Source organism: Artemia franciscana, chromosome 15, assembly GCF_032884065.1.
Source record: "Artemia franciscana chromosome 15, ASM3288406v1, whole genome shotgun sequence".
Classification (NCBI taxonomy): Eukaryota; Metazoa; Arthropoda; class Branchiopoda; order Anostraca; family Artemiidae; genus Artemia; species Artemia franciscana.
This window is the reverse complement of record NC_088877.1, coordinates 43,060,338-43,182,233: the sequence shown is the minus strand read 5'-3', so window position 1 is coordinate 43,182,233 and position 121,896 is coordinate 43,060,338. Positions and strand designations below refer to the sequence as shown.

The window sequence follows — 121,896 nt, the reverse complement described above, 5'->3', positions numbered from 1 at the left end:
TGGCAAAAGATTTACGTAACTTATAAATTAGCTTACGTAAAGAACTTTTGTATTCTCATGTTTTTATTACATATATGAGGGGATTCGCCCCATCGTCAGTACCTCGCTCTTTACACTAAAGCTTAAATTTTATCCCAATTCATTAAGAATGACCCCCTGAATCACAAAAGCCGTAGAATAAGTAGTTGAAATTACTGAAAATACTTTAGCGTAAAGAGCGAGGTATTAGAAGGAGGTGAGCCCCTCATATGGGTAATAATTTCTGTTTGTTTTAAATTTTATTGCTGTTCCTTACTTCCAGCTGAAAAAGCTTTTTCACTTTTATTTTTTAATTTTTTTTTTAAATAATGCTAGTAGCCTATATCCTGCTCTCCCTTCATGGAAAATTTCTTCTCCCATTACACATTCTCTAAGGAAAGTTCCCCCAGCATATCCCCCTCTTCTCAACCCCTCCCCCAAACCAAAAAAATCCTCCTGAAAACGCCTGTATACTTCCCAATAACCATTACTATATGTAAGCACAGGTCAAAGTTTGTAACTTGTTGCCCCTCCCACGGGGACTGTGGGGGAGTAAGTCGTCCCCAAAGACATAGTTATAAGGTTTTTCAACTACGCTGAATAAAATGGCTATCTCAGAATTTTGATTCGTCGACTTTGGGAAAATAATTAGCGTGGGAGGGGGCCTAGGTGCCCTCCAATTTTTTTGGTCACTTAAAAAGGGCACTAGAACTTTTCATTTCCGTTAGAATGAGCCCTCTTGCAACATTCTAGGACAACTGGGTCGATACGATCACCCCTGGGAAAAAGAAAAAAAAAAAAAAAAAAAAAAAAAAAAAAAAAAAAAAAAAAAAAAAAAAAAACACGCATCCATGATCTGCCTTCTGGCAAAAAATGCAAAATTCCACATTTTTGGAGATAGGAGCTCGAAACTTCTACAGTAGGGTTCTCTGATACGCTGAATCTGATGGTGTGATTTTCGTTAACATTCTATGACTTTTAGGGGGCGTTTCCCCCTATTTTCTAAAATAACGCAAATTTTCTCAGGCTCGTAACTTTTGATGGGTAAGACTAAACTTGATGAAACTTATATATTTAAAACCAGCATAAAAATGCGATTCTTTTGATGTAGCTATTGGTATCAAAATTCCATTTTTTAGAGTTTTGGTTACTATTGAGCCGGGTCGCTCCTTACTACAGTTCGTTACCACGAACTGTTTGATTCTTGATTATACATTTTTCTAATGATTGTTTTTATAAATAATCATTTAAATGCTGCATAAAGTATTGAAAACTTTTCTGTTTGAAAGCGTGTATGGTGCAGTGGAAACCATTTGGGGTTCTGCTCTGAATGTCGCAGGTTCAATTCCCACGACAGAGAATTTTTACACATTTTGTCAAGTTAAAGCCTAAATAAAGCTTTTATTAATAATATCTGACTAACACCATTTATGATGAACTATATTCATCCCTTATGTAACCAGGTTGCTAGCTACCACTAAAACTAGGATTTAAAATCGAATTATTTACTATGGACTAGACTTATCTATCATAGTCTAGCTACCATAGCAACCCAGATCCTCACTAGAAAATTTATCATTTACTATGGGCAACAGTTCCTTCTTTGATATAAAACTATAAAAATCCTTTATGTGTATCCAAATTACTAATCTTTCATAATGTAATAGCCTCGTTGGCTAAGTCGGTAGAGGGTAGATTTTACAATTGTAGGGTTAAGAGTTTGAGCCTAAAATAACGCACATATTATTTATTTTACTATTGCCTCTTTATTATTTATTTTGAAATTGCCCTTGAATATGCAATCTACAGAAACTCCCACGTGCAACATTGGTAAAGTATTGCAGCAATGCAAACTTATTGTTTGGGACGAGTGCACAATGGCACACAAAAAATCATTCGAGGCTCTCAACCGATCATTGCAAGATTTGCGAGGAAATTCCAAACCCTTTGGCAGCACCTTAGTATTGCTTGCGGGAGATTCGGGCAAACATTACCTATAATGCCTAGATCAACCCCTGCGGACGAAATGAATGCTTACCTGAAAAATTCTAATTTATGGGTACACTAAAGACATTAAAATTAACTATAAACATGCGTGTCCGATTGCAGAGCGATCACTCTGGTGAAATATTTTCAAATCAATTTATGGCAATTGGGAACGGAAAGCTCTCAGCTGACTGAATTTCAGGACGTACACAACTGCCTCCTGAATTCTGTAATTTTGTGACGTCAAAAAGTGATTTGGTTGAAAAGTTATTTCCAAATATTCTAACCAATTATAAAAATCATAAATGGCTAAGGGAACGAGTGATTCTGGCAGCCAAGAAAAAAGACGTGCACGAAATCAACAATATTATTCTGACTAAGATTCGAGACCAGGCGGTCATTTACAAGTCAGTCGACACAGTTCTGGAATCAAATGAAGCGGTTAACTATCCAACAGAATTTTTGAGTTCCCTGGATCTCTCAGGGTTTCCACCACACATGCTACAGCCAAAAATAGACGTACCAATAATACTGTTGCGAAATATTAACCCATCAAAGCTTTGCAATTGCACGCGAGTTGCCGAAAAAAAACAAAACAATGGAAAACGTAATAGAGGCAACAATCTTGACAGGGCCTTCCAAGGGTGATGCTGTTCTTTTTCCTAGTATTCCCATGATTCCAACGCATCTGCCTTTCCAATTTAAAAGATTGCAATTCCCAATTCGATTAGCGTTTGTAATCACCATCAACAAAGCTCAAGGACAATCCTTAGAAAAATGCGGTATAGATCTTAATACATATGAAAATCCATATATAGAAGCCTGCCGCGTGCCACTAGATGGGGCTAGGTGGCGAGTAAAGATCATCATCTAGTAGTGTCTAAGTTTAATTTAAAGCTGAAATTTCGGGAGGGTAACTACATCCCGGAAAGTTATGATGTTGATAGACTCTAGGATGAAAATTCGAGAAAAAATTCCAGGAACAGTTGAATACTAAACTTGAGAGTTTAAAATTTGACAGTGTGGAAGATGGATGGAAAATTTTTAGAAAAACAATTTGTGAAGTTGCTGATGGTGTCTTAGGGAAGAGTGCTAAGACTGCAACTAGGAATATTAGTGAAAAAGCTTTTGGTTTAAAAGAGAGTAGAAGGGGTTTGTACAAGAATTATCGGAGTGATAGGTCGTATGAAAACAAAAGGAATTTAAAGAAAGTGGAGAAAGCATTAAAATATGAACTAAGGAGATGTGAAGTGGAGGCCATGGATAAAATTGCGGAGGATCTGGAAGATGTGACTTCAACTGTTTTATAAAAAGTAGAGTTAAGAAAAAGAGTCAAACTTTAGCGTAAAGAGCGAGGCGTTGAGGAGAAAAAGCCCCTTTCATATACGGAGTAATTTCTGTTCGTTTTAAGTTTTAATGTCGCTCCTTACTTTCATTTAAAAAAAAAAAACTTGTTTTTTTATTTAATTCACTCTTGACCCATAGTGAGTCTGATCTTCCCTACTAAATGACGTATGTGTTCAACCCCCCCAACCTTTCAGCACCAAAGAAGTGACAATAGCTGTGAAAAGTTGAAAAACAGACGTAAATAATTTGTCGATGGGATCACGGCAGAGGTGCTGAAGACATGCCTTTCAGCCACCAAGCTAGTCTTCTAATGAACGTCTGAAATAGCGAAATAGTCCTAAAAGATTGGATCAAGGGTATATTGTTCAAATTATTCAAGAAGGGCTCTGGGCTAATCTGTGTCAACTGGAGGAGCAAAATAAAATTTACTTGCTTGAAGGGTATTTTTAGGGGAGTATTTAGTTAAATCAAAACACAACAGGTCTATACTTGTTTTCAAAAGGTCTTGCCTCAGGAGTGGCTTAAGGTATTTATTTGTAAATTTCAGGGAATGTTGAGGGGGTTGATCAATCAAATAAAGAGAATATGTGAATGCAAATAGTGCTACTGCAACTACTACTACTACTGTTAATACTACTACCACTACTGCTACTGCAACGACGATTACTGTTGGGACTCATACTAAGGAAAATAAAGTGAGTATTTTAGAGGATGTTGAGGATGAATCTGAAATATTTCAATATGCATCATTTTCGATCAAGTTGTCAAAAGTCTGTATCAGCAATTTCTTGGGAACTACTTAGAGGAAAAACTTCAGATTTTCTGGGCATGATGAGGCGGAATTTTATTGAACAAAATATTACATATGGATACTACTGCTCCTCCTTCCGCTACTTCTACAATTCTTACTATTACTTCTATTTTTACTTCAATTCTAATTTGAATTTTTCATAAATCGTAAGGTGCTTCCTTGTCTTCAAAAATAAAATTCATAATCTTAATCTACTTATCTCTAAATTCACAAACACTATATAAAACAAAAAACTCATTTATCACGCTATCAGCACCTGGGACCGTATTATCGGTTTGTCATTTAAAAAATAACTAAAACACTCTATACAAAAAAAGACAAGAGCGAGTTTGATGATAAAAGATACACTAGCTTGGTTTCTGCTGGAAGTAAATTATATAGTAAGGTGAACATTTTTTGACTTGAAGATGCTGTATGTAAGGTTTTCAGAGAATAATTGTGTAGTTTTAAGAAGGGGAGAGGAAACACTGACCTAATTTTGATGTTTAGATTAATAATTGAGGAGTTTTGAGCCATCAGACCCTTTGAGTTCTCAGTTTTATAGATTATAAGCAAGCATTAGACTCAGCTGATAGAAGAGCTTTAGCGAAAGTTTTTCCTTGTGTGGTATATCAGTAAAATACATTAAAGTTACTAGTTCTAAGTTCGAGAATGACATTGCTGCGGTTAAGACAGGAATTTGGGTCATTAACTGGTTTCGTATTAAATCAGGAGTAAAGCAGGTTAATTTCCTATACCCATTTATAAGGATTATTTTGAAGGACAATTTCTTTAGCCGTTAATTTGTGAATTAATGATTTTTAGAGGTTCTACGAGTTCAGGGTAAAAAAATAGGTTTGAAAATTATGGCGAGAATACTAAGTCGCTAAGAGCAGGAATAAGTGAAGGTGAGAAGATGGTTTTGATTAATAAGAAGATTGATCAGGTGGACATTTTTCGCTTTCTAGGTTGTGTCATTACTAATGACAGAAGATGCGGTGGAGATGCAGTAGTGATGAATTACTGAGGCCGATGGTTTTTTTGCAGTTGAAAAACGTTTGGAAGAACAGGAAGATAAGTCTACACACCAAGATAAAAATATTAGAAGCTGTAGTATTGATAGTGGTCAATTATTGTTCTGAAACAAGAAAAAGGTAAAAAACAGGAAGAAAATCAGGAAAATTTTCTAAGAAAATCCCAGAGAAATCCCCCGCTGATTATTTTGAGCATTCTACTGGATGACCCTTTCTCAAACAGTTGACTCTTCGAAAGATACGGGTCAATTCCAATTTCTTGGTCTATAAGGAGGGAAAGGTTGAGATGGCTCGGAAAAGCTCTGTGGATGAAGGATGATGGATTGACAAAGGTAACTCTCCTCGGGCAACTTCATGGGCTAGGGCCAAAAAAGAGCAGGTCACCCCGGAAGAAGTAGGAGAGCGTCGTAAGGAAAGATTCAAGGAAAATAGAAGCTTCTTGGAACAGAGCAAAGTGAAAGGATTTTAACAGATTGGGATGAAGGAGGAGCGTGCCTAGCTGTGTTTACCTTAGGTGGCATGGTGCTGCAGTAAGTTTTAAAGTTTAGTAGTTGTAGTAAAGGTTGCATATCTGTAGTTTATGCGCTGTAAATTAAGAGTTTGATTGAAATTATTGACTTATAGTGTTAAGTCATTCTATGAGAGTTTTAAGTTTGTCAAGTATCTTACGAATCGTTTATACAGCTGGAAAACAAATTATTAAAAGATTTATGAATATCAGAAAGGTTTATGATTTTAGAGCGAATTATTGATATAAGGAATTTCCAAAGGTTTCGTCTATTGGCAGGATTTAGACACATTACTGCTTCGTCTCAAATGATTCAATTGCCTTTTCGTGTGCTCTATGTGCACGAAGTTTTTTTTTTTTAATTTGCAACAGGAGATATAATTTTTTTTTGAGCAGTTACAACAAACAGAAAAACTCAAAATTATATAAAACTCTAAAAGAAAAGATAAATTCACAAATGCCTTTTATTATAACACCAACATATAATTTCTTCTGTAGATTCTTGTTTCTTATTATCAGATTTCTTATATTAAAGATTTGTTACAAATTATCTGTTGTCTCGTTATTCTCATTTGCCTTCATCAATTGTTACTTCTTCTCTTTGCTTTGCAGACTGGTATATTTATCAGATTTTTTTACTTCGACTGAGTCTGATAGGTCTGTCAAGGCAGCTAGATGAGTTGAGGAGTTTGATTCAGGCATCCGGAGGTAAGCAAGACGTCGCTCTGCATACTTTTCAGAACAGGGTCGCCATTGATTCCGTCCAGACAGACCAACGTAGCACCTATAATAATTATATTAGTATATATATGCTTAATGACAGTTGAGTCAAATCTCAACATATTTCAAATCTTAAAACAATGTTTCTTTCGTGGATTCTTAGTCTGTCAGATTGCTTGAATCCGTCTCATAGTGGCGATACATAAAGTAGGTGAGGAAGAGCAACTGCTAAAGCCAATGAAAATGCTAAAGCATAAAATGCTAAAAACGTAAAGTATAAAATGCTAAAATGCAAATGCAACTGCTAAAGCATATGAAAAATCAAAGCCGCCCTGCAAGCTCAGGTGACTTGTTTGTGATACCTTCTAAACCAAAAATTTATGTAATTCGCCCATTCTGACTCCAGTAGGCTTTTCCAATACGCGAAATTGAGTCATTCTTGAGTCAATCTAAGAATCTTGGTGACCCCACTCCAATTCCGCTGGGCTTTCCCAATAGATAAAACTCAAGTGTTTGTAAATATCTCAATGCTTTGTTTTGCCCATTAGTCCAGTGGACATTGCTCATCACGATTCCACTCAAAAATCTCACTCACACTCAATTGTAATTCAAGTAAACTTTCCTAGTAAGCCAATTCCTTATAATTTGAACAAGTCTTAGTAACCCACTTAACTACAAGTCCTGACGAGTCGGTCACTGAATAATTTTTTACCCCCGACTGCCATCAAATAGCCCTTATTTGAATTGCCCTTACTATGTGCCTATCTACCTTAGTTTTGCCCTAGGATGAACGATAAACAATCATCACCAAGTGAAATTAATCATATTTATACTACTTGGTCCTTTGGCTTTACAGTAATACGATAATTAGTCATGACTTGGCTCTCAAATCTTCCCTCAAGTTGATTAAATTCAAGACTCTCCAGGAGTCTTAGCAAAAACATTAGTAAAAATGCTTTATTTTAACAGAGAGGGGAAGTGCTCATACAAGAACTACCCGAGCGATGGACTGTATGAAAATAAGAGGAATGTAAGGAGAGTGGAGAAGGCATTAAAGTATTAAGTAAGGACGTGTGAAATGGAGAGCCTGGATAAAACAGCTGAAGATATAGAAGATACAAATAGACGGACTAATATAAAATATTGTACTGGCATATTAATAAATCGAGAGAGAGCACTCAATATGAACATTTCCAAGTTAAAGATTGAAATTGGGCCGCAATTAAGAACAAGGGCTAGATAAATATGGATAAACAGAACATTTTAGGAATGTTCTAAACCATGATAGAGCTATAGGAAAAGATACGAAGGAGAATAAAAACTTTGTGACACTTTTGATGTGAAAGAAGATATATATTGTGACACGAAGGTAGAATTAGTGACAATACTAAAAGGATTGAAAAATAAAAGGTATCATGTGCTGATGTTGTGGTAAATAAGTTTTAGAAGAATTGCGGTAAGCACCTAGCTATTTTACAGAAAACCCTAGTTAAACCCCTATATGAGAAAGGTGATGAGAGTGAGTGTCGTTACTATAGATGTATTAGACGCGATTTTGCAGGTAGCCAAACTTAGTGTGATGTTTATTTTCAGATATAGAAATGATGTAGACAAAGTTCTAAGAGAAGAATATTGCGGTTTTATGAAGGGTAGAGGAAGCGTCCACCAGTTTTTTACTCTTGGATTAATAATTGAGAAATGCTTGAGTCATAAAGATCTTTAGTCTTTGTTTCTGTGACTTTTATGCAAGTGTTTGATTCAGCTCAGCTGTGATAATTAAAAGTGTGTCATATGCCATTCTTATAAGAGAGCTACAAAACAGAAAAAAGTTTGTTGGATCTGGTCGTCTGAAGGATGAGGCTGATGAACATTGAAGAAACATTTCTAAGTAAATTTTATATGTTCTTCTAGGTTGTATTAATTAAATTCAAGTATTTCGAGTGGATTCAAAATTATTCGTTTTTATGGCCTATGTCTCATTTTTCCTCTACAAGAAAAGGAGACAAAAGTCAGGTCTGTAATTCTAGAGTTACAACAGAGTTACAAGATAATTCTGCTCTGTAATCTTGAATTCCAAGATGAACTGAAGAAATCTGGCCATTCTTTTTGCACTGTCAGATAGAGCTGCCACCAAGGATTGTTTTTATATATAATTTACCTTCGAACCCTGTTCGGTTGAACAGCAAAAGGGCTTCAGGACAGGTTCTATTTTATGGCGCATGTCTCCATCTTCCTTGGTCAAAAAAGGAGAAAAACGCAATGTCTCCATGTTATAACTCCACAAGATAATCCTAATCCTGTAATTCTGAAGTGTAACTAGATCTGAAAGAATCTGACAATTTTGTTGTTGAAGGAATCAGCACTAGCAGTAGAGCAGCCTCCGAAATTCATTTTGCATTAAGAAGGGGAGATCCTAGGGGCGCAAATTCCCCCTCCCCCTAATTCATATTTCATACGTTATTTACCTTTAACCTACATTCCATTGAAGTGCAAGAGACTTGATCCAGCCCTATTTTCTTGCACTAGCTTTCTTTATTCCCTTGGATCATTTCAAAATCAATTGCAATAACCTGCCAGAATGTGGCTGTTTTTGTTCATTCTATTGAAACCTCCGTATCAGAAGGTCTTTTTGGTTGGTTTTCAAATTCCTAAAAACCATTGCTTCCTCGAAATACTTTGAAACTCAACATCTACTAACTCTGCCTATTCCCAATCTTTTCTTTCTCTTTTTGTAATTTAGGATTCCAGATTATATAATTGTTTTGATTCAAATAATACAAAAGTACAAAATACGAAACTCAATCATTGGCAAAACTTATTGGGAGAACTTCCAATAATACGAAAGTAAAATATAATGAACAAATTAATCACACAATCTCTTTTGAACACTGAAATAAGCAATTTGTACATAAGCAATAATATTCAAATAATGAAAAAACAAGTTTATGCTTCGTCAAAATCCAAAACAAATTAAAGCATTATTGTGATTAGCACAAAATTCTATTTAGGTTCTTTTAATCGAATCTACAGGAAGAAATGAATTATTTTGAATATAATTTTATATGAAATGCTTATTTGGTTGTTCTCTGAATGTCATCACTTTGGCATCCTTAAAAAGACGTGGTTAGATCAGGTGACCCTTCAATCGCTGGCAAGATAAGCCAAGATTGCTTTTGCTGATCACTATCTTTGGCAAATCATTCGTACATTTTGATTTCTGTTTTAGGAAATCAAAACGTTGTAAAATTCTATTCAGCACAACTGAATCTTTTTTGCAATCCTTTTTAAGTTGACTTTTTATTATTATTAAATAAAAAACACGTTTTTTTTGACGGCAAGTAAGGAGTGACATTAAAACTTAAAACGAGAAGAAATTATTCGAAATATGAAAGTGGTTGTCCCCTCCTCAATGCCTCACTCTTTACACTAAAGTTTGACTCTGGCACAGTTCTACTTTTTAAAACAATAAAAAACTTTAGCGTAAAGAGTGAGGCGTTGAGGAAGGGACAACCCCTTTCATATACGGAATAATATCTGTTCGTTTTAAGTTTTAATGTCGCTCCTTACTTGCAGTTAAAAAAAAAAACTTGTCTTTTATTTAATTTCTGAACGTTTTTAATTTAATGCATGTTTTGATTTTGGCTCACCACACATGAATAATTAAAACAAAATTTGGCAGCCGGCCTCCACGTCGATTAAGAAATTTCACATGCAGATAATCATTTGGTTCCTTTATTTTTTAGACTAGAATGAAATAAATTGCGCCTGGATTCGAAGCGAGAAAACATGTGTTAAAAATAAATGAAAGCTTCCTGCTTATTCACCTTTTTTTTGAGAAGTTATTGTAAAAATCCTTTTAGAAATTTTCTTAAAAACTACAGGGACTGTAGTTTTTGTCGTTTTGAGAAAAACAAAAAATATAAGTGTCGCCCTTTTCCCGGGTGGAAAGTAAACAACTATTTCACTAAAATGTTGATCAATATTAAGTCTCAGTATTCTTGTCTTGTCTAGTCTTGATCCCTGGATGACAAAATATCTAAATTAAGGGTCGTATCAGCAAAAATAAATTATAAAAAAGGCCATAATAAATACAATAAGAACTAATCCTCCAAGTTTCGACAAGCACGGTCACAGTAACTCGAAAGGGGTTAGGTAACGTTAATTATCTTAATAACAGTGTCGTCAATTCATGAAAATTAGGAGAGGGATATTTTTCATTTTTTGCAATGGAAATATCAAAAAGGCATTTTTCAATGAAAATATTATATAATATAATATCCCCGTGGTTCTATCCCCGCCACTACAAGGTTGGGCGACAAGAATTTTAGCATCAAGGGTTACCATGCTTGAGCATCCTCCTCTTCCTCTCCCCTCCTGAATTTTATTTTATCAAAGGTTACCATGTTTGAGCATCGTCCTCCTCCTCTCCCCTCCTGAATTTTGTCTGAATCAAGGCTGGCCGACAACAACTAAACTCCCATTTTAGTACTACTAGCAACTCACTGCAGCATCAAACTGCGTGAGACTAGCAGAGCTATGAGCGAACCTCATCCATCCTGGTCTATTCAATGCTTCACTCTTTACAGTTACTTTCCGTTAGATTTTTCTTTATGACCTTTTCCTACCTCTTTTGGGGACGACCTGCTTTTCATTGGCCCAAGATGGATTGCCGGAAGCGGCAGAGCCATGTTCTGGCGAATTACCAGAACATGGCCTAGCCATCTTAGCCTTTATGTCATTATGTCCCTAGAGGGCGAGATCGAACCACATTTGTTATTTTTGCGCGACAAAATTTACCATCTTCAGTCAAAGCATACCTTTAGGGAACTTGATGGGTTGTCTTTGTTATCATTGTTTCAATTATCTTGGCGAAATTTTTTCCTTAATTATTTATTGTCTAAATTCTTTTTAGATAATATCTTTCAAAACCCGTTTTGATTTTCAGTTGTCTTAGTAATTTTCTGCTAAGCTTGTTATCTAATTTTGCCGGAGCTTCATTTATTTGGAAAGTTGGCCCTATAAGCCAACTACATTAATGATCTTGTTGATGGTCTTCATCCCCATGTTCACCCTGTTCTTTTTGCTGATGACAGTAAATTTTTCATTGCCGCAGTGGACCTGCCATCTGCCACTTCTATAGCTCAAGGTCTTCTTGATAAAGTAAAGGATTGGTGCTGGTCAAATGGTATGGCTCTTAACAGCTGAAAGAGTGCCATTGTCAACTTCAGAACCCCTTACCGTATGCGAGACGTACAGGAGCCAATCACCCTGACTTTTGGGAACGACATTATACCACAAGCTACTATGGTGAAATTTCTTGGTGTGTATCTTGACTGTTTTCTTTATTTTAAACCGCATATAACTCACACCCGTTCCTTAATGCTCCGCCAGTCTTCAATTTTGCACCGGATTAACTCATTTCTTCCTCCTGATATTATGGTTTCTCTTTATTATGCTTTTATTTATCCTTACCTTTCTTATTGCTGCTCTGTCTGGGGTAATACTAATAAATCTCTTCTCTACTCAATTCAAAGAGCCCAAAATAGGGCAATGAAGGCTACTTTTCTTCTCCCTCGGCCATACCCTTCCTCTGATCTTTATAATGATACTGGAATAGCTCCGCTGGATCATATTATAGGTAAAAGTACTCTTTATTTTGCGCATTCTGCTTTTCTAGGTACTCTCCTGCCACCCCTACAGCAGTTTTTCTCACGGACAGGCTCAGGTAGGTACTTTTCTTCTTTACGTAATTCTTCTCGACGATTTATTTTACAAAAACGATCTTCTACAGCAGCCCAGAGGTCTCCAGTATATCAGTCAATTCGATTATGGAACTCCATCCCTTCGGATGTCCCTCTTTTTTTTTTTTTTTTTGTATATATTTTATAATAGTGTTTTATTCTTGTTCTCTGTGGTCCATTACAAGCAAAGCTTCTTGGGCCTAGTAACCGCTTTACTTTTGTAATAGTTTTTTCTTTTAGTATCAATAAACTGATTGATTGATTGAAGCCCAAAATAGGTAAACAAAATTGCATTATTTTTGGTAATTTACTGTTATATTCGTTTAAGGAAGTTGTTTCTAGTTAGTCATTTAATACACTTTCTAGGGTATCATTTACAGATTTTTAGGGTATTCATTAAACAAATGTTGTGTTTTTCCCATTATAACAAAATATGATACAATTAAATAACACAGAATAACTATGATAAAATGTATAATATAATAAAATCTGATCGATATCTTTTTGACTTTAATAAAATTTCTCGGGGCGGTCTTGAATTATTTGTCTTTTTTTTACTATGTTTAATTTTTAGTAAATGACGACTTATACTTACTGACGACACGATTGCCTGTCCATGGATTATTCTTTGCGGTTGATTGTGTATGGCTATGCTGTTTGACCTATGTGATTGTATGGATAAGTAGGGTTAAAACCTCATTCAAGTGCTGATCTATATTAATCACTAATGTAGGAAAACAGTCTTCCTTTTCTCCTTCTGTCTTCCTTTTTTTTTCTTTTTTTATGCGTTTGTGCTGTTGCATTGGTGATTTTTCTTTTCATTATATTATTAATTTTTTAACCCTCTTATATACGTAATATTTTCTGTTCGTTTTAAGTTTTTATGCTGCGCCTTACTTCATGCTGTAAATACCTTTTTTGATTTTATTTTCTCATTGTTTTTTAAAATAATGCTAGAAAATTTTGCACCCCTTGATGGAAATTCTCTTCGCTCATGAAAAATTGCTCCTTAGAAAGATACTCCCACGTAACCCCCTCAACCAGCCCACCCCCACCTCAACGCAAAAGAGTCCCCCTGAAAATATATGTACACTTCCCAATAACCATTAGTATATGTAAACAATGGTCAAAGTTTGTAATGCTGAACAAAATGACTGTCTCAAAATTTTTATCCGGTGACTTCGGGAAAAAATGAGCGTGGGAGGGGACCTAAGTACCCTCCAAGTTATTTGGTCACTTTAAAAGGGCACTAGAGCTTTTATTGTCAGCTAGAATGAGCCCTCTCATGAAAAAAACATGAAGGAAAAAAAAACACGCACCCGTGATCTGTCTTCTGACAAAAAGTACGAAATTCCACATTTTTGTAGCTGAATCTGATGGTGTGATTTTCGTTAAGATTCTATGACTCTTAAGGGGTGTTTATCCCTATGTTTGAAATAGGGCAAATTCTCTAAGGCTCGTAGCTTTTGACTAAAATTTTAACCGGAAGTTGTAAGAAACTAAAGGAACTTGTCAAAACGATATGAACATAAGAAAAAACGGAAAAAATAATTAAGGGACAAAAGAATGTCAAAAGGTGCAAAACAGGATTACCACCTAGGGACAAAAAAACACTATATACAATCGATTTTCTGGTTGTTTTTTGTGATTTTTTCTTCAGTAAGATACTACTATGATTTTCTGGTTGTTTTAGTTATTTTTTTCCATCACCACTGATAGTGATGAATCACTAGGAATGGTAACCCTGCTTTAAGATTAGTAAAAATCAAGAAAAGAAAGCCTAAGAGAAGATTCAATAGAAATAAAGAAAGTCTAATCGTAACAAATAAAGCCACAAAAGCCTAAAAAGTAAAAAGGGGGCTGATATAAGTTCAAAGGAATCAAAGAAAATTAGAAGGAACTATGAAAACCATATAGGACTAAAGGTATTTGTGAAGGAACAAGTAAGTCCAAACGAAGTAAAGAAAAATAAAAAAGGGCTAAGCGAACAGGAAGTGGCTAAAAGAGGAATCTTTCGGGTGAAAGATTTTGGTTTCTGGTAATTCTTAGATTTTAGAAGTTGTCCTAGTTTAGAAACACCCCAAAAGAGGGCGTTTGGATAACTACAAAAGTAAAAATCAAATGAGGATTATAGAGTCAAAGATTTATATTTCAAATGCATTGATTAACGAACAAGGATGTACATATGGGAGTTACGAGGAGAGCCTTTGGGACCTATCATAATCCTTCGTACTGAGTTTCCCCGTATTTCGGTTGAAACTTCTTATTCAAATCAACAGCTAAAGTCTATTTTTAAATTCTTATCCCTCCCCCTTCTGGAAAAATCAAATAAATTTGCCTGGGAGAGGAATTTTAGTTTTTTTTTATTTCGCTGCAAGTACTTTTTGAGGCTTGAAAATGTATAGTCTTACTAACTGAATATTTTAGTAGCAAAATCTATGTATTTTTTTTTATAAGATAGAAGAAAGAGTTCTTACCAGGGTATTGGCTGTCCTTCAGAATATCCACATTTACTTGATGGTGAACAGCAATAATCCCAAGCACCACGGTCATCAATGTCACAAAACCAGTATCCCATGTTCTTATTTTCTTGACATCTTGAAATGCAGTCCACCCCACTGGCAGACACATCATTGACGTCACTTCCTAAGAGTCAACAAAAAAGAAAAAGTTAATAATGAAAGTGTCACTTTTAAATATTTTAAAGATTATCATTGGTAGACCAACACCCCCTCCCCCCAAAAAAAATACAAGTCTTACAGACCTTAATTTTCAGAGAAGGGATAAATAAGTCTTTTTGACTTCTTTTCAAGTATTTAACATAGAAATTTAAGGCTTCCCACTAAATTGGCGTCTCCACTGTCCGGGCCAGGGCCCATTGAGATCATATCATGGGATTTTTTCTTTTTTGCTAAGATTTGCCTTTTTGTCTCAGTTCTTTAATAATTACCCTTGAAACACAGGACATTCAGGACATTGAGCAACGAGTGAGGGTTGAGGTAGGGACAGCCCCCCTCGTATACGGAATAATTTCTGTTTGTTTGTAGTTCTAATGTTGATCTTTACTTTCTGTAGAAAAACATTTTTTATTTATCTATATATATAAAAATAAGTTGTCTGTGTGTGGATCTGTGGATGGATCAGGTGACGTCACCTGAAAAAACTGGATCAGGTGACGTCAAAACTGAAAAAACTAAAAAAAGGCAAAAACTACAAAAAAAACTAAAAACTAATAAAAAAAATAAAAAAGCTAAAAAACTAAAAAAACTAATAAAAGGCAAAAACTACAAAAAAAACTAAAAACTAATAAAAAAGCTAAAAAACTAAAAAACTAAAAAAAGGCAAAAACTACAAAAAAAACTAAAAACTAATAAAAAAAATAAAAAAGCTAAAAAACTAAAAAAACTAAAAAAACTAAAAAAAGGTAAAAAACTAAAAAAAACTAAAAACTAAAAAAAACTAAAAAAAGGAAAAAACTGAAAAATAAGCTAAAATAAAGGTAAAAACCAATAAAAAACTAAAAAAAAACTGAAAAAACTAAAAAAAGGCAAAAACTACAAAAAAAACTAAAAACTAATAAAAAAAAGTAAAAAAGCTAAAAAACTAAAAAAAACTAAAAAAACTAAAAAAAGGTAAAAAACTAAAAAAAAATTAAAATAAAAAAAACTAAAAAAAAGGAAAAAACTGAAAAATAAGCTAAAATAAAGGTAAAAACCAATAAAAAACTAAAAAGAAAAAAAGCAAAAAACTAAAAAAAATTTTCATCTAAAAAACTAAAAAAAACTAAAAAAGGTAAAAACTAAAAGAACTAAAAAAGAAAAAAATAAATGACGACACTCAAAGAGAAAGCGACCAGGACAAAAGGAATGTTCGATTAGCAATCAACAAAGCACCGGGACACAGGGAGTATAAATGACGACCAGGACATAAGTACAACTACAAAAAAAACTAAAAACTAATAAAAAAAATAAAAAAGCTAAAAAACTAAAAAAAACTAAAAAAACTAAAAAAAGGTAAAAACCAATAAAAAACTAAAAAGAAAAAAAGCAAAAAACTAAAAAAAATTTTCATCTAAAAAACTAAAAAAAACTAAAAAAGGTAAAAACTAAAAGAACTAAAAAAGAAAAAAATAAATGACGACACTCAAAGAGAAAGCGACCAGGACAAAAGGAATGTTCGATTAGCAATCAACAAAGCACCGGGACACAGGGAGTATAAATGACGACCAGGACATAAGTAAAAAAAAAAACTAACAAAACTAAAAAGAAGGTAAAAACTACAAAAAAACTAAAAAGAAAAAAAAACTAAAAACTAATAAAAAAACTAAAAAATCTAAAAATCTAAATAAACTAAAAAAGAAAAAAAAAGGAAAAAAATAAAGGAGAAAAACAAAACTTAAAAAAAGGCAAAAACTACAAAAAAAACTAAAAACTAATAAAAAAAGTAAAAAAGCTAAAAAACTAAAAAAACTAAAAAAACTAAAAAAAGTAAAAAACTAAAAAAAATAAAAAATAAAAAAAAACTAAAAAAAAGGACAAAACTGAAAAATAAGCTAAAATAAAGGTAAAAACCAATAAAAAACTAAAAAGAAAAAAAGGAAAAAACTAAAAAAAATTTTCATATAAAAAACTAAAAAAAACTAAAAAAGGTAAAAACTAAAAGAACTAAAAAAGAAAAAAATAAATGACGACACTCAAAGAGAAAGCGACCAGGACAAAAGGAATGTTCGATTAGCAATCAACAAAGCACCGGGACACAGGGAGTATAAATGACGACCAGGACATAAGTAAAAAAAAAACTAACAAAACTAAAAAGAAGGTAAAAACTACAAAAAAACTAAAAAGAAAAAAAAACTAAAAACTAATAAAAAATGACGACCGGGACACCGGGACAGGGTATGGTCGATTAGCAATCACCATCAACAAAGCTCAAGGGCAATCATTAGAATCATGAGGTATAGATCTGAATACAGATTGTTTTCCCATGGACCATTATATGTTGCATGTTCAAGAGTCGGTAAACCTGACAATCTATTTATATGCAAAGACAATGGGACAGCAAAGAATGTTGTATATTCGCAAGTCTTACGTAGTTAAAACCATATATATATATATATATATATATATATATATATATATATATATATATATATATATATATATATATATATATATATATATATATATATATATATATATATATATATATATATATATATATATATATATATATATATATATATATATATATATATATATATATATATATCTATCTATATTCACAGGTGGGACATAGGGACACAACTACAATGGCGCGTAACTATTATGGCGCGTAACGACTTACGCGCGCGGGGGGGCTTGGGGGGGGGCGCGAAGCGCCCCCACCAACTAGGTGTTGGGGTGGCGCGAAGCGCCACCCCAACAGCTAGTTATTTAATAAAATAAAAGACACGTGTGACAACGTATAAAAAAAGCACATTAAAAATTTGAAACCATTTTTGCACATTTCAAGCAGGTATCAGTTTTTAAATTTTTGATTTTGAAATTTAGAAGCTGTATCCAGTCTCTATACTAAGGTCGTGCTCTGATTTCTTTTAATTAGTTTTTATATACCTCTCCTAAGACCTAATTAATATAAGCCTAAAAAGGGTATTTCGACGATTATTATATGCTTTGTAAATGAAAGCCTAAAAAGCTGCCATTAGACAGTCAATTTCTTAAATCTGTCTTAAAATACTTTGGAAATCCTTCGTTAGTGAACCAAAGAAAGACTAGCTCACCTGGCAAACTATACCCATAGCCACCAGCTTCTCCACATTCTTTTCCTATTCGAGCATATACATAATATCCATTATCGTAAAGTAGTTCACGGGATCTATCAAGGTCATCTGCTTCCCAAGGACTAAGTTCACAATTTCCACGCTGCTGCTTGGATTGGTAAGAATCTGTATAAGCGACGGAGTTACAATTGAAACTACGCTTTTTCAAGCATTCTTTTTGGCAACTAGCCAGACTCGAAGCGTAAGTCATTTCTTTTACGGCTGGAAGGTAAATGCGGCTTCTTGATTTGTATAACGAAAAACAGCCTGCAAATTCAAAATTCCCTGTCAGAAATTATCGAGATTAAACAGTTCTACCGAATGCCATCCCTCCGTGGCTCTGTAGGATATCAGTTGTACACAGGCACGTACGCAGGATTTTTTTTTTCGTGGGGGACCAAAACCTTCGACACAGCAGATATAAAGTAGCAATTTTTTTATTTAGTAATGCAAAAAGCACGTTTATAGGGAAATACAGATTAACTTTAATCTTTAGTATTATAGCGAATGGGGGGGGGGGAAGATGACTGAAGCCTCAAAAGTACGTTTTAGGCTCAGGTTATGTTCATAGCGATTTAGAACCAGTGATTAATCTATTATATTCCACTGAAAGGGAAATTTTAGGGTTAACAGTGCAATATGGGTGCTGCGGCGGGTAGTTCTTCTATTGCAAAAACGTAGATTTTAATGAAAAATGATAGTTTCCAAAATTGATCCATTAAAAGCTGTACTTTTTCCTAAAAAGGGGGGATAAACGCCCTAATATCAAGGATAATTCTATTTTGCTATGGAAAGCAAACTCTCTTTACAAAAAAAAACAATACAATTGCGAATTACTTCAAAGAGTGTACCTAGATTCTTAATAAATGTCCTACTTTTGCCAGAAATCCCAAGAAACCATGGGGAAATTAAACATTTCACAAAATTTCGGGGGAGGGCCGGACCCGAAGGCCTCCCCTGCGTACGTGCCAGATTGTATATGGTCACTATTTTATGCTTCCCACCGTCAATTATGGCCCGGCTACTTTCCTACACACTAACTTAATTAGTATCCGATACTTTTGTTTTTGACTTTTAGTTCCTATGATTTCGTATCCTCTAGCTTATCTGGTAAATAATTTCCTAAAAATTAACCATTTGTCAACATTTGACCGAAAATTGAAGGTCTTGTTGTCTTTTAGAATTAACATTTTGTTAACTTTTGAATTTTTATAAAGGAGACGTGAGGTCAAATTCAACAAAATAGTTTGGCTAGTTTATTTGTACGCTTGAACATGGGAACACGAAGTGAAATATGGTACTGCCCTATAATTTGGAGAATTTAAAAGAAAATAAAATCAAAAGCGAAATCGTAGAAAATCAAGATTTTCCGGTATGAAAATACCCAAAATTACCTTACAGAATTTTTTTTTTATTTTGACATTCTTGGCACTTTAATTGAGGTATTTAACAAAAGGCTTCTCTTTTACATAGCTGAAAATTACCCCCCGCCCACCTCCAATAGAGAAATTAAGAGTCAAATAAAAAAATTATACTTCAGTATATAAGGAAAAAATTTTTATTTCGAATTTCATTTAAAAAAGTATGTATTTTTGAACTTTACTTTCCAAAAAGACGAAGGACATTCTGGTGAACCTTTCAGAGAATGTTGAGGGGAGTTCCAAGCTAAATCAAAACATATTAAGTGTTCCACTCTTGCTACCACTATCACCACTACTACTACTTCTGCCACACTACAAATACAGAAGAGAGAATGATGAGGACTTATTTCCCAAGACAGTGAACGAACAAAACCTATTTGAATTTTTCGGCCCTATATCTAAAGGGCGTCTTCAGCAAAGAAAATAATAAACGATAACGCACTTACAATAAAAGTTCTCGGTTCAGAATCCATTTTTTAAAATAGCCTAGGCATCATTACCTCTTAACGAAAAGTTCAGCGAAGACTGTGCGACAAAAGCTAACATTTTAAAAGCTAAAAAGATTCATTCATTGAACTAACTGCTTTTATTAAAAATTGGAATTTTTTTTGCGATATTAGTCTTCTCTGCAGCTAATGTTGTGGTTCGTTTGGGATTGGGCTTGTATTTATTGGTTCCTATTTTTGTTTTATTTGAATTAGATTATTTTCTATACTTAATTTTGTGTACATAGGGTTGAGTGTGTTTTGACCCAAGTCTCTATTTAGGGGCGTATTATTATTTAAGTTTCGTTTGATTTTGATTGCCTCGTGGAAAGTTTGTTTGATTCCCAGATTATTGCTAATTAGAATTGTTTCGTCAAATAGAACATAATAGTTTGAATTTTCAAAAATATGATCGCTTAAATCTGAATGAAAATATATAGAGCTACTTTTAGATTTTAATGCTTTTTCAATACTTTCTTTGTGTTCCTCTAATCTTGTTCCTAAATTTTGGTGGGTTCGACCAATGTAATAATTTCTACAACTACATGGTATTTGATACACTCGTCTCAGACGAGTAACAAGGGTTTTATCCTTACCAGAATTAAGAAGATTCCTTATACTTAAATTACTTGTGAATACAACACATAAAATTTTTTTTTCACAGTTTGTTGAAAAAATAGTTACGTGTTGTATTCACAAGTAATTTAAGTATAATGAATCTTCTCAATTCAGGTAAGGAGAAAACCCCAGTTACTCGTCCACGAGGGGGGTATCAAATACCATGTAGTTGTGGAAATTATTGTGGAATGTTGTCTATACTGACGGCTAACACGCCGTCTGTATGCAGGCTACAAAACAGCGATATAGAGCAAAATACAACAAAACAGCAATACAAAAAAACCAATAACTTAGGTGCAGTATAGTCTCAAAATTTGAAACTAATAGGGCTTGTTGTGAGGGATGATGAGCTAACCAAAAGAAAATATTTGTATCCTAATGATACTGCTTCTACTTATACTGCTACTATCATTACTGCTTCTGTTAATACAACTGCCACTAATGCATAGGCTACTACTATTAATTCTACTGCTCCTACTACTGCTAGTCCTACTAAAACTAAGGGTATTAAGGTGGAAAATTTGGAAATTACTGAAACTGTATGAAATTAGATTGAAATACATTATGCCTGCACGGGTTGTCAAGTGGATATATCAGTAATGCTTCAGGATCGGTTGACGAAATTAAGTTAGGACTTTCATCGTGTTTGGTAGCCAAATGTGAAACTAAATGTGCTATGCGCATACTGTTAATGATGCTACTACAGCTATTGTCAAAAAGCCTATTGCCACATTGCCACTAAAAATTTTAAGGTGAAGATTTTAAGGAATATTTAGGTAGATATAGAACTAAATCTACACAGACTATGACCATGGAGATTTTCAAAAAGATGACAAGGCAATATCTCAAGAACAAATTATATCGTTAAGTTAGACCTTTAAGGGTAAGTTATGGTGGATTTATGTGTATACAATTAATGCTACCAGTAGATTTACTTTAGCCAATGACATTAGGGGTACAAGGATGAATCTGTTAGAGTATGTTTAGGGGGAGTTTCAATTAAACCAAAAAAATATATACATGTAGGTTTTCAAAAGGGTATATAAGCAATATCATAGGCAGCGACGCTCTATAATAGCTAGAATTGTTATTGAAACTTTTAAAGAGCTAATTCAATTAAAAATCAAAAGTTCTAGTGCCCTTTTTAAGAAGCAAAAGATATTGGAGGTTATTCAGCCGTCCTCTCAAGCCTATTCATTTTCCAAACAGAACTAGTCAAATTTTGAGACAACCATTTTAGATATAAAATATAATTGTTTTTCTAAATGAAAAGTTTTTGTAAATAAAAAACATACAGAAATAGATTGAGTGTTTTCCAAGGTTGAAAGGCAAAGGAGGGAATCTATACAAGCCTTTAAAAATTTTACTGATTTCCACTGCTAAACCTTTTCCACTGGCGCCTCGTATCTAGCTCATGGGAAAAAATATCAGCGCAATGCTGTTGTAACCTGTGACTTTTCCAACTGCCAGTTTCTTTCAGGTTGTTTAATGGAAGAGTTTAAAAAAAAAAATTAAATGAAAAAACCAGTTTTTTAAACTGCAAGTAAGGAGTGACATTAAAACCTACAACGAACAGAAATTATTCTGTGTATGAGATGGCTTTCCCCTCCTCAACGCCTCGCTCTTTACGCTAAAGTTTGACTCTTTGTCACAACTCCACTTTTTAAAACTGTAAAAAACTTTTGCTTAAAGAGCGAGGCGTTGAGGAGGGGACAACCCTTTCATATGCGGAACAATTTTTGTTCGTTTTGAGTTTTAAATTCGCTCTTTACTTGCAGTTAAAAAGACTTGTTTTTTATTTAATTTCTGAACGTTTTTGAATTAATACATGTTTTAATTTCGGCTCGCCGCAGATGAATAATTAAAACACAATTTGCACGTTCATATTTTTGCTAAATAGCTTTCTCATACTTTTGATCCGACGATTTTGACAAAACAAAAGGGTGGGGGAAGAGACCTAGTTGTCCTTCAAATTTTTGGTACTTAAAAATGTAAATAGAATTTATATTTCTTTTTACGAATATTTTGGGTAGTAATAAGTATAGATAACTAACGACTTAACTTCCGTAATGAGCTTCTATATTTGTGTATTTTTATCACATATATGAGGGGGTTCGCCTCCTCGTCAATATCTTGATTTTTATGCTAGAGCTTGAATTTTGTCCCAGTTCTTTAAGAATGACCCCAAAATCACAAAGGCCGTAGAATAAACAGTTGAAATTACTAAAGATACTTTAGCGTAAAGAGCAAGGTATTGCGGAATAGACGAACCCCCTTATATACGTAATATTTTCTGTTCGTTTTAAGTTTTAATGCTGCTCATTACTTCCTGTTGAAAACAATAAATATTTTCTAATGTTTTTTTTTTTTTAAATAATGTTAGAAAATCCCCTTCATGGAAACTCTCTTCCCTCATGATAAATTCCACCATGGAAAGTTACTCCCACATAATACCCCTGATGCATCCCCACCCCAACGCGAATAAGTTCCCCTGAAAACGTCTGTACACTTAATAATAACCATTACTGTATGTAAACAATGATCAAAGTTTGTAACTTGCAGCCCCTCCCCCGGGGAATGTGAGTGATGAAAGTCGTCCCCAAAGAAATAGTTATTATGTTTCCGACTAAGCCGAACAGATTGACTATCTCAAAGTTTCGATCCGGTGACTTCGAGGGAAAAATGTACATGGGAGGGGGCCTAGGTCCCTCCAATTTTTTGTCACTTAAAAAGGGTACTAGAAGTTTTAACTTCCATCAGGATAAGCCCTCTTGCGTCATTCCAGGATCACTGGGTCGATACGATCACCCCTGGGGAAAAAAAAAACACGCATCCGTGATGTGTCTTCTGGCAAAGATAACAAAATTCCACATTTTTGTAGATAGGAGCTTGAAAATTCTACAGTACGGTTCTCTGATACGCTGAATCTGATGGTGTGCTTTTTGTTAAGATTTTATTACTTTTAGAGGGTTTCCTCCCATTTTTCCTATTTTTTTGTTCCTCCTATTTTTTAAAATTAGGCAAATTTTCTCAAACTCTTAACTTTTAATAGGTAAGACTAAACTTGATGAAACATGTATATTTAAAATCAGCATTAAAATGCAATTCTTTCAATGTAACCATTGGTATAAAAATTCTTTATTTTAGAGTTTCGGTTACTATTGAGCTGGGTCGCTCCTTACCACCGTTCGTTATCACGAACTGTTTGGTATTGCAGGGAAAGCGCTAAGAATTTCAATAATTAAATTGTTCATTGTCTTTGAAACAAAAAACAAAGATGTAATTATTCCAAGGTGATATGAGAAAAGTACTCGCCCGACATTTTCGCCATATAAGAGATAGATTCAAGAAACTTTTCCCCATAAGACAAGTTTTTCAAAGAAAAGTAAGAATCTCCGGTATATTAAAAATTGGCACAAATAAAGTCAGATAATTTTTCAAGCACAAAACTACCACAAATCACCATCACTAAATAAATGAAACCCAAAAAAACATAAACAACAATAAATATTCGAATCAAACTCAAAACAACAAAAAATTAACGTGAGAAGGGCTGAGAACCCCCATACCCTTTTAACAACAGAACATAATCTTCACTCTACTGAAAATAAAATAAATTTTAAGCGTGTTTTTTTACTTTTTTACTTTAATATACACGAAATTATTAAAACTTTAGCAAATAAGTATCAGTATCATACACTTCGTGGTAACGAACTGTAAGTAAGGACCAACCCGGCTCAATAGTAACCAAAACTGTAAGAAACAAAATCTTGAAACGAATAGACACATCAAAAGAAATGGATTTTTTTGATGATTTTAAATGTGTAAGTTTAATTAAATTTAGTCTCACCCATCAAAGGTTTCAATCCTAATAAAATTTGTCTTATTTTGAAAAGAGGAAGAAACACTTCCTAAAAGTCCTAAAATCTTACTGAAAATAACATCATCAGATTCAGTGTATCAGAGAGACTTATTACAAAGGTTACAATCAGCTATATGCAAAAATGTAGAATTTTTTCCTTTTTGCCAGAAGAAAGATCACGAATGCCTGCTTATTTGTTTTTTCCCAGGGGTAATCACACCAACCCAGTGAACCTAGAACATTGGAGGAGGGCTTGTTATACCGTAAATTAAAAGTTCTAATGCCTTTTAAAGTGGCAAAACAAAATTAAAGGGCCACTGAGCCATCTCCTACGCCACTTTTCTTCCCAAAATCAACCGATCAAAATTCTGAGATTGCTATTTTCTTCAGCATAGTTGAAGGGCCTAGTAACCATGTCTTTGGATATATCATTACCCCCACAACCCATGAGGGAAGGTTTTCAAGTCGAATAATTTGCCCACTATTACGCATAGTATGTGGTATTTGGAAGTATGCATATATTTCTTTTGGCGTGGAAAGGGGAAAGGGGGAGGAGTTTTCTGCTTGAGAATTTTGCACGGGAATAATTTCTAACGGAGAGGGAGGTTCCCAGGGAGAGAAATTCTCAGGAAAAATCGTATACTGGGGGAAATTGCCAGAATTCTTATACGAACTTTCTTTATATGCCTTGCTTTCTCCTTTCTGACTCAATTTTACGCGTGGAGGTGTTAAGAGTAATTGTCCGAGATAAATTTTCACTAGGACTGAATTGTCCAGAAGATATTTACATGAGGATGGTGATTTTTCCTTGGAGGTAGATCCAGATTTCCTGGCACTATTTAAAAAAAGATAAGAAATTAAATAAAAAAAAGGGTTTTTCAACTGAAAGTGAAGAGTAACATTAAAACTTAAAACGAAAAAAAATTATTATGTATATAAGGGGATTGCCCCCTTCTCAACTCCTCGCTCTTTACGCTAAAGTATAGTTTTTGTTCCATTTTTTTTAAACGGCCCCTGAAACACAAGGTTGTTTAATTAGAACAATAAGTAAACTTTTTAAAAATGCCGAAAACTTTAGCGTCAAATATTACAATTAATTAATGCCTTATTTATGGAATAATGGTCTTTGCTCTCGCGATGTACCAGCAAATTTAGAAAGCCAGGTACGATTTATATTAGAGAGTCAGGAAATTCAGCATTGGCAAGGGCTGGTTCTTGATTCTACAACCCTACAACATTATAATCAGGCAAAACCTAGTTTTGGGGAGGAAGTTTATTTTAAACTTAATTTACCGTCTATGGTTCTACGTCGTTGGATTCAGCTTAGGGCAAATTGTCTTCCAATCCAGAACAGGCAAAAAACGTTCGACAAAAATAAAATGATAGTTGGTCCTGATAGGCGGTATCTTTGTCCTCTTTGTAAAGATGATGATGAAGACTTGGATCATTTTCTCCGGAAATGCCCGGTGCTCTTGGATTTACGGGAAATTTATTTGCATGGGATTAATTTGATGCTTCCGGGTATTCTACAAAATAGTAACCCATTGTAGTTAGATTAGGTACTTTTTGCGTTGAATTCTGTTTTTTTTTTGTTTTTTTTTGTGCGTGTTCGTACTGTTGTTAATTTCCTTGCTTGTCTGTTATTTATTTATATTTTGTGTGTATATGGCCCACGGGTTTTTGAAATACACTTATCTATCTATCTATCTATTACAATTAATTTGGTTAGTAAACAAAAGTACAATAATAAAGCTATGTAGATTTCTACACTTTTCTCATTGACGACGTCGTTACCTTTCCTTTATGCTGCATATCTCATGTCGTTTCACGTGAATTAAGGTAAAGCTAAACAGCTACTTCTTTCTTCAGAGATCCCTTTCCCTGATGTAAGAAAAAGCTTGATAGCTAATAGGGACAGTGGGAGGATTCTCAATAAGGCACAACTGAAACTTTAGCCTTAATGACTACTAATTAGTTAATTATTGGTAATTAATGTTGATTAATTAAATATATTTTTCATATATATATATATATATATATATATATATATATATATATATATATATATATATATATATATATACTAGCTGTTGGGGTGGCGCTTCGCGCCCCCCCCCCAAGCCCCCCCGCGCGCGTAAGTCGTTACGCGCCATATTAGTTACGCGCGATTGTAGTTGTGTCCCTATGTCCCACCTGTGAATATAGATATATATATATATATATATATATATATATATATATATATATATATATATATATATATATATGTTTTTAACTACGTAAAACTTGCGAATATACAACATTCTTTGCTGTCCCATTGTCTGTGCGTATAAATAGACTGTCAGGTTTACCGACTCTTGAACATGCAACATATAATGGTCAATGGGAAAACAATCCGTATTCAGATCTATACCTCATGATTCTAATGATTGCCCTTGAGCTTTGTTGATGGTGATTGCTAATTGACCATTCCCTGAGTCGCCATCGTCATTTATATATCCCCCTGTGCACCCTGGCGTCCCCTTTGTAGTTATGTCCCTGTGTCCCGGTCGTCATTTATATTCCCTGTGTCCCGGTCGTCATTTGTGTCCCGGTGTCCCAGTCTCTGATTTCTCTTTGAGTGTCCCGGGCGTCATTTATATTCCTTGTGTCCTGGTGTCCCGGTCGTCATTTATATCCCCCTGTGCCCCCTGGCGTCCCCGTTGTAGTTGTGTCATTTATATTCCCTGTGTCCCGGTCGTCATCCCGGTATACATTCGTTTTTGAATTGGTATATGATGAAATAAATTTTTAATTTTTTCCCTTTTTTTCCTTTTAGTTTTTTTTATTGGTTTTGACCTTTTTTTAGGTTTTTTAGTTTTTTTTCTTTTTTCTTTTTAGTTTTTTTTGAAGTTTTTATCTTTTTAGTTTTTTTATTTTTATTTATATTTTTTTAGTTTTCTTTTTCTCCTTTATTTTTCAGTTTTTTTCCTTTTTTTAGTTTTTTTTCTTTTTAGTTCTTATAGTTTTTACCTTTTTTAGTTTTTTTTTAGTTTTTTAGATGAAAATTTTTTTAGTTTTATTCCTTTTTTTCTTTTCAGTTTTTTATTGGTTTTTACCTTTTTTTTAGCTTTTTAGTTTTTTTTCGTTTTTTCTTTTTACTTTTTTTTTTAGTTTTTATCTTTTTTATTTTTTTTTATTTTTATTCTTAATTTTTTTTTTATTAGTTTTTAGTTTTTTTGTAGTTTTTGCCTTTTTTAGTTTTTTTCAGTTTTTTTTTAGTTTTTAGATTTTTACCTTTTTTAGCCTAACCAGGATTTGAACCTGGGACCTTCATTCTCCGTTCTGACACCCTCTCTCACCGAGTGACTACTCCAGCATGTTCATTTTGGTGTTTTAAATGGTATATTTAACCAAATTAATGTGTTTTACAATATACTAAGCATCGTCATAACAAAAATGACGACAACTAATTTCATGACGTCAGTCAACACAGAAATTAAGTTCTGAAATTAAGTCATGAAATTAGTTGCCGTCATTTTTGCTTTGACAGTGACGTCATTCAAGTTATATAAGACATATGTTCAGGTAGAAATCTATTAATGTTTAAGTTTACAATGACTGATGAAGATGCTCAAAGAGTCTATGCCAAAAAACTTGCTGCTGATAGAGAAAGTCAGAAAAGAAAGCGTGCCGAGGAACTATCAGCACCAAGTTTTTTGGCATAGACTCTTTGAGCATCTTCATCAGTCATTGTAAACTTAAACATTAATAGATTTCTACGTGAACATATGTCTTATATAACTTGAATGACGTCACCGTCAAAGCAAAAATGACGGCAACTAATTTCATGACGTCAGCCGACACAGAAACATGACGTCACCTGATCCACAGATCCACAGACAGACAACTTATTTTTATATATATAGATATATATATATATATATATATATATATATATATATATATATATATATATATATATATATATATATATATATATACATATATTTAAATACAGTTTATATATTAAATATATAAAATATAGTTATATATTATATGTTAAATATATTAAATACTAGCGGTTTGGGTGGAGCTTCGCGCCACCTCAACAACTAGTTGGTGGGGGCGCTTCGCGCACCCCAAGCCCCCCCCCCCCCCGCGCGCGTAAGTCGTTACGCGCCATATTAGTTACGCGCCATTGTAGTTGTGTCCCTATGTCCCGCCTGTGAATATATATATATATATATATATATATATATATATATATATATATATATATATATATATATATATATATATATATATATATATATATCATGAAAAGAGAAATCACCAATGCTACAGCACAAACACAAAAAAAAAAAAAAAAAAAAAAAAAAAAAAAAAAAAAAAAGAGACAGAAGGAGAAAAGGAAGACTGTTTTCCTAAATTAGTGATTAATATAGACCAGCACTTGAATGAGGCCTTAACCCTACTCATCCATACAATCAGATAGGTCAAACAGCATAGCCACACACAATCAACCATAAAGAATAATCCATGGACAGGCAGTCATGTCGTCAATAAGTATAAGTCGTCATTTACCGAACAATAGAAAAAATAATATAGACAAATAATTCAGAGGCAATACCCAACATAAGGGCTCATCAGGAGAATACACTGGCCTTTATAGGGTTTCGCCACTCTAAATTCTCTACCCAGCACAGTGTTGTGGCTACCACAGAATATCCATGGCATCCCCGCGTCAGGTATCACCCCCAAAATACATGCCTATGAAAAAAAACACAGCAAATGTAAAACAACCAAGTAAAACCAAAACAAGCTTATCCTGTTAATATATCCCTCCCTTTAGCAACAATAGGTAAACTAAATATTATAAATTTTACCAAATCACTAATATTAACACATTGCAAAAAACCTGAATGAACTAAACAATTATAGAATTCATCTTTACCATGTGGCTAATTTTTAAAAAAAAATCCGCTCAATTAGAAACACAATTCAAAATAAATGGCGCTGTGACAACATTTCTAGAACCTCCGAAATTAGTTAAAAATTTCTTTAAGTATTTCTAGATAATTCTTTTGATATTTATTTAAAAGTTCGTTATAATGAAAACTAAATTTTTTAAATTTCCAAGTTAATTTATTTGCAGAAAAACCTCTTGATATCAATTTTTGGCTTAAGATTTTACATCTATTTTTAAAATCAATATAATTACTACAAATCCTTGCATAACGAAGTAACTGTGAGAAAAACGCTGAATATGTGATATTTGAGTGTATATTACTTTCAGGGAATGGGGAACTAATCACTTCAAAATCAAAATCATCCGTTTTATTATACATTTTAAAACTTAATTTATTATTATCACAAATATTAATATTTAAATCTAAGAAATGATCTTCATGACCAGCGCCATGACTAGGCTCAAGAATAAGCTCTGTTGGATATATATTTTTAGAAATATCAACGAAATCCTTACAATTTAAGACCAAAATATCATCTAAATATCTTTTATTATTTGACAAGCATGTTTTAAATTAATTGGATTATTCTTATCCATCATATATTTATATTCTAGTTGACTTAAAAACAAGTCAGCTATAAATGGGCTGGCATTCCCCCCCTTGGGAATTCCCATAATTTGCTTGTACAAATCACCCCCAAATCTTATATAAGTATTGTATAAAACAAATTCCAATAACTCAAAAATCATATCCAAGCTGTAACATCTCAAGTTAACTGTAGTATTAAAGCAGTTTGTCCATATGGCTTTTTTATTATAACTTTCTATTTTTAAGAACCTTTTACTAGATAAGAGGAAAAATTTCTTTATAACAGTTTTTAAATTATCAAACACTAAATTAAGTGATAAATTAGTATACATTGTCGCAAAATCGAAAGACTCAATTCTTTTAGCTGAAACCATTGTTAAAGAATCTATCACCTGCAGTGAATTATTAACACTCCAATATGGATTAAAATTCGAAAATTTTTTAATACCAGAACAATAGGTTTTAAGTTTATTTACAATTTCCTTTAAAATTAAAGAGAGGTCAGTAGCAGCAATGCGGGTTGGACATTTAGCTGCTCCAGCAATAAACCGTGGTTTAGGGGGATTCTTATGAAATTTTACAGTCCAATATAGGAAAGGGAACTTTTTATCATTGTCATTTATTTTAATATTAAAATTTTTAAAAAGTATTTCTTCAGTCTTTTCAATTAAATTCTCATCCTCTATATTTACCTTTTCATAAACATTAGTTGTGCATAACTCCCTTTTTAAGATATCACAATACAGCTTCTGACAAATTATGGCAAAATTATTATTAGCTTTATCCACTGGGACAATTACAAGTTCATTCTTTAGATTAGCAATTGCTTGTTTAATCTTCGCATTATAAAATAATGATTTAGTGTTACTATTTTTTAAGTTAGAATATATTTTATTTCTTACTCTACTAATAATTAAATTCTTCCAACTTTGAAAACTCTCTTTATTTTTATTCTCTTTCTTACACCACTTATCAATAAATAAATCAAAATCATTTTCCAAGCCATCAAGAACACTCGATGGTTTCAGATGATGAGAAAGACGGAAATTAGCCCCTTTATTCATTATAATTTGAAGATCATCTTGCTTTATTATTGACAAGTCCCCTGTTATAACATGTTTGTAAGTAGGATTTACAAATGGGCCAAGTTGCTTACAATTACAAACCGGTTTCCAATTTATATCGCTATCTAGTTTTTTTAGTATTAAATTATAATTAAAAATAATTTGCCCAATAGTTTTTGAAAATTTATAAGTTAAAACTGGACTATCATTATAATTTAAATTACTAGGAAGGGCCTGTTTCACATGCCGCTGATTTAAAATTTCTGGTAAATTAATATCTTCAATCTGCTTACAAGTAAAATTAATAGGTAAATATAATCTGTTATCCTTATTACTAATCTTATCGAACTTTTCTTTTTTTAAATAAATTTCGTTTTAGTTAGAATGCAAATTGTATCACATATCACTTTAAAATTATAATCAAGAGCTGTATTATTCTTAACAATCCAGAAAAGTTTGATTAAATTCCTCTTGGATAAATTATTTAGACACTTTATTACAGAAATCATACCCCTAGATTCAAGTAGCTGGCATAGATCTATAGAAAGCATATGTACATCTAATTCATTTTTTCTATTATTTTTCCTATGTCCTCTCGATCGTTTTTTACGTTTAGTAGGACAAGTAAAAGAAGGATGGTCCATAAAACCATCAATACATTTAACAACAACATGAGACATGTCACCATATTTTGCTACACGATCATTTAGCCCAAAAGGATAAGCTGTACCAAGAGTATGGATCCAGAAATCCTCCTGTTTACGTAGTCTATTATTCTTCTCTTCTTTATTTAAATTTTCTAATTCTAAATTTTCTAAAATTGTGACAGTTATATCTGATATGGAACATTTACCATTACTACAATGTTGAACTAGATAGTTATTAGTTTTTTCATTATTAACTGTTGTCTTGTGTCCAGAAAATCTTTTATATATATTATTAGTTGTTTCCCCCACATATTGTAGGCAGCATTTATTACATTCTAATAGGTAAATTACATTGGTTGTTCTACAATTAACATTACCACGTAACTTGCATGCAAAATTTTTATTATACAATGTACTTTTAACAGAAGTCCGTGGGACAAAATGATCTTGGCAAAGAAAACAACGACTTTTACCCTTACTAACTTTCAAAAAATCGTTCCGAGTTCCGAGGCTAATATTTGTGTTTTGTTGCATAAAAAGTTATCGAAAATAAATCCAAAACAAACCAACATCCAAATCAAAATCCAACAATCATAGTCCAAAAAACATGCCAAGGTCAATAGGTCAATAGGTCAATAAATACATAAACAAAAAGATGAAATAATATGAAATTTGCATAAGTGCCATCTCACCAATAATTAACAATATCAGGTTAAAAACCTGGACCAGAGTAAAGGTCTGTCGGGGAGAAAACTAAAAAAATTTTCTCCACCAGCACTGGATCCAACCTGGAATAATATCATGAAAAGAGAAATCACCAATGCTACAGCACAAACACAAAAAAAAAAAAAAAAAAGAGACAGAAGGAGAAAAGGAAGACTGTTTTCCTAAATTAGTGATTAATATAGACCAGCACTTGAATGAGGCCTTAACCCTACTCATCCATACAATCACATAGGTCAAACAGCATAGCCACACACAATCAACCATAAAGAATAATCCATGGACAGGCAGTCATGTCGTCAATAAGTATAAGTCGTCATTTACCGAACAATAGAAAAAATAATATAGACAAATAATTCAGAGGCAACACCCAACATAAGGGCTCATCAGGAGAATACACTGGCCTATATAGGGTTTCACCATTCTAAATTCTCTACCCAGCACAGTGTTGTGGCTACCACAGAATATCCATGGCATCCCCGCGTCAGGTATCACCCCCAAAATACATGCCTATGAAAAAAAAAAACAGCAAATGTAAAACAACCAAGTAAAACCAAAACAAGCTTATCTTGTTAATATATCCCTCCCTTTAGCAACAATAGGTAAACTAAATATTATAAATTTTACCAAATCACAAATATTAACACATTGCAAAAAACCTGAATGAACTAAACAATTATAGAATTCATCTTTACCATGTGGCTAATTTTTAAAAAAAAATCCGCTCAATTAGAAACACAATTCAAAATAAATGGCGCTGTGACAACATTTCTCGAACCTCCGAAATTAGTTAACAATCCGTATTCAGATCTATACCTCATTATTCCAATGATTGCCCTTGAGCTTTGTTGATGGTGATTGCTAATCGACCATTCCCTGTGTCGCCGTCGTCATTTATAAATCCCCCTGTGCCCCCCGGCGTCCCCGTTGTAGTTGTGTCACTGTGTCCCGGTCGTCATTTATATTCCCTGTGTTCCGGTCGTCATTTGTATCCCGGTCTGTATATACGTTCGTTTTTGAAATGGAATATGATGAAATAAATTTTTGTATTTTTCCCGTTTTTTTCTTTTTATTTTTTTTTGATTTTTACTTCTTTTTAGTTTTTTTTTATTTTTTTTTTGTTTTTTCTTTTTTTTTATTTTTAATTTTTCTAGTTTTGTTTTTCTCCTTTATTTTTCCTTTTTTTCCTTTTTTTTATTTTTTTTTTTAGTTTTTTAGTTTTTTAGCTTTTTTAGTTTTTTTATTAGTTTTTAGTTTTTTTTTTCTTTTTAGTTTTTTGTAGTTTTTACCTTTTTTTTAGTTTTTTTTTTACTTATGTCCTGGTCGTCAGTTATACTCCCTGTGTCCCAGTCGTCATTTGTGTCCCGGTGATTTGTTGATGGTGATTGCTAATCGAACATTCCTTGTGTCCCGGTCGCTTTCTCTTTGAGTGGGACACTCAAAGACTCTTTGAGGTTGTCATTTATATTCCCTATATGCCGGTGTCCCGGTCGTCATTTGTGTCCCGATGTCCTGGTCTGTAATTTCGTCAGTCGAAAACATGACGTCACTCGACAAACACACACACACACACAGACAACTTATTTATATATATATATATAGATAGTTTAATACAGCTAATTAAAGTTAATTGTAGTTAATTATAGTTAATACTAATACTAGTTAATTATAGTTAATGACTACTAATTAGTAATAAGGGAGTTGACTTGAGCAGTCATTTTAATTTACCTTCAAAGATTTTACTGCCACCCAAAAACTCATAGCATACTCACTGTCAATAGATATAGATTCAACGTCATCAGAGCCAGCATTACAGTTTGTAGAGAAGTCGGTTCTATACCAAGTGTCGTAGTCACGATTTTCTGTGAGATAGAATGTCGACCAGCCAACATCTACGTCACTAAGCTCACAGTTGTCACTGTTCTTGTATTTCGATGTGAAATACCTAAAAAAAATTGGAGAATGTTATAATATAGCTAAATGAAGATGCTTGCTACAAACATAATTGACATGGTGGAGTACTGAACAAATTTTACTAAAATTTTATTTAAAAAAATGCTTAACTTACTTGTCAGAATTCACTTGTGACATGTAGGATTGAACCTGCAAACCTTCAATCACAAAGTCCAGCTGTATCCACTATATTGTCACAAGGTCTTAGCTTACTTGTTGTTTTAATGTTTGTATTACAAAGTTCATATTAGTTCATATTAAACTTATGAGTTGCTAAGACTATTGTGTTTCTATCCACACTTTATTAAACTTAATTTTTTTCTAAACTAGCTGACTGTAAGTTCACTGTTGTCGCCATTCCTGTGCTGTTATCAGAGCACTGTTAAATGAGCTTCAAAAGATGATCATGTAGATATACTATTTCAAAATGTTTAGAGGAGGACCTATAAATTTTATTGATCAACCGGTTTCTTTATTTTTATCGATTTGAGCTGATAGAATGTCGGTGCTTCCTTCTATACCCTTATGAACTTATTTTTTTTTTCTTTGACCCAGCTGATTAAACATCTTTGAGGAAGCACTCCTCTCATGCTGTATTTTTTTTTTTTGTGGAATACTTGAAACTCTTTTTTTTTTACAAATTTAATTTTAACCAGCAGATCCTTACAACAACATGTAAAGAGAGTGGAGGGAGGGGGGTTACTAAATTTTGACGGATGTGGGGTCAATCTTACCATTATCTTCAATTTCAATGTATTATTACAGATTTAAATTGGCTAAGCTGTGGCATTTTAATCCGCACTTTTATTGACTTGATATTTTTTCCTTCTGACCGAGTATGGTGGAACAGCATCCCTCTCCCGAAGTTGACACCTCTGTGGAGTCACTTTGTTACTAAAATCCAAGCTTTTATTATTCCTGTATAAAGACAAATTACTTAACAGATGCTACAACAAAAGCAGATGGAGATACTATCTAGAAATCAATAGGTTTAAATTTAAATTAATTTAAATTAAATTAATTTAATTAATTTTATTTTATCAATTTTCAAATTAATAAATTTAGAGTGAAAGAAATCAATACATTTTAATAATTGTAAGGTCACTTTTACCAGTTTTTCCCAGTAGTATTTCACTTATACAGATTGAAAGAGGTGAAACCCTGGTACTTCAGTTTGCCCTTTTCTTAACCCTACAAGCTGACAGAACATATTTGGGGAGGCATCCCTATCCCAAAAGAGACATAGTTATAAACACGATCAACCTTTTTCTTCAAATATTCGTGGCGTGTACTGAGTTAATTACAACTGGTAAAGAAAGGCATTATTTTTTAGTACATGACAGATCCTTCACCAATTAGTCTGGATACTTCTCGTTACCATTTTGGCGACTAATTTAGAAAAAGTATTCTACAGGAGCCATCTTTACAACTATCTTCTGAAATAACCCTATGGATCCTATATAATAAAGATACAAGAAAATATCGCGAAGAAAAGGTGACTAAGCCTGATAATAAGAGAAAATTGCGGACAATGAACAAAATGAGGAAAGTCCAGTCTGTGAAGACAAAGAAAATATAAAATAATATTCGAGACCTTCGTTCAGCTATCATCATTGCATGATAAGACATGTTTATAATTGATCAAACATGAATTAAAATGGAATAGTTGTGGGCATCAAGTCATGGCTAATTGTAGAAAAAACTAAGACATATAGTCCAATTGAGTGAGAAAAAAACATGACATTAATTCCCCCCTTATTAGGATTGTGTAAAAAGGAGGTTAGTTCATTTGTTAATATATATGTCTAATTATTATTTGTACATGCGTCATTGCTAGGGCAGTAGAACCAAGGTAGATAGTCATAGAGCTAATATAGTGATAGAACTTATAGTTTTTCAAGTGTTTGATTAATTTGAATTGGGTAAACGGTGGAAGTATGCGAGTGCCTCTCTTATTGGACCAATACACGGTATGTTATCTTTTAGCAAGTCACGCCTGCCAAGAGTCTCAGGCAGGTTGACCAAGAATTTTAAACTGATATAGGACCATTAGATTGCCTGAAATGAGAGACGAACAAGGAACGCTTACCTATGGTCTTAGGCTGGTTGAACCAAGAATTTAGAATTGAAACACGAGACCGTTAATTTTGCCTAGAATCAGAGGCAAGCGTCTAAAGTCAAAATGGGGCGATTCTGCAATGATCGTCAGACAAGGCAATTGGTTCTATTTATACAATTAAACAAAAAAATAGTTTTTTTAACTGAAAGTAAGGAGCGACATGAAAGCATAAAACGAACAGAAATTACTCCGTATATGAAATGGGTTATCCCCTCCGCAATCCCTCGCTCTTTACACTAAAGTTTTTAATTTTAAAAAAAGTGGAACTGTGGCAAAGAGTCAAACTTTAGCGTAAAGAGCGAGGGATTATTGAGGGGACAACCCATTTCATATACGGAGTAATTTCTGTTCGTTTTAAGTTTTAATTTCGCTCCTTACTTTCAGTTAAAAAAACTAGTTTTTTTGTTTAATTTCTGAACGTTTTTGAATTAATGCATGTTTGAATTTGGCTCTCTGCACATAAATTATTAAAATGAAATTTGCATATTAATTCTTTTTTTGGCTAAATGACTTTGCCTTGGTTTTGATCAAACAATCTTGAGAAATAGGGGATGGGGAAGGAGGCCTAGTTGCCCTCCAATTTTTCGGTTACTTAAAAAGGCAACTAGAACTTATAATTTTAACGAACGTTTTTAATAGTACAAAATATACGTAACTTAAGAATTAACTTACGTAACAAACTTTTATATTCTTATACTTTATTATGTACATGAGGGGGTTTTTCCCCTCGTTAACACTTCGCTATTTACGCTAAATCTTAAGTTTTGTCCCAATTCTTTAAGAGTGATTTATCTCCTCCTAAACACGTCGCTCTTTATGCTAAAGTATTTTTAGGACCCCTCATATGCGTAATAATCTCTGTTCGTTGTAAGTTTTAATGCTACTCCTTACTTTCAATTGAAAAACTTTGTCATGTTTATTTTTTCATTGCTTTTTTTAAGTAATGCTAGAAAATCCCGCGCCCTTTTCATTGAATTTCTCTTCCCCCATATTCCTCCAAGGAAAGATCCTTCCACATAAATCCTCCCACAGCCAAAAGAATCCCCCTGAAAACGTCTGTACACTTCCCAATAACCATTACTGTATGTAAAGACTGGTCAAAGTTTATAACTTGCAGCACCTCCCCCAGGAACTGTGGGGGAGTAAGTCATCCCCAAAGACATAGTTATTATGGTTTTCGACTATATGGAACAAAATGGCTATCTCAAAATTTCGATCCGTTGACTTTGGGAAAAAACTGAGCGTGGGAGGGGGCTTAGGTGCCCTCCATTATTTCGATCACTTAAAACGGGCACTAGAACTTTTCATTTTCTTTAGAATGAGCCCTCTTGCAACATTCTAGGACCACTTGGTTGATATGATGACCCCTGGGGGACAAAAAAAAAACAACAAAAAACAAATAAACACGCATCCGTGATCTGTCTTCTTGCAAAAATACGAAATTCTACATTTTTGTAGATAGCTTGAAATCTTTGGTATAGGGTTCTTTGGTATGCTGAATACGATGGTGTGATTTTGTTAAGATTCTATGACTTTTAGGGGGTGTTTCCACCTATTTTCCAAAATAAGGCAAATTTTCTCAGGTTCATAGCTTTTGATGACAAAGACTAAATTTGATAAAACTTATATATTTAAAATCAGCATGAAAATCCAATTCTTTTGATGTCTCTTTTAGTATCAAAATTCCGTTTTTTAGAGTTTCGTTTATTATTGAGCCGGATCGCTCCTTACTACAGTTCGTTACCGCGAACTGTTTGATTAGACATTTGCTAGACTAATAAAAAAGTTATTTTAATGATAGTTGAACAACAAGTTGACTGAAATTAAATAAAAAAACTATTTTTTTTAGCTGAAAATAAGGAGCGACATTAAAACTTAAAACGAACAGAAATTACTCCGTATATGAAATGGGTTGTCCCCTCCGCAATCCCTCGCTCTTTACGCTAAAGCTTTTATTTTTTTTTAAAAGTAGAATTGTGGCAAAGAGTCAAACTTTAGCGTAAAGAGCAAGGGATTGTGGAGGGGACAACCCATTTCATATACGGAGTAATTTCTGTTCGTTTTAAGTTTTAGTGTCGCTCCTTACTTTCAGCTAAAAAAATTAGTTTGTTTTATTTAATTTCTGAATGTTTTTGAATTAATGCATGTTTGGTTTTGGCTCTCCGCACATAAATTATTAAAAGGAAATTTGTATATTAATTCTTTTTTTTCGGCTAAATGGCTTTCTCTTAGTTTTGATCAGACGATTCTGAGAAATAAGGGGTGGAGAAGGAGGCCTAGTTGCCCTCCAATTTTTCGGTTACTTAAAGAGGCAACTAGAACTTTTAATTTTTAACGAACGTTTTTATTAGTAAAAAATATGCGTAACTTAAGAATTAACTTACGTAACAAACTTTCATAATCTTATATTTTTATTATGTATACGAGGGGGTTTGTACCCTCGTTAATACCTCGCTCTTTACACTAAATCGTAAGTTTTATCCCAATTCTTTAAGAATGACCCCTGAATCAGAAAGGCCGTAGAATAAATAGTTGAAATTACTAAAAATACTTTAGCCTAAAGAGTAAGTTATTTATCTCCTCCTAAATACCTTTCAAAAGTTTCAAACTCCTATCTACAAAAATGTGGAATTTTGTATTTTTTGCCAGAAGACAAATCACGGGTGCGTGTTTATTTGTTCGTTTTTTTTTTTTTTTTTTTTTTCTTTTCCCCAGGGGTCATCGTATCGACCAAGTGGTCCTAGAATGTCGCAAGAGGGCTCATTCTAACGGAAATGAAAAGTTCTAGTGCCCTTTTTAAGTGACCAAAAAAATTGGAGGGCATCTAGGCCCCCTCCCACGCTCATTTTTTTCCCAAAGTCAACGGATCAAAATTTTGAGATAGCCATTTTGTTCAGCATAGTTGAAAACCATAATAACTATGTCTTTGGGGATGACTTATTCCCAAACAATCCCTGGGGGAGGGGCTGCAAGTTACAAACTTTGACCAGTGTTTACATATAGTAATGGTTATTGGGAAGTGTACAGACGTTTTCAGGGGGATTTTATTTTGTTTGGGGGTGGGGCTGAGGAAAGGGGGCTATGTTGGAGGATCTTTCCTTGGAGGAATCTGTCATGGGGGAAGAAAAATTCAATGAAAAGGGCGCAGGATTCTCTAGCATTACTGTAAGAAAACAATGAAAAATAAACATGAAAACGTTTTTTCAAATGAAAGGAAGAAGCAGCATTGAAACTTAAAACAAACAGAGATTATTACGCATATGAGGGGTTCTAAAAATACTTTAGCATAAAGAGCGAGGTATTTAGGAGGAGATAATTACCTCGCTCTTTATGCTAAAGTATTTTTAGTAATTTCAACTATTTATTCTACGGCCTTTCTGATTCAGGGGTCATTCTTAAAGAATTGGGACAAAACTTACGATTTAGGGTAAAGAACGAGGTATTAACGAGGGTACAAACCCCCTCATATACATAATAATAATTAAAGAATATAAAAGTTTGTTACGTAAGTTAATTCTAAAGTTACGTATATTTTTTGCTAATAAAAAAATTCGTTAAAATTAAAATTAATAGTTGCCTTTTTATGTAACGGAAAAATTGCATGGCAACTAGGCCTCCTTCCCCATCCCATATTTCTCAAAATCGTATGATCAAAACTAAGAGAAAGCCATTTAGCCAAAAAAGGAATTAATATGCAAATTTCATTTGAATAGTTTACGTGTGGAGAGTCAAAATCAAACATGCATTAATTCAAAAACGTTCAGAAATTACATAAAAAAAAACTAGTTTTTTTAACTGAAAGTAAGGAGCGACATTAAAACTTAAAACGAACAGAAATTACTCCATATATGAAATAGATTGTTCCTCTGCAATCCCTCGCTCTTTACGCTAAAGTTTGACTCTTTGCCACAATTCTGCTTTTTAAAACAATTAAAAGCTTTAGCGTAAAGAGCGAGGGATTGCGGAGGGAACAATCTATTTCATATACGGAGTAATTTCTGTTCGTTTTAAGTTTTAATGTCGCTCCTTACTTTCAGTTAAAAAAACTAGTTTTTTTTTTATGTAATTATAAACTAAGACAATGTTTCTTAGTTTTATAAACTGAGACAGTGCGTCATTCGTCAGTATGATTTTACTTAAGATACGCCCTCTTTACATCCTCACTGTTTCATCTGTTTACAAAGTTTTAAAAAAATTCTGTAGGATTGGGCTCTGGCTATGTTCAAGCTTCCAGCTGTTATACAGTCTGCTGCTGTAATTTTATTTTTTGCTGTTTACTATGTAGTTTCATGCGACGTTTTGCATAAATGCAAAGTGAACGAAGGTCTTGGCAAGAATGTAACTTTTTTTTATGTTTACCGGTTGATGACATTTATTTTTGGCTTTGCGGGCATTTTTTTTGCACTGGGGCAGAGTTAGCGAAGGTCTTAGCCAAAACATAACATTTTTCTAGTTTTACTGTCTGTTGAGCGACCTCGGTATATCTTTTTTTTCTAAATTATCTCCTATTTTCAGACTTAGCCACAATATTAATAATGAAAGATCCTTCAGATGGCAAAGATGTTGTATACAGAATAATTCTACTTAATAGTCAGCATAGTAGTAATAGAAAGATTGAAGGCCCAAGATAAAGCTGGAACCATGAAATATTATTTAACGATAGAGTACCTAAGAAATTTGAGTATTTCTTTCAACTAGCTGATGTTCGGCATGCTAATAAACGAAGCAAATAGTCTTAACAGCTATTAACCCAATTAATTTTGGTTTAGCTGGTCAGTAGTAAAACACGATTACCATATCCATTAAGTTCTACCCTAATATTAAGCAGGATTTTCTTATATCTATATATATATATATATATATATATATATATATATATATATATATATATATATATATATATATATATATATATATATATACTAGCTATTGGGGTGGCGCTTCGCGCCCGGTGTCCCGGTCGTCATTTGTGTCCCGATGTCCCGGTCTGTAATTTCGTCAGTCGACAAACATAACGTCAGTCGACACACAAACATGACGTCACTTGACACACACACAGACAACTTATTTTTATATATATAATAAAACTAAAAAAAGGTAAAAACTACAAAAGACTAAAAAAACTAAAAAAAAGGTAAAAAACTAAAAAAACTAAAAAAGAAAAAACTAAAAAAGGAAAAAAACTGAAAAATGAAGGAGAAAAAGAAAAAAAAAAAAAATAAAAGTAAAAAAAAAATAAAAAAGGTAAAAACTACAAAAAAAAACTAAAAGGAAAAAAGAAAAAAACTACAAAAGCTAAAAAAAAGGTAAAAACGAAAAAAAAAACTAAAAAGGAAAAAGGAAAAAAACAAATAAATTATTTCAAAACTAAAAAAGAAAAAAACTAAACAAGGAAAAAAACTGAAAAATAAAGGAGAAAAAGAAAACCCCAAAAAAAATAAAAATAAAAAAAAACTAAAAAAAGGTAAAAACTACAAAAAACTAAAAAGAAAAAAGAAAAAAACTAAAAAAGGTACCCCCCCCAAAAAAACGGTAAAACCAAAAAAAAAAATAAAAAGAAAAAAAGGACACCGGACACAAATGACGACCGGGACACGGGGACACACCTACAACGGTGACGCCGGGGGGCACAGGGGGATATATAAATGACGACGGGGACACAGAGAATGTCCGATTAGCAATCACCATCAATAAAGCTCAAGGACAATCATTAGAATCATGAGGTATAGACCTGAATACGGATTGTTTTTCCCACGGACACTTATATGTTGGATGTTCAAGAGTCGGTAAACCTGACAATCTATTTATATGCACAGACAATGGGACAGCGAAGAATGTTGTATATTCGCAAGTTTTACGTAGTTAAAAACATATATAAATAATTGTCTGTGTGTGTGTGTGTGTGTGTGTGTGTGTCGAGTGACGTCATGTTTTCGACTGACAAAATTAAAGACCGGGACATCGGGACACAAATGACGACCGGGACAAGTTCAAGTTTAAGTTCATTTATTTATTAATCGCACATACATACATATATATATATATATATATATATATATATATATATATATATATATATATATATATATATATATATATATATGACATAGGCCCATGGGGAGACAAGCTCGAAAAACTAGGCATAGACAAAGATAAAATAATAACACACTACAATACAAAGATAAACATGACGGCAAAGATACAATAACACAACAATAATATGAAAGTAGCAGGTAGCCCAGGATCATTCAATACTATTGAAGAAATTAAAAATGTCCATATTATTAAATATAAATTAATACTGGAAGATAGCTGAGAGGCCCATAATCACCCAGAGCAACGAATCATACAAAACTATGCCTTACTAAAAAGATACTTAATTAAAAATAATCCTGAACTAAATGAAATTTAAGTTTCCTTTTTATTAAATGGATAGAGGAAAAATTATCAATAAGAGTCTTGTGAGCATCCCAGCACCGAGCTATTGACACAAACGGAGCGAATTTAGATCTTTCAGTATTACACTTGTCAATGTAGATATCCTTTTTTTGTCGAGTGTTATAATTATGTAAATCTTGTGATTGGGAGAACAAACTTTGATGGAGGTAATATGGCGGTAATTTCTTAATGTCATAATTGATTTTGAAAAGAATTGCTCCAAAAGCAAATTGTTGAAAGACTGGAAGTATATCTAGATAAGTATATAAAGATGCAGTAGAAAACTTATTTGGAAGTTCAATAGGTGATGGAATAAACAGTTTAAAGATTCTTAGGGCTTTATTTTGTAAAATCTGTATTGGTTTAATATGGCTTTTAAATGTAGATAAATATACTAGAGAACAATAATTAATATTAGTCTCAATCAGAGCAAAATAAATACTTCGTAAAGCAGAGTAGGGCAAACAAAGCTTCAACCTTCGCATTAAACCAACATACCTTGAAATCTTTAATCGTAGATTTTGAATGTGTGTTTTAAAAGCTTCGTCAATCACAAGTCCAAGGTACTTTATCATTTTCACACGAGATATTGATAATAGATACTTTGAAGAAGTAACTCGGGTAATACGAGGGCAGATATTTGACTTTCTGCCGTAAATTATGAAATTAGTTTTTGATACATTCAAATCAATAAAATTTGAAGAACACCAATCAAGAACATTAGAAAATGCAGTATTCAGTTTTGCCTCCAGCTCCTCGTCATTCTTTTCAGAAATTGAAACTGCCGTATCATCAGCAAAATGTGTGTTGAGACACGGGGATGTAAAAGCGCGGTGAAAATCATTTATATAAATTAAAAAAAGGAGAGGACCTAGGACAGAACCCTGAGGTACCCCAACCTTCGAAGACTGAGGTACAGGTGAAGAGAGGAAATTGCCTCTATCTAATCGTTGCTTTCTCTTATCAAGATAAGATTTAACTAGATCCAACGCCGGTCCACGCACACCACAATTATCCAATTTACTAAAAAGAATACAATGGGATATTGTATCGAATGCTTTTTTAAAATCTAAATATATTGTTGCTGGAATTTCACCTCTATCTAAGCATTCATGAATATATTGGATGAGAGCAACGATAGCATGTTCAGTGTTGTGTCCAGACCGGAAACCAAACTGGGAATTTGTGAAGAAATTAGACGATTTAAGAAAGTCATAAAACCTCTTATAAATTGCCTTCTCAAGTATTTTGGAAAATGCTGACAGAATAGAAATAGGGCGGTAATTTGATGGATTTTCAGGAGAGTCACCTTTGTGAAGCGGAACTATACGCGCTTCTTTAAAAGCAGATGGGAAAACTCCAGTTTTAAATGAAAGATTAATTATATGCTGTAATGGTAATATTATTGCAGACGGTATTTCTTTAACAATTTTAGAACTAGACCCGTCAATTCCCGCTGAATTACCTGGATTTAGATCACATACTATTTTTGTTATTTCAGAATGAGAAATAGGCCCGAGAAAAATTGAATTACTTTGAGGAGATGGAAGGTATGAAGAAAAATGTTTATTACTACGTGAATCAAACTGGTTCATTACTGATGAAACAATTTTCTCTCCTATTTTAGCAAATTAAGTATTCAAAATATCAGCCCCTTTCTCCGATTTATTAGTAGTCGAACCATTTTCTAAACTAATAACTTCAGGAAAATTCGACTTCCTTTCTTTTTTTTATAAAATAATTAATTAAAGACCACGTTTTGCGTGGTCGCAAAACGCGAGAAGAATTTTGAGCTTCTTCGAAGGACTTTTTATAATACAACTGTTTCGACAAACGTATCATTGTGGTTAATTTATTTTTAAAAACTCTAAAATTTTTAATATTATAATCAGTTGGATTCTTTAACTGCTTTTTAAATAACTGATTTTTTTTCTTAACTGATATCAAAATTCCAGACGTTATCCATGGCCTTATAGGAAATTTTTCTCTGCAAATTTTAATCGTAACAAATGGGCAACTAGAATCAAGGCAGCAATTGAAATTTCTTAGAAAATTATCAGTTGCCATATATGTATCCTCCGTGGATATTACCTCCTGCCAATCCAATAGTCCAAGGCTTTCATTCAAATGCTTTAATGTTATTTTATTTATTAACCGTACTTGACGTTCCTTGCTTACCTGCGGTATTTTATAAGTAAGAGCTAAATCTGAAACCAGCAGGAAATGATCCGATATATCACTTAAAACAGCAAAATTTGCTTGAATAGGTAAAGATGTAAAAATATAGATAAGGTGAAGATCGAATAGGTAAAGATGTAAAAATAGATGTAATAGATGTAAAAAGATGTATCAATGAGAGAAGCAGAACTAGGTGAAATTCTTGTAGGTATCAGGCAAGTAGGAAGCAGACACGCAGAAAAGCAAGAAGACAATAACTCAACAGAGCATTCATTTGAAGCTTCTAGAAGGTCAATATTGAAATCTCCGGAAAGGATTACATCTTTATTTTGAAAATGGGGTTGATGCAAAACATCATGGAGTTTAGAGAGGAAAGATTTGACTGGAGAAGAAGGCGGTCGGTATACTACGCAAAAAAAACATCTTTTTTTCCAAGACTAATTTAAGTCACCATTACTTCAAAAAGCATTTCCTCATGAGAACCTTCCAGATTTGCAATGCATCGAAAAGAGATACCTTCTTTAACTAGTACTGCTAAACCACCCAGGCGCCTAGTCAATCGGTTTTTAAAAATAAATTGATATCCAGGAAAAACAACCTGAGGAGTCAGGTCTGTAAGAAAAGTCTCACAGAATCCAACGACATGACAAGATCTGGTCGAAACTTAAAGTTAGAGCTTTAAAGCACAAGATCCTTCTAAATATCAAATTTCATTAAGATCTGGTCACCCGTTCGTAAGTTACAAATACCTCGTTTTTCCGAATTTTATTTAATTTTTCCGAATTTTTCGGAAATTTTTCCGAAAATTTTTCCGATTTTTTCCAGCTAGGTGTTTTAACAGCTAGTATATATATATATATATATATATATATATATATATATACCACCCCAACAGCTAGTATATATCTATATATATAAAAATAAGTTGTCTGTGTGTGTGTGTGTCGACTGACGTCATGTTTGTCAACTGATGAAATTACATACCGGGACACCGGGACACAAATGACGACCGGGACACAGGGAATATAAATGACGACCGGGAACCTCAAAGAGAAATTACAGACTGGGACACCCGGACACAAATCACGACCGGGACACAAGGAATATAAATGACGACCGGGACATAGGGACACAACTACAACGGGGACGCCCGCGGCAAAGGCGGGATATATAAATGACGACCGGGACACAGGGATTGTTCGAATAGAAATTACAGACCGGGACACAGGGAATATAATTGACGACCGGGACACTCAAAGAGAAATTACAAACTGGGATACCGCGACACAAATGATGACCGGGACACAGGGAATATAAATGACAACCGGGACACAGGGACACATCATTAGAACAATGAGGTATAGATCTGAATACGGATTGTTTTTCCCATGGACAATTATATGTTGCATGTTCAAGAGTCAGTAAACCTGACAATCTATTTATATGAACAGACAATGGGACAGCGAAGAATGTTGTATATTCGCATGTTTTATGTAGTTAAAAACATATATATATATATATATATATATATCTATATATATAAAAATAAGTTGTCTGTCTGTGGATGTGTGGATGGATGTGTCAGGTGACGTCACCTGAAAAAACTGGATTAGGTGACGTCAAAACTGAAAAAACTAAAAAAAGGCAAAAACTACAAAAAAAACTAAAAACTAATAAAAAAAATAAAAAAGCTAAAAAACTAAAAAAACTAAAAAAAGTCAAAAACTACAAAAAAAAACTAAAAACTAATAAAAAAGCTAAAAAACTAAAAAAACTAAAAAAAGGCAAAAACTACAAAAAAAACTAAAAACTAATAAAAAAAAAATAAAAAAGCTAAAAAACTAAAAAAACTAAAAAAAAGATAAAAAACTAAAAAAAACTAAAAACTAAAAAAAAAGGAAAAAACTGAAAAATAAGCTAAAATAAAGGTAAAAACCAATAAAAAACTAAAAAAAAAACTGAAAAAACTAAAAAAAGGCAAAAACTACAAAAAAAAAACTAAAAACTAATAAAAAAAGTAAAAAAGCTAAAAAACTAAAAAAACTAAAAAAACTAAAAAAAGGTAAAAAACTAAAAAAAATACAAAATAAAAAAAAACTAAAAAAAAGGAAAAAACTGAAAAATAAGCTAAAATAAAGGTAAAAACCAATAAAAACTAAAAAGAAAAAAGGAAAAAACTAAAAAAAATTTTCATCTAAAAAACTAAAAAAAACTAAAAAAGGTAAAAACTAAAAGAACTAAAAAAGAAAAAAATAAATGACGAAACTCAAAGAGAAAGCGACCAGGACAAAAGGAATGTTCGATTAGCAATCAACAAAGCACCGGGACACAGGGAGTATAAATGACGACCAGGGCATAAGTAAAAAAAAAAAAAACTATCTATATATATAAAAATAAGTTGTCTGTGGATCTGTGGATCGTGGATCAGGTGACGTCAAAACTGAAAAAACTAAAAAAAGGCAAAAACTACAAAAAAAACTAAAAACTAATAAAAAGAAATACACCGGGATACAAATGACGACCGGGACACAGGGAATATAAATGACGACCGGGACACAGGGACACAACTACAACGGGGACACCGGGGGAAACAGGGGGATATAAATGACGACCGGGACAAAAAAACTAAACAGAAAAAAAAAAATAAAAACTAATAAAAAAACTAAAAAATCTAAAAATCTAAATAAGCTAAAAAAGAAAAAAAAGGAAAAAAATAAAGGAGAAAAACAAAACTAAAAAACGAATGTATATACAGACCGGTACACCGGGATACAAATGACGACCGGGACACAGGGAATATAAATGACGACCTGGACACAGGGACACAACTACAACGGGGACACCGGGGGAAACAGGGGCAATGGCGCGTAACTATTATGGCGCGTAACGACTTACGCGCGCGGGGGGGCTTGGGGGGGGGGGCGCGAAGCGCCCCCACCAACTAGGTGTTGGGGTGGCGCGAAGCGCCACCCCAACAGCTAGTATATATATATATGTATATATATATATATATATATATATATATATATATATATATATATATATATATATATATATATATATATATCTATTCACAGGTGGGACACAGGGACACAGGGACACAACTACAATTGCGCGTAACTAATGTGTTGCATAACGACTTACGCGCGCCGGGGGGCTTGGGGGGGGGCCAAGCGCCCCCACCAACTAGGTGTTGGGGTAGCACCAAGCGCCACCCCAACAGCTAGTATTCTTATAAGCAATACCTTAAATTTCGGAACAAACGGGCGTTCTTTCAGTGAGGCAACCTCACATTCTCACATTTGATTTGCAAACTTTTTTGTTCAAAAGTGAATTTTTGTCTTCGAATATTTCTGGTTCATGCTGAATTATTTGGATTCATTATTATTTGGATTAAAATTGTTCATTAAATTAAATTAAAATTAATCCAAATTAAATTATTTGGATTCATTAAAAGTTAGTTAACGTAATAATAGTGGTAATGTAATGAGACGTAATGAAACGTAATGAAAACGTAATGATAGTGGTAATGAAACGTAATGTGAAACTGCTTCACAACATATCGTTGTGAAGCAGTAGCCCTCTAAAAAACGTAGGGCAGATTTATTTGACGTTTTCCAGAGAAATTGCCTACATATTGTTTTCAAAGAGTAGGCTGTATGAGAAGTTTGGCTGAATCTCGCTTTTTAGGGCTATAATGGGAGAAAGGTTAAGATGGCTAGGGTACGTCCTTCGGATGAAGAATAAAATTACCAAAGATTGCCATTTTCGTCAAACCGCATGGGGCTAAACGGAAAGCAGGTTGTCCACGGTTGGGATGGGTGGATTTTGTAAAGAAAGATTTGATGGAAATGGAAACTTCCCTTCCGCAAAAGGGAATATTTAAGTGGATTGAGATCGAGGTAGACCGTCTGTAGCTATGTTGGCCTCAGGTGGCGTGGGGCTGAGGCAAGTTGTTAGTGGCAGTCGTAGCAAGAGCATTAATTTGTGTAGTACAATCATTTTCGAGAGAAGGATGGTTGGCCAACGATTGGGTGTTCAGTAACTCAAACGGTACTTTTCTTCTCAGAAATCATTGGCGATATGTCCCACAAAAGAAGAATGGAGTTCAGGTTGGATGAGTATAATTAAGGACCAATAGCTCTTCTGTGGCTATGATTATAACTAGGAGTGGTTGGATGTCGTAAGGAAAGATTTAATGGAAGTGGGAGCTTCTTCTAAGGATGTTAACCGCAATTGCTTTGGATATCTATCTATATATATATAAATATAAATAAGTTGTCTGTGGATGTGTCTGTCAGGTGACGTCATGTTTCTGGGTCGACTGACGTCATGAAGTTAGTTGTCGTCATTTTTGTTATGACGGTGACGTCATTAAAGATATTTAAGACATGCGTTCACGTAGAAATCTATTAATGTTTAACTTTAAAATGACTGATGAACTTACAATGGCAACAGCCGAGGAAGATGCTCAAAGAGTCTATGCCAAAAAACTTTCTGCTGATAGAGAAAGTCAGAAAAGAAAGCGTGCCGAGGAATCAAAAGAAGAGCAAGGAATCAGGCTTGAGGCTGATAGAGAAAGAAAGAACAGAAAGCGTGCCAAGGAACTACCAGAGCAACGCGTAAGCAGACTTGCTGCTAAAAGAGAAAGTGAAAAAAGAAGGCGTGTCGAGGAACTACCAGAGCACCATGAAACCAGACTTGCTGCTAAAAGAGAAAGTGAAAAAAGAAGGCGTGCCGAGGAATCACAAGAACAGCAAAAAATCAGGCTTGCTGCTGATAGAGAAAGTAAGAAAAGAAAGCGTGCCGAGGAATCAGAGCAACCTGAAAGTTATCGCCTGGCATTCAGGTACAGCCCAGTCGATGATTATAGCTTGAGTAGATGTGTTCAAATCGGGACTATGTCTAAAATTTGTTCCTATTGCAAGGCCTTGAAATTCAATGGTGAAACAATGGGAATGTGTTGCGCCTCAGGAAAAGTTAAACTTCCTCTATTGGCTGCACCACCAGAGCCATTGAAGACTTTCCTTACTGGAACTACGTCAGAATCTAAGCATTTTTTGTCACAAATCAGAAAATATAACTCATGTTTCCAAATGACGTCGTTTGGAGCCCCCAGATCAATTTATGTCTACTTTCAAAGTAAAAGGGCAAATTTAGCATAGAGCAGGGTCCCTTCTACCATTCTCAGGCGAGAATCATAAATTTTTACAATTGTACTTCATCAGTGATAGAAATTCTGAATTGAATGCTCGTTGCGAAATTTCTCCCAACATTGAAAGGACAATCGTTTCCCAATTGCAACATCTTTCCCACGAAAATAATAATTTAGTGCGTCTGTTCAAAACAGCCATCGATTTGATGCCTACTGATACGCATAAAATTGTTATTTCCGCTGACAAAACGCCTCCTGGCCAACATGTGCGTAGATACAATGCTCCAACTATCGACAAAGCGGCAATCTTTATGGTCGGTGATCAGTTTTTACCTCGAGATATTATTCTTCATAAGCGAAACGCTCAGTTGTTAAGAATTGCTGAAACTCATCGATGCTACGATGCCCTACAATATCCTATCATTTTTTGGGATGGAGTCGACGGCTATCACTTTAATATTAAATTGATGAATCCAGCCACTAACAAAAAAATGAATAAGAAATGCAGTGTAATGCATTATTATTCCTATAGACTAATGATTCGGCAGGATGAAAAAAATTATATTTTAAAATGCCGTGAATTGTTTCACCAATTCGTCGTTGATATGTATGCTAAAATTGAATCAGAAAGTTTGCTATATATCCGCCTGAATCAGACCAAGGTCCGCTCTGAACAATACGTTCATTTGCGAGATGCAGTTATAAATGACGGTAATACCACAAACGTTGGAAGATTAACAATTTTACCTTCGTCATATGCTGGCACACCCCGTCATATGCATGAATATGTTCAAGATGCTATTGCGTATGTTCGTCTCTATGGTCGTCCAGATTTATTTATTACATTTACATGTAATCAATCTTGGGACGAGATACTGCAGCTTTTACTTCAAGGACAATCGGCGGTTCATAGACATGACATTACGGCCCGTGTCTTCCGGCAAAAGTTGAAATCACTGATAAACTACATAGTAAAACTTGAAGTGTTTGGGTCAGTGCGATGCTGGATGTACTCAGTGGAATGGCAAAAACGAGGTTTGCCACACGCACATATACTAATCGGGCTACATAAAAAAATTACTTCGAACGAAATTGATAATGTGATTTCCGCTGAAATACCTGATGAAAATGTCGATAAGGGGTTGCATGATATTATTGTAAAAAATATGATACCATGGACCTTGCGGTGCACTGAACGAAAATTCACCATGCATGGCCAAAGGAAGGTGCACAAAGCAATATCCTCGACTTTTAGTATCCAAAACAATTACTGGCAATGATGGTTACCCACAATATAGAAGAAGATCTACTGAAGATGGCGGTAAAACAGCAATAATAAAGAAGCGTAACGGTACCACCATCGAAGTAGATAACCAGTGGGTTGTTCCATATTCCCCATTATTATCAAAAACATTTAATGCACACATAAACGTTGAATACTGTAACTCCGTAAAGGCAATCAAATACATATGTAAATACGTCAACAAAGGCAGTGACATGGCAGATACATAAGCAGTAATGAAGCTGTTTGGCGAATTCTTTCATTTCCGATACATGAACGTAGTCCAGCTGTTGTTCACTTAGCGGTACATTTACAGAATGGTCAACGTGTTTATTTCTCGGAAACCAACGTGCAACAAAGAGCCCTGAATCCACCGGATACAAATTTAACCGCTTTCTTTTCGCTTTGCAAAAAATATTCTTTTGCAAAAAAACTGCAGTATACTGAAGTGCCTTCGTATTACACGTGGAATACTAAAAATAAAGTATTTGAACGTCGAAAACAGGGTAAGTCAGTCGACGGCCAGCCTACCATCTTCAAAGATACCACGATAGGAAGATTCTACACCTGCTTTTGGTGAATGTACCCGGTCCGACATCCTTTGAGTATTTGAGAACTGTACACGGTACTTTACATGACACTTACCGTAGTGCATGCCAAGTTCTGAATTTATTGGAGAATGACCAACACTGGGATAACTGCATCAATGACGCGTGCGAAACGTCAACCCCAAGTCAAATTCGTGCATTGTTTGGCATCATTTTAACAACTTGCTCTCCATCAGCTCCTACAGAGTTATGAAAAAAATATAAGTCAAAAATGTCCGAAGATATACTCCATCGAAAACAGTTAGAGACGTCAGATATGACTTTTGATTTTACATCAGAAATTTATAACTACACTTTAGTTATTATAGAAGATTTGTGCGTACGTATGGCAAACAAACCTCTTCAGGATTTGGGAATGCCTTCACCTAACCGTATCGCTGCTGTTTCGACATGTGTAGAATTGGATCGTGAACAAAGTTACAGTACGAGTGATCTATTGTCGTATATAAAAAATAACATTTCCAAGTTAACGTTGGAACAAAAAGACATTTATCATACGATAATGCATTGTGTCGATAACAACGTTGGAGAAATTTTCTTTTTGGATGCACCAGGAGGTACTGGTAAAACGTTTGTGATAAAACTGATTCTGGCATCAATTCGATCAAAAAATGATATAGCGTTGGCAATTGCGTCGTCCGGAATATCCGTAACATTGCTGCCTGGTGGAAAAACTGCTCATTCCGCTTTGAAATTGCCTCTGAATTTGCATTCTACAGAAAATCCCACGTGCAATATTTCCAAATCATCTAGGATGGATAAAGTATTGCAGCAATGCAAACTTATTATTTTGGATGAGTGCACAATGGCACACAAAAAATCGCTCGAGGCTCTGGATCAATGCTTGAAAGATTTGCGAGGGAAGTCAAAACCCTATGGCAGCACATTAATATTACTTGCGGGAGATTTCAGGCAAACATTACCTATAATACCTAAATCAACTCCTGCAGACGAAATGAATGCTTGCCTGAAAAATTCTAATTTATGGGCTAACAAAATTCTAATTATGTTAAAACATTAAGATTAACTACAAATATGCGTGTCCGATTGCAAAACGATGACTCTGGTCAAACATTTTCAGATCAATTGCTGGCAATTGGAAACGGAAAGCTCCCAGTAGACTCAATTTCGAACGTATACAACTACCTGCTGATTTCTGTAATTTAGTGACGTCCAAAAATGAATTGATTGAAAAAGTATTTCCGAATATTCTACAAAATTATAAAAATAATAAATGGCTAAGTGAAAGAGCGATTCTCGCACCCAAAATATAGACGTCCACGAAATCAACAATATTGTTTTGACCAAGATTCGAGACCAGGCAGTCCTTTACAAGTCAGTCGACACAGTTTTGGAACCAAATGAAGCGGTTAATTATCCATCTGAATTTTTAAATTCCGTGGATCTTTCAGGGTTTCCACCACCCGTGCTACAACTAAAAATAGGCGTGCCAATAATACTTTTAAGAAATATCAACCCACCAAAGCTTTGCAATGGCACGCGACTTGCCGTAAAAAAAAACAATGGAAAACCTAATAGAGGCCACAATCTTGACATGACCTTTTGAGGGTGATGGCGTTCTTATTCCTCGCATTCCCATGATTCCAACGGATCTGCCTTTTCAATTTAAAAGAATGCAATTCCCAATTCGATTAGCATTTGCGATCAACACCATTAATAAAGCTCAAGGTCAATCATTAGGAAAATGTGGTATAGATCTTAATACTGATTGTTTTTCCCATGGACAATTGTACGTTGCATGTTCGAGGGTCGGTAAACCTGACAATCTATTTATATGCAGCGACAATTGTTTTTCCCATGGACAATTGTACGTTGCATGTTCGAGGGTCGGTAAACCTGACAATCTATTTATATGCTGCGACAATTGGACAGCAAAGAATGTTGTATATTCGCAAGTTTTACGCAGTTAATTTGTATTGTATTGTATCTATCTATCTATCTATATAAAAACGAGTTGTGTGTATGCATGTTTGTTTGTTTGTAAAAAGAGCGTTTGCATATGACGTCATTATTAGTACATACGGCTTTGTATATGCACAAACAATGGGAAAGCCAAGAATGTTGTATATTCGCAATTTTTACGTAGTTTGAAACACATATATAAATCTATCTATATTCACAGGTGGGACACAGGGACACAACTACAATGGCGCGTAACTAATATGGCACGTAACGACTTACGCCCGCGGGGGGCTTGGGGGGGCGCGAAGTGCTCCACCAACTAGGTGCTGGGGTGGCGCGAAGCGCCACCCCAACAGCTAGTATATCTATGAATATAAAAATAAGTTGTCTGTGTGTCGAGTGACGTCACTGTCCGCATATGACGTCTGAACTATTTCATCACATACCAATTCAAAAACGAATGTATTCAAGCCGAAGTAGCTCATTTATATAACTACCTGTGTTGGCGCAGTGGGTTTGACCTTGGCGTGGTAATACGGGACCCAGAGATCGAACCATGCTGCAGGAATGCACTACAGAGCCGACGCAGGGACCTTAGCAGTCAAGAAGCGTCGTTAATCCGATACAAATACAGTAGTTCAGTTGGTAAAGCGTTATGTTCCAGGTTCTAGGTCCGAGACGTTCCAGGTTCGAACCTTGGCTTTAGCACAAAAAAAAACTAAAAAAATTACTACAAAAATAAAAAAGCTAAAAAACTAAAAAAAACTAAAAAAGGGTAAAAAACTAAAAACTAAAAAAACAAAAAAAAACTAAAAAACTAAAAACAGGTAAAAACTACAAAAAAACTAAAAAGAAAAAAAAACTAATAAAAAAAAACTAAAAACTGAAAAAGAAAAAAAACTAAAAAAGGAAAAAAACTGACAAATAAAGGAGAAAAAGAAAACTAAAAAAATAAAAACAAAAATAAGAAAAACTAAAAAAGGTAAATGTATTCAAGCCGAAGTAGCTGAGTTGGTAAAGCGTTATGTTCCAGGTTCTAGGTCCAAGAGGTTCCAGGTTCGAAAATTGGCTTTAGCATTAATACAAAAAAAAAGAAAAAAAACTAAAAAAGAAAAAAAAACTCAAAAACTAAAAACCTGACAATCTATTTATATGCACAGACAATGGGACAGCGAAGAATGTTGTATATTCGCAAGTTTTACGTAGTTAAAAACATTATATATATATATATATATATATATATATATATATATATATATATATATATATATATATATATATATATATATATATATATATATATATATATATATACTAGCTGTTGGGGGGGCGCTTCGCGCCACCCCAACACCTAGCTGGTGGGGGCGCATCATTATTCTAATGATTGCCCTTGAGCTTTGTTGATGTTGATTGCTAATAGAACATTCACTGTGTCCCCGTCGTAATATATATATCCCCCCGTGCCCCCGGCGTCCCCGTTGTTGTTGTTTCCCTGTGTCCCGGTCGTCATTTGTTTCCCGGTGTCCCAGTCTGTACTTTCTCTTTGAGTGTCGCGGTCGTCATTTATATTCCCTGTGTCCCGGTCGTCATTTGTGTTCCGGTGTCCCGGTCTGTAATTTCTCTTTGAGTGTCCTGGTCGTCATTTATATTCCCTGTGTCCCGGTCGTCATTTGTGTCCCGGTGCTTTGTTGATGGTGATTGCTAATCGAACATTCTTTGTGTCCCGGTCGCTTTCTCTTTGAGTGTCCCGGTCGTCATTTATATTCCCTATGTCCCGGTGTCCCGGTCGTCATTTGTGTCCCGATGTCCCGGTCTGTAATTTCGTCAGTCGACAAACATGACGTCACTAGACACACAGACAAATTATTTATATATATATATATATATATATATATATATATATATATATATATATATATATATATATATATATATATATATATATATATATATATATATATATATATATATATATATATATATATATATATATATACTAGCTGTTGGGGTGGCGCTTCGCGCCACCCCAACACCTAGTTGGTGGGGCGCTTCGCGCCCCCCAAGCCCCCCCGCGCGCGTAAGTCGTTACGTGCCATATTAGTTACGCGCCATTGTAGTTGTGTCCCTGTGTCCCACCTGTGAATATAGATAGATTTATATATGTGTTTCATACTACGTAAAAATTGCGAATATACAACATTCTTGGCTTTCCCATTGTCTGTCCATATACAAAGCCGTATGTACTAATAATGACGTCATATGCAAACGCTCTTTTTACAAACAAACAAACATGCATACACACAACTCGTTTTTATATAGATAGATAGATAGATAGATACAATACAAATTTAACTACGTAAAACTTGTGAATATACAACAGTCTTCGCTATCCCATTGTCTGTGCGTATAAATAGATTGTCAGGTTTACCGACCCTCAAAGATGCAACATACAATTGTACATTGGTAAAGCAATCTGTATTAATATCTATACCGCATTTTTGTAGTGATTGCCCTTGAGCTTTGTTGATGGTGGTTGCAAATGCTAATCGAATTGGGAATTGCAATCTTTTAAATTGAAAAAGCAGATCCGTTGGAATCATGGGAATGCGAGGAATAAGAACAGCCTCACCCTCATAAGGCCCTGTCAAGATTGTGGCCTCTATTAGGTTTTCCATTGTTTTTTTTTACGGCAAGTCGCGTGCCATTGCAAAGCTTTGGTGGGTTGATATTTCTTAAAAGTATTATTGGTACGCCTATTTTTAGTTGTAGCACGTGTGGTGGAAACCCTGAAGGATCTATGGAATTTAAAAATTCAGATGGATAATTAACCGCTTCATTTGGTTCCAAAATACAAATTAACCGCGTAAAATTTGCGAAAATACAACATTCTTCGCTGTCCAATTGTCGCTGCATATAAATAGATTGTCAGGTTTACCGACCCTCGAACATGCAACGTACAATTGTCCATGGGAAAAACAATCAGTATTAAGATCTAAACCACATTTTTCTAATGATTGACCTTGAGCTTTTTTAATGGTGATTGCAAATGCTAATCGAATTGGGAATTGCAATCTTTTAAATTGAAAAGGCAGATCCGTTGGAATCATGGGAATGCGAGGAATAAGAACAGCCTCACCCTCAAAAGGCCCTGTCAAGATTGTGGCTTCTATTAGGTTTTCCATTGTTTTTTTTACGGCAAGTCGAGTGCCATTGCAAAGCTTTGGTGGGTTTATATTTCTTAAAAGTATTATTGGTACGCCTATTTTTAGTTGTAGCACGTGTGGTGGAAACCCTGAAAGATCTATGGAATTTAAAAATTCAGATGGATAATTAACCGCTTCATTTGGTTCCAAAACTGTGTCGACTGACTTGTAAAGGACTGCCTGGTCTCGAATCTTGGTCAAAACAATATTGTTGATTTCGTGGACGTCTATATTTTTGGGTGCGAGAATCGCTCTTTCACTTAGCCATTTATTATTTTTATAATTTTTTAGAATATTCGGAAATACTTTTTCAATCAATTCATTTTCGGACGTCACTAAATTACAGAAATCAGCAGGTAGTTGTATACGTCCTGAAATTGAGTCTACTGGGAGCTTTCCGTTTCCCATTGCCAGCAATTGATCTGAAAATGTTTGACCAGAGTCATCGTTTTGCAATCGGACACGCATAAAACGCTTAGATTCTGACGTAGTTCCAGTAAGGAAAGTCTTCAATGGCTCTGGTGGTGCAGCCAATAGAGGAAGTTTAACTTTTCCTGAGGCGCAACACATTCCCATTGTTTCACCATTGAATTTCAAGGCCTTGCAATAGGGACAAATTTTAGACATTGTCCCGATTTGAACACATCTACTCAAGCTATAATCATCGACTGGGTTGTACCTGAATGCCAGGCGATAACTTTCAGGTTGCTCTGATTCCTCGGCACGCTTTCTTTTCTTACTTTCTCTATCAGCAGCAAGCCTGATTTCCTGCTGTTCTTGTGATTCCTCGGCACGCTTTCTTTTCTTACTTTCTCTATCAGCAGCAAGCCTGATTTCTTGCTGTTCTTGTAATTCCTCGGCACGCCTTCTTTTTTCACTTTCTCTTTTAGCAGCAAGTCTGCTTCCGCGTTGCTCTGGTAGTTCCTCGGCACGCTTTCTGTTCTTTCTTTCTCTATCAGCCTCAAGCCTGTTTCCTTGCTGTTCTTTTGATTCCTCGGCACGCTTTCTGTTCTTTCTTTCTCTATCAGCCTCAAGCCTGTTTCCTTGCTGTTCTTTTGATTCCTCGGCACGCCTTCTTTTTTCACTTTCTCTTTTAGCAGCAAGTCTGCTTTCGCGTTGCTCTGGTAGTTCCTCGGCACGCTTTCTTTTCTGACTTTCTCTATCAGCAGCAAGTTTTTTGGCATAGACTCTTTGAGCATCTTCATCGGCTTTTGCCATGGTAAGTTCATCAGTCATTGTAAACTTAAACATTAATAGATTTCTACGTGAACATATGTCTTAAATATCTTGAATGACGTCACCGTCAAAGCAAAAATGACGACAACTAATTTCATGACGTCAGTCAACACAGAAACATGACGTCACCTGATCAACAGACAGCCACACAGACAGACAACTTATTTTCATATATATAGATATATATATATATATATATATATATATATATATATATATATATATATATACATATATATATATATATATATATATATATATATATATATATATATATATATATCTGTATGCACAGGTGGGACACAGGGATCGAACTACAATGGCGCGTGACTAATGTGGCGCGTAACGGCTTACGCGCGCGCGGGGCTTGGGGGGGGGGGGCGAAGCGCCACCCCAACAGCTAGTACTGAAATAAAAGAGGAGCATGCGTAGCTCTGTTGGTCTCAGGCGGCCTTGTGCTGCAATGAGTTGTTCGTATTAGTTACATTAATAGTTGTTTTACAAAGTGTTTACAGGCCTTTAAAATAAAGTGAAAACAATTTTTATTAAATGTTCCTTTTCCCAAATATGTTTTTCAGTGATAAAAAAGGGTGTCTTTCGTTTTGAAAAATAATTTTTAAAGTTCTAAAAAAGACTTTAGAGTAAAGAGCGAGGTATTGATGAGGGGACAATCCCTCATAAGTAATAATTTGTTGTTTTTTTATAGTCCAGCTTCTTCTCTGATGAAAATTCAGTTCTCCCAAGAAATATTCCTCCATGGATAGATCCTTCCATCTGACCCACCACCTCCACTAGAAAAATCTACCCCTTCCCTTCAAAAAGGTACCTTTATACTTGGCAAAAACCAGTACTATTTTTACACATTAGGCGAAGTTCAGAGCTTGCAGCCCTTCCACCGGGAGCTTTTTTGGGGTCAAGTCATCGTCAAAGACATGGCTATTAGATCTTTCAAATTAGCTGAGCCAAGTGGCGATAACAAAATTTTGATAGGACATCTTTAATAAGAAAAGGAGTTTGGGAGGGGGTTAGCTGCCCTCCAATATTTTTGGTCACTTAAAAAGGGCACCATAACTTTTGATTTCTGATAAAGTGATCAATCTCCCAATTTTCTAAGACGATTGGATCGTTAAAATCAATCCTGAAAGAAAAAAAAAATTAAAAAATACAAACAGCGCATTCGTGATCGTGTTTCTGAAAAAAAAAATACAAATTCCAATTTTTTGGATGCAAAAGCTTAAAACCTCTTCAGTAGGGTTCTCTGATATGCTAAATTTGTGGTGTTATTGTGTTGTGAGAGCAGCACTTTGGTTTTGTCGTTTTTTTTTGTTCCTTCGTTTTTTTGTTGTTCCTAGCACCCCGATTTCAGCTTATTCCTAAAAAGTGGTAAGGGTCTAATCTCTGCAGTTTTTACGGAAAGTGCAGATCTTAGGCTTGATTGATGAATATGACTTTCCATTTTGGAAAGCTTCTTAGTACTCTTGCCTGGGGCCAAAAATCTATTGTTTCTACCATTTCCGTTTTTGATTTCAGCTGAGTTTATCATTTGCTGTTTTTGCACTTGGTATTGCGGTAGAGAAATGGTACCAGATGTGCCACATAAACTTTAAAATTTGTCTCATTGCAAAACAAATTAGTTTATCCTTTGGTCCTTTCTAAGTGATGACGTTAACTTGAAGAAAATAAACAGATGGGAAAAATTGTAAGAATCTGGAAACCTTGGAAAAAGTAGAAAAAAATATCAAACCCTGTTTCTTCCTGCGTTTGCCTGTATAGAACTCATATTTATATAACCCTAACAGCTGTTGGTGTGGCGCTTCGCGCCACACCAACACCTAGTTGGTGAGGGCGCTTCACGCCCCAGACCCCCAACCCCCCCACGCGCGTAAGTCGTTACGCGCCATATTAGTTACGTGCCACGGATAAATAGCAAACGGTCTGATTCAATCTTTGCATAGCCTACATATCAACGATGTATTGGTGAAATAATTGACGGCATTTTAAAATATAATTTTCTTCATTGGGACGATTGGTTAGTCTATAAGAATAATGGGCGCTTCGCGCCCCCCCCCTAGCCCCCCCGCGCGCGCAAGTCGTTACGCGCCATATTAGTTACGCGCCATTGTAGTTTCGTCCCTGTGTCCCACCTGTGAATATATATATATATATATATATATATATATATATATATATATATATATATATATATATATATATATATATATATATTTAACTACGTAAAACTTGCGAATGTACAACATTCTTGGCTGTCCCATTGTCTGTGCATATAAATAGATTGTCAGGTTTACCGACTCTTGAACATGCAACATATAATTGTCCATGGGAAAAACAATCTGAGTTCAGATCTATACCTCATTATTCTTATGATTGCCCTTGAGCTTTGTTGATGGTGATTGCTAATCGAACATTCCCTGTGTCCCTGTCGTCATTTATATATCCCCCTGTGCCCCCTGGCGTCCCCGTTGTTGCTGTTTCCCTGTGTCCCGGTCGTCATTTGTGTCCCGGTGTCCCAGTTTGTAATTTCTCTTTGAGTGTCGCGGTCGTAATTTATATTCCCTGTGTCGCGGTGTCCCGGTCGTCATTTTTGTCTCGGTCGTCATTTGTGTTCCGGTGTCCCGGTCTGTAATTTCTCTTTGAGTGTCCTGGTTGTCATTTATATTCCCTGTGTCCCAGTCGTCATTTGTGTCCCGGTCTGTATATACATTCGTTTTTGAATTGGTCTTTTTTTAGGTTTTAGTTTTTTACCTTTTTTTAGTTTTTTTTTCTTTTTTTGTAGTTTTGTTTTTCTCCTTTATTTTTTATTTTTTTTCCGTTTTCATTCTATTTTCTTTTTTAGTTTTTTTTAGCTTTTTAGCTTTTTTAGTTTTTTATTAGTTTTTAGTTTTTTTTTCTTTTTAGTTTTTTTGTAGTTTTTACCTTTTTTTTAGTTTTTAATTTTTTTACTTATGTCCTGGTCATCATTTATACTCCCTGTGTCCCGGTCGGCATTTGTGTCCCGGTGCTTTGTTGATGGTGATTGCTAATCGAACATTCCTTGTGTCCCGGTCGTCATTTATATTCCCTTTGTGCCGGTGTCCCGGTCGTCATTTGTGTCCCGATGTCCCGGTCTGTAATTTCGTCAGTCGAAAACATGACGTCAGCCGACACAGAAACATGACGTCACCTGATCCACAGACAGACAGACAGACAACTTATTTTTATATATATGTATATATATATATATATATCTATCTATCTATATAAAAATAAGTTGTCTGTCTGTCTGTGGGTCTGTGGATCTGTGGATCAGGTGACGCCATGTTTCGGCTGACGTCATGAAATTAGTTGCCGTCATTTTTGTTATGACGATGCTTAGTATATTGTAAAACACATTAACTTGGTTAATAATATACCATTTAAAACACCAAAATGAACATGCTGGAGTAGTCACTCGGTGAGAGAGGGTGTCAGAACGGAGAATGAAGGTCCCAGGTTCAAATCCTGGTTAGGCTAAAAAAGGTAAAAAACTAAAAACTAAAAAAAAAACTGAAAAAACTAAAAAAAGGCAAAAACTACAAAAAAAACTAAAAACTAATAAAAAAATAAAAAAGCCAAAAAACTAAAAAAACTAAAGAAACTAAAAAAAGGAAAAAACTTAAAAAACTAAAAACTAAAAAAAAACTAAAAAAAAAGGAAAAATGAAAAATAGAAGAGAAAAAGAATACTAATAAAATTAAAAATAAAAATAAAAAAAATTAAAAAAGATAAAAAGCTAAAAAAAGGTAAAAACCAATAAAAAACTAAAAGGAAAAAAGGTAAAAAACTAAAAAAAAATTCATCTAAAAAACTAAAAAAAAACTAAAAAAGGTAAAAACTAAAAGAACTAAAAAAGTAAAAAAAAACTAAAAAAAGGAAAAAACTGAAAAATAAGCGGGATATAAAACAGGGGGATATAAATGACGACCGGGACACCGGGACATAAGGAATATAAATGAATCAGAAAATACAACTCATGTTTCCAAATGACGTCAAATCGCTTCCCAATTACAACATCTTTTCCACGAAAATAATAATTTAGTGCGTCTGTTCAAAACAGCCATCGATTTGATGCCTACTTATACGCATAAAATTGTTATTTCCGCTGACAAAACGCCTCCTGGCCAACATGTGCGTAGATACAATGCTCCAACTATCGACGAAGTGGCCATCGTTATGGTCGGTGATCAGTTTTTACCTCGAGATATTATTCTCAGGGTTTCCACCACACGTGCTACAACTAAAAATAGGCCTACCAATAATACTTTTAAGAAATATAAACCCACCAAACATGACAATCTATTTATATGCAGCGACAATTGGACAGCGAAGAATGTTGTATATTCGCAAGTTTTACGAAGTTAATTTGTATTTTATCTATCTATCTATCTATCTATCTATATAAAAACGAGTTGTATGTATGCATGTTTGTTTGTTTGTAAAAAGAGCGTTTGCATATGATGTCATTATTAGTACATACGGCTTTTTATATGCAGAGACAATGGGAAAGCCAAGAATGTTGTATATTCGCAATTTTTACGTAGTTTAACTCCTGCAGACGAAATGAATGCTTGCCTAAAAAATTCTAATTTATAGGCACACGTAAAAATATTAAAATTAACTACAAATATGCGTGTCCGATTGCAAAACGATGACTCTGGTCAAACAGTAGACTCGATTTCAGGACGTATACAACTACCTGCTGATTTCTGTAATTTAGTGACGTCCAAAAATGAATTGATTGAAAAAGTATTTCCGAATATTCTAAAAAATTATAAAAATAATAAATGGCTAAGTGAAAGAGCGATTCTCGCACCCAAAAATATAGACGTCCACGAAATCAACAATATTGTTTTGAACAAGATTCGAGACCAGGCAGTCCTTTACAAGTCAGTCGACACAGTTTTGGAACCAAATGAAGCGGTTAATTATCCATCTGAATTTTTAAATTCCATAGATCCTTCAGGGTTTCCACCACACGTGCTACAACTAAAAATAGGCGTACCAATAATACTTTTAAGAAATATCAACCCACCAAAGCTTTGCAATGGCACGCGACTTGCCGTAAAAAAAACAATGGAAAACCTAATAGAGGCCACAATCTTGACAGGGCTTTATGAGGGTGAGGCTGTTCTTATTCCTCGCATTCCCATGATTCCAACGGATCTGCTTTTTCAATTTAAAAGATTGCAATTCCCAATTCGATTAGTATTTGCAATCACCATTAACAAAGCTCAAGGTCAATCATTAGAAAAATGTGGTATAGATCTTAATCCTGATTGTTTTTCCCATGGACAATTGTACGTTGCATGTTCGAGGGTTGGTAAACCTGACAATGTATTTATATGCAGCGACAATTGGACAGCGAAGAATGTTGTTTATTCGCAAGTTTTACGCAGTTAATTTGTATTGTATCTATCTATCTATCTATCTATATAAAAACGAGTTATGTGGATGCATGTTTGTTTGTTTGTAAAAAGAGCGTTTGTATATGACGTCATTATTAGTACATACGGCTTTGCATATGCACAGACAATGGGAAAGCCAAGAATGTTGTTTATTCGCAATTTTTGCGTAGTTTGAAACACATATATAAATCTATCTATATTCACAGGTGGGACACAGGGACACAACTACAATGGCGCATAACTAATATGGCACGTAACGACTTACGCGTGCGGGGGGGCTTGGGGGGGCGCGAAGCGCCCCACCAACTAGGTGTTGGTGGCGCCCCACCCAACAGCTAGTATATATATATATATATATATATATATATATATATATATATATATATATATATATATATATATATATATATATATATATATATATATATATATATATATATATATATATATATATATATATATATATACTAGCTGTTGGGGTGGCGCGCCCGGTCGTCATTTGTGTCCCAGTGTTCCAGTCTGTAATTTCTCTTTGAGCGTCCCGTTCGTCTTTGTTTGATGGTGAGCTTTGTTGCCCCTTGAGCTTTGTTGATGGTGATTGCTAATCGAACATTGCCTATGTCCCCGTCGTCATTTATGCCCCCCTGTGCCCCCGGCGTCACCGTTGTAGTTGTGTCCCTGCGTCCCGGTCGTCATTTATATTCCCTGTGTCCCGGTCGTCATCCCGGTATACATTCGTTTTTGAATTGGTATATGATGAAATAAATTTTTAATTTTTTCCCTTTTTTTTCTTTTAGTTTTTTTTATTGGTTTTGACCTTTTTTTAGGTTTTTTATTTTTTTTATTTTTTCTTTTTAGTTTTTTTTGAAGTTTTTATCTTTTTAGTTTTTTTTATTTTTATTTATATTTTTTTAGTTTTCTTTTTCTCCTTTATTTTCCAGTTTTTTTTCTTTTTTTAGTTTTTTTTTCTTTTTTAGTTCTTTTAGTTTTTACCTTTTTTAGTTTTTTTTAGTTTTTTAGATGAAATTTTTTTTAGTTTTTTTCCTTTTTTTCTTTTTAGTTTTTTATTGGTTTTTACCTTTTTTTTTAGCTTTTTCAGTTTTTTTCGTTTTTTCTTTTTACTTTTTTAGTTTTTATCTTTTTTATTTTTTTTTATTTTTATTAATTTTATTAGTTTTCTTTTTCTCTTCTATTTTTCAGTTTTTTCCTTTTTTTTAAGTTTTTTTTTTAGTTTTTAGTTTAGGTTTTTTTTTAGTTTTTAGTTTTTTAGTTTTTTTAGTTTTTTTAGTTTTTTAGCTTTTTTATTTTTTTTTATTAGTTTTTAGTTTTTTTTGTAGTTTTTGCCTTTTTTTAATTTTTTCAGTTTTTTTTTTAGTTTTTTACCTTTTTTAGCCTAACCAGGATTTGAACCTGGGACCTTCATTCTCCGTTCTGACACCCTCTCTCATCGAGTGACTACTCCAGAATGTTCATTTTGGTGTTTTAAATGGTATATTATTAACCAAATTAATGTGTTTTACAATGTACTAAGCATCGTCAAAGCAAAAATGACGACAACTAATTTCATGACGTCAGCCGACACAGAAACATGACGTCACCTGATCCACAGATCCACAGACAGACAACTTATTTTTATATATATAGATATATACAGTTATATATATTTTGTTGACTTATTGAGGTTGGGGGATTTAAGAGGGTTTTGCGTTTCCAATCTTGAGGTTCATGGGAAAGTGTTCTCACATATGTGTGAAAGTTTCTTTACAAAAAACATCCTTATCCTAGTTTACTGCGAGATTTACCTTTTCCTGAAAGTATTCTTTGCAGAGATCTTGGATTACAGAACACTCGATATTTCATAACCACAAGCATTTGAGGGACTGAAGCACTTTTACTTCTTACGATTCGTTAATTCTTGCGTTAGCTCAAACTGTAAATTTAAGCATGAGGGACGAACTATCACTAGATAAGTTATCCTTGTATTATAAAATTTTTTTCGTTATGCCTTAGAATCTTTCACGAAATACCAGCTTGTGAATCACCACATTTATAGTGACACAATTAGGTTGCAAAAATTATAAATTAACAGTTCACAATAAATATGTAAATATGCGTGTGGTACTAGAAGGAGAAATACAAAAGAATTACCTGAATGCGAAGCTCTTACATCTGAAGATCTTGACTTTGAGGCATTCTTCTTCGCAGTCGGCTGGTAGATTAACTTTAGCAGTTTTCTTGATAACTCCTGGTATGATTCTTATTCCTGCTCTTGTCTTCTTGAAACATCCTTAATAGTAAAAGGCTTTTAATTTTTTTGTTTATCGATTCAAATTTTTTTCATGGAGGTTTTGCTAACATTGAGTTTTGGACTTTTTTCTGGATGTTGGTAGTTATTTACACTCCTTGATACCCGATATAATGCTTGTCCCTATTTGCATTTTCTTAAAGTAAAAATTAGTTATGCAAATGAATGCAAAGAGCGAGACCAAAAAAGACTAGAAATTATCTTTATGAGGGAGGCTGCAAAAATTCATAAAAATTCTTTATGCTAAAATTCAAAAACATTGTAGATATTTATTATACAGTCAATATTGAATGGCAAAAGCTTTAGCATAAATAGTAGGGGTTTATGGTAAGGATGCCTTTGAAAGTATTCGCTGATCTGTGGTTGTTTTAGGCATCAACAATAAAATACGATCCTTCATTCCAGTAAACAAAGACTACATAAGAAAAGAAAAATAAGGGACAGAGAAAACATATAAGCACCTTAGTCCTCTTCCAACCATTGTAAATTCTCTTCTAAATTTGTGTCAAAAGCCTTAAATTGGGAGTGTAATATGTTAGCCACCAACTTGGTATTACATGAGCTGATTCTTCCGCACAAGAAAAAACAGGAAGGTATACGCAGAATACGTAGATTATTATAGCTATTACCAAGGTCTCATCAAAAGGGAAATGTTTGAGCCCACCCCCGCCAAAAATGTTTGCAAAACGCGTAAAAACGTAACAAGATGCATATAAAATTTGCAATGCATCACGTAAAGCTTTATGTACTTCCCCCGAGAAATCCTTCCGAAAGAATACCCAAAAACAAAAACCTTGGATACAGCCTTGGCTACTGCTACTGCTATCACTAAAAACTCACTGCCAAACTAAGCCATATAATACCGATCAAGCTGCGCGCGTTACTCCTCCACTGCATAATCAAAGCGTCGCTCATTACTCTTTCCCACTCAGTCATGAGAATCAAGAATATCTCAGAAGCACTTGTTTGGTGCCTACAACTAGAAGAAGAGACAATCTAAGACATTGATAAAATATCAGGGTGGCAAATAACTAAGGTCATTTGCAAGTCTAATGTGCAAACTGCAGCAATCTTCCTGTTTTTACCAGAATTCCCTGCAAATAGTTTACGAACCACAAAGTTCAGAAATTGGACCACGAGCGTCAAATTTGAGCAACAGGTAACCAGAACAAAAGGCGAATTTTTCAAATCAGTTTTTAGCAAAAATGTGCAGCATCAGTAGTGATAGTATAATGTCTTTTGTGAGTGCCCTATACTATTCATATAAAATCATTCTTTTACCAAAAACTCCGTTTTTCTATAGATCTGTAATAGCTTATGCTATTAGATCATCAGAAATAATCAAATTCATCGGATCATTGGATATAGCTATAACCTAGTAAATAATTTTACGGGTTGCAGTGGTAGCTAGCAACTTAGTAAGAGGCGATCACAACCAATAATAAGCTGACAAACAAGTGCACTATACTATTGCGTAAGACCCAGGTACGCGTAATAACACCCTCAGGCACTTTTAGCTTCAAAAATACATCCCCTGTGGATCTCTTTAAATAGAATAAACCCTCACTACTTAGATTTAAATTCTCGAGTGTGTACTGGCTAAGAAATTAGTACCGTCTTCTGAATCATACATAAAAAATACAAACAACATTTTAATAGGGAAATTAATACAAACTTTAAAAACTTACAGATATACAAAACTTTTTCACTTGCACCTCGCATCTAGCTCATGGGTAAAGATATGAGCGCATAGCTGTCGAAAACTAACACTTTTCCCTCTGCCGGTTTGTTTAAGGGCGTTTAATGGCAGAACTTTGAGAAACAATATTGTAAAGAAAGTGCTCAGAATTGAATCATTGAAACACCCCAACCGCAGATGACTGGCTTTCTGTTTAGCTCTAGACGTTTGGCCAAGAAGGCAAATCTTTGGCAATCTGTCGTCCTTCCTCCAAAGAATCTGTCATAGCTATCTCACACTTTCTCTCATCTTAGCCCTAGAAAGTGGGATATAACCACACTTTTCATATAGTCTACTGTCTTAAATCTATATGTATCTATCTATATATATAAAAATAAGTTGTCTGTGTGTCTGTCGAGTGACGTCACTGTCCGCGTATGACGTCTGAATTATTTCATCATATACCAATTCAAAAACGAATGTATTCAAGCCGAAGTAGCTCAGTTGGTAAAGCGTTATGTTCCAGGTTCTAGGTCCAAGAGGTTCCAGGTTCGAACCTTGGCCTTAGCAAAATAAAAAAGAAAAAAAGCTAAAAACTAATAAAAAAACCAAACAAACTAAAAAAAATTAAAAAAACTAAAAAAAAAAGAAAAAAATGAAAAATAAAGGAGAAAAAGAAAACTAAGAAAAAAACTAAAAAAGGTAAATGTATTCAAGCCGAAGTAGCTGAGTTGGCAAAGCGTTATGTTCCAGGTTCTAGGTCAGAGAGGTTCCAGGTTCGAACCTTGGCCTTAGCATTAATACAAAAGAAGAAAAAATAACTAAAAAAGAAAAACAACTAAAATAAACTAAAAATAGGTAAAAAGAAAAAAAAGCTAAAAAAAAAACTAAAAAGAAAAAGGAAAAAAAAAACTAAAAAAGCTAAAAAAAAGGTAAAAACAAAAAAAAATAAAAAGAAAAAAGGAAAAAACAAAAAATTTATTTCGTCATATACCAATTCAAAAACGAATGTTTATACAGACCGGGACACCGGGATACAGATGACGACCGGGACCAGGTTCGAACCTTGGCTTTAGCATTAATACAAAAGAAGAAAAAAAAATAAAAAAGGTAAAAACTACAAAAGCTAAAAAACTAAAAAAAAATAAAAAAGGTAAAAAACTAAAAACTAAAAAAGAAAGAAAAACTGAAAAATAAAGGAGAAAAAGAAAACTGAAAAAAAATAAAAAATAAAAAATTAAAAAAGGTAAAAACAACAAAAAAAAAACTAAAAAAAAATAAAGAAGCTAAAAAAAAGGTAAAAACAAAAAAAAACTAAAAGGAAAAAAAGGAAAAAACAAAAAATTATTTCATCATAAACCGATTCAAAAACGAATGTATATACAGACCGGGACACCGGGATGCAAATGACGACCGGGACACAGGGAATATAAATGACGACCGGGAAAATCAAAGTGATATTACAGACTGGGACACCGGGACACAAATGACGACCGGGACACAGGGACACAGGGAATATAAATGACGACCGGGACACTCAAAGAGAAATTACAGACTGGGACACCGGGACACAAATCACGACCAAGACACAGGGAATATAAATGACGACCGGGAAACAGGGACACAACTACAATGGCGCGTAACTAATATGGCGCGTAACGACTTACGCGCGCGGGGGGGCTTGGGGGGGCGCGAAGTGCCCCCACCAACTAGGTGTTGGGGTGGCTTGAAGCGCCACCCCAACAGCTAGTATGTATATAAAAATAAGCTATTTGTTTGTGTGTGTGTGTTGACTGACGTCATGTTTGTGTGTCGACTGACGTCATTGTAAGGATTGAGCATTATGCCGTCATGAAGTTGTTTGTCGACTGACGTCATGTTTGTCGACTGACTAATTTACAGACCGGGACACCGGGACACAAATGACGACCGGGACACTCAAAGTGAAATTACAGACTGGGACACCAGGACACAAATAACAACCGGGACACAGGGAATATAAATGACGACCGGGACACAGGGACACAACTACAACGGGGACACCGGGGGGGCACAGGGGGATATATAAATGACGACCGGGACACAGGGAATGTTCGATTGACTTTATGACTTTATTAAACAGGAAACTATATACATACATAAATCTTATACAAAGGAGACAGGGAGGCAACTCGTTTTGTCTCCTTTAACAATAGAGTTAGAAAAAAGAAGAAGAAATTACACCTCAATAGCTCATACGGAGTACATAAAAAAGAGAGAAAGAGAGAGAGAGAGAGAAGAAGCGGAAAAAAATCGACTCGTAGAAACGGATGGGACTTATAAACTAATTTATAAATAAATCACTTTACATTCAGTCCCCACTAGTATAGGCAGAAAGAACTATCTCTTCCAATTTCTTTTTGTATGTATAGAGTGATGGTGACTCATTTATTAAATCAAGTAGTTTATATTTATTTGCAATCTCAGGAAATTGATATCTTAAACTTAGTCTTGATCTCTCATTTTTAATAAAAGGAAAAAGGAACTTATTCCTTGCTCTTGATAAATGGCTATGTTTATTTTCAACCAAGAGTTTCATTTTATTGAAAAAATTATCACTACGTTGGATTTCTAAAAACCATATGCCTATATTAAGGTGAAAAATTTGTTGTAAATGAAGGATATCAAGAAATAAAAATGATGTTTTAGTTTCAGATAATTCTTTAGTCTTCCTAGGGTGTTTTAAAAAGAGGTCCAGGATTCTTATTGCCTTGTTTTGCACAATTTGGAGTCCTTGTAAATGTGAATGGAATGTCAGCATCCAAACGGTCGGGCAATATTGAAAATAGCATTCCACTAATGAAAAATATAATTTTCTCATTATTTGGTAAGGAAACAAGGATTTTACTCTATGCAAACAGCCGAGATTCCTGGACACTTTTGCCTCGAGTTTATTAATATGCGCCTTGAAAGACAGAGTTGAGTCAATGTCGATACCTAAATATCCAAATACATCCACTCTTTTTATGGAGGAAGCTCAAATACTAATAGTTCTAAATGACACACTACTCTCGAACTTCTCCCAAAAATCACAAGTTCCGACTACTCTAGGTTAGGTATTAGTCGATTAGCATGAAACCAAGAATTTACATTAAAAGCAACAGTTTCGAGGGCCATTCGTAGGTCCTCCTTGTTGCCAGCCTTCAAACTAATTGCTGTGTCGTCTGCAAACAATATTGGTAATTCATTGTCCGAAGGCTTGCATTTTGGAAGGTCATTTATGTATATAAAAAAAAGTAACGACTCCAATACAGACCGTTGAGGAACCCCTATATTTTCTAAAGGAAAAATATGAGATGATTCCTCACCAACTTGGACTGTAAAACTTCTTTCTAATAAATAAGATCTCACTAACTCAAGAGCTATTCCACGAATTCCTACATTTTCCAATTTATCAAAAAGAACTATATGTTCTATTGTATCAAAAGCTTTTTTAATGTCAAAAAATATAGTTGCCGCCAAGTAACTATCATCCATAGCATCTGATAAGAAATTATGTAAAGCAGCTACTGCTTGCTCTGTTGACCTACCATACAAGAAACTGATTGGGAGAAAAAAAAATTATTCTTTACCAGAAATGAAGTAAATCTATACTTTATTATTTTTTCGAAAACTTTAGAAACAGGTGATAAAATAGCAATAGGCCTGTAATTATTTGGATTATCCTTATCGCCTCTTTTAAACAAAGGTAAAACCTTAGCTACTTTAAGACAAACTGGAAAAGGACCATTTTTCATGCAAGAATTAAAAATAAATAAAAGTGGCTGACTAAGTACTTCAGCTAATTCTTTAAATAGAGAAGTCGACATACCGTCACATCCTATCGAAAATCCGTTTTTCAAACTAGTAACAGCTTTTTGAAATTCCAAGAACTGAATAGGACACATAAAAATAGTCTTATCTAATTTATTTGGAATATATTTTCTATGATTATGTGTCCCATCAGATATTTGATCCACCAGATCACGTCCAATTTTCCTAAAATGGTTAGCAAATGCTTCTGCCATTACTCTCTCATCCGTTATTTTAACTCCTTCATTAATTGTAATATGGGATGGAATATTTCTTGTTTTGGCATTATTTATTCTTTCATTTATTATTTTCCATGTTTTCCGCGGTGAATCGCATTCACGAAATTTATTTTGATTATATTTTGCTTCTGCCTCTCTGAGAACAAAAGTTACCGATTTTTATATTCTTTTAAGTTTTCAATATTAATTTCATTTGGATACTGCATCTTTACCTTATATAATCTATTCTTTTCTTTTATACTATTTAACAAGCTTTGAGTAGCCCATGGCTTACGAGGTAAATCCTGACTTTTTCTTAATACCAAAGGACATACTCGGTCAAATATTTGGTTAAACTTACTATAAAATAAAGAAATTGACTGATTTGGGTCTTCAATATTTAACAGGTCACTCCAGTCTATATCTCCTATTTTTATTTTCATCTCATCTATTTTTTCTGGTTAATTACCCTCTTATAACTTTTATTTGGTCTCTTTCCACGCTCCATTCCTGATCCAGGGAAGTCAGAAACAACAACACAATGATCAGACGTATCATTTAAAATAATATGGGTATCAGAGCAATTTTGCGATGTGAAAATGTTATCATTAAGAGTTGCATGGTTATCACAAATTCTTGACGGTAGTAAGCAAGTAGGTAACAAACCATGCAAAAATGAAATGATGTCACAGCATTATGACGCATTAAATCAAAATTAAAATCTCCCATTACATAAAATGGATAGTTTTGTTGGGTGAGAGCATCTAGCAATGACTCATATTGTCTTAAAAACTCTTGAAGACTAGACGATGGTGGCCGATATATTACAATTACCAAAAATATATTTCTTCCATCATTCACTTCTACTACATAACTCTCAAATAGCATCTCAACATTCCAAATCATAAAATCATTACGTAAAGAAGATGTAAAGTCATCTCGTATAAAAATACCTACTCCTCCCCTCCTGATCTTTTTGCGACTAACACCGCAAAATCGATAATTTTCATAATGTTGAAATGTATCATTTTCGTCAAGAAATGTTTCACAAACTCCCAACACATCTGTTGAAGATATTTTAAAAAAATCATGCCAAAAATTTAGGCTGCTATTCAGTCCTCTACAATTCCAAAATGAGATTTGTTTTATATGATTATTTAAAGGTGGAAGATCATGAATACATAAATATTTATTTTTAGGTGCAATATAAGGAACTGACAAATCTTGATCTTGTGACGAAAATTTATGAAAATATTTATTTATGTCAAGAGGATATTTTTCCAGTTCCTCCAGCCTACCAGCAGGGACTTGAAAAACATTCAAATCATCCATAATCTAAATTCAATGATAATTCCGCATCCCATGTCAGTGAGCCAATGTAAAGACAAAAAGAGGAAAGAAAAGTAAAGAGGAAGAGAAAAAAGATGAATATTTCGAAAACAAGAACAATTTTCGGACAATAAGAATACAAAAAACTTTCTTCACTCGTAATTTTGTTACTACCCTTCATTTCATTCAGATTATCCCTTCCCGCGTCCAACCCAACCTTCAAACAAATCAAATACAGAAAATAACTGAAAAAAAGGAAAAATTTCACTTTTCCATAGAACTTCCAAATACACCCCTATGAATATCAACTCTATGAGGGATATGCGCCAAAACTGAATCCATAAAATCCTTATTTACTTTGTCAACAGTCACTTTTAGAGGCTTAGTGTTTGGACACTGGCGTATACACAAAAGTGGCGGGATCGATTTCGTCACCCAACATCCCCACGATTAACGCCACTGTTGAGTAATTTTAACCTCACAGCAAATAGTTTTCTGCGAACTTCTCGGACCGATTGTGGGGCATCATCCGTCACAAAGATATTAGAATGCTCTAAAATTGACTTGTTTTTCAACATCCTAGCGTTTTTCAATATAAGAATTCGGGCTTCTTTTCTTGCAACTTCCACTTTAATAAATTGTTTTTCACGGTTAATGTCTACCACTGAATATTCAAAATCCAAACTCAAGCCAATTCCGTCAGTAATTACTTTTTCAAAGATTTTTTTTAGCTGATTCTTCATCATTAACTGGGACATTCCAAAGCAATAAATGTTTTTCAGTATCTCTGCTTTCTATTCTCATAGTTCTCCCTTTCAATAAAAATAACTCAGATGTTAAAAGAACATTTTCTTCCGCTAATAGAGATAAATTACTTTTTATCATTTTTGACTCACTTTCAACAGTAGCTATTATAGGTTTTAGTTCGGAGACCTCCTTTTGGGAGGTAGCAACAGAATTCTCAAGGTGTGATAATCGCGATTCAATGGACCTAACTGATCCAGATAAATCATTCAGAATTTCAGTGTTTGACTGAATTGTGGCCAAAATTTTGCTAATATTGTCAGCTAACGACCTCAGTGAAATATTTTCTACTCCTCTTTAAACAGGCGAGCTGGAGTCATTCAACATTGAATTATCCGATGCCGATATAATCGCTATAACTTCTTCTCCCCGTTTGACCTTCCTCCTTTTTCCAACCATTCTTAACACTAAATACAGCAACAAAAAGCGTTGATGGTGATGGTGATTAGCAATCACCATCAACAAAGCTCAAGGGTAATCATTAGAGTAATGAGGTATAGATCTGAATACGGATTGTTTTTCCCATGGACAACTGGGACACAACTGACGACCGGGACACAGGGAATATAAATGACGACCGGGACACTCAAAGAGAAATTACAGACTGGGACACCGGGACACAAATGACGACCGGGACACAGAGAATATAAATGACGACCGGGACACAGGGACACAACTACAACGGGGACGCCGGGGGGCACAGGGGGGATACATAAATAACAACGGGGACACGGGCAATGTTTGATTAGCAATCACCATCAACAAAGCTCAAGGGCAATCATTAGTATAATGAGGTATAGATCTGAATTCGGATTGTTTTTCCCATGGACAATTATATGTTGCATGTTCAAGAGTCGGTAAACCTGACAATCTATTTATATGCACAGACAATGGGACAGCGGAGAATGTTGTATATTCGCAAGTTTTACGTAGTTAAAAACATACATATATATATATATATATATATATATATATATATATATATATATATGTATGTTTTTAACTACGTAAAACTTGTGAATATACAACATTCTTCGCTGTCCCATTGTCCGTGCATATAAATAGATTGTCAGGTTTACCGACAATCTGTGAATATATATCTATATTCACAGGTGGGACACAACTACAATGGGGCGTAACTAATATGGCGAGTAACAAATTACGCACGCGGGGGGGGCTTGGGGGGCGCGAAGCGCCCCCACCAACTAGGTGTTGGGGTGGCGCTTCGCGCCATCCCAACAGCTAGTAAGATATGAACAGAAGTAGTGAAAGTAGTAGACCAGAAAGTTTCAACTGAATGCCCTCAGTCGTTCTTGCCGAGGTGTCTTATTGGCAACCAGTACAACAATAGAGCCTTTTGATTAAATTTTGAAGTAGAAATAGTCAAATTCTAAAGCATAATTATCAAATTTCATAAATGTGGGGTTTTGACATTTCCAATATCCCAATAAATAAAAATATTGAAACAACTGATCTGACCAAAATGGCAATCTGAAAATTTTGATTCGATGCTTTTGGAAAATTAGCGGGCTTGTGAAGAGAGTTGCCTGCTCTGCAATAAAAAAATTATTTTTACTCTTAAACACAGCACAATAACTTTTAATTTCCATTCAGATTAGTCCCTTTAAACTTTTCTATGATATCCTTTGATAGCTTTGCGCCTCTTATGTTCTTTTGAAAATCTGCATGAATATTTTTTTTTTTAATTGAACCTCCCCATAAGAAATCCCTAAAAGTTTCGTCTCAATATCCTTAACGTCCTTAATTACAATAATCATATCAGTAGAATTGACAGTATACACATAGTTATCTCAAAAAAAGGAAATACTAAAGATGGTTTATTGATCATTGATGAAATTAAAATGGATTACATTTGTTTACTCTTGTTGGGGTGACACCTCCTAAATCCCTCCTCCTTAGCATTTCTTAATTTTTTTCCCTTTTTTTGTTATGTTTTTGCTATTATTTGACGAGATGTGTTATTTCTTTTATGTGTCACATTATGTGTTAACCCAAACTGTATAAGCTCTGCTCTCCGTTAGGGGTTAATGTTATTTTTATCATTAAATGAATGGAAAAAACAAACGAAAAATAATTAGAAGTCTAAAGACACTTAAATTCCTTCCCTAGGAGTAAACTACAGGACGAATATTCAAACCCAAACGCAAAGACCGAAGCTCTTGCCGAGGCGTTTGCTTAATTCTCAAATTTAGCAGATGACAACAAAAAATTCCCCGATTTCCAAGCTCTAACTGATATTGTCCTTAATCACGTGAACTATTTGATTTTAAAAGTCTCTCTCTTTCTGAAAAGTTTTGGTGTAACCAAATCAATGGATCCTGACAGGATAACTAATATTGTCATGAAGACCTGCAGTACCAAATTGACTGGACACTTTTCATCGCTTTTTCGACTATATTTTTCCCTGGAACCTTTATACGCATATATATATATATATAGCCAACCCATTCCAATTTTTTCTAATATCTATAACATGCTATTTAATTTTGTTTTTATTAATCAAATTTACTAGCACTGATTCAATACCTACTGAATACCTTAATTGAAATACTTACTACTTTTATCCAAAGAATATCCAGGATAATTGCTTCTATTTGTTGAACTAGAGATTTTTTGATTGATGCAATTGGAGCTGGTTTTTTCATGAATGTTGGAGTCCGAATCGTAAATGGAATTTTGAAAAAGACTGACAGTGCGTGAACTCTTATCACTCAGCTGGCAATTGTGCTCGCTATCTATCTTTGTTGTGGACCTAGAAGAAGTGGACCTAAAAAAGCCACTCAGATTCATATTTTACTCAAAAGGTCATAATGAAAATATAAACAGTCATATTTAATAAGAAAACCTGTCAATCAGTTTTAAACTCCCAAAAGAAAGACTAAATTTACAGGTACACAATATTGTCGTGACTGAAAACAAAAAAATGTATCTTATTTTTTCATAATTTTATTCGATAGCAAAATCACCGCGGTTACCCCCATAAATGTTGAAACTTCTAAAGAAATTATACTAAGCCATTTACCATGCTGTTCTTATAGGGAGGGCTATCGGGTTTAATATGTTCTATCGGACCTTGAACCTCCTGGAATAGAATACCCTACTGATTCTCCTTTTGAAAATAGTCTAGTGAAAGATTTGTTTTATTTATCCAAAAAAGTGTAAGAAATTAATTAGTTTTAGGTGTTTACAGTGCTTAGTTGTTACTATGAATGTCCAAAATTGGTATATGTTGACGTTCACTGGTGAATCATGAAAATTCTAAGGCTTAAAAAAACTTTCTTAGAAAATTCTAGTAGGCATTACAAAATTTTAAGGCCTAGTTTGTCATTTGTGCTTTACAGAAAACTGCACATTTCTTGAACAGTCTTGAGAAGAACTGACAAAGCTAATTTGAATAGTTGATATGTAATGAAATACATCGTTCAAAGCTCATCAGTTAAATTTTTTTATTTTACTGTAACTTTCACTCTATTTTCAATGTTATACTAAGTACAAAAGAAAATATTTATAATATAATTCGTTTTCAGTTAGACACCAATTACACAGGCTCTAAACTTTTACAGTTAGGGAAGGGAGCAGTATCTAAACTCTTGTTTGTGGTGATCTTGTTCGTTTTAAGCTTAATTTGCTTATTCAATTTGAGTTTGAATAGTTTTAGGATTTATTTATTCATTTATAATAGTACCTATATAATAGTGCTAATATTGATGACTAGTATTGACTAGCACTTGCATTCATTTAGTAGTTTTATATTTGGTTGTTACGACTGTTTGTTTAATTTCGGTTCGTTTTGAGTTTTATTTCTTCTCTAGTTGTAAAAAGGTTTTGTTCGGTATAAGTTAAATTTGCATGTTTAATTTTAGTTTTATTAGTGTAAATTTATTTATTTACTTATATTAGTACTTGTTGTGTTTGTTGATTGTTCATTTTATTTCTGCTTGTTCGGGATTTTATTTATTCTTTAATAGTAATTTTTGGTCGCTTTGAGTTTGAATTATTATAGGATTTTGTTTATGCTGTTCTTAAGTTTAACATGGCCTTTACTTTACTCGGAAATACTTCTGTCGACAGTTTATTTTCCTTAGTAAACGGCAGCAACTAAACCCTGTGCTATTAGACCTTCTCTTTATCTTTTGAAGCGGAAAATATTTCATTTAACAGTCATATTATGACTCATCAAGTCTGTAAGTATTTTTCTATTTTGTTGATTTCTTGTTCTCAGTTGATGGAGTACATTTTAGCAAAAACTTAAACTCTTACCTTTTTCACAACTTCTAAATTACAGAAGAAGATTCAGAAATGTGAGTTCTAAGTGGTTGAATAAAAACAATAGAAAATTTCTTGCTATATCTTGCTCAACTTTAACAGATAATTTCATTTAATTTTTCTTTAAAGTTTACCGTATTTACTGAAAATATTCATACGGTGGGCCCAGATTACTTCCAATTTTACGTTTTCTTCCTTTTATGGCATAAAAATTGCGATGTTATAATTTTTGCACTAAGGTCAAAAGGTTGTGACAACTAATCCATGCATTTAAGTATCTTCCCACCCACAGTGGCTTTTTTCAACTGATTAAGTTTCGTTTTCTTTGTAGCGAAGTATTTTTTAGAGTTTTCATTATTTATCTTTTCCTACTTTTAATGTTTGTTATGAAATAATTATATGAAAGAACAAGAACAAATAAGTGAAAGAATACTTACTGGTAACTGAATAGCTGGCAATTGAATCTTTTTGTTTCCATACATTCCTCCTCGCACTCATTTATAGATTTGACCCGTAGGCTTTCCCGGGTCAAAAAACCAGACAATCGGTGTTTCTCTTTTATTTTCTGAAAACAACCTGAAAAAATTCTAGCAATATTGATAAGAAATAATTATTCAAATGTTTAGGTAAAATTGTTAGTATATTCAACTCACAACGTCGTGTTTCCCTTTTTCTGAAAGCAACATGAAAAAATTCTAGTAATATTGATGAAAAATAGTTATTTAAATGTTTAGGTAGAATTGTTAGTATATTCAACTCACAACGTTATCTGGGCTAAGTACTAATTAAAAAAGTGACGAAGCTGTAAGGACCTTTTATTTGGACAATCCATTTTAAAAGACTCGTATTGAATTTAGCAACAAGATAATTCTGTGATTATTTTATGTCTCATCGTCTACTCTGTTGATAGAAGAGCCTTAGCTAAGGTCTTATCCTTGTATGGTATACCAGACAAATACATTAAAGTGATTAGTCCTAACGAGATCAGTGGGAACAGTGAAAATGTTAAAGTACAAGAATGAAGTCTCAAGGTGTTTTTTTGCAAAAAGCTTGGAAGAATAGGAAGATAAGTCTGCAAAGCAAGATTAGAATATTGGAAGGTACAGTAATGGCAGTGGTCAATTATGGATCAGAAGTCTGGGCGCTCCGAAAACCCGATGAAGATTTACTAGATATTTCCCAGAGAAATTACCAGCGGATTGTTCGGGATAGCCATCTGACTAACCGTATTTCAAAGAGTAGACTGTAAGAAAAATGTGATTTAATTCCGCTTTCTAGGGCTATAATAGAAGAAAGAATAAAGTAGCTAGGGCCTGTTCTGCAGAGGGAGGATGACAGATTGCCGAAGACTCTTTTTCGGCCAACTGTCCAAGGTTAAACAGAAAGCGGGGCGTCCTCGTCTGGGATGGGAGGATGTCATAAGAAATATTTAAAGGAAATGGGAACTTCTAAAGAGGGTGCGAAGGATAGATTGCAATCGAGGAGGAGTGTGCGCAGCTGTGTTGAACTCAAGTGTCTAGGCGCTGCGGTGAGTTGTTACTAGTGATAGTAGTGGAATCTGGGGTCTTACCAAAGTACTTTAGCTTAAACGGTGGGGAGGCTAATATTCCTTCCTTTAACCCTAGGCTTTTGTATTCAATTTCAATATTCGTAAAAGAATCTTTGAACTGATAAGGGCGATGGATGTTTAGTCGAAACTTATTGGTAATGCTGAGTGGGAAGCTAAACTAAACCAAAAGAAACTTACGCATCCAGGGTACCAGCAGTGTGAATCTACAATATCTCAGAAAAAGCTTAGGGCATGCCTTTTAGAGAGTATCAACAGGGTTGTTGAATTAAATTAAAACATGTTAATTGTATACGAGTTTTCAAAATGGTGTAAATCAAATATGATTGCATATAGTTCATTTTCTAGTTGACCTATTGAAAAATAAAAACAATACGTAAACTTATTCCCGTAGTACCAACATGCCAGAGACTATACATTGCCAATACGAGAATTTGAGAAATCAGTCACTTGACATATATATCACACCAAACAACAAACATACGTTTATCAAATAACATTAAGTAGAAAAATTAAATAATCAACAAAGAAACATAAACTAAACAACGAAAACATGTAAATAATTTTTTCATCTGCTTCATAACTCCTTTTTAAATATTTGATTCAGAACAAGATTAGTGAAATAGATTCTGTTATATAAGCGGGCAATTTAAAATTACTCAACATACGAAAATAAGTAAATCATTTCCAAAGATTATTGTGTCAAATGGGACACATGCCTTATTCACGAAACATTAAAAAGAAAAACTACAAAAGGTACTTTAATCTACTCAATAAGATTTTTCTTAATATTGATTTTGGAATGAAATCAGCGAAACTGATTCTATTATATAGTTGGGCAAAAGTCCCATACCTCTACACCAAGATGTGGTAATTATAGTGCAGCTCCATGGTTGTGGCGCACTTCTGAAACGAGTAAGTTATTTTCAGAAAAGGTCTTACAGCTTGGAGAATATATTTTTTAGCAATATTTAAAGCTTTGCCAGGCGGAATGAATCACCTGTAGATTATTTTTTTTGAAAAAAAGAGTTTTTACTGCCAGATTTTGTGTTACTTAGATTTTACCTGAATTAAAACTAAGCGAATTAGACCAAGGAGTGCATCCACACTCTATATATGGAGAAACGGAAGCATAATATAGAGTTTTAAGTACTTCATGGGAAATAAAATGCTTTAGTCTATTTAAAATAGCTGTCCCACGGGAAATTTCAATGGAAAGTGCCCTCACATGATCTATCCATGTAATTCTTTCATCAGTAATCATTCCCAGATCTTTGAAATTGGTTACCCTTTCCATCACTATCTTTCCAATGAAAGCATTTTATTTGTTTCTAAATGTTTTATATTTGAACAAAATTAAGTTTTTTTTCTTTAAACATTTAATGCTAGTTGGTTCATTTGCAAATAACTAGACAATTGAGCTAAAGTGGTTTCCATAATAGCAAATAAACTATCTGCTTTATAAAATCTAAACAACATGTTTGTGGCATCAGCATATGTTATTAGTAAGAAATGTGTTATAAATTCTTTTATTTTCGAAACACATATCAAATAAATAGTGTGCTTAGGATCTAACTTTGGGGAATACAAACCGGAAAATTTAGTTTATTTAAATTTTATATTAATACCTCGTGATTAACAGTATCGAAAGCTTTCGAAAGATCCCGAAAAATACCAGTGTCATGAATCCAAAGTCCAAAAATTCCTTAATATATACAATAAAATAATATACAGCATGAGCTGTGAAATGAACATTTCGAAAATCATATTGGCTAGACAACAAAATTCCATTTTTAACTATTAAATTCGTTATTCTGTCATATATTACATGTTCCAATAGTTTCAAGAATACTGGTAAAATTCAAATATGCCTACAATAGTAATTTGGGATTTATCGCCCTTCTTATATCTAGGCAATATTGACTTTTTTTCTGTTGCTTGGAAACAATTTCTTTTTCAATGAAATGTTTAATCATAAGAAAAGAAAACATGACAAATAACTGGGAAAATTTATTTTGATGCTCTTTTTGGTTTTCTATCAACTTCCAATGATTCGGAGAGACCAAGCGATGTAAATGTATTTTTTAACTTATGTATTTGTATTATACTACCCGAAGTGAAAAACTGAATTAACTGTATCCAGCACAAGTACAAGTTGTTTTAATTGGCCTAACATTTAATTGACCGATTTAAACCTGACCTAACTTATCAAAAATAAGTACAAAATCCATTAGCAATGTCCGTATCTTCTTTTAGTAAACCCCTATCCAGGAAGGTAATAACATTTGGAATTTCTGCTTTTTGTTGTTTCTTTTGAGGTGGATGTATCCCATTTATTATTTTCCACGTTGCTCATACATTATTCTTATACAATTCAAAAACTGAATAATAATATTTCCTTTTAATTCTCGTTTCTTTTTGCCACAGTAGCCTGTTACTCCTTGTAAAGTTTATCATTTTCAAAGAAAGGGAATTTTATGCTCTTTACGTAATGGCTTTTTCTTAATTTTATCATGTTTTCATCTCAGAAGTGATCCAAAGTGGTTCCTAACAGACATGCCACACAACATGAATGCCACTCAAGATGAACCCATGAATTGAAGAATTTTATCCATAAATAATGAAGATGCACTTGGTAAGTCATCCATTGACTTACCATTGACCTACATTTTTTGAATGCGACACAACATGATCCCATGAGTTGAAGAATTTTATCCATAAATAATTAAGGTACACTTGGTAAGTCATTCATTTCATATACCTCTTCCCAATCTATATTAGAAAGAACGGTATTTAGTTTCTCACAATTTTTAGTATAAAAAAAATCCTTGAGGGTTATGGCTGACTGTCTTTAAACTGTGGCTATTTTCAATTTCTTGCTCGTTTATGCTTAATAAGATATGAAGAAATAAAATATTCCAAAAATTTTACTCGCTCATACAATATCTTCAGCAAAAATTATTGATTAACATAGGAATCAGCAAACTCGCACGAGTTGGAACAGTAATCAAAAGTAAAAGATCAGCCAATAGCATAGAAGTAAGAAATTCTAAATTCTCAATATTACACATTTCGGTTTAGTTCAGAATCCCAGGAAAATTTTGTTCTTTATTTGCATATTTTATCTTAAATTCCACCCTTGCATAGGAGATTAATACTACATTGACAAAGGCGATGCAGAGGCCATCTAGCTGTTTATATGCAATTACCTCACGCATCCAAAGCGTGAAATCAGTGGCATTTCAACGTTTTCATCTGCAAATTGTCTGTGTCTTTGAATGATTAAACAAAAAAGTTAGGATTGTTTTTCAATTGAAACTAAGAATCAAAATTACAACTTTAACGAAAAGAAATTATTACGAAATGGGGAGGATACCCTCTCCATAATACCTCGCACTTCACACTAAAGCTATTTAGAATGTTCAAAAAGCTATCTTGTTCTAAATTAACGAATCTTGTGTTTCACTTTTTGCTCGATAAGGATTGGGATACAAAATCATACTTTAGCGTAAAGATGTCTGAAAAATGTCTGTTTGCTTCCCTATTCTATTTCAAAAACTAAATAAACCTTAAAAATTCGCTTTCCTCGAAGGATTGCTATTTAGAAACGAAATTTTAATGTACGCTTTTATACTTAGTTTAGTTAATGTGATTTTAAGAATAAATGCTCCTAATGACATTCCAATATTTTGAAAATCAATGGGTAAACAGAATACTTGTAATGACTAAATGAATATGTTTATTGTAGTCTAAAATGCTTCCAATTAAGTAATTACTAAACTTTAGCATAAAAGGTGAGACTTCGGGCTTTTTAGACCCCTTTATGCATGGGATAATTTAGCAGTTCCATTTTTCTAATTTCATTTAAGGAATAAAGTAATTTGTATAAGAAAAAAAAACAGAGCTAAGGCTAACATTATAACACGGAATAAATGAAATTAATCTTTTTGTTCCCTCTTTGGTTCCCTCTTTTAAAACATAACTACGTACCATTTGTTGACTTTAGTTCAGGCTTATGATGGTCCAAGTATAGATAGTCTTGGGACGGTGACCCGTACGTAAAAAGAACACGGTCACTGAAACCCGTGTCTTTTTGACATTCATTACCTCTGCCGATCTTTTCGTAAAATACAGCATCTTTGTCTTCAGATGACAAGGTTATGCCAATGCGGCCATTTTCGCTAATAAGCTCACACTTCAATATGGATGTGTTCTTTTGCTTTCTGCAAAAGTGGAAAAAAACATTTTACAAAAATTCATAGGCAGCGCAATAGGCAAGAGCGATGTGGGCGCAATTTTTTTTTCTTTTTTTTTTACAATAGGGCTGAACTGCTATTAATGCTACTACAACTATTTCTACTATGCAAGCTAAGAGTATTAAGGTCAAGCTGTCATGGGGTATTTAGGGGAATGTTGAACTAAATTAAAACGAATCATGAGCAAGAAGATCTTTAAAAAGGTGGCACAGAAATATTTGAAGAACGGCTTACATTATTAACTAAGACCTTTAAGGTTTAAGTTGTGGTGGATTTTGAACTATTTAGAAGGCATTACTTTTATACTATTATACTACCACTACATCAAGTAATGACACGATGGGCATTATGGTCAAACTTTTAGGCAACGTTTTGGGGGAGTAAAAACACTATATGCATCCGGGTTTTCGAAAGGACATATAAGCAATATCATAGGAAGTACCGCTCTGTACTAGCTAGAAATACCATTGAAAATTTCAAAAAAGCTAATTCGATTGAAAATTGAAAGTTCTAAAGCTATATTTAAGAGTCAAGAGAGATTTGAGGGCCAGCAGCCCTCCTCCCAATCCCACTCGTCTTAATAACACATCCAGTCAAAATTTTTGGATACCCATTTTGTTCAGAAGAGTAGAACATTCCGGTAACTATGTTTTTAGAGATATTCGGTATTTCAAACCCCACAATTATGCAATTGGCCCATTATACTTTAGTATTAAATGTTGCTTTAAAACTAAATCAAAAGGCACTGAGTGTATAGCTGCCAATAAAAAACCTCGGGATTATATCGAGAACGATTGGAGGTATTAATTTTTGGGGCTACTGTTGTTACTACTCCTGCTCATACACATAAATAAATCAAAAGAGTTTAAGTGTATCCAGGTTGTCAAAGAGCAGAGATAAATTTTTGGGGAACGATAATATGCTGTTGTTTTATTAAATGAACTTGGAGAGGCATAAAATTAAACTAAACAATATTATCTGCGTCAGAATTGAAAATTGTTGAAAAAGTTTCTAATTAAACCACCCTTTTGTTTCAGGAGTCGCTTTTAAAGAATTGGGTTATATTCAAACTTTTGCTTGAAGAGCAAGGTGTTGAGGAGGGGGCAACCCCCTAGATATACGAAATAATTTTTGTTCGTTTTAAGCTTTAATGTTGCTCCCTACTTTCAGTTGAAAAAAAACTTTTTTCTTATTTGATAACTGATCTTTTTTAAATAATACTAGGAAATATGGCCCCACCTCCTCAAAGAAATCCCCTCTTGACGGAAATATCCTCTAGGCAATTAAATCCCGACGAAAATATACCCCAGACAATTGCCCTTTACGACTTCGCCCGTATGATTTAGATGGGAAAGAGAAAGCAAGACATGTAAAAAGAATTTTGTAGATAGATTCAGGTGAATTCCTCCAGTGAAAAAATATCACCTGACAAGTTCGCCCACTGGATTCTTCCCTCCCCACGAAAATTTCCCCCGGGAAAATACTCTCTGCAGGAAATTCACCCCCCACAAAAAATGTATATAGCCTATACTTCTCAATAATAAATACAATGTGTAAACAATGAACAAATGGACAATGGGAGCTGAGAGAGGTCATGTTATATCCAAAGGCATAATTATTTGACCTTTCAACTACGATGAACAAAATAGCTATTTCAAAATTTAACCGGGCAATTTGGGGATAAAATGGTGGAGGAGGGGGTGTTGTTGCCCTCTAATCTTTTCAGTAACTTAAAAAAGGGCTCTAGAACTTTCAATTTACATTCGAATGAGCCCTTTCTCAATATTCGAAGACCACTAGGTCGATACGCTCACCCCTGAGAAAAACAAAACAAAACAAAAAAAATAATAAACACACATCCGTGATCTTTCTTCCTTCAAAAAAAAATCCACATTTTTATAAGAAGTTAACCTCTGAAATAACGTTCGCTAACATTCTAAATTTGATGATGTGATTTTCATTAAGATTTTTCGACTTTTAGGGGGTGTTTCCCTCCTTTTTGGAAAGTCAGGCAAATTTTCTTAGGGTCGTGGCATTTGATATGTAACAGTAAATTTAATGGAACTTACATATTTGCAATCAGCATAATAAGCCAATATTTTTGATATATCTATCTGTAATCAAAGTTCCGTTTCTTGGAGTTTCGGTTACTATTGAGCCGCATTGCTACTTACTTACGTTTCGTTACCACGGACTGTTTGATTAAATAAAAAAAGAAGTTTTTCAACTGAAAGTAAGGAGCAATACTAAAACTTAAAACAAACAGCTATTGTTACGTATATGAGAAGGGTTGCCCCCTTGTCAATACCTCGGTCTTTATGCTACAGTTTTTTTTAGTACTTTTAAAAAAGCTATTTACTCTAATTGACCGGCATTTGTGATTCAGGATTGAGACAAAATTCATTCTTTAGCGTAAAGAGCGAGGTATATACGAGGGGACAACCCCCTCATATATGTAATAAACTATAACATATTTGAGGGCGTTTGTCCTCTCCTCAACACCTCATTCTTCATGCTAAAGTTTTTTAATAGTTTAAAAAAAGCTTCTTTTTATTTTAATTAAATGAGCCTTGTTTTTCAGAGTTGTTTTTAAATAATTAGGTCATACTTCTAACTTTAGCAAAAAGAGTGAGGTACTGAGGAGGGGGCAGCTCCCTCCGTATATGTAATAATTTCTGTTCGTTTTAAGTTTTCATGCTGCTCCTTACTTTTAGTCGAAAAAAACCTTTTTCTCTATATAATCTATGATCGAATCTTAAATAATGCCTGAAAATATAGCTCCACCTATAGAAAAATCTTTGCTCCGCAAGGAGACAACATCCTCTAGACAAGGCAATCCTGGTAAAAATTTACCCAAGATAGTTACCCTTAAATCACCATGCGCAGGAATTTTGTATAGGAATTCTTGCAAATTTCACTAGTGTATAAGTTCCTCTGAAAAATTTACACCCTGAGAACTTTGCTCCCCATGGGAAATTCTCCCTCTTTAAAATTCCCTCAACAGAAATTCTGCCCCCATCCCACTTGAAAAATGTATGCATACTTTCAATACAAATGCTATGCGTAAAGAATTGGCAAATTTTATAACTTAAACACCTTTTCTCAGGGGCTCTGGGGGGGGGGGTCAGGTTGTTTCCAAGGACATAGTTAATCGTCTTATCGAGTATGACCACTGTGATCAATCAAGGTGGGGTCCTGAAACGTGGGTGCTCTGAAAGAACAAGGATGATTTAATAAATGCTTTCCAGAGAACTGCCTAAGGATTGTTTTGGGTACCCGTCTGACTAACTGTATTTCAAACAGTAACTTTTGCTAAAAATTTGGTCCTACCCTGTTTTCTAGGGTTATAATAAGAAAAAGGTTGGAATAGCTGGATTATTTTTGCAGATTGAAGATGATAGTTTTTGGCAAACCACCAAGGGCCGAGCGAAAAGAATCTAGTCCCAGAATGGAGTGGATTTGATGTTTTAAGCAAAGACTTAAAGGAAACTGGAACTTTTTGGGAGAGTGTAAAAGAGGGGGGCTTTAAATATAGTGGAATGAACGTGGAGCGGGCATAGCTTAGATTGCCTTAGAGAGCATGGTTCTGCAATAAGTTGTTACTAGTAGCAATACTTTCTTGCTCTCCAAGGGTGAAAGCGGGCGTTCATATTAGTTCTGAAAGAGGTTTAGAAAGGAAGGAGATATCTATAATGTCGATTCATTATCATAGACTTGTTTGGGCTGGGTCTGTAACATTCGGGTGATAGCTCCCTTCTTATTACATAATTTTTGTTTGGGCAACGTAAGACCAGGTTTTTGCTTACTGTTTCTGGTAAGCAGTAAATAACGACTCTAATCAACTCTAAGAACTTAAGCTTAGAATTTAGTAAACATAGCAACAAAATCTGCTATTCATGCTAATTCTAATTTGCAAAATGTATTCACCACCTTTTGTACGTGATTCTCAAAAGTGTGCTCTAACCTAATTTTTTATGCGTAGGTTTTGTGTTTACTTTACTTAAATATAAGTAAGAATTATAAGGTTAAGTTTGAATTAACCGAAAAAAACTTACAAGCCTGAAGAAATTCACTCCAGTGGTGAAAAAAGGAAAAAAAACCTTTTGTAACTAAATTCTTTCATTTACAAATTGATTTCAATTTCAAATAAATCCTAGTTAACCCCATGCCATTCATTTCTTTCTAATTCAGTATTTTGCTTCTGTCACTTGATAAAACGCCAGCGAAAATGTTTTAATCCTCAGGCAAATTGATACGCTACCAATATATTTAAAAGCATTGATACATACAATTTAACAGCAAACATTGGGTGTTTATAGGGGCTGTTACCCCTTTCAAATGTTAGATACGCCGGAGCGTGATTTGTAAAACCATTAGAAAACAATTGAAAAAAAAGTTTGTTCTAATGAAAGTAAGGAGCGATATTAAATATTATGTATAGATAGAAACGTTGGATATGCTAAATAATATTACATATGCTGCCGCATATCTATGTTTGCAGTTCTATTCAAGTATCATTCTTAAGGAATTGGGAAAAAATTTAAGCTTTAGTGTAAAGAGCAAGGTACTGACGAGGGGGTGAACCCCCTCATATACGTAATAAAAACAGGTGAATACAGAAGTTCGTTACGTAAGCTAATTCGTAAGTTTCGTATATCTTCTAGTAATAAAAACGCTCGAAAAAAAAATAAAAGTTCCAGTTACCTTTTTTGTAGCCAAAAAAATTAGAGGATAACAAGGCCTCCTCCCCCACTCCTCTTTTCCCAATATAATTGGATCAAAACTATGAGAAAGCCATTTAGCCAAAAAAAAAAATGCAAATTTTGTTTTAATTATTCATCTGCGGAGAGCCAAAATCAAAACATGCATTAATTCAAAAACGTTCAGAAATTAACTATAAAAAGTTTTTTAACTGAAAGTAAGGAGCGACATTAAAACTTAAAACGAACAGAAATTACTTCGTATATGAGAGGGGCTGCTCCCTCCTCAATGCCCCGCTCTTTACGCTAAAGTTTTTTACTGTTTTAAAAAGTAGAGTTGAGAGAAAGAGTAAAACTTTAGCGTAAAGAGCGGGGCGTAGAGGAGAGAGCAGCCCCTTTCATAATACGAAGTAATTTCTGTTAGTTTTAAGTTTTAATGTAGCTCCTTACTTTCAGTTAAAAAAACTTGTTTTTTTTATTTAATCAGACTTAAGATTAATAATAATATTTCCTTAAATAGGGATTTAGGAGAATATTCACTGAATGCTCTATACACAAATTTAACTAAAAATGACCTTATGAAATATTATAAAAAACCAATAGATATTAACACAGAACCTTTCACAAAAAGACCTGTAAGGTCAGCAGCGAAAAAATCTAGGCAGGCATTAAAAACGTGTTTTTAAATAATTTTCTTTCATTTCAAAGAATTCCCTCGTTTCATAACAATTTATTTATCAGTCCTGTTTGAACTTCGCTGAGGTAAGGATGCTGGGACTGTTTTGAAAAAATTGTTCATTTTAGTTTTATTGATTTTGTACTCTTGTAAGTTGTTTTTTCTTATTTGTATTGCTGAGGACGGCCCTTGGACATAGGGCCGAAATATACATTCTAATTTGTTTCCCACTGTCTTACAAAATTCCCTATTGTTCTTCTTGTTTTCGGTGTTTACCATGAAAGCCAAATAACAAGATAGTTTAAAGGGATCGAAATACGAGTCCTCAGTTCGCTACCAAGTCTTACTCCCTTTGAAGCGAAAGATTCGCTTCACGTCTATCCACACATTAGTCTCTTTTCTTATTAAATATAAGAAAGCAAGTTTTTTTAACTGAAAGTAAGGAGCGACATTCAAACTTAAAACTAACAGAAATTACTTCGTATTATGAAAGGGGCTGCTCTCTCCTCTATGCCCTTTGCGCTAAAGTTTTACGCTCTTTACCCCGTATATGAAAGGGGCTGCTCCTTCTTTAACGCCCTGCTCTTTGCACTAAAGTTTGACTCTTTCTCTCAACTCTACTTTTTGAAAACAGTAAAAACTTTAGCGTAAAGAGCAGGGCGTTGAAGAAGGAGCAGCCCCTTTCATATACGGGGTAATTTCTGTTCGTTTTAAGTTTTAATGTAGCTCCTTACTTTCAGTTAAAAAAACTTGTTTTTTTGTTTAATTTCTGAACGGTTTTTAGTTAATCCATGTTTTGATTTCGGCTCTCCGCAGATGAATAATTAAAGCGAAATTTGCATATTTATTCATTTGGCTAAATGGCTTTCCCATAGTTTTGATAGAATGATTTTGCGAAAAAAGGAGGGGAAGGAGGCCCAGTTGCTCTCTAATTTTTTGGGTACTTAAAAAGGTAACTAGAACTTATAGTTTTTACGAAAGTTTTCATTAGTAAAAGATATACGTAACTTACGAATTAGCTTACGTAACAAACTTCTATGTTCGTATGTTTTTATTACGTATATGAGAAGGTTCGCCCACTCGTCAATACCTCGTCGATAACTCTTTGCATTAAAGCTTAAATTTTGTCCCCTGAATCACAAAGGCCGTATAATAAATAGTTGAAATTACTAAAAATCCTTTAGCGTAAAGAGTGAGGTATTAGGAGGAGGTGAACCCCTTATATGTGTAATATTTTCTGTTCTTTTTAAGTTTTAATGCTACTCCATACTTCCAGTTGAAAAAAACTTTTTCATATTTATTTTTTCATTGTTTTTTTAAATAATGCTAGAAAATGCTGCACCCCTTTATGGAAATCTTCTTCCCCCATGACAAATTCCTCCATGGAAAATTTCCCCCACATAGCCTCCTCTTCTCAACCCCCCTCCCGACCAAAAAATCCCCCTGAAAATGTCTCTACATTTCCCAATAACCATTAATATATGCAAACACTGGTCAAAATTTGCAACTTGCAGCCCCTCCCACGGGGACTGTGGGGGAGTAAGTCATCCCCAAAGACATAGTTATAAGGATTTCCGACTATGCTGAATAAAATGGCTATCTCAGAATTTTGATCCGACTACTTTGGGAAAAAAATGAGGGTGGGAGGGGGCCTAGGTGCCCTCTGATTTTTTTGTCACTTAAAAAGGGCACTAGAACTTTTCATTTCCGTTCGAATGAGCCCTCTCGCAAAATTATAGGACCACTGGGTCGATACGATCACCCCTGGGAAAAAAAAACAAAAAAAAACAAATAAACACGCATCCGTGATTTGTCTTCTGGCAAAAACTACAAAATTCCACATTTTTGTAGATAGGATCTTGGAACTTGCACAATAGGGTTCTCTGATACACTGAATCTGATGGTGTTATTTTCATTAAGATTATATGACTTTTAGGGGGTGTTTCACCCTATTTTCTAAAATAGGGTAGATTTTCTCAGGCTCGTAAATTTTGATGGGTAAGTCTAAACTTGATGAAACTTATCTATTTAAAATCAGCATTAAAATGCGCTTCTTTTAATGTAACTATTGGTATCGAAATTCCGTTTTTTAGAGTATTGGTTACTATTGAGCCGGGTGGCTCCTTGCTACAGTTCGTTACCACGACCTGTTTGATTTCAATTGCTTCTCGAACTACTTGCTTTATGCCTAGATCATTGCTAATAATGGCGGATTCTTCAAAGAGTATTTTGTGGCTAGGATTTTCGAAAACATGGCTGCTTAAAGCAGAATCAAAAGAAACGGAAGTAATATTAGAATTCAGAGCTTTGATGATATCACCTTTATGTTATTGTAGGCGTTTCTTGAAATTCTGATGGGCTCTCCATACATAGAATTTGCCACAGTCGCAGGGAATTTGATAGACACCTCTTTGGCGAGTAACTGGAGTCTTATCTTTACCAGAATTTAGAAGATTTATAATTTTCAAATTATTGGTAAATACAACATACAGATTATTTTGTGTACACACTTTTATAAGATTTCTAGTGATTTTTGGGATATATGGGAGGTAAATTATGTTTTGGGGCTTATCAGGATTTTCACATGGTAAATTATCGTTGGTTTTATGGGAGTGTCTTTTCACTCTACGGTAAATTGTATTATTAATAAATAAAAGAGGATACCCATTTCCAAAAAGTATGTCCCTGATTAAGTCTAGTTTAGCTGTGATGCAGGAATCAGAAAAAATGTTTAGGGCACGATCGACGACAGATTTACGACACCTCTTTTAACTTGTGTGGGGTGGGTTTAATTCAAAATGTAAATATCTATTGTTTTGTGTTGGTTTTCTGTAAATAGTAAAATTAAGTTCATCTAAGTTACGAATAATTAGAACATCTAGGGATGAGATTTTATTTGCAATTTCAATTTCTAAGGTAAACTGTAAATTCCTATCATATGTATTGAGGTGATCTAAAAACCCAAGTTCATTTTCCTCATAGTTCCAAAGTGAAAACGTCATCCATGTAACGTCCAAAAGACATGTTTCAAAAAATATGAATTTAATGCCCAATTTTCAATATGCTATACATCAGTGGTTCTCAACCTTTTTTTTACTCATGGACCTCTTTTCCCTTCTTTTTATCCTGGTGGACCCCTTCATAGCTATTGGACATAAGAACAATTTTCTATTCTTCACTAATATAAATTTTAAGGTTTTGATTATCAAAGAAATAGTATACGATTCAGCTTTATTTTTAAATGAAAACTAATTTAATACAAATAAAATATTCCACTATAATAATAATAATAATAATAATAATAATAATAATAATAATAATAACAATAATAATAATTAATAAGTATTATAATAATAATTAAATAGTATAGTATTAAATAGTATAATAATAATTAATAATTAATAATGAAGAGGGACTTCATTGTTACTAATTACTAGTTTCGGCGCAATGGTTCTCCTGTCCTCTTGTGTTTAACATTTTTCGAAGTTATTCCATTATTCATTCATTTCAATTTTTGTTAATTAAAAGAGGGCCTTTCCGAAGCCAAGAGCGGGGGGTTAGGGGGGCGGCAGCCCCCCACAACAAAAAACCTGTACAAAAGAGTCTTTAAAAGCGGGGGGTTTGGGGGGCGGCAGCCCCCCTACTGCCTCTCCTAATTCCTGTACGTTTTAAGGTTCGACTTTGGGACGCAGCCTCTTTAACTCTTTAAGAAAACGAAGTTTTTTTCATATTATTTCTGTACGTTTTTCTACAATCCATGGTGGATGTAATTTAATAATAATTTTCCATGGTTATTTTCTCCCTTTCTGTATCAATAAATTCAAACTGACAAAATTACCTAATTTCACAAATTTTAAAAAGTTAACAGCTAGTGGTTTCGATCCAACGACCTCTGGGTTATGAGCCCAGCACGCTCCCGCTTAGCCAAGCCGCTGTTACTGTCAGAATTTTTCAAACAAGTGATGTTATTACAAGAGAAAATTTTACCTTTAATGGGGAAATGGGTTTTTCTAAGCTAGAAAATCGGGGGGTTAATATTTTCCAACGAACCTTTCCAGGAAAATTACTCGGAGAATTCCGCGTCGAATGAGTCTTCGTACACCCAGATCCGATGTCGGCTGTGACCTGTAGGCGTGGCAGAAAAACAAAAAAAGGGTTTCTGTCATTTTTCTCAAATAAAAATTTTACGGATTAAGACAGAATTTTTTGAAGCTTTCAGTCAGTCTCACCATGTCGAGTTGATCATTTTGATGTACTTGATGTTGAAATTCGTAACTTTTAACAACAAAAAACTTAACATGGGCTCTTATAGGGAAATGGAGTTTTTCTAAGCTAGAAAATCGGGGGGTTAAGATTTTCCGACGAAACTTTCAAGCAAAATTACTCGGAGAATTCCGCGTCGAATGAGTCTTCGTACACCCAGATCCGATGTCGGCTGTGACCTGTAGGCGTGGCAGAAAAAAAAGAATATGAACATGAAGTGGCTATGCGTGGTTTCTGGAAAACAGGGAAGGAGTTATCAGATCGAGCTGAAATTTCTCGGATAAGCTCCTGGGCCCTAGGAAACCTTAACTTGTGAATTTCAGCCCTATCGGACAACGTTAAAGGGGGGCTGGGGTTGGTGGGTCGAAAATTTCGGCCAGATTTTCCCCATGAAGGAAAAGTCGGAGGGGGATGAAATTTGGCAGGTTTCTTAGTTGGAGCTCGGGCTACGAAATGAATTCCTCCCTAACCCTCTGAGACCACTGGAACCGAAGATCGCTTAACATTGTCGTGGTTCGCCTCTTTAAAGAGGCACGAGTGTGCCTCCTTGATTCTTCTCGGCGAATTTATTTATATTTGATTCTGTTGATGTTAATGATAGTCGAAGATCACCTCTTTTCATAATGTCAAGTGTATTGCGATCTTTTGATAACATTTGAGAAACACAACGCAATGCCGCTTCAACAAGATAAGATGTAGGAAAAGTAGTAGCGTAGAACTGTGCTTTATCCCAGAGCAAAGGGTACTTTGTAGCAACGTCGGTTGTTTTCCACATATTGTACTTTCCATCTTGGAATTTTGCACGCATTATTTCATCACTTTGTAATTCGATGAGGGGCTCCTGGGAAGATAATTCTATTTCGGCAACATTAACTTCGAAAGGAATTGAAACCCAAATCGGTATATCCATCCCGAGTAGGTCGCCCACCCGAGCTTGCATATCTTCATGTATATTTTCCAAATTATCACCAGATAATGCAAGATCTTCATCTTGCAAATCGCTGTTAACGCAGGCCAAACAAGGAAACTGTTCAAATGCACGACGCCTGATATTATTCTTATACAACTGTAGTTTCCTTAGAAAAGCAGCAATAGCACTTTTACTAGATATCAGATCAGAATTTTCTTGGAGCTGTTTATTAAGTGAATTAAATTTTTTAAATGTATCTGATAAGTAAAACACATCACATTTATTTGCAAGCAGTTTTGCTCCAAGATGTGTGTCAGAAAGAAAGGAAACAATAGAATCCCAAAGTGCAATAAAACGCTTAAGACAATTCCCCTTTGATAGCCATCTCACCTCTGTATGTAATAAATAAAAAAAAACTAATTTTTTTAGCTGAAAGTAAGGAGCGACATTAAAACTTAAAACGAACAGAAATTACTCCGTATATAAAATGGTTTGTCCCCTCCGCAATGCCTCGCTCTTTACGCTAAAGCTTTTAATTGTTTTAAAAAGCAGAATTGTGGCAAAGAGTCAAGTTTTTAATTGTTTTAAAAAATAGAATTGTGACAAAGAATCAAACTTTAGCGTGAAGAGCGAGGGATTGCGGAGGGGACAAACCATTTTATATACGGAGTAATTTCTGTTCGTTTTAAGTTTTAAAGTCGCTCCTTACTTTCAGCTAAAAAAATTAGTTTTTTTATTTAATTTCTGAACGTTTTTGAATTAATGCATGTTTGGTTTTGGCTCTCCGCACATAAATTATTAAAATGAAATTTGTATATTAATTCTTTTTTTGGCTAAATGGCTTTCTCTTAGTTTTGATCAGACGATTTTGACAAATAAGGGGCGGAGAAGGAGGCCTAGTTGCCCTCCAATTTTTTGGTTGCTTAAAAAGGCAACTAGAACTTTTAATTTTTAACAAACGTTTTTATTAGTAAAAATTATACGTAACTTATAAATTAGCAACTTACGTAACAAACTTTCATAATCTTATATTTTTATTATGTATACAAGGGGGTTTGTATCCTCGTTAATACCTCGCTCTTTACACTAAATCTTAAGTTTTGTCCCAATTCTTTAAGAGTGACCCCTGAATCAGAAAGGCCGTAGAATAAATAGTTGAAATTACTAAAAATACTTTAGCATAAAGAGCGAGGTATTTATCTCCTCCTAAATACCTCGCTCTTTATGCTAAAGTATTTTTAGAACCCCTCATATGCGTTATAATCTCTGTTCGTTTCAAATTTCAATGCTACTCCTTCCTTTCATTTGGAAAAACGTTTTCATGTTTATTTTTCATTGTTTTCTAATAGTAATGCTAGAAAATCATGCGCCCTTTTCCTTGAATTTTTCTTCCCCCATGACAGATTCCTCCAAGGAAAGATCCTCCAACATAGCCCCCTCCCCTCAGCCCCCCCCCCCCCCAACAAAATAAAATCCCCCTGAAAACGTCTGTACACTTCCCAATAACCATTACTATATGTAAACACTGGTCAAAGTTTGTAACTTGCAGCCCCTCCCCCAGGGATCGTGGGGGAGTAAATCATCCCCAAATACATAGTTATTATGGTTTTCGACTATGTTGAACAAAATGGCTATCTCAAAATTTTGATCCGTTGACATTGGGAAAAAAATGAGCGTGGGAGGGGGCCCAGATGCCCTCCAATTTTTTGGTCAATTAAAAAGGGCACTAGAACTTTTTATTTCCGTTAGAATGAGCCCTCTTGCGACATTCTAGGACCACTTGGTCGATACGATGACCCCTGGAAAAAAAAAAACAAAAAAAAACAAACAAATAAACATGCACCCGTGATTTGTCTTCTGGCAAAAAATACACAATTCCACATTTTTGTAGATAGGAGCTTGAAACTTCTACAGTAGGGTTCTCTGATACGCTGAATATGATGGTGTGATTTTCGTTAAGATTATATAACTTTTAGGGGGTGTTTCCCCCTATTTTCTTAAATAAGGCAAATTTTCTCAGGCTCGTAACTTTTGATGGGTAAGACTAAACTTGATGAAACTTATATATTTAATATCAGCATTAAAATGCGATTCTTTTGGTGTAGCTGTTGATATCAAAATTCAATTTTTTAGAGTTTTGGTTACTATTGAGCCGGGTCGCTCCTTACTACAGTTCGTTACCACGAACTGTTTGATACAAGCCGCCCAAACTTTTCTCCATTTTGCTTACAGAATTCACGAAAAAGGTGGTCTCGGAGAGAATTTGATTTAATATGGTTAACTACTTTTATTACAAAAGTAAGGGCATCATGCAGACATGCACTCATTTTCTTTGCAACTAAGTGTTGACGGTGTATCACACAGTGAACACAATATAAAGTGAACTGTAAATTACAGTAGAAACTGAATTTTTAAAAATAAAGAGCGTTCTGAGTTGGTTTTCTTCATGGACCCCCAATATCATTATGGACCCCCAATTTGTTGTGTTTTGCCTGTGGACCCCCGGAAACATTACATGGACCCCGGATGAGAACCACTGCTCTACATAAATATTCGCCAATAACCCGGAAAGAGGCGCACCAATGGGTAAGCCATTTATTTGTTGGTAGAAAGAATTACGGAATTGGAAATACATTGAATGCTTGTCACAAAGTTTAACTAAGGTCATTAAAACGTTGCAATCCAATCCTGCTGCTGAAACTTCTATTGAGTCATAATATTCATTTATTTTATTTTCTAATAATTTCTCGGATTCTGCTACATTAATATTTGTATACATAGACACAATGTCAAAGCTACTGATAATTCTATTTTCTGAAATATTTATGTTTTTGAGTTTTTCAACTAAATCAACCGAATTTCATATATAAGATTTTTGAGAATATAACAGTGTGGTCTTCGTCGTTATTTAGGCTTTCATGGTCCCCTCTCCAACTATCTCAGTCAGCGGGAGTATGAGTAATGGTATGACTTAATGTTTTTTCATAACATTGTAGTTATTTGTGTGTTACGATATATAATACACGCTCCTCGATTGCGAGGCTTATGGTTTTGCTGTTTCTCATTTTGTTGTTTTTCTGTTTGCGTTTTTCTCTTATCTAAGTTTTTTGTTTCCAACCTATATTTTTGTCTGTTTCAGTTTTTCCTGTTTCCAAAAAAGTGATAGTTCAAAAAACATCATTGTTTTCCTTACCAACTAACTGTCTGAAATCCATTGCAATGGGATAATTAAGCAAAATGAAAGATAATCAATCAAACGTAATTGATTACAGATTGCAATTAATTTGGATTTTTTTCGGGTTCCATTACAGGTGAAATCTCCTACTTGAGTGAGTGACGTAATCACCTCTTTGGGTGAGTCACAAGTTCAACAACACCCCAATTAGTGTTTTTAGTATGATTAATGATTCAGTAGGTCAGCCAAATAAATTACCATCAAATTTCAACTTTCATTTGTTACTTGGTTTTATTACAATTAGATCTAGTATCTCGAGTATCGATATGGTAGTTTCTTTGTGCAGCAGTTCCATCTTCGGGGTCTTTTTGTTCATTTTGTAAGTTGAATCGATAGTACCAAAAACGACACAAAAATACTTGAATCAAAATGAAACGATGATCATATAAGAGAAATGACAGTAAATAGTTCTACAGGGGTAGGCAGTAAGCCAAAGGTTGCTGAAATGTAATATAACACCTTTAGAAGTACCATAGCTTGGAAGTCTGAGCAGATTCGTGAAGTATAGACCAATCTATTGGGTCTAATGTTTAGCATAAAGCCCATCTCAAAGACGAGCCAGAAAAAGATATTTTCAAAGAAAAAATAATATTTCTGGAAATCTAACGTATTTTAAGTCATTTCACAGTTAACCATTTGGGTGACACACTAATAAGAAAATGTTGACAGAATCAGTTGATCAGGCAATTCGAAATATATAAGAAGAAGTGTAAACAAGCAGTTTAGCAAATAAAAGAGGGGCTCACTTGAAATTAAATCCTTTGCAATCAAATGAAGACTCCCTTGCACAAATTAGCTGGCAAGCTTCCAAATTTGTAACATCATGACTGCTTCTTACAAATTTTCTCTCTAACTTTCTTCCATAATTTGAACGCCGAAAGCAAACTATAAATATGAAATAAAGAGTTTGGATTAGATCTGCATTTTTTATTCTCCTTTTTTGTTTTTTTGTGGTAGAGGGCAGGATTGAGCTCATACAAAGTACCAAAAACAGACAAAGTAAATGAAAAATATAGTGATTATTTCAATAGAGTGGAGGGGGTACTTAGTTTAAGCCCATCTCCCCTGCACGGTAGTCCAGTTCGAATGTTTAACATTTGTTATAAAGATGCATCATTATCTGAGGCACGATTCTAAGTAGAAACATTGAGTAGCATTTTGGACATAAACAGGTTTAATTCCGTGTAGAAGGTTGCGAGGAACGAAGAAACGGTATTTATAACAGCTATGTTTTAGATATAATTTAAAAGGAAAACGTGCTGAAAGTGGGAATTCAAAAAGAGAGTTTTTTTTAAATTTTATGAGCGCACACTATTTTGATAAAGTCGGCAGGATAGTTGTTTCGCGTGCTTTATTTCTTTCATTTTTTCGTTTTTTTGCGTCCTAAGGGTTAATGTTCTTGATATGCCATTCGAAGAATGGGTAGCAGCATATACCCCTCCACCCTCAGAATCTGCCCCTCCAAAATACCCTCACTCTCTGGCGTTAACTTTGTCTGAAAATATCCCCCGTAGAAAATACTTCCTGGAAAATAGCCCCACCCCTGAGGAAAATAGCACTCCTTACGGAAAAGTCCCCCTCCTTGCATTAAATACTCCCCGTGGAAAATACCCTCTGGTAAATACCCCCCGGTAATAAGGCCCTAAAAGTTTGAGGATTTTATTTGACTCTTATTTGTTTTATTTTCTGTAGGTGGAAGGAATTTTGGTACTGGTGTATTATAGGCCATTCACTCAAGCGTCGCTCATTCTGTCACTTGTCTTTGACTTGTCTCACGCTAAACTGAAAGAAACGAACAAAGAAACCGTTTTTTTTTCGAGGTTACACATCGTAAACTTGAGTGAGTGGGGTATAATGCACAAGTTACGGAATTTTCCATTGAGAGAGAGAGAGCAGGATTTCCTGGTATTATTTAAAAACTATCAGAAATTAAATTTAAAAAAAAAGTTTTTTCAACTTAATGTAAGAAGCAACATCAAAACGTAAAAGGAGCATAAATTATTAAGTATATGAAAGGAGATGCCCCTTGCATAAGACCTATTATATATTTCTCATCTATTCTGTCATTTTGTTCGACTTGTCTCACGCTAAGCTGAAAGAAACTAACGAAAAAACCGTTTTTTTTTTCGAAATTTACACAGCTTAAACTTGAGTGAGTGGCGTATAATATCCAAGTGACAAAATTCCTCTACCCTACGGAAATTAAAAGAAAACTCAGATAAAATAATCAAATTTGGAAAGCCTTGTATGACTTGTCTCACGCAAAGCTGAAAGAAGTGAACGAAGAAACCAGTTTTTTCTCGAGTTCACACATCGTAAACCTGAGTGATTGGCGTATAAAAAACAAGTAACTGAATGTTCCATTGAGAGAGAGCAGGATTTTCCGGTAATAATTAAAAACAATAAAAAATTAATTAAAAAAACAGGTTTTTTCAGCTTAATGTAGGGAGCAACATCAAAACGTAAAGGAAGAAGAAATTATTAAGTATATGAAAGGAGTTGCCCCCTTCACACGACCTATTATATATTTCTCATGTATTCTGTCAATTGTGTTTAACTTATCTCACGCGAAAGTGAAAGAAACTAACGAAGAAACCGGTTTTTTTTTATCGAGATTTACGCAGCGTAAACTTGAGTGAGTGGTGTATAATATCTAAGTGCCAAAATTCCTCCACCCTACGGATATTAAAAGAAAACTCAAATAAAATGATCAAATTTGGAAAATGTTGTATGACTTGTATCTCACGCTAAGTTGAAAGAAATGAACGAAGAAACCAGTTTTTTCTCAAGTTTACACATTAAATTACACGTCAAGTTTGCACGTAAACTTGAGTGACTGGCGTATAAACAAGTAACGGAATCTTCCATCGAGAGAGAGCAGGATGTCCCCCTATTATTTAAAAAAAAACATTATTAAATATTATTATTTAAAAAAACATGTTTTTCAACTTAATGTAAGGAGCAACATCAAAACGTAAAAGGAGCAGAAATGATTAAGCATATGAAAGGAGCTACCCCTTCCACAAAACATACGAAAAACGAAAAAACGAAAAAACCATTTTTTATCGAGATTTACACAGTGTAGACTTGAGTGAGTGGCGTATAATACCAAAGTGCCAAAATTCCACCACCCTACGGAAATAAAAAAAAAACTCAAATAAAATGATCAAATTTGGAAAACCTTTTATGACTTGTCATACAAATTAAATAAGAATTATTCAGTATATGAAAGGAGCTGACCTTTTCAAAAGACCTATTATACATTTCTCATCTATTCTGTCACTTTTGTTCGATTTGTCTTACGCTAATTCTGTCACTTGTCATCTTGTCTCACACTAAGCTGAAAAAAAAACTAACGAAGAAACCGGTTTTTATCGAGATTAATACAGTATAAACTTGAGTGAGTGGCGTATAATACACAAGTGCCAAAATTCCTTCACTCTACGGAAATTAAAAAAGGAAAACTCAAATAAAATGATCAAATTTGGAAAGCCTTATATGACTTATCTCACGCTAAGCTGAAAGAAACGAACGAAGAAACCGTGTTTTCTCGAGTTTACACATCATAAACTAGAGTGAGAACTAGACTGGAGAGAGAGAGAGAGAGAGAGAGAGAGAGAGAGAGAGAGAGAGAGAGAGAGAGAGAGAGAGAGAGAGAGAGAGAGAGAGAGAGAGAGAGAGAGAGAGAGAGAGAGCAGGATTTCCTGGTATTATTTAAAAACAATTGGAAATTAAATCGAAAAAACAAATTTTCTCGACTTAATGTAAGGAGTAACATCAAAACATAAAAGGAGTAGAAATTATTAAGTAGCCTATATGAAAGGAGTTGCCCATTCCACAAGACCTACTATATATTTCTCATCTGTTCTGTCGCTTGTCTTTATCTTGTCTCACGGTAAGCTGAAAGAAACTAACGAAGAAACCGGTTTTTATCGGGTTTTACATAATGTAAACTTGAGTGAATGGCGTATAATACGCAAAAACCAAAATTCCTTCACCTACCGGAAATTAGGAAAACAAAACTCAAATAAAATGATCAAATTTGGAAAGCCTTATATTCCTCGGGGGAAGGGTATTTTCCGCGGGAGAGTTGGGGTATTTTCTATAGAGATTTTTTCAGGAAAGTATTTTCCTCGGGAGGTATTTTCCGGGGAAAGGGGTTCCACGGGGAGGAGGGAGAGGTGGGGGGTAAATACTAATGGTTTATTTTCGCAGGGGATATTTTCCAGGGGGTAAACGCCTAGAACCGTACAGAGTATGATGATTTTTTAACCACATTCTTGTCATCCAAGAATTTTTCAGGCATATAACAAACCACTATTACTCGGGTATTTTAGCTCCATGGTTCAGGCTTCTCAATTATTCATTCTGGGTCCAGCTTCTATTCAAAGAAAAAACGGAAAAACTAAGCATTTTAATTTTACAATTTTTATTCCTGGTGGAGGAGGGGTAATATGATCGTCATTTATGTTCAACCTCCAATCGGCTATATTGGAAAGACGATTAAATTTAAAAAGACAAAATAGACATAAAAAACTTGATTTTCCTAGAAACAAAATTTAAAAATTATTTTTGATTATTGCCCTTAGGGTAGGGAGGGGTCTCAGAAAAGGATGCAGAGAAGCTATATTTTGTATATTATTGAAAGGGTATTTTCTTTAATAAATGGTTATCTTAAGCCTCCATTTGGCTATACAGGAAGATGGATAAATATATAACAATGATTTTATTACGTGCTATACTATTAAGATACTTCTTGTTTACACTAACACTTTGACTAGAACTTACAAACAAAAAGTTCAACAAAAGTTCAACAAAAGTTCAAACAAGGTTCAACAAAAAGTTTCTAAATACTAACTTTCTCAGTCCAGCTGGCGTTCTCGCAAAGGTTGGAACGACAGAACAGAAGCTTTTGATTTACTTTTATAATAACTTTTTGGACATCTTCAGTGAAGTAAACCTGTATCATTATTACCGCTAACATGACTTTCAAACTTAAGCATACGGAAAATATTACTAGAGCGACAAGGAGATTGATACAATTTAAACTTAAAAGATTATAAGCCTAAAAAGCTCTTAGTTACCTCAAAATCGTTCCTGATGGATGTCAACTTTGAGTAAAATCTGCCGTTACAAGAGTTTAGAACTAGAACCCCCCCCCCCATGTGGCTGCCAATCGACTACACGGAATATAGCCCGTCGGGTTATTACAGCCCACAAAGAAAACTCAGCCTACTTAACAGACTTACCTTAACCAGAACTTAACACTTGAAAGAACTAGCACTTTGACGACTGAGCTGACGTTTTTTCTGAGTTTCTCGACAGTTTTATAACAGCTCTTCCTAAACAACAACAAAGGGTCGTTGAAAACACAGCAAAATGTTCAAAAATCCAATAGAAATTACACGAACAGATTCAAAAGTTCCAACAGCCTGTTTTTTTTTTACCAAAAATGAGTGTTCCTTGTTTAGTTAAAGCAGCAAGGGGGGTTTAACCCCTCCTCAATACCTCACTCTTTGCGCTAATTTTTTTTAGAACTTAAAAAAAAACCTTCTAATTAAACGGTCGTCACGTTTTAGGAGTCTTTCTTAAATAATTAGAACAAAAGTAAAAATTTGGCATCGTTTCTACCACGCTTTGTACGCGCCACCTGATATATCTAATTTCTGGAAATTGGTACTCCTTCGGATTACAATTATATTCCTAAGAACTTCGGGCTATTACCCGATAAGACATTTGGCTATTACCAAACATTACATATTACAGATGAAAATATAGAGTCTATGACTATTACCTTTACCCTCATCAATTAAAATGACCGTTCCCGTAGGTCCTCCCATAGTAAAAGATAATATAAACATCCAAACTACTAGTAGATACATATCTTTAGTTCATTTAACCAACATCCAAATTATGACTGAAGTATATTTCCTAAAATGATATTTGAAAAAATTAGTTTGTAGACTTGTTTTTGGTGTCCTTGTGATTTGCCAAAACAAAGACTTCTTCAATTAATCTTTGGCGTATTTCCTTCAAAATCCTTGTACCGTTTCATCCGGAAGAAGGTGAACACACTTTTCTTGTAACGCCTCAATCAGATTGAATCATTAATCTAATGACAAAGGAGTTGGAAATAGAACGGAGAAATTTATGGGATGGGTTCTTGGAACGCTTGAAAATGACGTAAAATTTTTTTTAGCGATTTTTCAAGGTTCAATTGTTTTGTTTCTCGTCTTGGTAGTCAATATTTTCTCATTTCCCTGCATTTACAACCTTTCAACCTTGATGAAAACAGGTTCAATTTACTATTGTGAGCAAATAAATAAAACTTAAAAAGATTTGGAGCTAAAAAAAGAAATCCCAAAAATAATATGAATTTTACGGAGCAGGTACCACCTCAGCTCTCCTCTCTATTCAAGCTGAGATTTTTTTTCTTTTTTTTTAACTAACTAGAACAAATCAAATAGAGTCAGTTTCAAATTAAAATTTTTAAATAAAATAAAAGCATAAAACTCAGATATGCTATTCTGCATACAGGCAATTAACAAAACTCCGGTCACAAGACAAAACAGGTTAGTAGTTTGTCGTAAGAAAAACTAAATACAAATTCGTCACTATTTGATTAACCCTAACGACTGTAGGTAAAATGAGAAATAAGTTCTCGCTTAGCTTCAGGTACCTGTTGTATTGCTTTATAAATTGCGCTTCAATGAAAGCAAAATCCATCTAAAATCTTTTCACTTGTTTTACGTTCGTAAATAAAATATTGCCAGGAATAAATATCAAACTGACAATCCATGATCATTCCTTTTTTTTTCAGGAAATCGAAAACTATGTTCTTGTCTTGAGTAGGTATGAGGGTTATTGGCCCTACTCATAAATTTATTTTGATTTTGAGTTTGTCTCGGCTATTTTTTTTTTGTGATTTCTCCTTGTTTTGAGTTTCATTTATTTATTGATAGTGATTTGTGGTAGTTTTACGAGTGAGTATTATTTGGCTTTATTTCTGCTCATTTTTGGCTTAATGAGACTTTTCTTTTCTTTGAAAAACTTGTTTTGTGGAAACCACTTTTGAAATTAACTGCATTATTATATCATATTGTATTTTAGTTCTGCCGGTTTTTTATTGTCGATTGAAACGTCTAGAAGTGTGCTAGGAACAGCTCACAAAACAGATTAATTTAAATTTTGGACGTATTTACCGAAGAAATATAATTTTTTGTTGAATTGAAGGGATGCATGATATTCAATTTTCAAATCGATATTATGCACAGTATTGAAATGGCGAATAAAATTTCTCAAAATTACAAATTAAAGCTTAAAATATTTGTACCGATCGGCAGTACTATAAGCTGGACTTCGTTTTGTTCGTACATTGCAGTTTTATCTTCGAACGTATATTTAAAGTAATGTTTTGTGGCTTGGTTTCGGTAACAGCACAACTGAAATTTAACATATTTAACAATTTTTTCCTTGGGTGTATGTAAGTTTTCTTATGGGAAAAGGTAGTCGTATAAACTTTAATAACTTCGTATTCCTGACGCAACAAGAAGAAAAATTTTAGAAATCTTGGTTCTCAGACTCGTATAAAGATTATTTCAATTTATCATTAGTTAACATAAGGCACTATTAATTTATCACGGGGCTAAATTGCCAAGTTCAGGTCATAGAAAACGTTTATTTTTATTTATTTTTATAGCACGTGGAGCATCATTACGATTTGAGACCCAGTCCATTGGTGAGTTACAACTCAACTCTTGAGTAATGTTGAGTGATAAAAACATTTTCGTTATCATTTAATTAAAACTGTTTCCTAATAAAGTAGTTCCATAATAAGCATTAATGGAGTTACTGGAATATTTTTTTCTAGAACACACTTAAATATACTCAGATATAACACGGCGCCTTGCCTAACCCCTTTTTTAACAGGAATATGCTCCCCTTGTGTACCATTCCGCTTCACCCTCCTGAAGAACTAGCATAACAATACTTCAGCACGGAAACAACAGAAAGGTTAACGCCAGACACTGCTAGAGAAAATAAAACATTTGAATAAATTACTTTGTTAAAAGTACTATATATATGAACGGTCAAGCAATACAGATTTTTTTTTTTTTTAGCAACAGCTTGTTTTATTGGCCGACCCACAGTATGGCAAGCTTGACCGCAGCCCATACCTTTTCCAAAACCAAGCTGGAAGGGCGGAAAATCGAACTTCAAGCTATTGTCTGGCAGCGCTTATTGAAATAGCTTACTAACAAGACACAACATGAACTGTGCCAAGCACATCTAAAATAATAACTGCAAATGTTTCAGCAATTCACGACACTCATTAGCAAAAACTTGAAGCAAACACCATCACTATCGAGAGACTTGGACTTATTCACATGACGAAGAATTCTGAGTAAAACACCAGAAAAACTAGGAGTAAAGATAAAAGAGTAGCATATAAGAGTAAAAATAGGAGTAAGTCAAGAAAATAGAACGATAGTCAGATCCCAATTGTGCTCTAAATAATTTTAAAAACTAATCTTTCTCAGAACGCCAACAACCCTGAAAATATTCTACGATTGTATATTTTTTTCTCTTTTTTATCATTTCTATTCCTTCCTTCTGTATTTCTTACTGGAACGTACGCTGAACTGTATTTTTGCCGAAGAGATCAGGTTGTTAGAGCTCGAGCGAAAAGGGGAGCTACAAGGTAGGTATAATAATATTCAGTTATAATACTTTAAATACTTAAGTAATAATACTTAAAATATAATGATAGTGTGAGTCACCCTTGAATATTTTACAAAAATATTCGGAAATATCCTTCGATCTCCTTGCACATTCAGCCATCAGTCTTCGTCTCTTATCCATTCTATGCTCGTGTCCAGTTTTTTTTATTATTTTTATCCATTTTGAATTTTTAGCTACAAGGCTACTTTTCAATATATCATTGTAAATAGACAAATAGCTATAACTGTGTTCCCACGCTTATGAAACGTGTTGCAGATACCAGTTTTATCTTCAACAGGTGTTTCCATTTTCGTGAAATAGGGGAAAGTTCCATGTTCGTAGAAAAATCTTGTAGCAATCAAAGATTTTCGCCCTAATTTTGATAAATAATCAAAACTGAACCGGCTGAAGATGAATAATTTTTGTTCGTTTTAAGTTTCAACTTTGCTCTTCACATTCATAAAAAGAGCTTTGCTTTTTGTTGTTAAATGGGTAAATCACCTACAAATAATTGATCAAATTGACAAGTTTAGTTAAAAAATAGAGTAAAAAGAATGGAATGCGAATGAGGCCACCAGAAACATCTTGGGGGGTCTAAGGCCCCCTCCGGCCCCCCTGGTTCTATCCCTGATTATTAATTTCTGAATCAATCAATTGAATCGAACTACTAAATAAGTAATTGTTTGTATTCTATAATAAGTAATAGACTGTTCCTAACAATATGTATTCTTAGCTATGTGGCTTTGATAGGTTTTTGTCATACATACACTATACTTTACACTATAATGATAGTGTAAAATCACCCTTGAAGTTATTGTCTGGCAGCACATATTCAAATAGCTTACTAACAAAACAAGACACAGTGATAGGACGGTAATTAGAGCAAGCACTGGGGTCTTTATCCCTCGACAATGGAAGGTATGGGACCGGTATGGAAGGTATGGGAATATAAAATTATATTCTTGTCTTGAGAAGGTATGGGGGTTATTTCTTACCGGACAAAAAAACTTTCTGGCACAATGAACTGTGCCAAGAACATCTAAAATAATAACTGCAAATGTTTCAGCGGTTAAGGACAACCATTAGTAAACAACTTGAAGCTGACCATCATTATCGAGAGACTCAGACTTATTCACATGATTAAGAGCTCGGAGTATAACACCAGTAAAACTAGGAGCAAAGATAGAAGATAGGAGTAAGTCAGCAAAATAGAACGATAGTCAGACCCCAATTATGCTAAAAACTAATCTTTCTCAGGACGCCAACAACCCTGAAAATATTCTGTGATTGTATTTGTTTTCTCTTTTTTGTCATTTCTATTCTGTCCTATTTATCAAACAGTTCGTGGTAACGAACTGTAGTAAGGAGCGACCCGGCTCAATAGTAAACGAAACTCTAAGAAATGGGATATTGATGCCAATAGTTACATCACAAGAATTGCATTTTAATGCTGATTTTAAATATATAAGTTTCATCACGATTGGTCTTACCCATCAAAAGTTACGAGCCTCAGAAAATTTGCCTCATTTTAGAAAATAGGAATAAACACCCCCTAAAGGTCATACGATCTTAACGAAAATCACACCATCAGATTCAGCGTATCAGAGAACCATGTTGTAGAAGTTTGAAGCCCTTATCTACAAAAATGTGGAATTTTGCATTTTTTGCCAGAAGACAAATCACGGATGTGTGTTTATTTTATTTTTATTTTATTTTTATTTCTGTTTTTTTTTCCAGGGGTGATCGTATCGGCTCAGTGGTCCTAAAATGTCGCGGAAGGGCTAATTCTAACGGAAATTAGAAGTTCTAGTGCCCTTTTTAAGTGACCAAAAAATTGGAGGGCACCTAGGCCCCCTCCCACGCTCATTTTCCCCCCAAAGTCACCGGATCAAAATTCTGATATAGCAATTTTATTCACCATAGTTGAAAAGCCTAATAACTATGTCTTTAGGGACGACTTACTCCCCCGCAGTCCCCGTGGGAGGGGCTGCAAGTTATAAAATTTGACCTGTGTTTACATATAGTAATGGTTACTGGGAAGTGTACAGACGTTTTCAGGGTGATTTTTTGGTTTTGGGGGGAGGGGGCTAGAGTTGAGGGGAGGGGTTACGTGGGAGGATCTTTCCATGGGGGGAAGAGACTTTCAATGGAGGGGGTGTAGGATTTTCTAGCATTACTTAAAAAAACAATGAGAAAATGAATATGAAAATTTTTTTCAACTGAAAGTGAGAAGCAGCATTAAAACTTAAAACGAACAAAAATTATTACGCATATGAGGGGTTTGCCTCCTCGTTATACCTCACTCTTTACGCTAAAGTATTTTTAGGAATTTCGACTATTTATTTTACGGCCTTTGTGATTCAGGGGCCATTCTTAAGGAATTGGGACAAAATTTAAGCTTTAATGTAAAGAGCGAGGTATCGACGAGGGGTGAGCCCCCTCATATACGCAATAAAAACATACGAATATAGAAGTTCACTACGTAATTTAATTCGTAAGTTACGTATATTTTTTACTTATGAAAACGTTCGTAAAAAATTATAAGTTATAGATGCTTTTATAAGTAATCAAAAATTGGAGGGCAACTAGGCTTCCTCTCTTGCTCCTTTTTCTCAAAATCTTCCGATTAAAACTATGAAAAAGCCATTTAGCCCAAAAAAATTAATATGCAAATTTCGTTTTAATTATTTATGTGCGGAGAGCTAAGATCAAAACATGTATTAATTCAAAAACGTCCAGAAATTAAACAAAAAAAACAACAAGTTTTTTTAAATGAAAGTAAGGAACGACATTAAAACATAAAACGAACAGAAATTACTCCGTATATGTAAGGGGCTTTTCCTCCTCGACGCCCCGCTCTTTACGCTAAAGTTTGACTCTTTCTCTTAACTCTACATTTCAAAACAGTAAAAAACTTTAGCGTAAAGAGAGGGGCGTCGAGGAGGAAAAGGCCCTTACATATACGGAGTAATTTCTCTTCGTTTTAAGTTTTAATGTCGTTCCTTACTTTCATTTAAAAAAACTTGTTTGTTTTTTGTTTAGTTCCTTAATGGAATATACGCTGAACTGTATTTTTGTCAAGGAGATCAGGTTTATAGAGCTCGAGCAAAAAGGAGAACTACAGGGTGAGCACAATAATATTTAGTTATAATAATTTAAATACATAAGTAATAATACTTAAAGTATTATGGGTAATGTGAGTCTGATACTACCAATAATGAAAAGCAAGTAATTTTCGGGTTCGAAAGGGCCTTATGAACTTGAAGCTGATAGGAGCCCTGTCAACTCCTAGTATGTTTGAAGCACTAATAATGTACCAATCGCATCCTTATTAAACAAAATAGAGTCCATTTAGTGGCTATACGATGCAAAAATGGCGTAGCTGTGTGCTCTGAGGAAGTCCTATTCATAGAGTATGGCATGCTCTCGATAAAACTTGTGTATAGCGTTAGAAAACAATCAGTAGTGTACCCAGGGGGGCTAGGGGGTTTGGAACCCCCACCCCAAATTTTTTCCCAACTCAAAAATGTAACAAGAATTCATCATAACACATTTTTCATACGTTTTCTAATGTTTTTTTTTTTGTACCCAGTTTTCCAGAATTAAAGAAGCGCGTAATGTATTCCGATGTATTTTTTCTCTTTTTCGTCATTTCTATTCTGTCGTTCTGTATTCCTTACTGGAATCCCTTCTGTATTCATTACTGGGCCTCCCCCTTGCCACTCAGCGTGTCCCCAGGTGGCGATAGAGGAACGTTCTACAAATATGCAGGGTTTCTCCGTAGAAGGCACCGACCAAGGGGAGACTTTGTCCCTGGCGGTCCATAGTAGAAACTGGAGTACCCTCACCCGGGGCCATAAATACAGGTGGAAGCAGAAGAAGGCGCCTTAAATGCACACTTTACAGGGCCCACTGGCGTGTCCACACGTCCCATGAGTTACAAACTTTCTTCGGGTAATGGGTTAAATTGCATGGTCAAGCAGAACAGCATCATGGGAGGATCCTCTATAGGAGGACAACTGCGGCAGCGTGTTAGATCCATATCTATGGACAACGGCCTCGGCAAAGGTCTGTATCAACCTTTTCAGGGTACCTACAAGACTGGGTACCTTTCAGTCAACTCTATTCCCACTCGAAGAGTGGCGCCCCTCTAGGAAATTCTAGCCTAGCAAACGACACAGCATTTGCAAGGGATTCTGATTAATGGATAATTCTTCTGGGCTTGATCTGTTTTGATGTTTTTTTTCAGGCTGACAACCTCTTCCTAGATAATTTATTTACTATGGGTTGTCTTTTCGTAGTAGCATATTTTTTGTAGGCACGAATATATAATGAGTCGGAGGTAATATGCTTGGGACTGTGTGTGAAAGATTTCAAGTCTTGCTTACAGAAGAGCATCAACAAGTGCTAAAGCCCATGCTGTGACAAAAATGGGCCCAGGATTGCAAAGAGCCTCCATTTATACTGAAGGTCCCAGAGACTTCTTGGCGTCTGGTTCTAAGCTGGCTTAAGCACTTCGGTATAAACTTGAGAAGATGTGTTGATTCCCGTCCTACACTGGTACTCGGGATCATTGCTTTTCTTGAGGCCAAAACAATTTCGATGATTTAAAGAACATGAAAATTGGAAGTTGGAATGTTATGACGTTAAAAAATGACTATCGTATCGACATTTTGACTGACAAATTCAGACGGTTCGAACTGGACGAACTCGAACAGAAACTCATATCCCTGGGGTAGAAAGCATGAAATTAGGTAATATAGAATTTGTTTACTCAGGCAGGAAGGATGTGGTGCATGGGCACGGAGTAGGGCTCATGATGAATAATGAAGCTGTTCATTCTTGTTTAAGCTGGGAAGGTATTAGTAATAGAATACTAATTACTCAGCATTTAGTAGTGTCTAGGGTTAATTTAAAGCGGAAATTTCAGAAAGACAACTAGCTCCTTGAAAGTTAAGATATAGGTAGGCTCCAGGATGATATTTTTAGAGAAAGTACCAGGAACAGTTGAATACTAAACTGGAGAGTTTAAAATTTGACAATGTGGAAGATGGATGGAATAATTTTCGAAAAAAAATTGTGAAGTCGCTGATGGTTTCTTAGGGAAGAAAGTTAAGACTGCAGCTAGGAATATTAGAGTAAAAGATTTATGTTTTAATAAAGAGGAGAAGGGGATTGCACAAGAATAATCCGAGTGATTGATCATACGAAAACAGAAGGAATGTAAAGAAAGTGGAGGAAGCACTAAAATATGAACTAAGGAGGTGTGAAGTGGAGGCCATGGATAAAATTGTCGATGAACTAGAAGATGCAGCTAGACGGCATAATAGTAAAATGTTGTACTGGCATGTTAATAAATTTAGAGGGAGTAGTCAATCCAGACTTATCCCAGTTAAAGATAGGGACGGGGCCAAAATTATTGAATGGGAAAGAGTTAAAGAGAGATGGGTGGAATATCTTGTGAATGTGCTAAACCGAAATGCAGTTGCAGCAAAAGATATAGAGGAAAATGAAAAAGTTTGTGATCCCTTGGATGTAAAGGGAGATTTTTTGTGAGGAAGAATTAGCGACTGTGGTAAAAGGATAAAAAAATAATAAGGCTCCAGGTGCTAATAGTGCGGCGAATGAGTTTCTATATATGGTGGTTCTAAGGTTCGGTATAAGTTACGGAAGATTATGAGTGTGAATTTTGAAAAGGGGGAAGTATCTAACAATTTTAGGAAAACCTTAATTAAACAACTGTATAAGAAAGATGATAAGAATGAGTGTTGTAGTTATCGAGGCATTAGTATGGCCTCTGTAGGTTGCAAATTACTTGGTAATAGGATACTTTTTAGACTGAGAAGGGCTGTGGACAAAGTTTTAAGAGAAGAACAGTGCGGTCTTATAAAAGGTAGTGGGTTTATCGACCAAATTTTTACTCTTGGGTTAATAATTGAGAAGTGCCTTAGTTGTCAAACAGCTTTAGTCCTCAGTTTTATAGATTATGATTAAGCATTGGACTCCGTTACTAGAAGAGCTGTAGCCAAGATCATATCCTAATATGGTATACCAGACAAATACATTAAAGATTAGTGCTATGTACGAGAATAATACTGCTGCGGTTGAGGTAGGAAATGAGGTTAGCAGCTGGTTTTCTATAAAATAAAATAAAAACAAGTTTTTTAACTGAAAGTAAGGAGCGACAATAAAACTTAAAACGAACAGAAATTACCCCGTATATAAAAGGGGCTGTTCCCTCCTCAGCACCCCGCTCTTTACGATGAAAATTTTGCAGTTGAGAGAAAGATTAAAAAAATTTGAAAAAAGTCTGTCTAATATTGAAATAACAAGCCAAATAATTAGTTTATATAGAAAAAACCAAACATACAGAAAAAAAAACGAAAAAGACTGCGTCAATAAAAAACGAATAGAACTTAATTAAACAAAACTTTTTCCACAAACCCCAATGCCTTCTCAAGACCAAAACATAATTTTCTCTTAACAGAAAACAAAATACATAAAAAGAATTTTCTGCTTTTGAATTTAATATATAAGAAATTATTAAAAATTTCAGAGATAAATATTAGTATATGTATGTTAAACTAACATTCCACGATCATTTTTTTTAGTAAAGTGTAAATTATGCTAAAAGTAATGCTGAAAAAATATTGAAAACAAAAATAATCTTAAAAAATAATCTTAGAAAACAATCTTAAAATAATGATAAAATAATCTTATCAATAATTATTAATTATTATTTATTAGTAAATAATTATAATAAAATACTTATATACTATAGTAACTATACTAAATAGTATACTAAATAATATAGTAAATAATACTTATTATTTATTAATATAATAATAAAATAATAATAAAAATAATCTTAAAAAATAAGAAACAAAAATATCTTAAGCAGCGCAACGGCGCTGCCTCAATAAAGAGCCTCAAACGGCGCTACCTCAAAATTGTTTACAATTTTATGTTTTATGCTATGATACAATTTTTTTTTTTATGTCTTAAGACCAGGTCAACTAACCCACCTACCACAGCAACCATTCCACCAAACACATTCAATCGAAATTTTGAGATAGACATTTTATTCAGCGTAGTTTAAAGATCCAGAAGCTATGTCTTTGAGAATGACTATTCCCTCCCTTGTGGGCCCTCAAGGCAAGGGTTGTAAGTTATGTCTTGGGGGCTTATAAAGTTTTTATAGAAAGGGTGGTCATATAGACTTGGGAGGGGCTCTTTGGATTGGAAATCAGATGTTCTAATGTTCTTTTTAAGATCCAAAAATTAATATCCAAAGTGATCAGAGGGCAGATACCCCCCGTTCCAAACACCGCTCTTATTTTCCTTTTAGGTCTTTTAAGGATTTGAAAAACTGAAGCGGAAACACCAATCACAATTTTCACAAAATCAAATTGGGTGTAATAATCCCAAGCCAGTGCACAAAGACGAGCTTGAAAGTGTATCGAAATAAGTAAAATAGTACATCGGTGAGGCCAATAAAACCGTCATTTATTTTATGTTGTTTTGAGGACTATTACATAGTATTAGGGAAATTGGGGTATTTTCAGTGGGGCAGAAACGCCTAGACCCATTTTCCCACTTACTGTCCTGTGAGCTAATTGGAATGAAGATGCCTTGAAAAAGAGTAAGGATTACCATCTCTAACTATTCCCGATGCCAAACATTTTTGCAGTCTACAATATTGGCATTTAGTTCCGTTGACTTTCTTGATCGCTCAATTTTTTTGTCTTAGGCACTGGTAGTTTATCACGCTGAATTGTGACCTTTTGAAAGATGCCTTGCACCCTTCACAGGTCATTACTCAATAATGAACTCAACTTGATACATCCCCGCAAGGTTACTTTTAATTTGGTCTAGAAAACAAAAGAAACTTCAAAAAAGATTAGGTTTGAAAAAAAATTGTCAATAAAACCTGGTAAATTTATATTTATATTTATTATTATTTATTATTATTATTATTTATTATTATTTATTATATTAAATTTATTATTTATTAGGCTAGCATAAAAGACACATCGTGTTAACAAATTTGAGACAGATGAATATTCACATAGCATCGCTTAGCACCCATCTTCCTGGAGTCACATTTATTATAAATGGCAGTTTCACTCTAAAGGCACATGCTTGAATTTTATGCTTTACTAATAATGGAACACTTATCTTCTATTTGGCGCTCGCCGCCTTGGATGCTCCATTTTGAAAGTGGACAAACGCTTGAGTTTATATAATCTTCTCCTTGAAACATGTAGAAATTTGGAGTTCGGAGAAAAAGAATTATTGCTTCATTTCGTTCATTTTTGTATCCATGATATTTTTGACTTAATATTTAGATAGGTAATGTTATTTTAGTACTAGGAGTGTCAGTTATTTGCAGACTAATAAAATAACTAAGTCGTCCATTCGTGACTGCCATCAGAGAAATTCCTGCATAATTTTTCAGTCAATGATCATGGTAGTTTATACAAAGGATGAAATGCAACTTAAACATATAATACATATTATGAGTAGTTAACCAAGAATACAATTAAAAACTAACAAGTATACCCCAAATTATTCTCTAAAAGAGTTAAAATGACTTATATTTTCCTACCAAATATTTTACTTTTTTTAATCAAAATGAGCAAGATATGCAACGCACTATGAGGTGGCCAGCGATTTGCTCAAACCCCTGCTTAGAATACTGAGATAAACTTCGCCTTTTAATTAAAACATTAGAAAAAAAAAAATTAACTTGAGAAGAATTCCAGTAAGTCCTCATAACTTTATAAGCCTTCTTGTGAAAAATCAAAGGGAAAGGGGGGGGGGGGCGAGGCTTATATTAACAGTCAGGAGGTTGTTTGGCAGGGGTGAAAAGTTAGCCTACCTATTTAACATGATCTAGGTATTTCTCATGAAATATTTTTTGTTCCTGGCCATTCTTTTTTGACAAAATTTGATTCATATTCTGAAACTTAATATGTGTATCCAACAGTTTGCGGTAACTAACTCTATAGTAAGGAGCGAGTTCGCTCAAAAGTAATCGAGACTTTAAAAAGAGAAAGATTGATATCAATATATGCATGAAATTGATCAAATATAGTCTTACCCATCAAAAGTCGTGTGCCTGTGAAAATTTTCCCTACTTTCTATAAAAGGTAGAAACATGCCCTAAAAGCCATAAAATCTTAATAAAAATCACACCATCAGTTTCAGTGTATCAGAGAACAATATTGTAAAAGTTTCAAGCTCCTATCTAGAGAAATGTGAAATTCTGTATTTTTGCCAGATAAAAGATCACGGATGCGTCTGTATTTATTCATATATATATATATATATATATATATATATATATATATATATCATGAAAAGAGAAATCACCAATGCTACAGCACAAACACAAAAAAAAAAAAAAAAAAAAAAAAAAAAAAAAAAAAAAAAAAAAAAAAAAAAAAAAAAAAAAAAAAAAAAAAAAAAAAAAAAGGAGACAGAAGGAGAAAAGGAAGACTGTTTTCCTAAATTAGTGATTAATATAGACCAGCACTTGAATGAGGCCTCAACCCTACTCATCCACACAATCACATAGGTCAAACAGCATAGCCACACACAATCAACCATAAAGAATAATCCATGGACAGGCAGTCATGTCGTCAATAAGTATAAGTCGTCATTTACCAAACCATAGAAAAAATAATATAGACAAATAATTCAGAGGCAACACCCAACATAAGGGCTCATCAGGAGAATACACTGGCCTATATAGGGTTTCGCCACTCTAAATTCCCTACCCAGCACAGTGTTGTGGCTACCACAGAATATCCATGGCATCCCCGCGTCAGGTATCACCCCCAAAATACATGTCTATGAAAAAAAAACAGCAAATGTAAAACAACCAAGTAAAACCAAAACAAGCCTATCCTGTTAATATATCCCTCCCTTTAGCAACAATAGGTAAACTAAATATTAAAAATTTAACCAAATCACAAATATTAACACATTGCAAAAAACCTGAATGAACTAAACAATTATATAATTCATCTTTACCATGTGGCTAATTTTTTAAAAATTCCGCTCAAATAGAAACACAATTCAAAATAAATGGCGCTGTGACAACATTTCTCGAACCTCCGAAATTAGTCAAAAAATATATATATATATATATATATATATATATATATATATACATATATATATATATATATATATATATATATATATATATATATATATATATATATATATATATATATATATATATATATATATATATATATATATATATTTATATATATACACATATATATATATATATATATATATATATATATATATATATATATATATATATATATATATATATATATATATATATATATATATATATATATATATATATATATATAAATATATATATATATATATATATATATATATATATATATATATATATATATATATATATATATATATATATATATATATATATATATATATATATTATTTCGTATATATATATATATATATTTTTCGTAGGAATGATCGTATCGATCCACCGTTTTAGAATGCCGTGAGTGGGCTCATTCTAAAGGAAATTAATAGTTGAAGTGCCCTATTCAAGTGACTAAAAAATAAAGAGGGCAACTAGACTCCCTCCCACGCTCATTTCTTGCCAAAGTCATCGGATCAAAATTTTAAGATAGGTATTTTGTTCAGCATAGTCAAAAAATCTAATAATCATGTCTTTGAGGACGACTTAATCCCCCACAGTACCCGGGGGAAGGGTTGCAAGTTATGAACTTTGTCAATTGTTTACATATAGTATTGGTTATTGGGAAGTATAAAGACGTTTTCAGGTGGGATTTTTCCTGGTGATGGGGGGGGGGTTACATGAGTGGATCTTTCTTTGGAGGAATTTATCGTGGGCGAAGAGAATTTCCATTAAGGGGGTATTGGATTTTCCAGTATTATTTGAAAAATAATGAAAAACTAAATAAAAAAAGTTTTTTCGACTGAAAGCAAGGAGTAACATTAAAACTTAAAACGAAGAAAAATCATTATATGATGGGGTTTGTTCCCTTCTCAATATCTCGGTCTTTACCCTAAAATATTTTTAGTAATTTCGAAAGAGCTATTTATTCTAATTAAACGGCCTTTGTGATTCAGGGGTCAGTTTTAAAGAATTGGAACACAATTTTAACTTTAGCGTCAAGAGCGAGGTATTGACGAGGGGGTGAACCGTCTTATTTATGTAATAAAAATATACAAATATAGCGGTTAACACGTAAATTTATTTGTAAGTGATATATATTTATTACTAATAAAAACATTCATAAAATAAAATTAAAAGTTCTAGTGTACTTTTTAAGTAACCAAAAATATTAGAAGGCAACTAGGCCCCCTCCCCCGTACTTTTTGTCTCAAAACCGTTCGATCAAAACTTTGTTAAAGCCATTTAGCCAAAAAAAAGGAAAATTAATAAGCAATCTTCATTTTAATGATTCATGTACGGTGAGCCAAAATCAAAACCCGTATTAATCTAAAAATATTCAGAAAACAAATTGTGTCAAATTTAAGAAAGGAGCAACATTAAAACCTAGCACAAACAGAAATTTTTACGCATATTAGGGGTTCATTTCCTCTTCAAACTCTTGTTCTTTACGCCAAAGTATTTTTACCAATTACAAAAGCGCTATTTATTCTAATTAAACTGTTTGTGATTCAGGTGTCATTCTTATAGAATTAGAACAAAATAAAACCTAAGTGTAGAGAGCGAGGTATTGAAGAGGGGTCCAATCCCCTCCAATACGTAAAAACAATATTTGAGTATAATGATTCGTTATGTAAGTTTATTTTTCGTAAGTTATATATACTTATTACTAAAAGAAACGTTCGTAAATACAATGAAAAGTTTTAGTGTCCTTCTTAAGTAACCAAAAAATTAAAAGGCAACTAGGCCCCCTTCCCCGCACTTTTTTTTCTCTAAACCGTCCGATCAAAACTTTGACAAAGCCATTAACCATAAAGAGTAGATATAACATGGAAATATCGTTTTAATTATTCATGTACGATGAGCCAAAATCAAAACCTGCATAAATTTAAAAACGTTCAGAATTAAACAAAGAAAAAACAAGTTTTTTTAACTGAAAGTAAGGAGCGATATCAAAACTTGAAACAGACAGAAATCATTCCGTATATGAAAGAGACGGCCCCTTCCTAAACGCCCTGTTCCTTACACTAAAGTTTGACTCTTTCTCGTAACACATTTTCAAAACAATAAGACATTAGCGTAAAGAGCGGGGTGTTGAGGTGGGGAAAGCCCCTTTCACATACAGAATAATTTCTGTTCGTTTTAAGTTTTAATGTCGCTCCTTACTTTCCGTTAAAAAAACTTTTTTATTTATTTAATACAAGACAGAGCAGCTTTAATGTCTGCCGAGTAGATCCGAAGAAACTGAAAATGAAAACCGAATCTGATTTCGTTTACACTTTGCTGAATACCATAAACTGACATGTTCGACGCCTGTATACTTCATAACTGTAAACGTTTTATTTTTACCAAAATAGCCCCTTATTAATTTGTCTTACTTGTGTCTTCTATAATTATACGAACTTTCTTATGTACTAATAACTGCAGTAAACAAATATATATTTAGGATAACCATAAAAAGCTGATTCTTTGATTGAATGTAATCAATAGTTAGGCTCTCATGCTTTCGTTATTGACAAAATTGTTATTTACTTACCATTCATTGCTTCGGAAAATTTGCCTTTTTTCCAGCCAAATTATATAGAAAATATGTTGTGGAAAACTGGGAAGGAGTCACTCAGTCACAAATCAGAACATATGTTTTCCTTATTAAGGGTAAAAACCTATTGGCAGGTAGCCAACAATAAATCAGTACACATTTTTTCCGTAATTTTTCCCAATTCTGCTCGTTTTTCTTTGGTTTCCTTATAATTACTTTACAGTCCCAAATTTCTAGGTTCGAGTCATGGCCCCCAGCCCCTCCTCCAGCACCCACAGTATCTACCTAGTCCCTTCTCCCTCTAGAGGATCCTAACCTTTGAAGACCTCTGAAATATTGTGTTATTAAAAGTGAAACTTTACAAAATAGATCTTCTGCTAATATATAACAATTTTTTTTTCAGCTTCACAACTTTGCTCAATCCCAATTTATATGATTTTAAACACATGCAAATAAGTTTCCTAAATAAAAAAAAAACATTAAAAGGCTTAAAATTATGCTCAAATAACAGGAATTACATTTCAAATATAAAGCCAGAGAACTGATAACTAAAATTTAGGTAAAATGTTGTTTGGTTAAAATTTCAATGGGTATAGGCTTTTCATGTAGGCACATTTCAGAAGCCTCTAGAGGCAGAAGGAGTGGAGGAAGGTGCTGCAAAAATATCATCCCGAAACATACTTTAGCCTGCAGACACATCTCTGAAAGTTTCATTTTCCTAACCAATCCCCTTTCCATCATAGCCAAAAGAAGCTAAAATAGAATTTTACCGCCGATTCAACTAATTCTCTGAAACACCCAATTCGATTTTGTGAACATTGTGACTAGTGTTTCCGCTTCAATTTTTTTAAGTCCCTAAAAGACCTAAAGGGAATATGAGAATGGTGCTTGGAGGGAGGGGAGTATCTGCCCTCTGATCACTTTGGATGATAATTTCTGGATCTTAAGAAGAACACTAGAACTCCTGATTTTCAATCCAAAGAGCCCCCTCCCAAGTCTATGCGACCACCCTTTCTATAAAAACTTTATACATCCCCAGGGCATAACTTACAACCCTTGCCTTGAGGGCTCATAGGTAAGGGGGTAGTCATTCTCAAAGACATAGCTTTTGGATCTTTAAACTACGCTGAATAAAATGTCTATATCAAAATTTCGATTGAATGTGTTTGGTGAAATGGTTGCTGTGGCAGGGGGGTTAATTGCTCTCTAATCAGGTTCTATTATTAAAAAAGGGCACTAACCCTTTAAATTTTCAGTTGATCAAATCCTTTTCAAAGTTTATACAACAATTCCTTTGATACGAAGTGCAATACTATAAGATATTAAACAAAAAAAAAAGTTTTTTTTAAATGAAAGTAAGAAGCGACATTAAAACTTAAAACGAACAGAAATTACTCCGTATATGAAAGGGGCTTTTCCTCCTCAACGCCCCGCTCTTTACGCTAAAGTTTGACTCTTTCTCTTAACTCTACTTCTGAAAACAGTAAAAAACTTTAGCGTAAAGAGCGGGGCGTTGTGGAGGAAAAGTCCCTTTCATATACGGAGTAATTTCTGTTCGTCTTAAGTTTTAATGTCGCTCCTTACTTTCATTTAAAAAAACTAGTTTTCTTTTTGTTTAATTTTTGGACGTTTTTGAATTAATGCATTTTTTGATCTTCCCTCTACGCGCATAAATAATTAAAACAAAATTTACACATTAATTTTTTTTAGGCTAAATGGCGTTTTCATAGTTTTAATCGGAAAATTTTGAAAAAAAAGAAGCGAGACAGGAGGCATAGTTGCCCTCCAATTTTTTGATTACTTAACAAGGCAACTATAACTTTTAATTTTTTACTAACGTTTTATAAGTAAAAAATATACGTAACTTCCGAATTAACTTACGTAGCGAACTTCTATATTCATATGTTTTTATTGCGTATATGAGGGGGCTCACCCCTCGTCGATACCTCGCTCTTTACACTAAAGCTTAAATTTTGTCCCAATTCCTTAAGAATGACCCCTGAATCACAAAGGCCGTAAAATAAATAGTTGAAATTACTAAAAATACTTTAGCGTAAAGAGCGAGGTATTACGAGGAGGTAAACCCCTCATATGCGTAATAATTTCAGTTCGTTTTAAGTTTTAATGCTGCTCCTCACTTTCAGTAGAAAAAACTTTTCATATTTATTTTTTCATTGTTTTTTTAAATAATGCTAGAAAATCCTGCGCCCCCTCCATTGAAAGTCTATTCCCCCTTGGGAAGTTCCTCCAAGGAAAGATCCTCCCATGTTACCCCCCTCAAATCTCCCCCAAAACCAAAAAAATCCCCCTGAAAACGTCTGTACACTTCCCAGTAACCATTACTATGTGTAAACACATGTCAAAGTTTGTAACTTGCAGCCCCTCCCACGGGAACTGTGGGGGAGTAAATCGTCCCCAAAGACATAGTTATTAGGTTTCTCGACTATGGTGAATAAAAGGGCTATCTCAGAATTTTGATCCGGTGACTTTGGGAAAAAAATGAGCGTGGGAGGGGGCC

General features: G+C 34.1%; 1 protein-coding gene across 2 annotated transcripts; it reads right to left on the bottom strand.

Annotated features, from left to right (window-relative positions):
• Positions 1 to 6,129: 6,129 nt before the first annotated feature.
• On the bottom strand, positions 6,130 to 103,859 carry LOC136036511 (uncharacterized). 2 transcript variants are annotated; one of them, XM_065718803.1, is made up of 10 exons: positions 103,712 to 103,859; positions 98,664 to 98,802; positions 83,868 to 84,100; positions 78,748 to 78,886; positions 76,600 to 76,796; positions 66,007 to 66,145; positions 34,095 to 34,267; positions 17,924 to 18,229; positions 14,622 to 14,790; positions 6,130 to 6,467 (listed from the first exon to the last, which is right to left on the bottom strand). In XM_065718803.1, the coding sequence occupies exons 1-10, from the start codon at positions 103,797 to 103,799 to the stop codon at positions 6,272 to 6,274; spliced, it is 1,779 nt and encodes a 592-aa protein (XP_065574875.1). In that variant the 5' UTR covers positions 103,800 to 103,859; the 3' UTR covers positions 6,130 to 6,271. The 2 variants fall into 2 exon arrangements, with proteins under 2 accessions (XP_065574875.1, XP_065574876.1); XM_065718804.1 differs by lacking the exon at positions 17,924 to 18,229.
• Between the last annotated feature and the right edge of the window lie 18,037 nt (positions 103,860 to 121,896).

What these genes read in the sequence shown, in the direction of transcription:
- LOC136036511 (XM_065718803.1), bottom strand. Translation starts at nt 103,799, where the DNA reads ATGTATCTACTAGTAGTTTGGATGTTTATATTATCTTTTACTATGGGA. An exon ending in TTTAATTGATGAGGGTAAAG is followed by an intron (nt 98,803 to 103,711) that starts GTAATAGTCATA and finishes TCATATTTATAG; the next exon opens with TTTGCTTTCGGCGTTCAAAT. An exon ending in CTATGGGTATAGTTTGCCAG is followed by an intron (nt 14,791 to 17,923) that starts GTGAGCTAGTCT and finishes GTTGACTCTTAG; the next exon opens with GAAGTGACGTCAATGATGTG.